A 107,450-nucleotide genomic window follows, 5' to 3' on the forward strand; every position below is an offset into this window, starting at 1 on the left:
CCCTCTGCTGCTTCACTTCCTGGTACCTGCCAGCATCTCTCCCCCTGCAGCAGCAGCATTTGCTTCACTTTCCCCAGTCTGTCTCAGGACCATTTCTGCTCAAAAAAGGAGAAATTGGGAAGCGAGTGGGGAGCAAAGCCTGGAGGAAAGCATCCCACAGTGGTCTTCCAGAGTGTTAGAGCCTGTGTTTGTGCCTTGTGCTCACTGGCGTCTGCTGGACCACGCTGCTCTGGGTAGCAGAAGCCATTCAGGGCAGGAGGTGTTAAGACATGCGGCATGTGCTGCAATCTGCACTTGGATCTGAGCAGATCTTATCAGGACAAGGCAGAAGCCTCTCTCCGTCCCTCCTGTCTTCCCAGCTTGTTTTCCTTATCCCCCTCACCCTTTTTTTTTTTTTTTTTGTCCAGACATAATTAATGTAAACCAAATGCTTTGTGCACAGCTGCTGGCATCCTGAAACCGTTTGTGTGTGGTCTTTCCTTTAGCCTGGACAGACATGGAGCAAGACTGAGCACTGCCCCAGATCTACTTGGGTAGAGAGCAGCATATATTGCACAAGAGGCACCTTGAGTCTCTGCATTCCCCTCATGGGATGAGGTTATGAGATGGTTGGTCAAACTAGCTTAAATAAAACCATGGAGCTGCCCAAAAATTTCATCTCCCAAATCCAGCCAAATCCAAGCTTGACTTTTCTTGCTGGTTGGAAGAAAATGGCTTTGCTGAAACCCAAAATATCTGTCTCCTTTTTTGTGGCTGTCTCTGTGTGTCTTTGTTCCCCAGGGGTTGGTTGATAATGTACCAAAGCTGCTGCAGGAAGGATGCAGCAGGACCTCGTGCTGCATCTGGCACCTTTGGAGCTGGAGAGCAGTGAGATCTTGTGATTTATTTCTTCTCCAGCCAAAGGGACAATTTCTGGTCATTGCTATTGCTTGGTATTGCCCCTGGATCTTTGGGGCATGACGTGTGAGGGAAGGAAAGTATTTGGCCCTACCTGTTATGCTCCCACAAGCTCAAGCATTCTGAGCAGCTCCCAGCTGCCTGACACCCTGAGTATGCTGAGAGAGCTGCAAAGGGAAGCATCAAAAGATCCCTTTGTTTTGCCAAACACCCCCATGGCAGTGGGCACGATCCTGCCATGGTGCTGAGGTGAGGGCAGCCGAGCACCCGCAGCACCCAGGCCCTGTGTGAGTCAGTGGCTGAGCATTTTGCAAACTAAATGGGAAGCATCTGAGGGCCTTGCCATGGACGTGCTTTGGATTCCAGGGTGATTAGGATGCTGTGGATGCCAGGGTGAGGTGGGCTGGGTGGTGGGTCTGGGGGTGACCACTCTCATGTTTTTGCTCAAAACCTCTGCCGCTGTTGTGGCTGGGAGCTTGAATTCGTCCTCCCCATGGACGCTGAGCAACTGGGGCATCTCTTAAGGTGGCTCCTTCTGGGGTGGCTCTGAGCAAAGAGTCGAGCAGAAAGCTGATGTGCAACGGAACAGGCAGTTTTGAGGGCAATGTTTGCAATTTATTTTTCCCTTTCTCAAAGGCACCGGTCTGGAGAGCACGTGCATGCATCCACACTGTATTTTGGTTGCAAAATTAAAGATAGATCTGACTTTTTGTGGAAGACTTTCAACCAGCCCACGGTGTGATGCCTGGAGAGGCTCAGGTATCCAGGAGGCTCAGGTATCCTCTGCTCTCAGCACTTGGTTGAGTGATGCTCACAGAAGGGGAGTGTTCAGACTCACGGAGAAATGCCTCTTCAGGTCCCCCATGCTCATTTCCAGCCCCAGCCCTGCTCCAGGATGCTCCATGGCTGTGGGGCTGGTAAATGCCCATGCCCACAGCTCCCTGGTGATGATGGCTTTAAATGAGTGAGAGGCTGAAAAACAGCAAGTGAGATTTTTTTAAAAGGTCACCTTGGCCTAAGAGGCAAAAATTCTCCCTTGCTCAAGTGAGATGCTTTTGGAACTGCCTTAAAATGAATCCAAAACATGAACCCAGCTCCAAATGAGTGGGACTTGGCTGGACACTTCATCTTTAAATATAGGCAGGCATCCCAGAGGGTTTCTGGTGGTTTTCCTGGTCACTTCTTACTCCTCCGTCTCCCGCTCCGCTCCCCCCTCCTTCCATAGCTCTCTCTGTTTTCAGGCCTCTTTCCACACTTTGGGTAGTTGCTGTTTGTTGGTCTGAAGCCTCCCCAGACCAGGCGGGGTTGCGGGCTTTTGTGTTGGGATGTTTTGCTTGTGGCGGCACTTTACCGGGAAGGCTTTGCCCGGGCAGCAGCGGCCTCTGCCTGGGGGTGCGCTCCTGGGGCTGGCAAAGCATTTCCAAAGGGGCAGATGCTCATGGGCCGCGGCCTGATGGACCCCAGGCTGTGCAGAATCGGGATGAGACTTTGTGTACTCTGACCCTCTGTGCGGTGACCGGAGCAGGTCCTCAAGGCCAGTGCATCCCTCGCAGACTGTGCGGGGGAAGTGGTACCCAGTGCGCTGGTGGGCTTGTGAGGATGAACTCCGTGCTGCTTTCCTGAGCTATTCAGCTCTTCCTAGCCTCTTCCCACCTTAAGCATGAGGCTGGGGGCATACAGAAGATGAAAGGGAATCAGTTTAGCTTGGGAAGGAGAAGCAAACGCCTTACCACCAAAGCAGGGAGCCTCAGGCTTTGAAGAGGGCTGTTGGACATGTCTGGACATACCAAGACACATCTGTCTTTAATCCTTCCCTCTGTAACTGAGACCAGCACCAGGCAGAGGCATGGCAAACCCTCACCACGTGCTGCAGGTATGTGTGTGTATGTGTTTAAAGAGCCTTGGCAATGCGGCAGCACTAGACGGGTTATAGCCACGATCTAGTGAATGCAGCTTCCTATTGACTTGTTAAACATTTGCTATTTATCAGATTTTACTTTTAAACTGTCTGTAACAGTCTGGGAGAGCTTGTGTTAAAATCCCTTCCAGATGTGAAGGTGCTACCTGATACTTTGGTTATAACCTGGACCCTCGCTCCTGCTCCATTCAGATCAGCTCAACTACTGTGAAAATGAAAATGCAAATAAAGACACAGAGAAGAGAGAGGCATGTAAAATTTCCCCAAAGTTTCCCTTTTACAGGCAAAGCAGATCCTGCCTTTATAAGGAGATTGTGAGTTTTATCAGAGAACATTAGCTTTGCTGGAAAACCACAGGTAGGCAGGGGAGAGCGGCCACCAGCTCTGTCTGTCCATGCGGGTGTTTTTTAAAGTATTGTTTCCCCACTGAAATGTTTCTTTGGGCTTCCCAGACACATCAGCTTGGTTTATGAGCATCAGATGATGTGTGCAGTTGGAAACCTGAGAGGTTCTCCTGCACCCGGAGCGCATGGATCAGGTAACAGTGGCTCCTTAAATGCTCAGTGAAAGGCTGCTGCAAGGTTGGGAACTGGTTTTAGCAGCACCCGCTCTGCAGACACGCTGCCCTGTCCCACTCCAGGAGAAGCTCTGGGGCCACAAGATATTCCCAGATTACAACAACTTCTCCCGCCCCGTGGTATCTGTCAGATACACGGCCCGAGACAGCTCCCATCGTAGCAAGGGAGGGTTTTTCCACTGACTTTAAGAGGCGCTGGACCGGCGCCATCCTTGTGTAATGCGGATCCGGGAGTGTGCGTGATGCACTGCATGATGACACAGTTTCTGGGAGATTGGCCCAGCCCAAACCCCTTGGACCCGGCTCGCGGGGACGGCTCCGCCAGCGGAGGGGGGCGGCTGGAGACTCGACCCTGGCCCTGGCGCGGGGCTGCAGCTGCGAGCGCGTCCCCGCTGGAGCCCAGCTGCTCAGCGCCGGCGCCGAGCCCAGCGCCCGCGGCTGTGGGGAGCGGACACCTGCAGGGGGCTCAGCCCGAGTGCGCGCCTTGGGAGCCCCCCGGGACGGGGATGGAGGCTCTGGTGGGAGCCTTGCGGAAAGGCTGAGCGGGAGGAGAAGGGGAACCATCGGGAGGCCGCAGGGCATTGCTTTAAGCCAAACCCTGGCGCACCCGTGGTTTTTTTTCCTCTTATTGGTGCTGGGTTAGGCTGCTTTGCATCTGCACAGGAGGAACCGCTTTGTTGCATCTGCTCTATCTCCATCCTGTGCTGCTGCAGAAGGTGGTTACTGCAGAACAGCACCAGCCATGGGAAATCCCTCCCTGCTCCTCCTGGGTGCCCCCCCGCCTCCTCTGACATGCAGGGTACTTTTTCTGAGCACCAGAAAAAGGCATGTATTGGGGCTGGGATAGCTGGAGCAAAGCTGAGGGATAACAAGTGGTCCCAGATAGGTGCTTCAGTTGCTCCGTCTCCCCTTTTTTTCCAGGCTGACAATGGGGCTGGTGTCTCATAGTGCATCTGCGCTATGTGTCAATGTCTTTGGTCTGTTTAGGACATTGATAGTGGTTCCCCTTTGCACCTGCAGGCCTGTTTTATCCTTGCTACAGGGCACAGACACCTCTTGCACATAAGAACCAGAGGGTGATGGAGGACCCCACGGCAAGGCCTCTCCCTGAGGCTCCCCACATTGCTCTTGCTCCTCCCTGCACAAGAAATCACCACTCAAATTTCCAGAAGAATCAGGTTCCTTTCCCTGCCAGGGAGGAGGCAGGACTTCTCTGTTAGTCCTGGTGGATGCATCTCCTTAGGTTGTCCCTCACTGCTCTCAGTGAGCTGCATGTGCCTCAGGATGGAGCAACAGGACTTTCTGAAGTGAAACATCATTGTGGCCTAAAGGGCATAAAAATGATGAGAAGGAAAACCTTGGCCCCAGGGTCTGTGATTTAACCTGGCTGGGCTGGCTCACAACCTGAACATGCACAGAGGAGCGGTGGTGCGAGGGTGAGGAGGGAAGAACTGCGTCTGGAACAAAACCTGAAGCAGTCGTTCAAAATCACATGGTGATAAGACGTTTTCTGGAGTGCCCCGTAGAGCTGGCAGCAGAAACCAGGCTTTTATGTTTTGGTCTGGCTAGATTTTCACTTTCTGCAGCCAAAGGGATCTGGATAAAGTTTGCCTGGAAGATTAGCTGGCACCAAGCCTGACTAGACATCTCTGGAAGCCTCCCCTTGAGCAAGAGTAGGTCCTCATTCCCCTCTTGTCCTGGCCCTGCTGTAGGTGAGCACAGGGGTACGTGTGTCCCTGGAGGAGACAGTTCCACCATCGCTGCAGCCCAGGGCCAGCCCCCACCCCTCCGCAGGCCGGGTCCCATCGTGTTCCACCCTCCTCCCACGGCTGGGAATGTTGGGGAGCATGCAGAGGCGAGCGGGCTCCCGGGAAGCCCTGCGATGGAGTGCGATGGGGGCACAGAGCCTTGGCACTGGCGCTCAGCTTCAGCCCTTGCCTTGGGGCACATGACCTGCATGTGGTCTGTTCTGACACCGAGGCTGACCAGAGAGATGGGGTGCTTGGAGTCCCTGGGCAGGACCGACCTCTCTCAGTGCCAGCTCCGGCACAGATGGGCCGTGGCTGCTGCACCCCAGATTCAGCACTCGCTGCCATGTTTGGCCATATCTGAGCTGTGGGCTCTGGGGCAGAGCTGCCAGGGGTCGGAGGTGTGGGAAGAGAGGCCGAGCAGTGCCGTCCCCAGGGGGACAGCAGGCACCTCATGCTTGCGCCGGCACAGAGTAAATGGGGTTTTGTGCCTGGGGAGGCATTGCAGAGCAGGGGGGATGCTGGCAGCTCCTGCCCGCCCTTGGCGCTGCTCTCCACCGCTGCGCTGGCAGCAGATGCTGATGCCTCCGGAGCGGAAAGCCCAGTCCCTCCCCTCTCATTCCTTCTTTCCTTTTTGCTTTATTTTTTTCTTCCCCCCTTCCACTGATCTTAAAAAAAAGCAGGCGGTCTGGGCTTCATGAAACCCAAATGCCTTTTGCAGCATCAAGCCCGGATCCCGTAAGTAATATCCCAGCGTTTGAGAATAAGACAGTATATGAAGTAGACGGGGAGCTATAAAGACACTTTAAAAGGGGCAATAAAAGTTTTGGGTTTCATATCATCTTACCAAAGAAGAGAATAACAGAGAAGCAGGAAATTTCAGTAGCAGACATGACAAAGGTCACAGCACTCAGACTGCACCTTAGACAAAAACACCTACTCTTATGAAAACAGCAAGAATTTTTGGCAGGGTCTCAAGAGCTCCTACAGGCAAAGCTCTCGGCAGTGCTAAAAGGTTGTAAGACTGTTTTGTCTAAGTTGCTGAAAATGTTTAGAATATTTCGCTGCATTTGTATTGCAGGGGATATCCTGCCCGGGTGATAGTGAATTCCGGCTGTGCGCCACTGGGTGCTGACACTGCCACTGGCCGGGACCCTGCAGAGGTGCCTGGCTGCACTTTGGCCCCAGGGGTGGTGCTGGTCCTGCTGCACAGGCTGCAAAGGGATAGACGGTTTGCACAGTCAGAGCAGTGCCCTGGGGCAGCGGCAGCAAGAGAGGGAAAAGGCAACCTTGCCTGTGATTTTGCTGTGTGCAATATACTCTCGGGGTGGTTTTTTTTTTGGTGTAACGCCTGAATACATGGCAGGTGGGTGCAGGACCTCTCATTTACTCAGCTGGGCCTTAGCTGATGTGTCCTCCTTGTTTGCATGGGGTTCGACAAATTATTTCCCCCCCGCTGGGTCATGGTAAAATGTTGCAGTTACCCAGTGCCTCTCCTCTCAGCGCTTCACCCACACAAGGCTCTCCCCATGCCCACGCTGCCCGTGGCTTGCTGCAGGGCTGTGCATATCCCCGCAGCCCGGCAGCGACCCAGCAGCCACCAAATGAGCCAGGAGGTGAGGGTGCCCCTGCTCAGTGGCTGCAGCAAGTGGCCATGGCTATGCAGGGGGATGGAGGCTGTGGGCATGGCTGGTCTGGGTCCTGGGGAGGGTCAGCGCTGAGTGTTTGCACCCAAACATGTGCTTGGGGTGCTCAGTGAGGCCCTGACTGCGGGAAGCAGCTGCGCACCCTTGGACCAGCTCCTGCACACGCTGCTGAGGTGCTGCTTATGCTTGGCTCTGAATCAGGACTTGGAGCACTTGGGACCATGTTTTGGGAATGCCCTGAGCTCTCTTCTCATGGGAAGGTTCTCCAGCAGTGGGAAAGCACATTTCCAAACCATCCCCAGGGCTGGACGCTGAAAAAGACCCCATGTTCTGTTGGTTTAGGTGTTGGAGAGCCCTTTGAAAACTCTTTGCTAGCACTGCCTCTGCATGCAGCTGCATCAGCTGTGCCACCGCCTGCCAGTGGCTCTTGGATGCTCAGGGTTCATAATTCATTTATGTTTTTGTTGGAAGCCCATTTGGTTTTGGTTGTTGCCCTGTCGCAGGAAGTTGCTCTGATGAATGACTGGGATGGATTTCTCTTCCAGAGGAACCCAAGCTTAATGTGGGCTTTCTGTGGACATCACTGTATATCAATAGTGCTCTAATTGTCCATGACATACAGTCTTGGCATTTTTCCCAGACAGTCTAAATAAATCATACACTTCTGCTATAGTAAATAGTCTGTTAGAGGAGATGTTATAGGCTTACAGCTCCCTCCCCCTCCCACCCCCCGCAGGAGCTTCTTTTCTCTGCCTCTATTTTCCATGCATTTCCCATGCTAAGGAGGCACCTGCAGCCGGGCCAGGCTGCAAGCACAGCATGCCCAGTGCTGCAGCACCCTCCGGGCTGTGGGCAGGGGAGGGGGGGTGCACGCCGCGAGCTCTGCACTGGGGCTGGCATCACCCCCGACTGTGCAGATCTAAGCTGGGAAGTGTCTTGTGCTGCTTAAGAAATGCTGGCATCTCACAGTTGCGAAGCCCTTGTAAGTTTGTATTATTTACATCAAGAGAACATATAAATAAAACAGTAAACATCTCACAAAAATACAGGTTCTGTTAAGTGGGCATTGCAAAACAAAGCCTTGAGCGCTTGGGGTGGGCAGGCCTGCAGCAAGGGGACAACTCGCATCCTCCTGGGCCAGTGCAAGGGACAGCCTGTGTGGTGACAGCCTGGGAATGCCTGGGTTTCCTGGGACAGGGTCACCAGCCTGGACAAGTGCTTCTCCAGCATGGAGAAGTATGGGTGTGTGGCCATCTGGAAGCCCAACATCTGCTAGAGCTGATTGTGGAAAGGTGAAGACCTTCCAGAGAAGGAAATCCCAGGGTGTGCACAGACCTGGTGGGAAAAGGTGCCCGTGTCCCAGAGGAAAATGCAGCGGGCATTTGGCTGTGCCCCTCCATGGCCTCAGGAGCAGAAGAGCCGGTGCCCTGCTCAGCCAGGCACCTCAGACACAGCAGCAGAGTGTGGAGCAGTCGAGCCTGGCGGGGGTCCCGCCGGTCCCGGCCTTCTTGTTCTCCTTAGGCAGCAGCAGCACGAAGGACATGGCCAAGGCGCAGTGGTAGAAGCTGTGCACGTAGGTGTAATCCCACTCCTACAATGGGCAGAGCGTTAGTGAGACCTGCCGGGGTGTTTGCATTAGGTGCAAAACATCAGGATTCTATAAGTAGCCAAAAGGAAAGGAATAAAAACAAATTCCTGAGCCTTCTGCCTCTTTTTCTGTCAGAGAAGAAAGGATGTGCAGCCTTTAAAACAAAACAGCAAAGTGGATTTAGCACATTCTAATTTGCACGTTTCCCCGTCGGTGAATGAAGTGTTTCATTACCCCGCAAAGGCTGTGGCGGTGAGGCTGCGGCGCGGGGGGAGGCGGCTTCTGCTGAGTGCCGGTTTTATGTTCTGCTAGAACGTGCAATTACGGAATGCTTTGAAAAACGCCCCCGGGGATGCTGCGGGGGTGTGCACGGTGGCTCCCGACGCGCAGCGCGGGCGCTGCGGCGGGGCTGGGCTCAGGCGGGACCGGAGCCGTGTCGGGGGCCATCGCCGTCCCCACGGGATGGACAGAGCCTTCCGTGCCGGACGGGCGCCCGGCCAGCGGCAGGAGCAAGAGCTCGGAAACACGGACCGAGTGCCCCTGGGAGCCCACGGATCGTTTTCTCTTTGGTGTGAGCCAGCTTTCGATCTGGCCATGCCTGGGCTATATCCAGCCCTGCCGTGGCTCTGCATGCTGTCCTTAAGTCACCCATGCCCAGTGTCCAAAACCCACCACTTGTGTTTGATAAAGCTGTTTTGAGGACCACATATGGCTAAAGAAAGCATGGTCCATGTCCTTGTGACTCACTTAACAGCGGGGAAGAGGGAGCAACACCCTGTGTGTCAGTTGCTGCCATGTCTGTCCTTGCCCACACCACAGTTAATGGGCCAGGGGTTGGGATGGGGGCAAGCAGGGAGGGACCCTCATCCCTGCTGCAAACCCCGGAGACCCACACCTGAGCTGAGTTTTGTCCAAGGCTGGAAGCAGCCCTGCCTGCAAAGGGGGTAGGTCTCCTATCTTGGTAATGTCCTTTACACCTTGTAAAGTCAGTTTGAGTCTGCAAACAGGTACCTCAAAGAAGAATCTCAGCATCAGTGCTAATGCCCCAAAACAGAAGCCAGGGCCGATCTGCTGGGTGTAGACGCTCTTGTCTGGGTAGAGCCCTTTCTTCTCTTTCATCTTTTGTAGCTGGAAGGAAAAAGAGCACACCAAGGGTATTGACCTGGATTTAGCTGCTGCTCTGCATCTGAAAGATCCCATGAATGCTGAGATAAAACCAGGCAAGACATGGGAAGCACCTCTGTCTGTGATGTTCAGGAGGCCCTGTGTGCTGCAATGGGTCTTCCTGCCTCACTAGTGATCATAATGTTCTTTTCTTAATATTCAGCCCCAAAACTGGCTCAGGGAGTGTGTGCCCTCACAAACCCAGTCTCTGGCAGAGTGGGTTCCAGCGCAGCATCTGCCAGCTGGGGGATGCAGGGTAATCCCTTGCCTTGGTCCCCTCCTTGCTCATCCCCTCCTCATCATGGCCACTTGCTTTTAGCTGCTGGCTGAGCAGTTGGACAGGGCTTAGTGACGGTAGACAGCTGGGACTTGCAGCACTGTATTTCTGTGATGCTTGGCAGCATCTTCCTGCAGTTTTTATCCCATCACTGGATCCTTCTCTTTGCCCTCTCCTGCCAGTGGCTCCACCAGTGTGCTCCCGCCTGGGTCTGCAGAATCTGCTGTGCGCAGGGCACAGGCTGCAGTGCAGTGCCTGGCTGTCCCAGCCCAGTGCAGGCAGGCCACAGTCAGATTCCTTCCCACTTTATCACTGTGTTTTATGCACATCCTCCAGCAGCTCCGGGGCAGTTTACCAGACCCCTCTGCCTCTGAGTAGCTGTAAAAACTCTATATGTTCCTCCTGATTAGAAATGCAGGGACAGGAGATGTGGTAGATTGCTCAGACTGATCGAATCTGGCGTTTATCAGTGGGGCTGCTTGCTGTCTGCCTGCTTTCTGCTCAGGTTGAAGGAGAAGTGCTGTTTAATCACTGTGATGGCCTGAGCCCTTCCCTACATACCCATTTCACGGTTATCACCAGCACAGCCGTCCCGATGGGTCCCGAGTAGACACCGTAGCCCCAGCGGTCGTGGTAGATCCTCACGGCGATGGTGAGGACACCAAACATGATGAAGGTCGATCTCTTCGGTTCATCAAACTCTGCCAGGGCTGCATGGCACCGAGCACAGGGGTATCAGCTCATCCACCCTCATCCTTGGCTGCTCCCCTAAAGCCTTACTGGAGTCTGTCTGTCCTGCCTGCCCTGGGGACCCTCAGCATCCAGGTCTGGTTTGCCCTTCTTATGCCTCCCTGATGGGGAAACTGAGGCACATGGGGACAAAGCAAACCACCCTGAGACATCTGAGTGGTGGGTCTAGGAGCTGATTTTAGGGGTCTTACATTCAGTGTTGTGTGTGGGAGCTAAAGGAGATTTCCTACCTTTCCCCTTCCCTGCCTTGACCCAGAAGTCGGAGGCTATTGCAAACACATTTGCACCCAGTGAGCTCTCCGTGAGCTCTTGGATTCGTCCCGCATCTCCAGCCCTCCCGAAGTTGCTGGCTCAGCCCTAAGCAGCTTCCACCACACTGCTGTGGTAGGATGGTGCTCGTTGAGCGATGGGACTGGGCTGCCTGGCCCCGCCAGCACCTGCCTGAGGTTCCGAGATGGAAGTCGCCAGTGCAAGTGAATTATTAGAGGCTTTTGTTTAGCACAGAATGGGGTAATAACTGATAAAAGTTATGGATCCCAGTGGGCTCCATGCTTTTCCAGCTCGCACAGCTGTGTTATGACTGTCCTGGATTTGCATTCCGGGAAGTGTGCCCAAGGGTCTGTGTCCACACATGTGCAGTTGGACTCTACAAGCCACAGCAAGAGGCTTCCCTGGGCTTCAGTCACCACACCTTCCATGTCCTTGGATCATGGTTTTATAGGGAGTTTGGCTAAGGGATAATGTCCGTATTTTAATCTCTGTTTTTTCCCTGTGGGTCAATATTTTAAACACTGGAGTCCAGGATTTGTATTTTTTTGCAAGGTTTTTGAATGCAGTAATGAAGCAATCGAATTGAATTTTGCTGCAAGGAGCCAGAGTGTCTGGATCAGCTCTGACCTACCCTGACACTGCTGTTACCTACTGAAAATGCCCTTCAGAGATGGTTTTCTTCATTGCCTTTTCTAGCTGAGCAGAGAGAGCACTGGAATGCCATGGACAGTTTAGGAGCCCACCTTGGGATTTGCAGCTGGGGGAACAAAGCCATTTCTAAGGTTAATATTTTCCCCACTCAGTTTTCCTTGCATGGAAGAGTTATCCTTTTGCATATCCTAGAAGGGGGCTAATGCTCTCTGCACTGCTCGCTGGTGAAGGGAGGAGGGATGGGTCTGTGGCCAGTGGAGGGGATGCTGCCCCACGGCTCGTGCTGGACGCAGGGGCTGCAGGAGCCCCCCATCCTGGCTGGAGGTCCTGCACCATTCCTGGAGTCCCAAGGAGAAGAGGGGAGAGTGTTGGGGGTGTTTTGGGGCTGTACATCAGTGTGGTGACCCCAGTTCAGCACTGGGAGGGCTGGGGTCCCTGTCTGGCTGGAGCAGGGACTGGGTGTGCAGCTGCTGGAGGAGGTCTGGATCTGTTGAGCAAAGTGTTTGTTGTTGAGTGCCTGTCCCACATCTTTCCCCTTACCCTGCTCTCTTCTCCTGTCAGAAATACTCATGACCTTCAAAGAATTGGTTTGAATTTTTCATCCTTCTTTAGTAGTGCACTTGTTTTTCTTTTTTAAATCTGTTACACCTTGTCTCAGTGGCAAATGAGGAACAAAATGAGAAAAAAGAGGGAAGGGAATGTGGGAAAAGGAAAACTGAGCAAGAGGGCAAGGGTCGGGAGTTTTAATAAAAAGGAAGTAAAATACATTTCTGTTTTTTCTAAGCAGATCTAGTATTTCCCATCAGCCCAGACTAGGGTTTTGATAGACTAGGAAGATATATTTGTTTTGACTAAACTACTTTGATTTGCATGTTACCAAGGGAAATGGTAGATTCTGCATGTCTTAATGTCACCCAAGTCAGGACAGGACAAGCTGATGGGCTCAGCACGGGGAAAATGAGGAGAAATGGGAGATTCCCTGGTAGATGAGGTTTCAGACTAAGTCATTGCGTAGTACTGTCCTGCTTTGAACTAAAGCACAAGGCTTCATGTGTGACTTGCCAATTTGAAATAAAGAATTCTACTGTTGTAAGGACATGCAGAAGAGCTGGTGAGGGCAGGGGAGCACCAGGCTAATGCAAATGCAGGTACCACAGCTCTGTTTATCCAAGAGAGAAACTTCCCCAGCCACCACCCAGGACAGTTTTCGTGTATGCCTGGACCCCACTGAGTCCAAGTCATTAGTGATATAAAAATGGATTAAACCATAGCATGGGCTGACTGCCATAACAGAGTCTCAGAGCTAAGCCTTGCAGATGGGAGCTGAAAGGCATCAGGGTTTCTAGGGGTTGAACCCACTAATCATCCCACCAGTGATGCTGACAAATCCTGCCTGACCTGCAACCACTGGTAGAACCACGAGAGACCAGTGCTCACCCATGAGGGACACCCAGATGGACAGAGCTGTCCCATAGATGCTGAAGTACTCCAGGATGTCGTAGCGCATGAAGCACAGCACTGATAAGCCGGGGCCATCACATGCATGGTAAATCTAGGGAAAAGAAAAAAAAGGAGAAAGAATTAGCAAACTAGTTTACCCACCGAGCAGTGAGGTAAAAGCTCTTACTGACTGGTCTGAAACAGCCTTTGCATGGCTCTTGAGGATGGCCAGCCACTACCATACAGTCTCAAATGCACCAGGGTTACTGATATGCAGTAATGAATATATTTGAGAGATAATGTCACACATTTCCTGAGAATGAGAATTCTTCTCCCTCCCTTAGTCTGCATTACTTGTGGATGAGCTTTTGCTGGCCTCTAGATCTGTGCCAGAATTTGCAATCTGATGGCCTGGGGAGGTCCCAGTTGACTGGAAGTTAGCAAATGGGATGCCCATTTCTAAAGAAGAGCTGGAAGGAGGATCTGGGCAATGACGGTGTCAGCCTGACCTTGGTGGAGAGGAAGGTTATGGAGCAGACCATCTTGAGCGACTTGAGAGGTCTTTTCCAACCTAAAGGGTTCTGTGATTCTATGATTCTATGGTTCTGTGACCAAGCTGTGTTGAGCCGAGCCGCAGGCAGCGCAGGGACATCCTCTCCAGCAGAAGGAGGACTCTGGGGTTGTGGTTCTAGTTGCAAAAGGTTCTTGTAAAACAATGAGTGTCCTAATGAAATGTGTGTGGATGCCAGGTCACTGGCCAGCGAGATGGGGTTTGCATGGCCAGAGTCTGAATAGTGGGGAATTCACTCATTAGTGTAGTCTCTTAAAAGCCACTGGCTGCTGCCCATTAGGTCATTGATCAGGTTATTTGCAAAAAGTCCATTGCCATGCAACATAAATGCAAACCGAGCCAAGAGAAATTTTCCAGTGCAACCAGAGGAATGCTCCCAGTGTTTGCCTGGCGTTCCCCTTTTCCTCTGAGCATTCAGCCCTGCAGCTCTGCGAATGGCAGCACCAGTGTGTTCTGCTGTCTCTGAAGAAGCCCCTTCACTGCTTGGCAGGACGCCCTTGGAACAATCCCCGCTGCCATGGCCCAGCAGGGATGCTGATATTATTTATAATGGGAATAGCTGCAAATCCTTTGGCTTGCTGCAGTTTCTAGAAAAGATTGCACCACAGCCGTAATTCTTTTCTCTGTCTGAGATTGGGCTCAGGGAGTCTGGAGACGGGGAAGAAATGGTAGAAGACAAAGAGTGTGTTTCTGGCTGGCATCACAGCACTTGTCTGCTATGGACATCTGCTTTCATTGCTCTGATGAGGTCTCCTGGGGGAGGAGGAGTGGGATGCTACAAGAAAGGCAACAGCAGCAGCTGCTGCCCTCTTCCTACCCCCTCCCCCCGACCATGCTGTCAGCTCCCTTCCCTTCCCTTCCCTTCCCTTCCCTTCCCTTCCCTTCCCTTCCCTTCCCTTCCCTTCCCTTCCCTTCCCTTCCCCACACACAGATATTCTGCCTCTTCAGGCTCTTTGCTGAGGACCTATTCCACCTCCCATTGAAACCCATGCCAATTTTCCTATTGACTTCTTGGGGAGGTGAAGCAGACACAAGCCCAGTGCAAATGAAATCGTAGATGTCTGGCTTCCCTGGGGAGCTGGGGGGGGCTCAGATGGGGCGGTTTTATTAACTAGTCCTGTAGTTTTGATGGAACTGGCAGAATTTCCCCACCTGCATTAGGATTTAATGGTGGATCCTTAGGACTAAAAGACTAGCCCTGCTCAGAGCCCTGCTAATGTGGAAGAGTTTTTTCACACCAGGATGGTCCTTTATCTACTCGCTGCCTCAGTTTCTCTGTCCCTGTGCAAGGGATGTGACAACCCTCATGGAAATGCCTTGAGACAGGTGGGGAAAAGAGTTAAATGCAGTACTGGTTGGGTTGCTGGGCTATTTCCTTCATATTGTTTAGCAGAGCATTGCCAGGGGGTTAAATAGGAGATTTTTCCTACTGGGATGCTGCTTTAGGTGCTCAGCCCATGTGTGTGCAGAGGCACTTAGCAGGAATACAGAGTGCAGGGCAGCTTACTTCCAGGAGCAGGAATATGAATTACTTTGTATAAGTAAAGACAACTGACTTTTCTCCACTCATTATTCCCAGGTGAGGAAGGAGGGTGATCCCGAGCCTGGTGAAACACATGGCTCCTAACTGCTCTGCCAGGATGGAGGGGTAATAATAATGTTTCTTGATAGCTCAGCAAGTTTTAGTCTTTCCTTTCACAGCGCAGAAACTCCCCTGACTCCAGCATGGCTCCCACCACCAGTCAGCAATTGCAAAATCAGTAATTCGACTACGTGCTTTTGGCTAAACTGACAGAAGCATAGAAAGAGACTGGATACAGTTTAAACCCCAAATTCAGCATGGCCACTTACCAACTGGAAAACAAAGAGAAAAAACAGCTCCAAAACCCTGCAAATCAATCAAGTCTCTTTGCACCCAGATCCTCTCCCTAACCTCACAATCATAAACCAACATTAAATCTATGTGAGGCCACCCCTTAGGACATCCTAAACTGAAGAATTAGCGTCAGCACTGCACATGGTGGGAAATAACTGAAAACGGATATTCTGGGGGTCACACCAGCAGCAGCAGCTGTTGGGTGAGGTCCAGGTACCCCTCCCCATGGAGACCAGTGCTGGGGGCATTTGGGGAGATGCAACACGCATGGAGGGTTTGGGTGCATCTTACCGCCACGAAGAACATGGTGAAGAAGTAGACCATGGCTTCCATGTGGAAGCGCCGCTTGGCTGCGATGCTGATGGTGGGGAGGAAGACCAGGGTGCTGATGGTGGGCAGAAGGAGCTTGGCCACCAGTGAGCCCATGGGTGCCTTGTGTGCTGCCGGCTCCCGGGACCCGATCTCTGCGCTCTGGACAGGGGCAGTGCAGGGAAGAGCCGTGTCGAGCGTGCTTTAAAGTTTAAATGTCCTGGGCAGGGAGGGCTCAGGCAGGGAGCAGCTGCCACTGCGGCCGCCCCTCCGCTCCCGGCTCTCCCCAGCAGTGACATTCCTGGCACAGCCGGCGGCTCCTGCAGCAGATGCTCTGTGCCCCCAGTATTGTGCCGGTGTTCCTAAAGGAGCCGGGGGAATGTCATCCTTGCATGCCTTGTGCTGAGTGTCAGAGCTGGTGCAGGGTGAGTGAGGACTGAGGGTTTGCTTGCTCCCAGTGGGGACGCCCCACATCTGCATCCTACTGCCCCTGTGCCAACCCTGGGTCAGTGCTGCTGGAGCAGCCCTGCAAAGAAAAAGCATCCTCTGTGCCACACTGGCATGAAGTAGGTACGAACTGGTACATGGCAGGTACCAGGCAATTCTAAAACACTGGGATGTGTCCTGCTACTTCTGCCATACCTCAGAAACACACACCAAGCTCCAGATCTGCCTTTTATTTCCTCACAAGGACATACCTGGAGCAGGTGGGCCTGCTCTAGCAGAGCACAGGCATAGCGAGCCCGTTTGATGCAGGGTCTACAACACCAGCTACATGCCTATGTGCCCTCCTGTGCACTTGGTGGAGTTCAGTGCAGTGAAGTTTCTCAGCCATGCCCTCAGGCTTTGCAGCGTGGCCACCTCCAGGAGCTCGGTCTGAAATTCAGGAGCTGAGCTTCTCTGGGATGGAGGAATTTGAGCAGAAAAGCTGGAGGGAAGGAGACCAAAAGCCAACCAGCGCCGGGGCTGTTAATGCACTCAGTGGCTTCTCTCTTTTGTTATGACTTTTTATGATACCACTGCTGCTCCCCTGTTAATATCTTTTCCTTGGAGCCTCGCATGGATTCTCGGCATCTCTTCGGTACAGCTGTTCCCAGGACGCAGGGACCAGGAATGCTGCACTTGAGCAACCGCCCTCGTGGCTGCGGGTTTGGGGGGAGGGTGTGAGCTGCGGTATGAGCCACCATTCCTGAGGCCGACAGGATGGGCTCGCCTGTCCCCGGGAGGGGTCTGCTGGGAGAAAGGATGCACACAGCAAAGAATGCTCTTTAAACCACTCCAGGTTGGAAAGGGCTCCGGGAGGGGGAGCGATGGGGTGTCGTGTGTGCAGTGAGAGTATCATGACAGTATTAAAACACTGACCTGAGAGGGCTGTGCTGAGAGCCTTGCTCAGGGCTCAGCACAGATGGGCTGGGTATGGCTCCTGCTTTTAGCTGATACTGCAGGAACCATCCACATTCTCTGTCTGGCTGCAGGCAGCATCCTTCTGTGGGATGCTGCCCGCATCATGTCTTCGGCTGCCCTCCTGCATGGACAAGCTATAAACTTGCCACAGACCCCTGCAAAATTTCATCTCTCTACCAATAAATAGTGAAAAACTGATGTCCCTGTTTACTGTGCAAATTAATCCCTGCAGGCCAGCACATGAATACCTGCTTCTCCCCAGACATCCAGTCCTGGGCGGAAATTGGAACCGAGAGCCAATGTGCTCCAGAGTACCTGTTCCTTTCCTGTGCCACATTCTCAGACATATCCTTTATTCTCTGTTTTTCTTGCATGAGCTGCTTGGACCAAGGAAGGTTCTGGGGCCACCGCACAGCAGTGCTTGTCCTGATGGGGTTGGCTGGTTGCACAAACTGCTCTGGGTTGCGAAGAAAAACACATCCGTCTTGCTTCTGTGGCCATGAGGGTGGTGTCAGAGAGGTGAGGACACAGCTCAGAACCTGCTGGTGAGCACAGACTTCCACATCTGGGTGCAAAGGAGCCACCCACACCCTTGTGGGACCATTTGCAAAGCTGTGCAGTGGTGCGACAAGCCACCTCCCTGCAAGGCCTTGCAAGGCTGGTGGCTGTGCCATAAGCCAAATGGCGTCAGGTGAGAACACGATCACGCCGTTGTTAAATGCACTCCCCTCGTCCCCATCCTGTGCCCAGAAGCCAGCTGGAGCCCACTGGAAAGGAAACCCCGGCTGACTGCTAAATGCAGCAAGCGCCAACTATGGCGAGCAGGGAAGTGTTGGAGCTGTCAGGAGCAAGAAAACATTCCGCAGGTTGTCGGGGGGGTGTTTTTTCTCTCTTCTCCCACAGCTGCACAGCTGGGGCTGGTGTTTGGTTTGCAGCCAGTGCTGTAGGCACTGAGGGGAAAAAATCCCACCGGTTTGCACACGTGTTCCAGCCATTGTTAAAAAAGAGACCCCAACGTGAAGTGCAAGGCAAGGGGCAGGCAGGTGGTGAGCTCCTGTTGGGAGCTGCTGCTTAAAAGGTCTTTGTTCAGGCTGCAAATGAGCCGCAGTGCGAGACGTGGGCTTTGCAGACCTTCCGAGGGAGGAGCCCAGGAACAAAGGGCCAGGACTTTGCTCCCACTCTCCTAAACAGGTAGGAAACGTAGAAAGCAAATTTTAGCTCGTGCGTTTAAGTACTTCTGGAAAGCAAATCTTACATCTACATTCCACAGGGCTAATTTTGCGTGGACCAGAGTGCACGGAGCAACGGTGATAACATATGGCTGAAAACTTGTTCCCAGATGCCAAAACCAGGTTCTGGTATGCTGTCCTGGATCCTTCCAGGATAACATTAACCATGATTTTCTGTAAGCATGCCTACCCTTTCAACTCAGACATTACAGCAAAAGAGAGAGACATAGCTTTGTTTTATTTTACTATTAAGGTGATAGTTTGAAAGTAGTATATATTGGAACAGAGAATGAGGAGCCTGTGCCTATTGTGTGTATTGAGAGCATATTCTTCCTGGGCTAAGTATAGGATGATCTTTCATTTGCGTGGGGTGTAGACTGTTTCAGAATTGAAACCTGCTCCATTGTGTGCCCCCAGCTACTGACAGCTTTGAAATAATGGTGATAATGGCATTAAAATGGAGGGTCAAGGTTGCAGCTCCTATACGGGCTGCAACTGGCAGTGCTGCAATGCAAGTTCAGTGCGAGCAGGTATGCACGGATGGCTGCGCCAGCTCAGTGCTTACTGCAGAGCATTGTTTACCACTTCCATTACTGGAGTCCGACTTTCATCTCCATAACACTGTGACTTGTACACTCTGGTCTTAGGAATGGTGGTGAAAAGCTGGATGATGGCCTGGCCAGGATGATGCTCAAGAGCTGTGGCCCTGGAGCAGCACAGTCAGCCCCAAGGAGCCCTGAGCAATGTAATGAGCACCGCACCATCCAGCTGGCAAAGGTTCCTTGTCTTCTTGGCGCTCTGCTCTTGGAATTCGATCAGAAAGCCTCCTGGTGTGAAAGGACCTGGTGCAAGTGTGAAGCAGCCCATGGGCACAATCCCTTCCCTGCCCAGCTGGAGAAGGCATGGCTGCAGCACCTGGGTAAAACACCTCTCACCACCCACTGCAGCCTGTGGCCAGAGCTGTCGCATAGGTCGGGTGCAGGTAGTGCTTTCTGGATAGCTGGGATCTGAACACCAGGGAAAAAGAGCCCAATAAAGGCAGAGCCACCAGCTGCGCCTGAGCCCCTTGCGCTGCAGACTCAGCTCTGATCTGCCACAGTGCTCGCCTGGTCCCGTCCACAGCCCTGGCAAAGCACCTGCATCCTTCTTTTTTTTTATTAGTGGAATAAATTGCCACTTAAAATATCCATGCTCCATAAGGCCTGGCCCCATTTTAGGCAGCTTTACTGAATATTTGCCCTTAAAATTTCCCCTTTCGCTGTTGAATAAACCTAGCATGCATATTCCTCGCAGGTATCCCTGCTTCTTTTTTTCTTAGGGCTTTTTTTTTTCACTCTTCCCTTCTCCTCTGCCCTGTCATGGCCTGTAATAAGCATGTCACCACTAATGGTAACAACACGCCTTTTCTCGTCACTGCTTCTACCCCTTGCTGTGTCCTGGGTGGCCTAATCCCAGGAGGCAGCACAGGGGTTTATTGCCTGTTTCATGGTGTTTAATGGGCTTTTTACAGTCACGACTCCTGGAGCCCAGGGATGATGTGAGGCTCTCAGTGCTCCCACCCCAGTGTTCAAAAATGTCATTTTCTGAAGAGAAAAGCTTGAAGCTGTGATGCTTCCAGGCTCAAAATCCAGAAGGGAACAAAACAGGTCTTGGGTTTTTGGGGAGTCTGACTCATGACTTTTGAATGCCTGTGGTTGGCAATGCCGCATAGCTGATGTCCCTCAGCACAGCTTCCCTGCAAGACTCATTCCATTAAAAGAAAAGGCTTTGTACTTTTGGGTTTTTAATCTTTGTATAGCTAAAACTGTGAACCAAGCACGACTCGTCTGAAGCTCCTCCAAGTTCTTGAAGGGATGTTGACTCTTTGGGGACAGGTAAAATTCATGTTTGCACAGTAAAAAAGGGGCTTTTAAAGCCATTGAAACTCTACAGTCGGGACCATACCTGGGGATACTGTGGTCACTTGGGGCTTTCAGACTGCCCAGAGATGTTTTCGAGCAGGAGTCTGGTGGCAAGAGCAGTCTGGGGGCTTCGGCTTTGTTGGTTTAGACTCAACATTTTGCAAGCCTCCGTGGAAGCAGCCCTCACGCTGGCAGACATAAATCATCCCATCCACATTCCAGGAAGGCACGCGGAGACGAAGTGCTTGCCCAACAGTGCGCCGCAGGTCACTCTGCAAGGGACTGGACTGTCTCTACAGGACACTGGTTTTGGTCTCCTCTTGCCCGTTTCAGTTACGCAGTGGTAGGCCACAGCCACAGCTCTCGAGAAGGTAGGGGCTGGCTGCCAGGGCCTTCTTTTCAGCTTTGCCACATTTCGACCCCCCTGGCAATGTTCTGGCCATGCAGGGGCCTCATCCGCTCCATCTGTGGCTTGAATTTGCCCAAGAAGCACTGGGCTCGCCTGGAAACAATGCCCGTGGCTGTGCAGAAGTGTTGAACAAACGGGTCCCTTCTGTCAGAAGTCTTCCAGAAGAAGAAAAGCCGTTAGGTGCCTGGCCCTGAGCAAAGACAAAGCTGCTGGGGGGTCCTGGGCCAACAGGCTCCAGACCACGCTCCTGCTGCTGCTCCAGCAGGGCCCACCTGGACCTGAGCGGGTGTTTCGGTGGGGCTGGCTACAGCAGAGCCATCCTCTCTGCCACGCCAGCACCAGGACCAAGCCAGGAAAGGGCTGATTTTGCTGGGAAAGCAGTGCTGGAACGCCCCAGCCCATGGTTCACTGAGAGCAGGACCTCCTCCAGGGACATGCCTGGGGCTTGGTGGTGCTGGGTGTCAGCTCTGGTGGGTCAGAGGGCTGGTGCTTGGGGCAGGATGGGGAAGGTTTCCCATGATGGGGTGCACAGTGAGACAGTCACCCACTGTCTTGTGGGTCAGAGCTGAACATCACTCTCTCTTCCAGGTCAAGGATGGATGCCCCTCGACCACAGCAAAGGGGTCCCCCCGCCCCTCTCTAGAGGAGAGAGGGCCCGATCCTGCAGAGCACAGAGAGCAGCCCCAGCTCCTGCTGAGCGGCAACAGTGCCCAGCCCAGTCCTTTGCTGAACTCATGTCAGCCAAGGAAACTCCTTTCCTCTGCAGGCACTTCTCTGGCCAAACCAGCAGCCAGTTGCCGGCGACATTCCCCCGGCTGGAGGAGGTTATTTTGAGTGTCTGTCTCTCCTTTTATTTCCTCTCTGAATGGTGCACAGCACTGGTTTGGGATGGAAAGCCTGGCAGCTGCCTGCTGGACGGCTGCTGTGCATCCCTTGTGGCAGGAGCCCACCAGCCCCATGCCGCTGTGGGGCCGGGCATTGTGCAGGGGGCTCTGAGCCACCCTGTGCAGTGCTGGGATGTGAATGCACAGTGCCGGGCTGCCTGGCCAGAGCGTGGGACGTGGGAGCAGGTCTGGCTCAGGGACCCTCGCCTGAATCCTGAATTTCCTTGGGAAAGTCCGATCCGAGCCCTCGGTGGGAAAGCCTCTCACTGTCCATGCAGGTGCATCTTGTCTCAATTTATTCCAATCCCAAAAGCAGTAAATAACATCTGCGAATAATTTCTAACGCTTACGCCAAAAACTGGGAGATAAAAACCACTGTTGTCTGACCCTGGCTGCCAGTGATTGATGCCGAACCTGCCGGCAGCCCTGGCACAGCAGTGGGGCTTTGGGGACAGCACTTGCCCCAGGGGTTTCGGGGTGTTGGGAGAAGGGACCGGTCCAGCCCCACGTTGGAGCTGCGGGGTTTGGCCAACATGAAGCTGGACAGAGACTCGTGGTTTTGAGCTGCCTTCTGGTGCCTTTTGTTTTTGGGGATGTTTTTGCTCCCACTGAGGCTATGGCATCGCTCCTGCTGATTTCATGAGGATGGGCTGGGGCTGCGTATGCTGCGCTGCTGCAGCCAGGGATAACACTGTGTGATTTATGGGAGCAATCAGTTGCCACTAGGAGCTGGTTAGGAATTTTCCGATGAAACAGGGATTGCGTCAGAAACCGCTGAGTCATCTCAACTGCTTCATAAAAAAAAAACTAAAAAAATCCTTTGGCTTTGGTGAACTTTGGTAAAGGCAGAGACCGACCGACCGCGTCTCGCCTGCTGCGCTCAGCGCCTGCCGCAGGGACAGCCCCCCCAGCCCCGGAGCTCCCCAGCCCTGGGGAATCCCTGCGGCAGGACAGGGTCACCCTGGGAAGGGGTCTGCTGGGGGGCAAGCTCCTGCCAACCCCCTGGGCTTGGGGGACCCTGGGGGGAGAGCGGAGGGATGCTGGGGCTGCTCTGGCTTTTTCAATGTGAAATATTTTGGTGCTTTTAAAACCTCTCGTGTTCAGACTTTTCCCTCCTGGCCATTCCAAAACGGAAAGGGTTTTCTCCTGCGTGCCTCAGGCTGGGATATTTTGAAATGCAGAAGTTGGGTGAACTCAAGTGCTAAATTTTCCCAGTGTTCTGGTCACAGCCAACCAATGGAAAACTGAAAGTTGCAAATCAACCTGGCTGGGTAAATTAGAACAGGCTGGCAGACATTTAGCCAAACAGAAAAGGAGACTTCATTTCCCATAACTTTTCTGGGATGGATTCTCCGCTCAGCTTCACACAGCAACCCTGGTTCTGAACGAACACCACCACGGACCCGCAGCGGTTCACCAGGTGCTGGGAGCTGTGCAGGGCTCTGTGCTCCGTGGTGAGGTGGGAACTCACGCCAAGGCCCTGCAGATGGGAGCGGCTGGCCCATGGCAGATGGTGAAGAGGTTGAACGTTGCCACCAAGGGCTGGGCGCAGCCGGTAGCAATAACCACAATAAACTGCAGCGATCACCTTGGGGGCAGAACCAGTGCTGGGGTGCAGTCCCTGCTGGGAGCACTGGTTTTGCCCTGTGTGGAGCAGGTCTAGAGGGGAAGGAGAGAGGCTTGAGCTGAAGCAATGAAGGAAATAGTTCAGGTGGGCTGCTCAATGCTGCTGGGATGACACTGCCGTGTGCGCTGGGGGGATGTGCCAAGGAGTGCACGGGAGTGTGGTCACCACATGGGTGAGGTGTCTTATTAACCATTTTTTTACATGTCAAGACTGCAGAGAACGGACCACATGTATCGTGTATAGGTGTAAGTGCACTGTGTAAGCGTGTCCTTCCTTATGCATAGGCATTTCTCCCTGACACACACATAGATCGCATGCATGTACACGCCTGCCACCGAGCCAGGGGGCTGTTCTCATCCAAAAGGCTCTTGACGCGCACCAAGCCCGTTTTCTGACCACCACCGTCCTCCTATGTGCCAGAAAGCTGCCTGAAGCCGCATGCCTGAGGCCGAGCCTTAGCGAATGCCACCAAGAGCAGAGCGCAGGGAATCTGGTTTATTACTCAGCAGAAAGTGCAACTGAAACCCCGGCAGAGCCAGCCCAGCCCTCCCGCCCTTCCAGCGGAGGGACCGGCGCCGCTTCGCCCGCCTCGCTCCGTCGGGGCTGGGGGCTGCAGGAACCGTCCCCCCGCCTGGGGGCAGCGCATCTCCCGGGTGCGGCGGACGCATGCGTGCGGGCCGGTGCGGGCTGCGTGCGGGCTGCCCCCGCCTCTGCCCCCCGGCCTCGCCGCAGGAAACCGGCTGGCGGCCGCGGGCCGGCGCCGGGGGAGGCGAGGGGTTAACCGGGGTGGGGGCATCCCGGGCCGAGAGGTGTGAATTCCGCCCGCTCCCCCCCGCCCCGGCTGCCGCTATAAGAGCGGCCGGCGCGGGCTGGGGGGAGCCACTGCGGCGGCTCCTCCTCGCTGGAAGCCCGGGCGCTTCTGGCTGCCCTTTGAAGTCGGAGAGGGAGGGAGCGGCTGGGGCCGCCGCTGCTCCGATCCACCGCCACCACCGCCCGGCCCCGGAGCATCGCCCCGCCCGGCCCCGCCGCCTTCAGGTACGGCCCGTGCCGCCCCGGCTCCCCGCATCGCCCGCCCGGCCCGCCTGCAGCCTGCGGCGGGGCTGCCCCTGCCCCGCGATGCCGCCGGCCGCATCCCTCCCCCTCCTTCAGTTCTCGTATTCAGACGCAGCTCTTACCGGCCGGGGATAAGCGGAGAGCGAGCTCCGTTACTGGCTGCGAGTCAGACGTGTCTGGGAGCCTTAATGAGAACCAAGTGTAAGGCAAGTCGCAGCCACCTGTCCCGGGATCCCCGGCCAAGCGCGCCGCGCTCCCATCAATCAGTGCATCTGCCTCTTGGAAAGGGTGTCTCGCATGTGAAGGGCTTTTGCAGCCTAGCCAGTTCTGTGCTGGACCCTCAACCCGGAGGCGGCCGCGAAGGCGAGGTGGGACCTGGCGGCCCTCTGGAGTGTCTGTAAGCCCTGTACCACAGCCGTGCTGGCATTGCCGGCAATCTGCGTTTGCAAACTGCTACAAAAGCCCTTACAAGAAGAAAAAGGGGTAGAAAAGAAGCTCTTTACGTTGCAGGTCTGCAGCACCTCTTCCACCTCCCTGCTTCCTAAAGATTCTGCCTAGTGACTTTTCAAGGGGAATTAATTTAGGGGAGAACACTTTTATTTTTGACTTGCAGACATGAGCTGCTTTGATTGCCTGGAAGCTTGATTTCCTGAAACCTGCTCCTTTCTGGCTCTTGCCGTGAGGTTTACAATAAAACGTATTGTGGTTTTGAGCTGTTTTATTTCAGAAAATGCTATTCTGGGTTACTCTTTCATGAGGCAGATGGAGAAAGAGATGAAAGGCTGGCACTTGGGATACTTAATTTCTGCTCTTTAATTGCAGGTGGTTTCTCTTCTCTAAGAACAGGCTTCTTCCCTGGAATAGATAGGAATTGGAGTGAACAAATGAAAAAAAGGAAAAATATTGGCTGTTAATTGAATTTATTTGTTTATGAAGCCTTTCATCCTGCTGTTGCAGGAACAGTTCTGTAAATGGAATGTTAAGATGCACTGCTGCTATAGAGCCAGGGATACTTCTTGTTACTGGCTGCCTCTTGTGCAGTATTGGCTTCTGTGTAAGACCTGCTCCCTTCCTAGACATCCTTAGAGCTCCAGCTCACCCTGGTGGGATCAGGTGCAGCCACTGGGAACCACTGTGAAGTTGTGGTTTGGAAGGTGGCAGCTGAGGTGGGATGTGGACTTTGTACTGTGTTAATGCTTCCACTGATTAAATGTAACTTCAGGATCAAGCCCCTTCAGCCAGTGGTGGCTGGTGTCATTTAGCTCACTAGGAATGCTGAAGAGGATGTGTGCTGTGTAACTCCTGCTCTTGACAGGCTATGGGGCTGGATGAGAGCTCCGCTTAGTGTGGCGTTTGGTTGTTTTCTAGGATGAAGATATCTAAGTGGAGGTGGAGCAGCATCTCCCTCAGGATGCGATCCCAGCTGAAAGGGGTTCTGGCCCTTCTCTTCGTGGGCAATGTTGCCTTTGTGATAGCTCAGGTAAGCACATTGCCTTGCTGGGAGGTCTCTGGGTTTTAAAACGGTGTGTCTGGGATGGGTAACCCCCAGGACCTGCAAGGCTGGTTTGTGCATGCATCAGGTCTCTAGCATGTGTGAGGATGTATGATTTGGCTTAACTCTTTGGTCTCGGCTTAACCTAAGTTGTACCTTCTGTAGCATGCATAGGCTACTTCTCGGGCTCTGTAAGGCCATGTTTGCTCTTGGATGAGCACTGCTTCCTTTGGTCCCTCCTCCCACAGTAAGGAATAGCTGGGACCCCCCCACAGAGGTTCTGTGCCCTGGCAAGGGGATGCCAACACCTTTTTGAGGGCAGGTATGTGGTGCTGACACTGCTGGTGGAGCAGCTCCTTTCCCTCTGCGTGGTGACCCTGCTGCCCACAGTGGCTGAGGGGTGGGGGTGTCAAGGACCTTCCTGAAGTGGTGAACCTGTCTGTGCAAAGAGAGCACATGGGCTTCTTCAGCCTGCTAGCATCCACTGGCATGGTCTCCTGCTGCAGAGTGGATTTGCTAGGGTTTGCTGAAGCTTTCCATGAAGGTTTTGGCTGCAAGTGGCTCTTCAGCTCCCTGAATTTGCTGTGGAGCAAGAGTCAGGGAGCACCAAAAGACTTGGAGGGTTCATGGTTGTTTGTGAGCTTGGTTTTGCCAACTGAGAGAAACAATAAACGTTTCCTTTCCTGAGGAATCCCAAATATTGCCATTTCATTCCAATTCGTAATGAAAACACAATTGGAAAAATGCAGGGCTTCTTGCAAGATGGAAATCTCAAACTTGACCTCAGATGCAGAGGGAAATGCCCGGTTGCTCAGGGTGGGCTGGATGGGGGATACCCTCATTCCACCCCAGTGGTGCGGGTGCTGACTGCTGCTGCTCTCCCCACCCTCCTGATGCTCCAAGCAGGACGTGGCACAGACCTCCAACAGCCTGGAGGAAGGGGCAGACGTCACTGCGTACTGGTGGGGCGAGTGGACCAAGTGGACGGCGTGCACCAGGACCTGTGGGGGGGGTGTCAAGTCCCAGGAGCGGCACTGCCTGCGGCAGAGGTACGGCCCCAGCTCCGGGGGTGGGAGCTGCAGCTCACTGGGAGTAGCTTCATGCAGGAGGTCATTGCTCGGTAGAGGAGCACTGGTGACAAGGTGCTGTCTGGCAAATGCTGCTCATGCAGAAGGCAAGCATGGCCCTGAGCACGCTGCTGTGAGGATGCTGTGCCCTAGGTATTCCTGCCAGAAGGGCCAGCTGAGCTATTCCTGTGCTGGCCCTGAAGTTTCTCATGTGGGGATTAGTGCAGATGGGTAGCAGATGTGGCATAAGCCCATTCCCAAGGCTTCTGGGTACAACAGTGAGGACACTGTGGGTGCAGAGTTGGTTGGGGACCTCCTGATCCTGGTTGCTCTGTGTGTGGCTCTGCCCTCTCTGGGCTGTGTGGTTGCCAGAAGGCACCTTGCAAATCTTGTCCCCAGGCCATCATCCCCATGGTCCCTCCTAGGATACTGTAATGTGAATAGTGGATGCTGCAGGTAACAAACCCAGAGAGACCTTTTCTATGAACTTCTGTGGGATTGTAAAAGATCCCTGTGGTTCTGCTGCATGGAGACTGATCTTGCAGAAGTAGGGACAAGTGTATTTAAACAAGGGGAAAGGGTTTCTGATCCCGTTCTGTCATTTCTTTATTCAGAAGAAAGTCAGTGAGTGGGCTGGCTAATAAAACTTGCACTGGAACGTCCAAAAGATACCAGCTCTGCAAAGTACAAGTAAGGATATCCTTTTTCTCACTGGGAACACTCGATACAGAATGTGGAAAGCTATGCTTGCTTTGTGCAATGGCATTTTTGGGCCCCTCAGAGAGGGGGATGCCATTTGTCCTGTAGCAGTCACCATGTTGCCTCTCCAAGCAACTGGACTTCCCTTCTTTGGTGCCCATCACCATTGTGTCAGGGCTTTGAGCCTTTTGCCTTCACTGGGGGCCATAAAAGCCAGTGGGTGGCTCTTGTACCATCTCCCATGAGGGCTTCCCCTGGCTGTCCCTGCAGTGGGAGGAGGAGGGAGGAGGATGATGTGGCTCTGGATGGGGCAGGCAATGGAAACACTCCTTGCAGCCAGTTAAGATGTGCCAGAAACCTTTCCCGCACTTTGTTTTCATCAGGATGTTAATGTATCCCATTCTAGGAGTGCCCTGCAAACGGAAGGAGCTTTCGAGAGGAGCAGTGTTCATCATTTAATTCCCATGTGTATAATGGCAGAACATATCAATGGAAACCTTTATATCCTGGTAACAAGACATTCTTTGTGTGTTTCATAATGCTTAGCCAAATATTTTGATAGTTATGATGCTATAGCCTGCAGGAAGGCTCCTCCTCTGCTGTTTTAAAGTGATTTTTCAGAGACACAATCAACTGTCTCCCAAGCTCAAAGGCACATTTTGCAGCTGCAGTGTAGCTTAAAAATAAAATAACAACATGAATTTGTGGCTGTAGCCTGTGTAGGTCGCATCCCTTGAGGACCAGAGAGCTGAAAGGCTGAAGGAGGATGTGGGAGTGTGGGGTGATGGGCTGTGCTGGTAGGGAGAGTCTGGCTCACCCAAACAAGTGTCCTTAGAGCTGGGGCCATTGCTGGCTATGTTGTGTTTTGGTGGCACTTACTCCACACCCTTCATATGCTCTGCCAGATGTTGCTGAGATGCAGTCAGTTGGCTTGGTCACCTGGGTGAGCAGCACAGAGCTGCAGAAAGCTCTTGGGGGTTGGAATGAGATCTCTGTTTAATTCTTAGGCACAAAACTCCCATCAAAATCAAGCACTAAAAAAATCATGGCCAGTTTTTAGAGGTGTTGGGAGCTGCCTCCTTGGGCGCAGGATCCAGGGTTCCCAAGTGCTGGTTCTTCAGGTTCACAGTGCTGTTTGGGTGTCTAAAAATAGAGATGGGATCTAATGTGACTTTCTTATTTCAGGGGTTTCTGTAGATGCCTAAGAACAAAATTATGCTTCGTTAAATTCCTTGTTGCCTCCTTCTATATGAAACAAGCCCCTGTCTTGCCAGCCTTTTTGGCAAGGTCAGCGTGGTAGGACTTGGCTCGTGGCAGCCTGGTTAGCTATAGCTGCTTGGCTGCTTTGTCCCTTTCCTATGGCAAGGTGACAGTTTCTTTAAAGACACTTGCTCTTCGAGATGATTCACCAGAACAGTTACAGTGAATTGTTTTGTGTTTTAGCAGGCGTTCACGTGGCTCCTGGGGGATTTGCAGAATAAGTTTTGACACTGATGCTGTCTTGCTTGGCCGTGCAGGCCAGTGGGTATATGCTGCTCACTAGCTGGAGTTCAACACTTAGTGCTGGGCTTCTGATGCATATATGAATGTCATTTGCTTCCTGTGGATATTGCCAGTGGATGCAGCCAGCCAGTTGCCTGCAGAAAGCAAAGGGTGACTGAAGTCCAGCTTGGGTGAATGTTTATGGAAGAGTTCTTATGTTTTAAGCTGCTATGGGTTTGACTATAGTCTTACTTATATATGTATTTATATGTCTATGTTAATTTAACTCATGTGTTAGATGATATGTGAGCATGCTTATGTTTTTGTGCAATGTGTACATATATCACTGCTGCAAGTCCTTGCACAGAGCAGTGGCAGCTGATGCTTCAGTGCCTCCCTGGGCTGATGTCAGTGGTACCTGTAGCATCAGGAGGGCCATCAGCTCCTGGCAGCAGAAGACTGCCTGGCTGTGCAGAGGCTTGCAGCAGTGGGCTGCCACACTGTCAGAAGTGCTATCTCATGTCCAGCATGGAACACAAGAGATGGTGGCTTCTGATCGCTGGCTGCTGTGTAGTTGTGCTGCTGCTGTTTAGTTTGGTCAGAGATTCATTGACATTGGTAGGATGAAAGTTTTTGTTTCTGTTGTTTTGAATGTATCTTTATATCCTTTCCCCTTAGATGACTATGTTCACATTTCTAGCAAGCCCTGTGACCTCCATTGCACCACTGTGGATGGTCAGAGACAGTTAATGGTTCAGGCTCGGGATGGAACATCCTGCAAATACACTGATTTCCGAGGGGTTTGCGTGTCTGGAAAATGTGAGGTTGTTAAACATTATAGCAAAAATATTGTTTGTAGCATTCAGAAAGCTGCAATGGGTGCAACATTTGCCTGACCCTCAATACTCTGTGCGGTTGTAGCCGATTGGATGCGATGGCATTCTCTTTTCCACCCACACCTTGGATAAATGTGGAGTTTGCCAAGGAGATGGGAGCAGCTGCACTCACGTCACCGGCAGTTACCGGAAAGGAAATGCTCATCTGGGTAAGGCTGTTGGGGACCTTTTGCTTTATTTGAATCAGGGCTGTTTTTTAAAATCAACTTATCTTTTTGTAAATTGCTTCCAGCTCTTCCCAACTGCCTGCTTCAGCTCTTCCCACGTGTTCTACGTGTGTTAATGCCACTTGTAATTTGGGCAGGGAAAGCCTTCCTTAAGGAAAACCAGTAACTGCTTGGTGCTTGTCAGAAGCCTGAGGTCTCTGATGCTGAACGGTGAAAAGGGTTATGCAAGAGGCTGGTGCCTATTTTAGTCTTTCTCATGACCCAGTAAGACTAGAAAGAAATGACTTGTTCTAACAGGAAGCAGGGATATTTTGAAAGACCAGGATTTCCAAAATTAGTGAGATGTGAAGCAACAACCTTGTCCTAAATACTGCAGTCTGACTTGGCACTAATGATCAGTGCTCTCTGAGGATCAGGTTAAGATGGAGCCAGCTGTAGGAACTTCAGTGGCCTTAGGAGAACTTGTCCCATCACTTACCTACTGCTAAGGGGCCTCGGAGTTGTAATCTCTTGCTGGGGTTTTGGGAAGACTGGCTAGCACGGGGTTTTGGGAAGACTGGCTAGCACAGGCTTCAATACTGAACCGCAGGACTGCTTCGCTAGCAACAAAGTAGGCTTCAGGTATAGATCCTTGCAGCAGTTTAGATAAATGTGATACCTGTGCATGTAAGGATTGCATCCTGTCCCTTTCTTGCTTGTGTTTTCCCACCGTAAGCTAGGACGTGTAGTTCACACATTTCTCTGTTATTGCTGAGGTTCTGTTTGCAGCCTAAATTATCAATATGAGTTTTTTAATCTACTGCTTAACGAAAATAATTGCAGCTGAAGGCCAATGTGCCCGATATTTGCAGTATTGACTTCAGAGTGTGTTGTTCAGAGTATCTGTTACAAAGTTCCTTTCATTAATCTGTAGTTTCCCATAGGCTATTCCCTGGTAACGCACATTCCTGCTGGAGCAAGGGATATCCAGATAGTAGAACGGAAAAAGTCTGCAGATGTTCTGGGTGCGTATAACCTCTTGGTACTTCCCTAGCATGTGTGCCTATACTAGCTAATGCTTTTTCCAATGTGAGGTAGAATGTAGTTTTATTACAGACATGAGCTAAATCCATGTCGGTGTGAATCACAAGCACGTTGTCTAAGCCAGTGCGTTTCTCCTTCCTTTAGCCTGAGCACCTGCTCTGTATGTATCACCACTCTGGTTGCTTGAATGCAGAAACTGTTGGTCAATATTGTTGCTGCTTCAGTGTGGTGTGACAAACATGCTGGTGCTGGATCACGGATAGCCAAGTGACTTCAGCTCTCTTGTGATCTTGATCTTCTGCTTGGGGAATGTGCAATGGCCACATGGCAGCAGCACCAAGGAGATGTGACCTGTGTGGTGCCTTTCTCAAGTGTTGGTGGCCGCAACATCCATCTTGCAATGGAGATGGTGGAGCTGCTCAGGAGGAGTGTGGAAAAGTCTGGAGTTGCCCAGGAGAAGCACAGTTGCTCACTTAGCAGAAGCCATTGTGCTCTGCAGCCTCATGTGGCCATGTGCAGGGAGAGGGAGACTTGAATTGAACAGTAGGATGTAGTACAGTCCCTGGGCTAGTTCTGGGTGATCTGTCTTGGGTCAGGTGGCATCAGCTCAGTGCTCCCAAGGAGGCAGCTCCTGCTGTTGGCCATCTGACACTCTTGCTGTCTGCAGAGCTGTGATTATTCAATGTTCATGCTGTGCTAGTGCCAAAAGGGTGAGAGGAGCCACGGACTAGTGTAAGCCATATACTCAGGAGCTTGCAGTGTAGAGGGATGCATGACTGGAACGCAGGGCTTGTAATCACATGGTATGTGTTGGAAATAAGTGACAAATGCATTGTAATATGGGAGAAGCACTTGTTTTATTACTGTGACACTCTGGGTTTTATCCTGTGAGTGCACAAGTGGCACTATTGCATTCCTCTTGCCATGTGATGGCACTGATGTATTTGTTTCTCTCTTGTTGGAAGCTGTGGCTGATGAAGCTGGGTACTATTTCTTCAATGGGAACTACAAAGTTGACAGTCCAAAGAACTTCAACATTGCAGGCACAGTGTTTAAGTACCGCAGGCCCATGGATGTTTATGAGACTGGCATAGAATATATTGTTGCACAAGGACCAACAAATCAAGGGTTAAATATAATGGTGAGCTTTGACTTTTCAAGTTAGTGGTGATGGGGAAGGGAAAATCTCTGTTGGATTGGGAAAGGGGTGGGCATGGGGCAGACTCCTGCCATGGATTCAGAGCTCGCTGGGCAGCTTGAGGAGGGGAGTGGGAGTGAGGACTGTGCCTGGTTCTTATTTTATTTGCATCAGTGCTCTTGGATGCAGGCAGGGCTGTGAGTAATGAACGTGGGCTTGGTAACTCCCCTCTCTGCAGTGTGAAGATGCCTCAGGCACAGCTGGAGGATTTCTCTTCCTTGGCATTTTTATCCAAGTTACCTGGCAGGAAAAGTAAAAATAAGAAATTGGGCCAGACAGCTTAGACAAATGCACAAAACTTAAGCCCCGACGCTATTGAAAGCAGCCCATCTAAAGTCAGGCATACAAAGAAAAGTCATTTAATTTTCTTCTGGGCAGCACCATTGCCATGTAGCTCCAGGTTCTTCTGGAACAGGAAAGAAGGGATACTTGGGTGCTTATAAAGTGTAAAACCAGTAAGAGGTTGTAGTGCACCATCTGCAAGTCCCCATCCCCAGTAGCCATAGAAATGGGCTTGCAGGTGATGGTCAGTGACTTTTCAAGGGGCTCTCTGCTCACAGGAGGAAGTGTGACCTGTGGCTCCTGATCCCTGTGCTGGGGCTAATCCCTGAGGCAGTGCTGCCAAATAACTCTTGGAAAATGGTGCTGGGCTCCAGCTGTCAGAAGCTGGCAGCATGAATCACGGGGGCATAGAATACCAGGGTGGGAGGGGGCCACAAGGGTTATCTGGTCCAACCTTTCTTGGCAAAAATATGATGGAAAGCAGATTGGAAGAGCAAAGTAGATTCTCGCCAACTGTCAAGTCCAAGATGAACCACAAGCTTTGCATGCCATATACTCACTGCATCTGCTAATTGTTTGTTTGCTAGGTCTGGAATCAAAATGGCAAGAATCCATCCATCACATTTGAATATACCCTCCTGAGGAAGCCACACTCAAAAAATCTGCAGCCCATCTACTACACCTTCTCTGAGTCAGACAGCGAGGAAAGCAGAGAGTTCGATGGAGATGTGCCATTGGGGTTTATCCAGCACAATGCAACCTATTTTGGGAAAATCTCCAGGGAAAGGATAGACTTGGAGAACCAGGTGTTTGGAAGTCAGGACATGGAGGAAGATTTGAACTTGAGCAAAGGTCAGGAAACCAATGAGGTCTATGAAAGAGCAGAAACAATTGACTGTGAGCCAAAACTGAAGGGCAAACAACCCCAAGGTAAGGAGGAGACTTGGGCCTCAGTGTTGTGTTTCTTGGAGCTCTTGTTGAGAAACGCTCGGTTTCTACCTCTGGTGATTCTGCTGGTTCATTTTTTGGAAACCTTGGAAAGTTCTTTAAAATATCTCTGCTCACAAATCCTCTTTGCCCTTCAGATTCTGGTTTCTGGTGGGTGGGGGGTGGCCATGGGTAAGGTCTCCCCGCTGGTGCCCTGCTGTGCTTTGCCTCATGCCAAGGACAGGAGGGTGCCCTGGGTGCACGAAGCTCCCTGTCACATCTGCTGTCACCTCCTGCCTCTCCATGGCCCCCAGCAGCAGCCCTCCTGCTCCAGTCCCTTGGGCATCCCACCACCAAACTGCCTTGAGCGCTTTCCCAGCATGGCTGCGTGGGCTCTGGGGCTAGGACGGCATCTTCCTTTCTGACCTCTGCTATTGCTTGGGGCAGTGCTGGCAGGTGCTGAGCTCTTCTGGCCATGCGATAGCAAGGTAGGACCCGCAGAGCTGCACCCACTTCTCAAAGGGGTACTACACCTTCAGTTTTCTCCTCCCCAGGAATCCAGCTCCTGCCTCTGTCCCCCTGGGCTGCTCAGGCTCTGCCATGTCCCTGCTGCTCCAGGCTGCTTTTGCCTCCCAGCCTGAATGCATTTTGTGGTTGTCACTGTTGTTTTCCCCCTGTTGGCTCCAATCTAGATTCAAACGTAACCAGGTCTACTTACCAGACAGACCATGGTGACAGAGGCTTCGACCCCAGGTTCACCTCGAGGGAATTCCTTTTGGAGAATGCCATCACAGAGAAGCTGCGGGACAAGACCTTGGACTCCAAGGAGCTGATGCTCAACATGACCATGAACAGCATCTTTGCCCAGGGAGACCCAATCAACTCTGTGGGGTCACAGATTGACAGCCTTTACGTTGACTATGAGGACAATGATGGTGGTGTGACCTACACCATTAACAGCACTTACATGGAGCTGAGCAACGGCAAAACTGTCAATGCCTCTGCAGACACACCATTTTCAAATGCCACTGTCACCATGAGCAGCCCTCAGGGGAACAGAACTCACAAAGCAAGGTAGGAGATATGTCCTTTAATTACAGTAAATCCTATTTATTGCTATTCTTGCCTCAGCCCTTTACTCAACGCAGACCCCATGGTGTGCTTTCTGTCTGCTTTGGGAGCCAAAGGTAAGTGGGGGTAGAATGTTGTATGTGAATACTTTCTGTTGGTGATTAATTTGGAAGGAAGGGCCAGGGGGTTGGGAGCAGAAAGTCAAGAGAGCATTAAACAAGAGGAATACTTGCTGCCCTCCTTAGTGGGGATGTTGGCAAGTCCATGCTGATGGCTGTCAGCTTATGCATTGCTGTCTGCCTGTCATAGCTTGTTATCAGAGCCATGAATACAAGTAAGCCTCTTCCTTTTGCCTCTCTTGATGTCCTGCTCTGATTCCCCAGGCCCTTCCTTCTGAGTTCTGATGCAGCAGAAGTTGGTCTTGGCCCCTTTTTACCTATCCTGTTGACTGCCACTCATTATCCTCAGTTGTGTTGGCAGGAACATGCTCCCAGGCATGGCCCTGCCTGTTTAACCTGCTGCTGGAGAGGCAGAGTGGGACATGAAGAGCTCCTTGGTAGGGCCTGCAGAGCTAGCCCAGGTTTGCTGCTGTGACAGAAACAGAAGCAGTGCAGTTAGTCATGGCTTTGACAAGACTATCAAAAGCTCTCCAGTCAGTGGCAGCTTATTGGCTGATATTAGGATTGCCACTTGAGATTCATTTTAACAGCTGGTTTGGACTAGTAGTATTATGAAGTGCAGTGGGAAGTAATAAAGAATTAATCTAGCCATAGTAGCAGAGTTTGTCCAGGCAAGGATGGGCTGGGTGAAAGGAAGTCTCGGGTTACTGCTTGTCCAGTCTGTGTCTAGCATCTTATGAAGGTGCCCTGATGCTGTCTGGGGAGCAGATTTTAGTCCCAGCCTATGGGAGCTCATCCCCAGTGTAGGCACGCAGGGCTGAGATGGGACCATTGCTGCAGGATAGCAGTTAACGCTCAGTGTGTAGGTACGCATTAGTGCACTCCCCAGAGAGCTCGAGCTGCCACTGAGGCCTTGGGAGTCACCCAGGTCACAGACCCACAGCTGTGGGTTTGGGTCCCACTGTGCACCCCCATGGCACCCACTTCTCCCCTGTGGGTCTCCTCCTGGCTATGCTACCTTGACTCTTCTGTCTCCCAGTCACCACCAATAAAACATGGGTTGTTATGCTGAGCTCCAGAAGATAAAGTGTAAAGCACTGAGCAGGTGCTCTCCAGCTGTAGTTGGGTGTATCTACCCACAGCTTGTACTAGATTATGCTAAAGACACTTATGCTAAGGAAAATGTCCATGTAGGCAAATGTATCAAGAAACTTCTTAAGGATAAGCACATTAAACCATTGCCAAAGGTTTGAGTCTATCATCTCGTCTTGTGGCTTGGTGTGGAAACTTTGCCTTCAGCAGCCAAAGCAAGCATTGCATTAACCCTCTGACAGATAAGGGCAGTGCTGTCACCTCCCTGCTTTCCCATGCCATGGGGTGAGGGAGGAGGTTCCCTGCCCCTGGGGGCTCTGCAGCATGCTTCCTTGACTGGCCCCCTGTACCGCAAACCTCTCTCCCAGTAGCTGTTAAATGGGGCTAGTGCCTTCCTCCTCCTAGGAATAGTGACCTTTATGTGCGCCCAGTGTCAGAGGAGCTTGGCTATTACAGAGCAGTCACAAAAGACTGTCAGAGGTTCTAGTAGTTTTTTGTGGTGCTAAAAACCTCTTGCCCTATCCCTGGCTGCCTGTCTGTTGAAGACATGGGGCTGGGGGTTAAAACCCTTCAGGCGTGATACCCAGCACTGCTCTCTCTCTTTCCCCCTGCCCCCCTCCCCGTTCTTCCCTAGTTTTGTTCTACAGCACTTCCTCCTCCCACCACTCTCTAGAATAAAATATGAACTTTCCAGATATAAGCATTAACATGCAAAGAAGTTTTGCACTAGCCAAAAGGCTGTGTCCAGGCCCAGCTGGGGCTGGCAGCTGGCACAGCAGGATAAAGCCCCTGCTGCTGGTAGGAGGCAGGTTTGGGTTTGGCATGTCTGGGGCAGGAGGATGCTGGAGGCAGGTGAAGAGTGTTGGGGACTGGATTTATTCCTCCAGGAGGGGGGGGAGGTTCAGGGACAGCTGGAAGCTGTGCTGAAGGGAATGGCAATGGGGCACAAGGGGAAACATCTTGCCCTGTGTGGGGGATCCCCATGCTTAGAGCTCAGCAAGACTGGACTATGCAAGGCCCTGTAGGACCCAGTCTGTTATTGGGGTCAGCCTAGGTCTGGGCAAGAGCATGGATTTGGGATCTCCTGAATCCTTCCCAGGCTCAGCTTGGGAGGGATGGTGGCTTTTTGCTCACTTTCATTTCATGTCAATGAAGATGTGCAGGAAGATCATCTCTTTGCATGCTGTATCCAACCAGTCCATCCATGTGGGGTAGTGTTGATCAGAGGTGGGCATCTTACTTCTTGGCAAACAATCGTAATTCTTAGTGTGGATGGAGTGTAGGCGCACGTTGCACCAGTGTGCTGTGTTATAATTCCTCTTTGGGAGCAACCCTCCCTGGGCAATGGCAGGTGCGTGGCTCTTGTGCTGTGGTAGGGATGCAGTGCTGTTCTTCCTCTCCTGGAGCGGAAAAAACCTTTCCATGGCATTCCAGGGCAGATCTGGACACCCTTTGTCCTTTACCCCATGCCGCTGGTGCAGTGTGCAGCCAGGGCTGATCCTACAGCAGGAGCCATGAGTTTCCCCCTTTGCATCAAAATAAAAACTGAAATAAACCCCAGAACTGAGCCCAGGGGCTCTGGCTGCTGACCTGTGGTGTTTGTGTGCACTCAAAAATTCTTCTTCTGCTACAGGGACTGTTTTGGGAAGATGGGCAGCCCAGACTGCAGCTAGGGTCATGGGATGGTGATGACTTCCAGTGCTGTTGTGTACTTGAGAAGCAGAAGCAAAGTGCAGGCAGGGAAGAAAACAATTGTCTTCATTGTAAAGCTTATAATAAAGAGGAGAAAGAAAAGCAAAAGCCCAGCAGCTTTGTGGGACAGTGCCCTGCTGTTGCATTTAGAGGAGAACAAAATGACAGTTTTGTCTTTGCTTAAAGTGGTAAGTGATCGACACACTGCCCTGTGACCAAATGTCGGATTTATCTGGAAAGAACTTGTCCCTGCAGCCTCATTATCCATGGAAGCAGTTCTTTAGTTAGGATCACATACGTTAAAGGGACGCTGTTACAGATCTTCTGTACTCAGCTGTGGCATAAATCTTATTTTGAAGATTATTTTCTCCTTTGAAGGGAGAGGAGCCCCAGTCACAGGGAATTGGTGGTCCTAGACTGGAGGATCTAGGTACTACTGCTTTTTCTAGGCAAATTAAAGTATAAAAAGTAGCTGTTGTGTTTTAATGGATCTTACTGAAAACTCATCTTGTGACCCGTCTCCTGGCTGGGTGGCAGGAGGCAGCACATGGGGCTGAGCTGGGAGCAGGGGCTGATGTGGGTCCCCAGGCAGAGCTGGTTTGGGAAGATAAAACACTATTTATAGTGAGCTGAAGTCGTTATTTTTCCACAAAGAAGAATCATATTCATTTCGGTTCCCTTTTAAATGCAGGAAGCAACCATTTGCCAAACTGACAGAGACAAAATCAACAGGGGAAAATGAGATTGTTTTTAATCCTTCTGGAGGCTCAGTGCTGGCGGTGGAAGGAGGGTGGGTCCAAAAGGAAATGGCTGGATTCTCCACAGTGTCCTTTTAAAGGTTGATTTGATAGACTGGACCTGAACGTTTTCTTACAAACAATTAAATAAGGCAATTTCAGAGCTTCTGCTGCCTAGAAATCTTACAAGCTGCATATCTTGCCAGGCCAGAGACAACTGGATGTCAGGATACGACCTTGTACGCTATTTCAGTGTAGCTGTCTCAAGGGTTTGAACAAAGGTATGAGAACAGAATTGAAGCCTTCTGTTGTAAAGGTGCAGTATCCCTGGTGCGTTAAACCTCACAGCACGTAGGATGCACTGAACTGGGATAAGCTGTTATTCTTGGTTTGACAAATGCTTTTTCGTACACCAGGCTGACTCTGTTACTCCTTTCTCAATGGCATTATGTGTTTGAGCGCAGCATGGATATGAGAGATGCAAATTGCCTGCCCAAAATAAACCAAACCAAAACAAGAGTGGCAAAAGCAGTGGGTAGGCAAATGGCATGCCTTGGTGTTTAAAAGCAAAGTGTGCTTTGAGAAGCAAGCTTAGAAACTCCTGTGCCACATGTTGGCTTTTGGAAGGAGTGAACTGCTGAGATTTGAGCAGCAGCAGGCATGCCCGGCCTCACAGCCACAGGGGAGGAGATACTGCACCTTTAGTCACTGTATGCCCAGGGCCAGGTGTATTTGAGCAGAAAATGCAAACTTTGTTAAATTCTGAACTGTTTCTACTTGTGGGTATTTTTATCCCATTCTCTCTATTTCTAGACAGTGGAAGCTCTGCCTCTAACCGGGCTGGGGATTCTACTTGGGGCTCAGGACAGGTATGTTGTGAAACAAACCAAACCAATTCAAACAAACAAACAAACCCCCAAAACTCAGAAAAACCGAACCCAACCGCCAAACACAGTAAATCCCCTCCCAAACCCGAACCCAACCGGGCTGCAGCTGCTGGCAGATGTGTGTGTCTGACGTGGCCTATCACCGCTCGCCTTGTAAATGCCTTGTTTTGTTTTGTTTTGTTTTGTTTTTCTTTTGTTTGCTTATCGCTAGAAACAGATTGAAGTTGTTAAGAAAGGGCCAAGGTGTGAGTGCTGCTGACATGTACAGGTGGAAGCTTTCCTCCCATGAACCCTGCAGCTCTACATGCACCACAGGTAGTTATAAGAAGCAGCCAAATTCTGCACAACTGCTGAAATCACCTGGTGTGTGAGTCACTTTTCTGTCTGTTAGGGATGGGAAGGACCTGGTGCTGTGTAGGGGATCTCGCAGTCTCTGGAGCTGGTTTGGCACAACCCCAAATCTGCTCTGCCTGGGTGCAAAGACTGAGGGGGCCGGGTGCTGGTGCCTGGCTTGTCCATCGTCCTGCACAACACCCTCCCTTGGGTGGGCTCCCAGTGCTGTCTTCACTTCCCAGCCCGGCGGGGATGCCCTGGGGCTCAGCAGGATCCCCAGACCCCTGCAGCGTCCCATCATGTTACCTCATTTTTTTTCTTCCTCCCTTTTTTGACCCTTCAGCAGGGTTTGAAACCCTCCGCTGCTTCCCTGCATGGTGAAGTTCTGAAGATTGTTCAGCTCTGGCAGGAAACAAAATAGTGTTTGGCTTTTTGATTTTTGTTTCATTTCTCCCACTCCTCCTACCCTGGAGCCTGGTCTCGGCTGCGAGGGTATAAATCTGGAACAGCCATGTAGACACCAGGATGTCAAATCTGGGCCTGTATTCTTTTCGCATAAATTCCCCCTTTTTGCCCAAATTCCCCCTTTTTGCCCCTGAAACCTTCAAGCCAGCTGATCTCTCTCCTCCTTTACCCCTTGCTAACCCCACCACTTGTGATGAAGCATATGTGGGGGTCATGCGCTGCTCCCCAGTGGCACAGTCCCTGAAGTGATCCAGATTTGCAGTGCTCCTGGCACTGGAAAGTAGGAAAAAAGGGGGAGAGAGGGAATTGCAATTGAAGGACATCTCTTAAAAGAACAAACTGTAAGGATTTTATTTTTTAAGCATTTGTTCTTGCCCAGCAGACAGACACATGCCCCAGTGTGCCGGCAGCAGGAGCTTTCCAGGCCGTCCCCAGGATTCCATCAGCCATGTGTCTGGGACATTTTTGACTTCTTTGATCCTCTCTGAACAAATTTCCCCCTTGTCCGGGCCAGGCTGCCCTGGTTTTGCAGCTAGCAGAGAGGGGTTTTACTTAAATTTCTTCTTTCTCATTGCCCTTTCTTAATGACATATCACAGAGAAGCAATACCATGTCAAGAGCTGTAGATCTTTTTTTAGTTTCATGTAAACCATATGTTCCCGAGAGCTGCAATTCTTGTTACCTGTAGCCAGAGCAGCCTCCTGGTCCCCAGCCAGGTCCCAGAATGGACTTCACAACATTTACTCTGGCATGGCAGGCTGCGAGGGAAAAGGTCTTGGTCTGACTACACTGGCTGCCTTCTGGGGGACCAGGAGGTGCCTCCTTGCAGAGCCCTGTCCTGGCCCACAGTGCTGGGTGCCCCTGGGGAGCACCCTGCTGCAAGCGGGGTGTACTGCAAACAGAGCAGGTGGATGGAGCGGGTTGGGGACTGCTTGCTGTCGCCTCCACCCTCGAGCTGGGCAGGGTGGGAGCTGCCCAGCAGACGCATTGCCCCGAGTGTTTCCTATAAAACCGAGTTAGTCATGTATTGATCTTGGTGGCAAGCCCTGGCAGGGGCGGCCGTGCCTGCCTGCAGAAGCGGCCAAGCTCAACCGCACTGCCCATGTTGGCTGGGTGACCGTAGCGATCCTCCCCTCCCAGCAGCATCCATCCCGCGGGCCAGAAAGCCTGGCTTGCTGCCGGGAGGAAGCTTTGGAAAATGCAGCTCAAAAGAAAAAGCAAAAAAAGCAAAAGCAAAAAAAAAGTTTGGATGTCAAAATCACCAAGCGTCCTCTGTTGTGTGTGTGTATTCTCTTTGAAACTAGGAGTGATGTCCACATATGCGATGTGTGTTCGCTATGATGGGATCGAAGTGGATGATACATACTGTGATGCCATGACCCGTCCTGAGCCCATCCATGAGTTCTGTGCTGGGAGAGAGTGCCAGCCAAGGTACCGCCTCAACAGGGCGCTCCTGGGGGGCTCTGTGTTTCCTCTGCCATGGATGGATATGGGGAGGGGGTTGGTATGGATTTGGTGGTGGGGCAGCAGGGATGGCCTCTAGCACCCCACTGCATCCGCCTGGGCTTCCCCTGGGCTGCTTCCCTCCTGAGTGCTTTAGCTCAAGCTGCCAGGTTAAAACTTCCATAAATCCTGGCAGTTTGCACATGGATTCCCAGCAAGGTTGGCTTCAAACACTGAGCAGCATCCTGCCTGGTCAGTGCCTGGAGGAGCTCGTGTGCGAATTGGGTGGAGGGGCTGCGCTTGCAAACTGCCTTTCAGCATCCAAAACATTGCTGAGGTGTACTTGTATCAGGGCAAGAGCTGGTGCAGAGGAGGATCTTTGCTGGAAGTCCTGCAGAATGTTTCCCTTCTGTTGTGGCTCTTTACCTGAAAAGCAGCCCTGCTGCTGGTCTGTAACGTGGACTGTGCTTGTTGGGAGATTTGCAGCATCTGCAACTATACATAGGACAGACCAATGTCTGCTGAAGGAAGGATGACACTGGTGGTGTCAAACTATGGAAAGGGCGGGGGGAGAAATAAAGTCGCCTGGTGCACGCTCTGAAATGGTGTCACTTGTGAACGCTGCGAAGCAAGACCACAGTGATTAGAGGGACCAGGAATGGCAGCCGGAGAGGGCTTGCTTTTGCCTTGGGTAATTGTGAAGGAGGCGTGGAAAGGAAAGCACGTGCCCTTAGCAGTTACGATCTTGCTGAAAGCCAGGGCGGGCTGCCACTGAGGCAAGAAAAGTGTTAGGAGGTGGGAGGTGCAACTGCTGAGAGCCCTGTAGACACCATGAGGACCTAAACCTCTACCTGCATCAACTTTGTAATTTTTTAGCACAAGCATTAGGGGTCTTTTCATGCTTAGGTTATCCCACTGGTGTTTTATAAGGTTGCTTCTTATAGTTGTGCTGTTTCTGCTCCGTGGGCTTGCACTGTAAGAGGGAAGAGCTGCTCTGTGATCACTGGCGATAGCAGCTTCGGTGGTGGGTAAACGGAGGAACCTAGGAGCTGCCGGGAGCAGCCGGGGCAGTGAAGCACATTCATTGGGCAGGGGGGATGCTTCACGGGCTGCCAGTGCTTTCCCAGCAGAACGTCCTAGGAGAGTTTTGCCTCATCTGGATGGGCTTTGGTTTCATCTCCCTTCTGAATTTAGGTGGCACCTCTAAATGCGTGACATCTCCCTATGGCTGCTGCTTGTGCCCAGAGCCCTGTGCATGCAGTGGGGATGTGTCTATCCTGCTCAATGGCAGCAGCGGTGGCCCCGTGTCCAGAGGGGCTGTGAATTCTAAGCCAGTTAAATTTTTACATCTTCAGCTTATTCTTTAATTGAGAATTGCCATAATGTTACTGTACTGCATAAACCTTGACTTTTTATGTCTTTCCCCTTGGTTTACAAGCTGTTTCCCTCTTGTAACATCAGGACAGTTGTGGCAGGGGACAGTATGCGGCTGATGGCGTCTCAGAGCAGATCTCAGCTCTCGCAGCCCATTGCGTCATGACATTAGCAGAATTAGACTGACGGTGGTGCATGAATTTCTGTCCAACCATGGCGCAGACAGCTTTGTGTGACATTATTGCTGGGATTCGCAAGGTGATAGATGATCGTGTCCTCATCGTGCTTCAGCGGATCAGGCAAAAAGGAAAGGGCAAACGTGGGCCATAAGCACGGCAAAGAAACGTGCTGCACGCACAGGGTTTCGGCTGGGGAGCGTGCAGCCTGCGGTAACAGGCACCGGGCAGCAAGGGTACCAGTTCATGCCCCACTGTGCCCATGTCTCCTTCCTGTCTGGTTTTAGCATCCGCCCCTACGAGTGTGAGCTCAGGTCTGCTGGGTGAAACCACCAGCAAACACTTCCATCCCTGGCAGTGTTTAAGGCCAGGTTGGATGGGGCTTGGAGCAACCTGTTCTAGTAGAAGGTGTCCCTGCCTGTGGCAGGGGCTTGGAGCAGGAGAGGCTTCAACGTCCCGTCAACCCAAACCAGGCTGTGATTCTGAGGTGTTTCTATGATAACAGATCCCATCCCAGGGGAAAATCTCTTGCACACTGGCAGCCTGACCACAGCTCATTGCTACTGCAGCTATCTCCCTCCAGCCGGGAGCAGGCAGGGCTTCCCAGGGGATGCTCTGGCTGCGGTCCATCCTTTCTTGTCCCCACAGGTGGGAGACGAGCAGCTGGAGCGAGTGCTCCCGCACTTGCGGGGAGGGATACCAGTTCCGCATCGTCCGCTGCTGGAAGATGATCTCTCCGGGATTCGACAGCTCCGTCTACAGCGACCTCTGCGAGTCCGCGGACATCGCGCGGCCGGACGAGCGCAAGGTCTGCAGGAACCCGGCCTGCGGGCCGCAGTGGGAGATGTCCGAGTGGTCCGAGGTGGGTCCTTGCGGGGCTGGCCTGGCAGCGCTGGGCTGAGCATGTGCCTGCGCTGCTCCGGTCCTTTCCTGAGTTAAGCTGCTCGGTGGCCAGCTGAGGCTCTGCCCTCAGCACACTGGCTGCAGTGCACCAACGTGCATCAGGAAATCTTTTTCCCTGAAATGAAGCCCTGAGTCCTCTCCAGCATGAGGAAGCCACTCGTGAGGCCTTTGACTGCATGTGAGGTGCTAGCATTGCCCACTGTGACAGGGCAGGAGCCCGCTGCTCAGGTCCTCCCACCTCTACTTCCTCAGCAGCCTCTTCGACCAGGGGAGATCCCACCTCATACGTGAATTATGTTCCTATAAACTTCCCTTCCTCACCTGCAATTTCTCTGTGACTCGTGGAGAATTGAACCTTTTCCCACTGTGCCTTAAGCAGATCCCTAAACAGTTGGAAGATGGTTTAGGGGTGGTGCAGGGCTGCTCCTGTTTCAGCTTGTTGTTTTGCTTGGGAAACCCTGTGAAAGGGTTTGTGTCCTTGAGTTCATCTCCAGGCGTGGTCAGTGCTCTGGCATGTCACTTGCGAATGTAAACCAGTGGAAGCAACCAAATCGATGCCTCTTCCTTGGGGAGCTGGGGCTGGCCTCCAAGCTGGGGTGGCCCGGGAGCAAGTCCCCTGACTGCCACAGCCCGTGGTGCAGGGAGGGGAGCGCAGCGTGGCTCACAGCGTACGCAGCGGGTGTAACTGTGCCCCGTGCTTTGCCAGTGGGAACCAGTGTTTTACAGAAATCTGTGTTCTCCTCTAGCCTGTGTCAGGGAGTGAGCACTTGAGACAGTCCTGGAGTAGTTTGTACTTAGCCAGCAGCAAAGCTAATCTCATTTGGATCCCATCTGAAGCCGGGTGCCAAATTGGCTGGGGAAATAGGCATTAAAAAAAAAAAAAAAAGCAAGCATATTTCCAGGACCTGAGGATTAACATATCGAGCAGCGTGTCTGAGCGCTGCGCTGTGACACTTCCCTGCTTTATGTTATGCGCAAAGCAAATGTGTGTATGTGAGACTGTAGTAACTCAAATCCAGTTCTAAATAATGTCACTGAGCTGCGCAGTGCCAGATTTATCCGCAGCACAAAAACCTCAGTTGTGCAGCTTGGGGAAAACACTTTCCAAAGGGGGGGGAAGGAGCAGGCTGCTCTGGGCAGGAGCTAGGGGAGAGCTCACCCTGGCTGTGACAGCCAAAACCTTTTAGCTCTGACCAGGCGTTTTTGGTGCCTTGGGCAGCGTGCAGCCCTCCTGCACCTTGAGCTGAAGCTGCTGAGGCATTTGGGGGAAGAGGGGTGACTTTGCTAGGGACAGTCACAGAAAGTTGTCACCGTGTGATTTTAGAGCTCATGTTCACAACGTAAAGCCACAAACAAAGCCCAAACCCACGGCAGTGGCTCCCGGTCCCTGCGGTGGTGGGACCCTGCTGATGCTGTCCTGTTCCCTCCTGGCAGTGCTCGGCGCGGTGCGGGGAGCGGAGCGTGGTGACGCGGGACATCCGCTGCTCGGAGGATGAGAAGCTGTGCGATGCCAGCACCCGGCCCCTGGCCGAGAAGAACTGCACGGGGCCGCCCTGCGACCGGCAGTGGACCGTCTCCGACTGGGGACCGGTGAGTCCCCGGCGTGGCCGTCACTGCCACTGGCCCCGTGTGCAGGCTTGCTTGTGTCTCTGGTGCTGGGAGTTTGGGGTCGGGCTCGTTACCCCTGGCAGCTCCGGCTGTGATGAACCCGCAGGCAGCCTGCACCCGCTGCCAATCTCCAAGTGATTCCCCTGTTTGGCTCTTCTGGTGCCCATGTCACCTCTGCCAGGACTTGCCCACCAGCGCTGTCACCCTGACTGACCACCTCGGCTCTGCCTGTGGCACCGGGGGTGATCCAGCATCCCCATGGGTCCCACCACTTCCCAGTAGGTCTTCCTGGAGCTCATCCCTTGTGGGGGACAGGGTGCAGGAGGTGTTAAACCACAAAAGACCTGTCCGAGGACCTCAGTGGGTGTCAAAGTCCACTTGTCTCTGCTGCACAGCTACTATGACAATGCTGATGCTCCATGCCCGGAAAACGAGCCTTTTCCTGTTTGTTTTTCTCCCCCCCTGCTCTTTTCCCTGCCTGCACAGTTCTGCCACACAGACCCCCTCCATCCCAAGCTATTTTTACCCAGGTTTTGATGCATTAGTGTCAGCTAAAAATAAGCAGTTTCCATGGCAGCGCCAGCGCTGTGGAACACCGTGGGGCTCCCGCGGCCTCCACCGGAGCTCAGCGTGGGACTGCCTGCCCCGGTGCAGTGCAGGGGAATATTTGTAGCCACTTGCCTTGACCTCTCTGAGACTCCCTCGGGGTTCCCTGCTCGTGGTTTCCCCTCCTGCCTGGCCTGAGAGCTGAGTTTCACTCAGCATGGGCATGATGGGGCCTTGGGGTATGTTGGCTATGGTGGGGCTGCCCGGGAAAGGATGTGCTGTGCTTCCCTGCAGCTATTTTAAGCTGAACCTAAATAATGCCCCATGATTTGGGGAAGGTGGGGATGGGAAGGTGGCTGAGCCCCCTGGAGGCATCTCTGCCCTGTTGTGGGGATGGGGATGGAGCTTCACTGCCACTGCTGAGTGCCGACCTGCCTGGTGTGGTTTCAGTGCAGCGGCGGCTGCGGGCAGGGCAGGATGATCCGGCACGTGTACTGCAAGACCAGTGATGGGCGCGTGGTGCCAGAGTCACAGTGCAACCTGGAGACAAAGCCACTGGCCATCCACCCCTGTGGGGACAAGAACTGCCCCTCACACTGGCTGGCACAGGACTGGGAGCGGGTAAGTGCAGCGCTCCCGGGCTGGGGTGGCTGGAACGGGGGCTTGGTTCTGGGGGGTGATAGAGGGGGAATGCCCTGCGGTGGGTCTGGGGTGCGGGTTTCAGCAGGCCCTGCTTGCATCTGACAGTGCAACACCACGTGTGGCCGGGGGGTGAAGAAGAGGATCGTGCTCTGCCTGGAGATCATCAATGGCAAGATCAAGACCCGCAGCACCGCTGACTGCGACGTGGCCAAAAAGCCTGTGGAGGAGACGACGTGCTTCGAGCGGCCGTGCTTTAAGTGGTACACGACCCCCTGGTCGGAGGTGAGCGGGGAGAGAGCTGAGGGCAGCTCGGGGCATCTGGGGGAGGGAGGTGGGGGAGAAATGCTCCTTCTTCAAGGTGCCCTTGCCCAGAGTGCGTGGTGCCCCATCCCCTCATACCTAGGGTCGCACTGCCTGCAATACCCCAAGGAGCTCAGCGAATCTCTGCAGGGCACAGCCCTCAGAGGAGCACCCAGGGGACACTTCTGCTGCACTGGCAGCTCTGGTACAATTGGGACTGGCTGTGCTCTGGGAGAACAGGAATGAGGGGAGGTGTTTGGGGTCAGCCTTAGCTTTTTTCTTGCTGTGAAGGGCTGTAGCTGGGTCCCTGCAAGCCCTCTCTAATGCAGCCTTCCTCTTCCTGAGGCTCTGGGCGTCACGTTTTGTTTAGTCTTGCAAACCATTATTGCAGCCTGTGATCACCCAAAGCAGCCTTGCTGTAATCCCAGCCCCACAAGGTGCCCAAGGGGCAGTGGGCAGCACGCACCAGCCCAGGCACAGCTCTACAAACACAGGGTGCCGGAGGGGGATCTGGAGGTGCTTGCAGCCACCCTGGTGCCCCGGAGCAGTGTATGGACTGGGCCAGCTCATTCGTGTCTGTTTGCAAAGAGCAGCAGGAGGAGAGAGGGTCACAGTGCCAGGGGATGGGAGCACATTCCTGTATCCCCAGGCAGAAGCTGCTGCAGGCAGCAAAGATGGAGTGTGGGGCTGGTGGTGCTGGACTGAGACATGGCTTTCAGCCAGGGGAAGAGTTCAGCTCCCTGCCCTGACATCTCCTGTGAGCACACTCTTTTAGCAGGTTCTGGCTTAGCACAGGTCCGCATAATCTTGGGGCCTTGCCTCAGCTACTTTCTCTTTTCTCCAGTGCACAAAAACCTGTGGCATCGGTGTGAGGATGCGGGATGTGAAGTGCTACCAAGGGAAGGACATTGTCCGGGGCTGTGACCCGCTGGTGAAGCCAGTGGGAAAGCAGACCTGTGACCTGCAGCCCTGCCCCACGGAGCCCCCAGGTGAGCCCTGCTGCCAGCAGCACCCCTCCAGCCTTGATTGCCACTGATTTTCCCCAAGCAGCATTGGCCAGCGTCAGCTCCTACTGACCACCAATTTGATCACCATCCCGGGGCCTTCTCGCTCTGTGCCCAAGCAATGGGGCTCTTTCTGGAGGTAACTCCGTTAAATGAAGGGGAGAGTTCAAAAGAAGCATGTGAGGACCTTAGGATAAATGGGAGCTTTGGAGCACTGACTCAGTGCTGTTTCTGCGTGATTCCAGCTAGTGTCTGGGAACTTTCATCTGTGCTGTAATTTTAATGACTTTTGGTCTTCAAATGTCCTGCAGGATTTGTAACTATTTCGTTATCTGAGTCGTCTGCTGACTCAAACTCCCTGTGATCTTTAGTGAACACACGGTTCTAATCCTTTAATAGGATTCGGGAATAAGGGCGATGTGGGAAAAAAGCATAAAATGGGAGACAGGTTTGAGGTTAGCTTTGGGCTTGGCTCTGGCCCTGTTGGGTGCTCTCTGCTCCAGGTGGTCAGGGATGTGGCATGGTGCCTGTGAGGTGCCTTGTGGCCCCTGTGTAGGAAGCTGCCTTCATGTTTCATGCATCCTATGGGTTTAAGCAATATATATATATATATAAAACCATAAATCCTATGGATTTGAAGCAAAATATTGCTCTGAAGGGAGCTGGGAGAGTGTTGAAGCAGTCTCTGGCCTCCTCCCTGTCTCCAGCAGCTCACTCACCCCTAACTCCTGCTGTAACACAGCTGGATTACCATTCCCTTTCTCAAATAGCCTCTTTGGTGCAGAAAGTGCAAGTACGTTGGGGTTACCCCATGCCCTGCCAGGTACTTGGCTTGAGACAGCTCCCTGCCAGGCTGCCTTGGTGGCTCCAGCAATGCCTGGGCAGCTCTGTTGCACAGGGGAGAACTTTAGCCTCAGGGCTTGGATGAAATGAGGCTCCCCAAGCCAGGCTACACATGGTGGAATGGGTCAGCCTTCTGCCTTTGCGTAGGCTGACAATGGTATTTATGGACAAGCTCCATGGTGTCTTTCAGGAGATGCTCTGCCAGATAGCAGGGCAGGGAGGTGGCAGTCACGGGCCAGGATGATTCCTTGTACAGCCCCTGGTGCTTAGGGCAGCCTGTGTAGAGGAGGGAATTGCGCTCATTAACTCACAATGGTTTATTTTCTCTTTCTTTTCCACATTGGTGCCTTTTGCCTTCTCTTCCCTAGACGACAGCTGCCAGGACCAGGCAGGAACCAACTGTGCTTTGGCCATCAAAGTCAACCTCTGCAGCCACTGGTACTACAGCAAAGCCTGCTGCCGCTCCTGCCGCACACCCCACTCCTAGTGCCCAGCAGCACCGGGCTGCGCTTCCCACGGCAAGGGCTCCCTGTGCCATTTAGTAAGGAGAACACACCCCACAGACTGGTGTTAAGGAGGCTTTTGGGTTGTTTGTCTTTCCCATTGATGCAGAACTACTCTTCTGGTCCCTCTCCTGCATAAGGACCAGTGCTGGCATGGCTTGGTTGCAAAGCTGTTACCTCTGTACATTGGTACCCCCCATTATCAGAGCTGTACATAAAGTCGTGTATATTTGATTCCCCGAACTGCAGACACATACACGTGTTTCACAAGGTCTTGTCCTTTGATTTCTTTCCTCTGTGCAAGTTTGGGGTTGACAAGGGGAAGGGGTGAACTCTGTGAAGTCCAAGTTTCCCTTCACCAAGGGGTGAGTGCCTTTCTTCTAATTTATCGTGAGCCCTGCACTCTCATTAGCTGCATTAATGTGGAAGCTGACTTGTTTGCCAAATAAGCTCCAGCCCAAGCCCTTCTTCTGTAATATGTAGGTGTATACTTTTTCAGAGAATTTTATCTTATAATCAAATGTTAGTTCCATAGTCCTTCCAACCCTCCCCATAATGCTGACATATTGTATATAATATGGAAACATAACTGCACTTTATATCACAAAAAAGACGTGCTCTTTTTTAATATATTTGTTTACAGACAGTGAACTTTATCCATATAATCATTAATTTGTACTCATATGTATATTTTAATAAAGTTGTCATATTTATGGTGGTATCTTGTTTTATTCTCCAGTTTGTAGTGAGTGTTTGGCTTCTGTACTTGGGAACGCTGCAGTTTGGGCTATGAACTTGCTCATTCATAGTCCTGAGAAACAGCAGCTCTAAGTCACGAGAGTCATGGCTGTTTGGACAGGGATGCAAGGAAAGGTCTCAGCTGTGGGAGACTGTGGGACCATTGCTCTGGGTTAGGGGCTCTCTGGGGTTCTGTGTGCAGCTTTAGGAGCTGCGACCCTGAAGCTTCTCAGGAGTCTGCAGATAAAGAGGCCTGATGCTGTGTCAGCAAGAAAAAGCCTTTCCTTGCCCCACATTTCTGCAGGGGTGACTCAAAGCCGAGCCAGAGTCTCTTCAGCATCCCCTGTGCCAGTGTGTGCACTGTGGTTACCTCCATCAGGGAAATGCCTGTGCCTGTGTGCCCCCCCCCCCCCCCATATTTGAAGATGCAGGGACAGAAAGGGCAGCCCCAAATCCCAGGACAAAGTCATTTATTTCCCTTTTCTTTTTTCTCCTCCCCCGCCCCCCCCCCCCCAATTCCCTGTACAACAGATCACCAGGTAAAGGTTAGTGAAAGCCAACCAACCCTCTGCTCAGTTTCCAAGCTACAGCGAAAGGAAGTAAGGAACGAAGGAAGAAACCAAGGAAGGCAGGAAGGAAGGAAGGCTGGTAAGAGGAGTACAGTCACAAGAAATGCCAAGAGGAGGGCTCGATGCATGGAAACCCGATGAGCACTGTACACAGGAGCAGGGCCCAGGCAGCACCAACCCCCAGAGCAGAGGGTTCGTGCTCCCGGAGGTGGCACTGCTCAGACCAAGCCCGGAATATTAAACACATACGAAACCAAACCCAGCCCCCTCCCACCCCAAAGAGACCCCCCCTGCCCCCCGAGAAAGTCAAAGATGCTCATTTGCAAAGACTGACTCGTACTTCAAAAGATTTGCTGTGGAATTAAAAACCCTTCTGGTTAAAAGTAAAAGGTCCAGCTGGGTGCGTACAGGGTGTGGGAGCTGATGGGGCTGAAGCTGCAGCTTCTCCTTCCCATCACATCTTTAAAAAGGAGCTGGCGCAGAGCACAGCCGAGGCCATCCATGTCCTTTTGCAGCCAGTCCGTCCTCCATCCCCATCCCCAGGTCCAGCGTGGTGCTTTTAACCTGAATAATGCACGGTCCAGGAGAAAGAGGGTGTTCTGTCAGACAAAGGCTGAGCAGCGTGAGGCTGGAGTGGGGAATCCAGACAGGAGGCGCCAGAGCAGGAGCATCCCCACACTGCACAATCAGTGCAGGGGACATGGCTCCTCTCTGCTGCTGGGGGAAAGATGCAAAAAAGGGGCTTTGCCTAAATTGAAAGTGTTTTAAAACATTCCTGGATGGACAGAAAGTGTCATGGCTTTTTTTGTTTGAAAAAAACCCTACAGATGCATGTAAACATGTGCATGCAGGAGAGTGGGCACATACATGGTCATGGTCTTGCTTGCTCAGCGCTCAGACAGAAGTCACATGTGGGATTCATTATTTGGAGCAGGGATGCTGATTATTCGGAGAGGCCAGCTGTGGGTGTATTCCTGCACCCGAAACTGCACCGAGTGCTATTCCCATATCCAGGTAACGCAATGGGTTTGGAAACTGCCCTCCCCAGCCCAGCTCCACTGGGGAGCCAGGGGGCTGCCCCAGGGGCTCCAGGGGCAGTGCTGTGCTCCCAGTGGCCATCATAACCCTGAGGGGACTGCACCTCACACCTGGGAATCAGCAACAAACTTGAGTGTGAGATGAACTGGGCATAGGGCAGGGCTGTGCACACACACACACACACACGGAGGACTGCGCTACGGAGCAGTGCAGGAGGGGTGGCAGAGGCGTGGGCAATAGGAGCCCTGCTTTGCAGTGGGACGTGTGTGTGTGTGTGTGTGTGTGTGTGTGTGTGTGTGTATACATACGTGTGTATGTGCACTAGAGCCAGGTGCTGTCGGCTGCAGAGTGCCCCCACGGCCCGGCAGCACGCGCCTGCTGACTCGCAGCACGAGCCATTTTGCAGCCAACCGTGCCCCACTGCTTGCTCGTCAGCGCTTGGCAGGCCAGCCGAAAGGCCGGGGGAGCGTTTACTCTATTAAAGGATGCACTATATCAAAATCCTCTTTATAAAAGGAAAAAAGATGCACTGCAGCACTAGGAAACCTTGTGTCCCGGCTGCAACGGTCCTTCCCCATGCTCGCCTATTGTGTTTGGTTTCTTGCTACCCCTCTGTACCACCATTTAGGATGGCTCTGCCTACACAGTGCAGAAACACAGTAATTTTTTCCCCTTTTCTTTCTTTTTCAAAACTCTCCCATGAATTGCTGTGCTGCTGCGGCGATGGGTGCTGTGCTGCTGCGGCGATGGGCGCTGTGCTGCTGCGGCAATGGGCGCTGTGCTGCTGTGGCAATGGGCGCTGTGCTGCTGCGGCAATGGGTGCTGTGCTGTTGTGGCAATGGGCGCTGTGCTGCGATGGGTGCTGTGCTGCTGTGGCGATGGGCGCTGTGCTGCTGCGGCGATGGGTGCTGTGCTGTTGTGGCGATGGGTGCTGTGCTGCTGTGGCAATGGGCGCTGTGCTGTTGTGGCAATGGGCGCTGTGCTGCTGCGGCGATGGGCGCTGTGCTGCTGTGGCGATGGGCGCTGTGCTGCTGTGGCGATGGGTGCTGTGCTGCTGTGGCAGTGGGTGCTGTGCTGCTGCGGCGATGGGCGCTGTGCTGCTGCGGCAATGGGCGCTGTGCTGCTGTGGGCTGGCAGGCAGCAGCTCCTCACACATCCGTGCTGATGCTGCGGCTGCGGGAGAAGGCCTCACGCATGGCCGAGAGCCGGTTGGGGTTGAGTGCCTGCAGGTTGGCCACGCTCACCGGCAGCTCCAGGTCCTCCTGGCTCACCGACGTGTAGCTCACGCGGTCGCCGCCGTTGTGCAGCTCCTCGGGGGGCTCCTGCAGCAGGAAGGTGGGGGGCTCGTAGGGACCGCAGCCGGGGCAGCCGGGCCGGCTCGGAGCCGGCTTCTTGCTGAAGGGGGACGAGGCGTAGAGGGAAGGGCCGTTGGTCAGCACTATGTTGCGGTTGCAGTGGAGCGGCGGCATGTGGGAGTGCACGGCGAAGTCGGGCTCCTCCTCGTCCTCCTCGGACTCATCCTTCTTGCAGCAGTAGTACTGAAACGGGACAGCCCCATGAGGCTGCGGCTCAGCTGTGTCCCAACCTCCCACCCCGCCACTGAGGGGCACGACCCTGCCTGCCAGCCCCGAGACACCGCGCTCCCGCCCCACTGCAGCAGCACTGGGGATATGTCCCCCAGCCTTACCTGGAGCCTACAGTAGCAGAGGACAGCGATGATACAAAGCAAAATGACAGTCGCTAATATTCCACCTGTGATGACCACGGTCCCGGCTGTCATCCGCACTCTTCTCCATTAACAGCCTGCAAAAGTGAGTGCAGGGGGTGATGGGGTGTGGGGGGGTCGGGGTGAGCCTGGCGCTGGGCGATGCACCGGGACGCAGCTCCCCAAACCCTCAGCTCGGGAGGCTGGCACCAGGAGGGCTCTGTGAGAGGTGATGGACAGGATCAGGCCAGATCCTCGCACTGGGCACCTGTGAAGCCATCAGGAGTCCCCATCCCCACTAAATGCCACCTTAGGGGCGGAGGGGGGTAAAAAAAGGTTCACGTAGTGGGTGAGGAATTGCGTGAGCAGAAGCTCTGGAGTGACATCGGGCTATTCTGCATGCAGGACTCAGGGGAAATAAAACCTTCTGTCCAGCACCAGCAGCACACAGGGCACCCCCTTGGCCCCTGCCTGGTGGCAGCGAGCTTCAGGGATGGGAGAAGGAGCTTTGCTGCAAGGATTTCTGAGCTGTACACATTTTTCTCCGAGCCTATAATCCATTTTCCCCATGAAAACAATGTGGTATTTTAATTTGGAATAACTGGAGCTGCTAAGTGAGCCTTTAATGACAGCAGGGACAGGCCTCTCCCCTCCTGGGATGTGTCTGCTGGCTGCAGGAGGCACCAAGCTCCTCGCTTTTACCATGGCCGGGCCATGGTGTTGGGGGGGGACACAGTGTGCTGGGCATCACAGAGACACTGTGGTTCAGCTCACCCCGTATTTGTGGTTTAGGGTACCACTGGCACCTTCTGTCCTTGGAGTGTTCCTCAGAGGAATCCACATCCTGACAGAGTGGTAGCAGTGGAAGGTCCCTGCTTCTGACACTGCTGTCTACCCCAGAGGGCAGATGCTGTGCATGAGCCCTGCTGTGCCAGCTCAGGTCTTGCTCTGAGCATCCCTGTCCCAAGGACTCCTGGGAGAACTTGAATTTCCTTTCCTCCCACACAGAATAAGACCAAGCTTTTTGCTACAGGAAGAGTGCCTGGGGAGCCGCTGGGGAGACCTGCCTGCACACACCTGAAGCGGTGCAGACAGCAACACTAACACCAGCATCGCTCCACAGCTAAAGCTCTGGCAGCACTTTGGTGCCACAAACATTGGGCTGGGAGCAGGAGAAGCAACAAATTAGGAGAAAAATCATACCCTGACCACCTACCCTACAAGTGCTTTAGCAAAGCTGGCCTCCAGCTCATGCTATCGGGTTAAAACAAAAAAACAGCCATCCCAGACCCAAATTACTTCAGCACCTGAGGAAAAGCAACCGTATCTGTCAAGGATTTAACCCACTTCCAAAGAAAATAAATCTGTGGCGTATTTTCAGGCGCTTAATGTCCTGCTAAAGTTGGGCAAGTGCTGAATGGATAAAGCAGTATCACATTTTATGTTGCTGCTGAGCAGCGCTGCAGGAGGGAAGGTAATTTATAAGGATGTCTGAATGCCTTTGAGAAGCACAGCCACAGGGCAAGTGCTGGCCAAATCCTGCCCCATTCCTCAGGCAAAATGCTCTGAGGTGGCTCATGGGGGGAATGCAGCCAGGGGAAGGGTTTATAAAACAGGGTAGTGCCGGTTTGGAAACTTTGATACCTGTTCAAAGAGGGATGAAGGCTGCAAGACCTTGGGTGCTGTGGGCACATGCACCGGCCCGGCAATGCCCGTCCATGGGCTGCTCCCGTTTGCAATCACCATGTGGCCACGGAGCCCAGGGCAGGGCCATGCAGGGCAGGCGCAGGACCTGGCCCTGGGGAGGCCAGACTCAGGCCTGCAGCCTCTTGTGCGCTCCATCAGTGCCCAGCACCTCGTGCCCCAGCTCCCTCGCCAGGGGGACATGCAAGTGCTGCACAGAGCCACTGCTCTCTGTTTCTGTCCAGCTGCAGCCAGGGGACGTGGCACCGCAGCCACTGCTCCACACAGAGCAAGGCTTTTTGCTCTTTTATCCCCCCCCAACATACTTGTCTGATTAAAGCTGTGTACCTGGAAGCATTAAACTCTTCAGCATGCAAAGGGCAAGGAAAGCAGAGCATGTGGAGGCCCATAAGCAGAACAATTCCTGTCTAGACCTCCTTTTTACATTTGTTCCCAATTTCACGCTCCACAGGCTCCCAGATTCATATATTTAGTAATAAATATCCTGGTAGAAGGAAGTGCTTTGCAGCTCCACTGTGGTCTTGGAGAAAGTATGCAGGAGCCCTGGTATGAGGAATGCAGGCACTGAGAGATGCGGTCCCACCAGACGGCCGCTTGGCTTCTTCCTCCCCCTCAGTAACGTTAGGAGCCCTCCAGCTACCGAAGATGAGAACGCCCCCAGCCCGTCTGCCCCATCCGAATCCAGCCCCCAGCACATTCTCCATCACTGCCAGACGGCAGGGAAGGGGCTGCGGGGGGATGTTAACTCCGCACAGGCTGATTGCTGCCAGCCCCGGAACCCTTCTCTGTAGGAAAGTCGTCCCAGGGCTGCAGGGTGACAGGATGGTGCTTCTTGGGGTTACCGGGAGCTGCTGCACTGGCTGGGGCACACAGGAGCTTGGGTGCAACGCTTCCTCCTTCCCCAGCACCCCACCCTGCTTTAATTTCCCAGTGCACAAAGGACAGGGCACGCTGCAAAAACCAGTGCACGGTTACTTCAGGTTGCTCCTGGGTGATCTGTTTGGCTTTAGACACAACCCTTGTACCACATGCCTGCTTTTGCCAGGTCTTCTACTGCTGCGGCTACAGCAGCACCATCCCTACTGTCCTGCAGGGGCTGGGAAATCCAAGGGTGCAAGAAAATGGCCTTTCCTATTCCTTGCATCCTGGAGGAGACACAAGCAGAGCTCACACCAGCTCTAGTCCCAGACTGGAAGTCTTTTTCCTTGCTGACATCCCCTGCATGTCCCTGCATGGCTGAGGACATTCACTGGTCACTAGGAGCCAGGACTGCATTAGCTTCTGCTCTCCCCTTCACATGGGCATGGATATGAGGGACTCTTGGACCTTCCTAACATGTTACAACCCAACCCAGGGGGCTGGAGAAAGCTTCTCAGGAGCAACAGAGAATGGGATGGCACAGGACAGCACTTGATAATGCAGAGAGGAAAAAGGGGATGAGAAATCATCCAAAGTCACGACCTCTGTGGGTCTTGCCCTTGGTGGGCAATGTGGCCATTTCCCAGCTCATTCATCTATGCACAATGACTCATGATGCCAACACTTTTGACCAAGTCCCACTTCAGAAGAAAGGAAAAGCTCAGCAAAAAGCCAGGGAAATGGGAGAGCACATGAGTGATGCTCGATGTCTGAGATGCCACTTCCCCAAGCTGCTGGTGCTGCTTTCTGCCTAGAGCTGGGTGCAGGCAGCACAGAGTGACAAGAAAACACACTACAATAAACTGGTGAGGGCAGAGCAGGCTGGATCTGAGCCCTTGATGCTGCAAAGTTTCTGGGTGAGCCTGACTCACACTTCCCTGTTTCCCCTCTGGTGCCACCACAAAAGTGCCACAGCTATGCCCAAGGGTAAACCCAAAAGAACATCAGTGTGAAGGAAAAGCCACTTCCCACCCGCAGCCACCAGCCTGGAAGGTAGGAAAGAATCAAACAAACTAGGATCCAAAACCAGTTTGGTGGCAAATGCAGCCTTATTTCTGCATTTACCCCGTTCCTGTAATCTTACCCAGTCAATGAATGGGAGCCGGTGCTAGGAGCCCCCGGCAGCATGCCAGCGAAGACATCGTGCTGCCGGAGCCAGCAGAGAGGGCAGCTGCCAGAAACACAGGCACAGGACGTGGCTTTCCATATGAGAACCACTTGGAGCAGAAGGCCTGCGTCACTTTTGTTTGCTTTCTCTCTCTTCCTCCTGACAGCAGCACTCCTGGCCTGGGGGCTGATGCTCTGTAAACAGCAGGGAATTGAACACCCAGGCCTGGGGGGGGGGGGGGGGGGCTGGGGAAGGGCAGAGGAGGCTCCGTGCCTGTGGACCCATCACTTCAACAAGAGCATCTGGGCACCCCCAACACAAGGACAAGATGAGACCTGTCTCATCAATCCTTCCCCATCTCAGCAAGTATTTCCTGCGTGGGACCCGCTGTATCTCCAGGCACTCTGTACTCCGAGTTTCTTTTGAGCATCTTAAGAACATACTGCCCTTCACTCCCTGCTGTCCCCTGTTTGGGGAAAGCTACTCACAATTTCCTAGGCTCATCCATAGGAGACAGGGCCTCCTGGGTGCTGGAGATGCCTCGGGGATCCCAGCAGCTCTGTCCTCCTATCTGTACTCCCCAGGACTGTGTTCATCCCATCTCTTTTTGGACACTGGTCCTTTCCAGAGCAGCTCCTGCACTCAGTAGGGGCTTTCCCTACCCAGAAAATAGGTGTTTGCTCCTGCTGATGTCCAGAGCAGGAACACTTTTCAAAGGCAATCTGTACACAGTGCCTGATAAATTATTCAGCAGATAGGACATTGCTGTAGTACTGCTGAGCTCTGCAGAACAGGATCCTGGCCATCTCCAGGCAGGAGCTTGGGGCGGGCTGTGCTGGGGACCAGGGAAAGGTGCCAAGAGCTGGGCACTATCTGGGCACTGGCTCAGTGTGCCCTCGTGCTGGTTTTAGAGCCCTGGCAGTGAGGGTTAAGCCTGCAGGTACATCAGACTAGTGCAAGACGTGCATCGGGCTGATACGGGGCTGTAACCCCTGTATTTGCATCAATCACATCCCATAATAAATTCCAGCCAGGAACTGCTCCTCTGCCCATTCTCAGCTCAGCCCTTGCAGCCAGAAAGCTCCCCTGTGCTCTCAGAGCAGTGTGACGGCTGGGCTGCAATGGGGAATGCAGATGCTCAAATGTCACAGTGACCTGCTCCATTTGTCTGTTATTATCATCCAATATAATTATTATATATCATTAAAACACACACTTTTATAATCCAAACTGTTCAGTTACATATCGCGTGGCAGCCCCAAACCTCCTAGACAAGCCGCTGCTTTTCTGGTAAGCTGTATCAGCCATTTCCAGCTGGTGAGGACACACCACGTACGTACCACTGCAGGTGTCCCTGCCAGTGGCGGCACTGCCAGAGCAGTTCATCGGCAATGAAACCCAGCAAAGAAGGCCCAGGCTATTCGGGAGATACATCACACAGCAACTGCCACTCGGAGTTTTGGGCTTTCCTGAAGCTTAAAAAAAGCAGAAGTTTCTTGGGACAATTAAGGATCCCCTCCCACCAATTGCCGTTAGTAGTTTTTGAAGCAGAGATTAGCTCTTAGTGAGCACACTTGAGCAGGCTGCTTTCAAAGAGCATCAATCTAGGGGATGCCGGCCCCAGCAGCACATGAGAGGGAGTCTGTGCTCTGCAGTGACGAGGCAATAATGTCATTTAATACAACCAAATCATGCCTAATGAAAAATAATATTTGCACAGCTCATCAAAGTGGCATTGAGGCTTCCCAGGCACAACTGCAGGCGTGAATTTCAATGACTTCAGATGCTGAACAGAGTGCAGCAGTGCTGCTGGGGAGGGATGGGGAAAATGCTCATTTACTCAGACAGTGCTTCCCCTTCCAGTGCCCCTGGGGCCACCTGAAGGTGCCGATATCTTGCCCCAGAGTTACTAGAGGAGGTGTCTGTGGACAGTTCTGCATCACCTGGAATAAAGCAGAGTATGCTCACCCTGCTATTCTGACTCACTGTAAAACTGTAGAGCCACATCCTAAAAAGCATCAACAGGGATGCTAGTGACATTGACAGGGATGCTAGTGATTTGGTGCTGCCCAGCAGTGCATCACTGAACACCAGCCTGCACTGTCATCTGCCCAGGAGAGGTAAGCCCTAAACCCAGGCACAAGGAAGGAGCTGCTCCAGTAAGCCCTAAACCCAGGCACAAGGAAGGAGCTGCTCCAGATGTGATGGACTCACCTCAGGTCCAACCCGCGCACAGTGAGCTGCTGCAGGGGCTGTCAGGATTTGAGAGCTGCTGTCAAACCACATCAGATGGTTTTAACCTCCCCAGTCCCACCTTTCTGCTTCACATTCCGCTTAAGTACCAGGAATTATTTCCATACATCAGCTGGCAAGCAGGCCATAACCCCAAACACACATAAGCAGCCTAAACTCCTCAAAAAAAAAAAAAACCAACAACAACAAAAAAACCCAGAAAAGAAAAAAGAAAGACAGGCTCTACATCACTTAATCACCTTCTGAATTACCGGTTAGCCAGCCTGAGATCCCAGCATCAGAGAGAGCAGGGTTTGGTATTAGCAGCTTGAGATAAGCTACTGCAATCACTGCAGAGTGGGAAATAAGTCAGTGTGTGGAGCACCCATCAGCCCACCCCAGGGACTGGAAATGTCCCCTGGCCAACCTGAAAAGCTGGGGTTAGCTTACTGAGAGCTAGCAACAAATCTGATCAGTACTTTTCCCTGCCCAATTCACCGAGCAGGCATCACTCCCTCTCCATCAGCATCCCTTGGGAGAGCTCAGCGCAGCCCCCAGCAAGGCACCGTCTGCTGAAGCGCCCACAGAAAGATCAAAAAGCCTTAACTGTTACAAAACGCTGCTGAAATGATGCACCGCAGGCGGAAAAAGGAATTTGTTCTCCTGAAAGAGCAACTCTTCCCAAAATTGCTCCATTCACCTGGATTTTAACAATTCCTCAGGCTGAAAACCAGGAGCCCAGCACAGCCAGAAGAGCCCTGAGGGACCCGGTGCCTTACCACAGCAGCTCACAGCAGCTCTCCTGCGGTCCCGTCTCCCAGCAGATACCTGGAGGGCAGGGTTTCACGGCTCAGACAGGGCTGGTGAGGCACGAGGATGAGAAGAGATCCAGAGACACCAGCTGAGCTCCTGGCAGATTCCAGCCCTGGCTGGGCACTGGAGCTGCCTCCCGGCCCCGGCTGGGCTGAGTGTGGCACTCCCAATCACAGTGGTCCTGGGACAAGTCTCTTAGGGGCCAGGGACACTGTGGAGGGACTGGGTACGCTCTGATGGCCACACAAAGCAACAGAAGCAGCCGCCCTCTTGGTGGCCTCCCCAGCAGCGGCTGCTTTAGCTCCAGAGATCTGTTGGCTCTGGCCATGCAGCAGCGTCCGCGCGGAGCCTCATTCCTATGGGAGACACTGCAGCGACTGGGCTGCGGGAGACGACTGAGTCACCCCGCCGGGGTTCGGTCCTGGCCTGTTGGGAACACTGCATGCTTTGAAGCTTGTGTCTGTGCCTTTCAGCCTCCAGCCCAGGCAGCCACAAAGCCACGCAGCTCCCTGCACAGCGCCAGGAGCAGCGGCCCGCTGTGCACCAGCCTTTGTGCAATGCCTCCGCTGAAGCCCTGGCTCAGCCCTGGGCCTCGGGGCCCAGCTCCGCTCTGGCTCTGGCAAGCGAAGCAATGCCCTGCCCAGAGGGAAAGCATTGCTGTGCCGATGCCCATTTTACAGACAGGGATAGTGAGCCCTGGGCTGGTTAAGGCTCTGCTTTTGAAGCTAGGCTGCTTGAAATCTATCAGATACCAGGCCAGGCACTGGGTAAGCAGTGAGCTGGGGTCAGGTCCACTCTCCTTCCACCCCCGCACCAGAGGCTGGGAAGGATGAGTCCCAACCTGACCCGGTGGCTCCTGTAGATGTCCTGAGATGCAGATGATCCATCAGCCAGGGGTTGGGAGTAAGCAGCAAATCCAGCAGCTCTGCATTTCCAGGAGCTATGAACACAGCTCCTCAGGTTGGGAAGAGCTTCAGCAGATTGAAGTCCTTGCAGCTGCGCAACTCACTCTCATTGCTCAGGATTTCCTGAGGTGGGAGCACCATCTCCTTGACGCCCATGAAGTGCAGTAACCTGACATCCCACCACACCAAGGTGCAGGAGGGGGACCAGCACCCCTCTGACACATGCTGTTTCCTGAGCTGCCCTGGGCTCTGCCTCTCCATGCAACCTGCCTATTCCTCATGAACTCCTCTGCCCTTGTGACAGTCCCTGCACCCTGTGTGAACCGGGTGACTCCTGGGAGCTGCCTCCACAACCACTCGGCACCAGCAGCTCCACTCAGGACCAGCGGGGATGTATGATGCTGCCTCAAGAGAAAGCATCACAAAAAGGGGAAGGGAGCTTCCATAGTTTCCATAGCTACAGCTTTACATCCCTCTGGCACAGACTCAGGTTCAACCCATGTAATGAGAAGCAAGCAGAGTGTTTTTCCCACTTCAGCCATACAAGGCAGCATGGTGCATGAATAAAGAAGTGGGGAGAGAGAAAGCTCAGTGATTCTGGAAATAACAGCTAAATGTTAAGGACCAGGATGTGAGGCTGCCACTGGCGCTGTGCTCCTTGCCCCATCACTTGGATGGGGCACGGGTTGCATTTGCAGGAAAGGAGGGAAGGAGCCCTCACAGCCCGCCCCCCCTTGCCTGCACGGTGAGTGAGGCACACACCTGCATGCCACTTGATGTGATCAAGGGCCAAAATCACTTCATTTAAACTACTGCCCACGTGATGCTCCCAGGGTTGGACTTCAGAGAGACAGGAGCTGGCACAAGCAGTGAATCTGTGCTGCTGCCAACGGAGTCACTGCCCATAGGACCTGGGGACACGGGGTTTGCCTTGCTTCTTATCCATGCCTCGTACAAAAATCACACACTTAGGGCTGGTGCCAGCACTGCGGCTCATGCAGAAGGACACATGCATTTGCAAACCACTCTGGTCATGAACAAGAGAGCGACAGGCTTCCTCATTGCTTGTGACCAGGAGTTTCCCTGCAGGCAGTAAAATCTCCTTATGTTACCTTTTTAGTAAGGATTTATCATTGCTGCATCAGGGGAATTAATACAGACTGTCTTGGAGGGTAATTTTCAGAATCTTGGCAACTTACACTGAGCCAGTTCCAGTAAATTTCCCTTTTTCCCCACCTTAATTCTGTTACAGCTTTTCCTGGGAGATGAGAGAATGGAAGATCAAACTAGGAGGAAAAACCAAACCTACAACAACAAAATCGTAAGGCTAATAAAGAATCAGAAAAACCACACAAGTTGTTCTACTCGAAAGCACTTGGGCTTAACAGAGCTGCTGGGATCAGATGTTTGAAATCTCGACTGTTCCCAGGGACAGCATCTCTCAGAAATCAAAACACACATAATGGGCCTTTCTGCCCAGCATCAGCACCAGGACGATGCAGGCCCCGTCTTTGAAATGACTCCTTCCTGTGTGAGAAGCCCTTGGGAGCGATGCGGTGGCTCATGCTCCCGCACGCTCCCTTCTCACCAGCCCCAGGAGCCAGAGCAGTGCTCCCACTGGCACCCAGCGGCACCAGGACCGGTGGCAGGAGCTCCCACTGCTGTCACACGTCAGGCTCTGCTCTCCCCACCTCCTCGTGTCTGCAGCAGATCAGTGCCAGCAGCTTCCCCAGCCGGCTGCAGTCTCTGCCTGCCTTGCTTAAATGACGCCTGACTTGCAGCACTCATAGCACTAGAAAACATCAGGTGTCTCCTCTTTGAAAGCCAAGCCTCAGACCAGTGTGTGAATCACCCCTGAGCATCTGAGCCCTTCCTTGGCCTTGCTGGAGAGTGGACAAGGCAGGGAACCAACAGCAGCTCTTCTTGCATTGGGATGTCTGCACTCCCTGCAGCCACCGATGTCAGATCACTAAACATGGCTCCATCCATCCTGGAGAGCAAGAGGAGATTCATACACCAGCACTTCCCTGCTCCACCCTATGAATCCCAGCTGAATTTCACCATTCTCTACTTGCACTGTGAGCTCACTTTGCTTGAATGTGTTTGCTTGAACTCGCTGGGAATTGGGTATGTTGTACTGCTAAATACCACTTTCTGCCCCAGAGCTAACCTTGTAGTTGTGATGAAGCTCATGGGGAGCTCATAACCAAAGCATCAAAACCTTTCACTGAACCTATGCTGATGTTCTGAGCTCTTTGGACATCACCACTGGACATCAGATGCTGATGCTGTGGCACCACAAGGAGCACTTCGTTAACAGCCCACCCCAATGGCAAACCATACAGAAACCTGAAGTTTTAGTCTTACAAAACCCAGACCTGCAAATGTGCCCTGAGCCTGGGAGTGCCCTTTGGCAGACCAGAGCCCATCAAAAACCAGGTGCCCGACTCATGATAGAGCTCCGCCTGCAGGGGATGCCCCTCACAAGGTTAAACAGACCACAGGTCTCCTCTGGGAACTGGGAATACATCCACTGCTGCCTAAAGCACTGGCCTGGTTAATAAAACATCCTGCAGCCTGGCTGCCTCTGTGCCTGGGCCTGACAGCAAAGGGACCAGGAGCTCCTGCTGCCAACACAGGATGCTTCTGGTGGGTTGAATTAGGATATGAAACTGCACTAGGTTGTGATGTGCTGGTTACAGGCAATGTCAGCATTCCTACCAAACAAAGCATGTCTTTTCAGGTTCCTGCAAGTGTTCTCATCTGTGTTCATGTATTCCCTTTTTGAGCAAGATCCAGGCCCTGGCTATAGCAAGAGTGTGCCAACGTTATGTATTTCCGAGCCTGGGCAGCTCTAACCCTCTGAGGTCAACAGCACTGCCACAGCCTAGCAAAATTCATGCTTTATATTCACTACCAATCAAGTCAGACAGTGTTTTGAAGACCAACCTTTTGTCTGTCAATCCTAACATTCAACAACATAACACAAGATTTACAAAGGTACCCAGAAAACAAGTAAGATCAGTGCTTGGTTTCTCAGAAACTGGTATCACAGTCTTGTGTTTTCTATAACCTATGCTGTTTTGTTTAAAAATACAACAAAAACAAAGATGTGATGCCAGAAACACAAGGGAAAATATGTGCAACCAAGAAAACCCCACTTTCTGTGGGCTGAATCTGCTCCCACGAGCTACTGTGAGAATCAGGAATAACTCTTGAGAAAACAGTAATGTTGAACTGCTGTGGATCAGAAGCAGCAAGCTGGGACTGCCTAATATTAATTGCACACATATTATGCTTGTCTTTCAGGAGCGACTCCTGCCCATGGGATGTCACATCCAGCCCTGGCTGGAGGGATACCACTAGGCTTTCCCTGCGCAGCACAGTCAGAGCATCCCACTCATGATCCGGAATTATCACCCCAGCCCCTCCTATGTGTAATATAACAATAAACCCACAGAATTCTCCTAATTGCAAACCCATATCAACATGTATTATCCTTCCCTCCCAACTCTGCTCCCACTCTCACAGCACGGCTATTTTCCCCAGATCCCACCACTAATCTTCCCAGGGCTTAGCTACCCAGCAGGCAACACCAATCAAACCAAGACACCTCCTTTTCCTTCCACATGAGAGCCTTATAAATTGCATCCCTGTAAATCCCTGCTTGCACTGGCTCACAGAGGAGACAGAGAGATCCCCAACAACAAGGCCATGCATTTCCTTGGCCGGGGCACTGCGGCCCTTGCTCAAAAGCAAGCCTCTGGCAGCCTCCACACTGCATTTTCTTCCCAGGCAGGAGTTTAACTCAAATTGACACAAAAGGCACCATGTCTTACTATGTAACTCACATATATTGTGTAACTAAAGAGTGACAACCTGCACAGTGTAGTTCTGTGCATTCAAGGGTGGGAAACCAGCAGGAAGAATGAACCCTGCTGCCTGCAGGGTAATGCAGGCAGGCCCCCGTCAGGGAGAGCCTCCCAGCACTGCACAGGCTGTAATGCAGCTATGGGGGCAGGCAACTCATAAAGGAGAGACTTAATGGTTTGCCAGAGCTCAGGCAGGAAGATCCACAACAGGTCTTAAATCCACACCAAAAGCGAAGAGAATACAGATGTAAAGTGCATGGCAAAGCACAAGCAATATCCCTGCTTAAATGGGGAAGCAAACGCAGGCTCCAGGGCAGCAGCTCGGCAGTGGGTTTGCACTGTCCCTGCCCATCACCTCAGAAATACTGAACTGATTTCTAGGGAAAAGAACAAACAATCCGGAGGAGGGAAGGTGGAATGTTGGGAAGAGCAATGAGCAAAGTTATCTGTAGGCAAGTTCTTCTCACAGGCAATGTGAGGGGATGCTTTAGCAGTGCTGTGACTTGCAGGCTGTAACACAGCTGCTGGGGACTCATCTGGCACTTGCCTGTGAACTCCCTGTCTCGCAGCACATTCCTGCTTCACCACAAAGCACCGGCATCCGTGGAGCCCATGCAGCAGCTTTTGCAGCGAAGTCTGACATCTCCCTGTTGTGACTGGTGCTGGTTTGTGAGTCTGAACCTCAAAATGCTTTGATCCACTTCAGCTGAAGTGACCTGAGCTGGAGAGAGGCCAGGGGGCACAATGACTTCTGGATCCATCAGGAGGCTGTGGTGGTCCCCAGAGGGTTTCCAAGCAGCTGGATCACCCCACAACCTGGGTATTCACCTTCCCCCCGGCAGCCGCTTTCCCTTCACTAATGCTGGTGTGCTTTCCCCATCAGCCTGGCTTTGACTGATACCAGCTCTGCAGCTGTGGGAAGAGCAGGCAGTGCTACACGAGGCCACTTTTGTTCACGTGGTCTAGCCTAGGTTTCCAGGCAGCTGAGGGACAAGGAAAAAATGAAACCTCAAAGGACTACTCCCAGTTTGCCAACAGTTCCCTCCAGCAGAAAGGCAGGAAATCCCAGCTGCGCGGCATGCCCACCGCTTGCAATGCCCCCAGTATAATAAGCTTATGAGCTTCTGCAGCTCAGATCCTTTGATGAACTTGTACCGGGAGAAAAGCCATAGTGTGGCCTCAAAGCCATACCTAAAGCTGGCAGCATGGAGGGCTTCGCCCCCCACCTCACAAGATCATCTCCTTTATCCCCTGCCCAAGGGAGGCCGCCCAGTGCAGCCTTGGAGGAGCCCAAGCTGGAGTTTGGCAGCAATTTGAAAAAAAAGAAACCTACAAGCTTTTTCACCCAAGCCGATTTTTCAGGCTGCAGCTTCCGCTGGTTGTTGCAGCACCTAAACTTTCTGCAGTGGGTATCTCGGAAAGGAAGGAAGAAGAGGAGTGTGCTGCAGAACAGGAGCAGTGGCTGACCCGCGGGAGGGCAGGGCAGGAGCACTGGCACACGAACAGGAGGGAGAAGGCCGCCTGGGCTCTGCATGTCCTGAGCATCCCTGAACCCTGCTGAACACCCCTGAGCTGGCACCTACAGCCGGGGCGCTCCGCAGTGCTCACACGGCCGCAGGGCAGCACTGAGTGAGGCAGAGGAGGGCTGGAGCCAGTCCTGTTGTGGGCAGAGCGCTCCGGTTGGCTCCAGGACTCCATGGGCACCCTCTGTTCTCCCCCACCTCGAACAGACAAAACCAGTGACTCGCTTTCCTCCCCATCACGGCCCTCCGAGGGGCATAAACCCAGTGGTGAGAACTGATTGTATTTGCCTGGGACCGAAGTAAGAGGTGGGAACTATTTCTGCCAGGAGCGGGTGCAGATGCAAGGCCAGTGTGAGTGACAGCAAAGTCACATCACTTCCCTCCTGCCACATGTGAGCAGCATCCAGCACCTGAGCGAGGGAAGGGGATGATGCTGGCACTTGGCTTCTGGTGAAAATTCACTTGCCCTCCTTTCCCTTGTGTGCTGCCTGGGCTGGGCCATGATGAGTAAACGTGTGGGCTGCAGAGTGTCTCCTACAGCGGCCTCGAGTGCTGCAGCCTCCCTCTACCTGCAGAGCTGCCTGCCCTCTGCTCAGGTGCTCAGCAGCACCTGCTCTATCTACTGCTCAAACTCATTTTCAGAGCCTGGGGAGAACTCCTTCTCTTGCCCTCCCTGCTGATGTGAGCCCTGCTGCCCTATTATGCTGATCTCAGGCTGGTTTTTACTTTTGAACTGCTGGTGGTCCCCTCTACGTCCCCCGCCTGTGCTCCCCACAGCCAGGCACACGTTTCCCTGGCTTGATCCATCCGGTACTGAAGTAAAAAGAAAATCTCCTCCTGTTTTCAGGTTGGATCAGGTCACTGGCCTGGCAAGGGTGCACGGAGACTTGCTTTTGGGTTTCTGCTAGCTTTCCTCTAAAATGTCCTTTAGAAAAAGGCAATTAGCGCAGTGCCATTAAGGCTTTACCCATTGCACAGCCAGACAACTTGCCAGGAGTCTTTTGAAATGACCTTTAGACAACAGACCCTGTCTTGTTTACTGCATGTTTCTGAATGCAACAGTAATGCATCCAGATGTCACCCGTGTCTACCATAGACCTGACTATTTCTGGAAACACACCACAGGCAAATTGCTTGGCTGATGTCAGATGGTGTTGTAGGGAGAAAGTGACAAGTTTCCATCTCTTTGACCAAAGCTCAGAGATGGTTCCAGGGCAGCAGAGCTGCCTGTGCCTCCACCTCAGCCCCTCCAGTGGCTCCCACACTGGATAGGGCAGAGCTCCCATGCTGCTGTGCTGAGTGAGTGCTGCTGCCTGTGGCACATGTCCTGCAGGTCAGCAGTGGGGAGAGAAGCACTGGAGGCACAGAGGAGAGGCGGAGCTGCCTCATGGCCGGGCAGATGGGGGAAGATGTCTCAGCGCCATTTGTTCTGCATGGAGACAAACACCAGCTCTGACCCGACACAGGTGCTTGTTTCAATGGGCAGGATAAATCTCTGCCTGAAGTGGGTGAACAGAACTGCTCCAGTCCCTGGCTCATCACTTGTTTCCACTCTGTGGCCTGCCCAGAAAAGCACCAGAGAGATGCCCAGCAGCAGCAGCCCAGGCTGCAGCTCACACCACTGCCCTCCAACTGCACTGAGAAATCTGCACTCTGGGCCACGTAGGATGGGGCACAATCACTGTGTGTGACTTAGGCCTCAAGCAGCTCGGCTCCTGTCCCCCCTTTTGAGCTGCCTCTGACACAGGCACCTTGAGAACTACACGGTCCATGGTAGCCAGGTCCTGCCTCTGGTGCCCTGAACTGCTGTTAATGGGTCATGGCTGTTATTAAGCTTTCCAGGGACAGAAGTGTCCAAGGAGTTTCAAAATGTTATTATGACTTTCAATTTTATTCTTCAGCCTTTCCAGCTGACCTCTGTTCAGGGCTGCTCTCGTGGGAATCACAGATTCCTGAGGTCCTAGCCTTGTCCAGGTTGGCCTCAGCTGTGATCTGAAAGGTCTGAAGAGGGTCAGAATCCATCACCCAACCTATTTGTCATCCCTCTGCAATCTGTGGGGCTAGGATATGTGCCTTTTTCTCACACCAAGGGTGAACACACTCTGCCTACTGTAATAAATCAGATCACAAGGACAGAAGGAGACAACAATGTCATGGGAAGAAGTGTAAATTGGAATGAGAAAAAGTGGCAAGCTCAGCCCCAGCTCCTGCCACCTCTCCCCATCCCTTCCCTGCTCTTCTTTGATGTTTTAAGCTGTATCACAAGCTGTGGCTGCAGAAGGCCTGCCAGCAGCAAGCACCTCTTCACTGGCCACGTCCTTATCCATATCCATGACAACATGACAGCCAGGTACCAGAACACAGCGAGCAAGAAGGTACCAAGTTATCTCCATTTCTTACACCAGCACTAATGCAGCCAGGCACTGTACAGCCACATGGAAAGGTCTGAGTTAGGCAAAACCCTCCCTGACCCATGTACTGGGCACTGAGGATGTGTCCTGACATGCCCAAAGATCGGGGCACAGACTTCTTCAGCCTGCGACAACGCAGCTGAGCTCTCTGGGCTGCACTAAACGCTTGAAGGAATTAAACTCCTTTGTTTCTTTGAATCTGGTGCCCAGAAGAACTTTGAAAGGCTTCTAAAGGAGTGTTCAGGTATGGCTGCAGGGTCCATGGGTGTCAATCAGCTTTAGACATGGGAATGCATTTAGAAAAAGTTGGGTCAACATGCCACGGACAGCAAAAGGGTCTGATGTCACTTAGTCACTTCTGAACATGGTCTCCTTAGATTGCAAAGCCCATGAGACCAAACCTTCAGGCTTGACTCTTGTTCACCTACATGAGGGGTTAGGAACTGCTGCAGTTGCAATGGAAAAAGATCAGGAGACGTGACAGTAGAAGGATCCAGGCTTTGCTGGAAAACAGACTGAAACACAGTGGAGAGCCATCCACTAACCACAGGGCTGGCAACGTCCTGCAACTCGTGCTCAGGTAGGCACAGGTATTTAAGAGCTACCTGTATTTTTACTGCTATTTCCTTCCTTTAACCTCACATCCCCCTATCCTTCCTAAGTGAGAACCAATGTACCGAGGGATGATAAATCAACATCAGTCACTTTTCAGGGGATTTTGTTGAAGTTCTTTATATCTACTGAGCACCAGCACCATTCCAGTCATCATCCTGCACAGAAATCCTGACACGCAGAAGGAGGCTCACTTCTAATTACAGCTGCACAGTCTTTAAGGTGTTTGAAGTCTCTTTTCACCACCTGACAGCCATAACACGTCTTCCTGCTCAGTTCAGACAAGACAAAAACCAACCACGAAAGACTGCAAACCACCTTCCATTGTTCACATACCATCGCAAGGGGCAGGAGCCTAAATACAGGTGAGGGGGGCAGCTCAGGCACTCACAGGGTCACACACAATTTGTGCAAATTGCTTTCCCTTAGTGGTATTGCAATTTAGATGCTTACGCAGTGAAGACAAACCCAGTGACCAAAACCCCATCACACTGGGTTTGTTTGCTCAGTTGAGGTCACCCAGGAGCACTGTCTGCACTCTAAACACTGGGATATCCACCAGGGTTCCTAAAATGACAGATATCCATCATGAAAGACTGAAGCTCATGATTTTACCTCCTAGGTCTTATGCTGATTTCACTGCTCATTTTAGGCTAGGAGACAATCTGTTGAACCTCAAAGTGCAGTCTTCTCTTACCTTTAATTTATTCTGTCAGAAAACTGTCTACCTTAATGAGTATGAGCACACCCCCACTGCCTTCCAGGTTTGGTGATCTGTTATGTCAAATATAAATAATCCTGTCTGAAACCAGGCGATATGAGGAAATGAAAAGCCATCTTCCCTGGGGGATTTCTCTCTCCCTCCCACCGCGCCCCCCCCCCCCCCCCCCGAGCCTGCAGACTACCTTCAGTGTCCTGAACAACGTCCATGTGCCTCGGAAAGCGCAGACCTGGACAGCTGCTGTATTAATAAAATAGTGATAAAAGCCAGCCCACAGATAACCGTGCTGTTGCCTTCCTCACATTCAACCTGGAGTCCTCTCCATTACCATTGCTTCACTGTGTGTGAGCGAGCTGGGTGGTTTGATGCCTAACCTGGGACTGAGATGGTCTCTACAAACTCCTCTGGATCCAATGTCCTTTGGAGCCAGGACACAAGACAGAAACAAACCCTTGTCCTGGTGAAATACCCAGACAGGCTACCAAGAATGTTCACTTTCAGCCCCATGCTGACGGTGCAAAGGATAAGCTGTCCCTGGGGCAGAGAAGGATATAACTCAGGCAAGCCAGGGGATAGGGACAGCTTTCCCACCCCATCCCTGTGAGATGCTTTCATGACCTCCTTCATAGGCATGGCTTGGAAACTAAAGATGCTGTAGGACAAGGGAAAACCAAGCCTGGAGCACCCTGGTATTTTTCATCCTTGTCTAAGGTAGGGGGAATTGACCAGTCTCCCTGAGACCGGCTATCGGGGAGCAGATGCTATGCAGTTCTCCATTCCCTGCTCGCTCTGACCCCCTCCAAATCACTTCCCAGCCCCAGCTCTCGCAGCCGGGGCTGTCCCTGCTTTCCCCCTCGCCGGCATCCCCGCGGGTTCCGCCGGTTCCCGCGGAGCAGCCATCCCGCCGCTGCCGAGAGCGGCTCAGGATGCGCCGAGGGGGTGGTGGGAGAGAAGTAAACAGGGCAGAAGCGCCGCAAAGGACCCCGGTGTGGCGAGAGCCGAGAAGAAGGAGCCCGGGAACCGGCAGTGCCTGTGCGTGTGCAGTGCCGGAGCCCCCGCGCCGCTGCCCTTTCTCTCTCGCTTACCTTCACCGGGGGAATTGTGCCGGATCTCGCAGGTGAGGACCGCGGCTCCCGAAGTCTCTCCTCGGAGAGCTCCAGCGCCAACGAGAAACAGCTGGAAATGATTAGGAGATGATGGAGCCGAACCCGCGCGGCGCGGACGCGGCCGGGGCTGCGGCGCGGAGCGGAACCGGCAGCAGCTACGCTCGGCACATGGCCGGGCCCCGCAGCCGTGGCTCCGCGGGGGAGCTCCCCCCTCCCCGCCCCGCGCCCCAGCGCCGCTGGGGCCGCCAATGACGGCGGCAGGAGCGGAGCGGCCCCCCCGAGCCCCGCACCGCCCGCAGCAGCCCCCGCACCCCCACCGGGGATGCCGGGATGCGAGCCTGACCGCGGGGTCATCGCCGGGGAAAGAGCGGAGAAGACCCGGGTGACCCCCCCCATGGAACCGGGTCACCCCCGTGGGGCTGGGGGACACCTCATGGAACCGGGGGATTCCCCCTCACAGAGCCGGGAACACCTCAGTTTGGCCGGGGGAGCTTTCATCCCCAGCGCAGGGAAACCACCCCACCTCCCGCGGGGAAAAAATAGGAGACAACCCCACAGCGTTCCCCGTTTAGCCCCACAAGGGTCGTAGGACACTTTACATGTGCTGTGACTTTGCCCCATCCATGTTTCCTGGGAGCTGTGTTGAGGGTCTTGCTGTCTGGTTTCAGTTACAAACCGCCACTCAGATCTCCTCTTCCCAAACCTCTGCCTGTTCCAGCACAACCTCAGCTACTGCAGAAGCCCTCGTCCACAGCTTCCTCCGAAGTCACTGTTACGTACAGGGCATGCTGGGCACTTGCAGTGGTGATTTACAAGACACAAGTCCTTAGGGTCATGTCCCAGAGCTGAAAAAGCCAGTGCTTGGTAACAGCAGAACTCGGGACCACCCCCGGCAGTTGGAGCTGGTATCACCCCTTAGCAGGTTGGCAACCTGCAGAGGCAATGGCACCGAACGGCCTGCCCCAGCCATGCAGGAAGGTTGTCCCCGTCCCCAGGTTGCTGTGACAGGGAAGCAAAACCTGCCCCAGCTCTCTCGCTCAATCTCTGAGTACAGCAGCCGCCCTGAGCAAAGCAGTGCTTTCACTCCCCGGGGCACAGGGATGCTCAGGGTGTCCTTAGGGCCCATTGCACAGGCTGCCATCAGCACTGGCTGCTGTCACCCACGTCATCTGCAAGACATCAACCCCCTCGGGCCACAGGGAGCCTTCTGCAGGCCACTGCCCTGACCAGCCCCCCAGTGATGGCACAGGGAGGACGAGCATGTCCAGCCTGGAGTGCCTCTGGCTGTGGGGCCGCGTGACTCTTGTCCCACAGTGTTTATTCCCTGACTCGCATTTCCAGTCGCAGAGTTATCCCTATGAGCTAACTTAATTTTTCTCTTTGGCAGTTTTAGCCCATCGATACTTGTTCTGTCCTTGTTGACTGATGAGAATAATTAGTCTCTGGTCCTTTTATAGCACATCTGCTCTTTTTAAGATGGTATCACTTATAGCACTCTTTTAATCTATAGAGAGGGAAACAGTTGCATTTAATTAATTGCCCCCTAAATAAACTAATTAGTGCCAGTAATTTCATCACACTTTGCATGCAGTTCAAATGCCTGTGCAGAGATCTGAAAGGCAAGTCATGCAGCCTAATGACAAGAAATGAAAGCAAGGGGGCAAAATACAGTTTATCTTTAGAGAGTCTACTTAAGACTATTATTGTTTAATTATTACGGGCTGCATCAGTTAGTACTGAGCTGGCTATGTCATGGCTCCAGTTCAGTTTCCTTCAAGGTTGCTTGGACTATGTGCAAAAGATATTACAAAACTATGCCAGGAAAAAAACAATTTTAGCTTTTTATTACTTCTATGGGTCAAATGTCATTGTCTGGCAATTTATCACTGTATCTCTGCTCAGAAATATGAATGATGGAGGTTCTTTGCTTGGGCCATTCATTCCAGTTCCTATGCCTGGACTCTTGCACTGCAATAAACAGCCTCCTCGCTTCCCAGTGAGGATGTCAAAGCAATTCTGCACTTGTCTGAGCCCAGGACAGAAGCAAGGAAAAACAATGTTAGAACAAGGATTTTGTGAATGCTTGGGCTGCCTTGTACAAGTATAGGGCTTGTTTTCTGGACTCTGGCATGAGCTCTACTTACACCAAGAGCAGTTCTGTGAAGATCAGTTACTGTGACCTTGCTCCATGTCCCTCCCACACCCACGGGTCCCTGTGGCTTACCCTCTGCTTCAGGTAGGTTCAGAGCTGAAGGTGCCCTGGGGCCAGGGCTGCCAAGTGCTGCTCTGAGATTTCTGTCCTTGAAGGCAACAACCTCAGTGTGGCAAGGGATGTATCTGCTTAAAAGAATTAACAAAGCAGCCACAGAGAGAAACTGCTTCTTAAGGAAGTGCTTTAACCCAAACAGACGGGTTGCCCAGTGCCACAAGCCAGCGTGCTCCACACTCACAGCATTCACACCCCGGCCCACGACTGGCACCGCACACCCAGGCTGGCGGGTGGCACCAGCCTGAGCCACGGCAGCATGGGCAGAGGTGCCCCAAGGCTGCACCGGGGAATGGCTCCCCTGGCACATCCCGTCAGCTCAAGGTGCTGCACTGGACATGACAACCAGAATGTGACCCTGTGGAGCCACTGCGCTGGGTAGCAGTGCCCATGGAGGGCTTAGAGAGGCGGGAGGAGTTTAAGGATGCTCATCACAGACTCCCTCAGGCCCCTTTACTCAGTCCTCACCACAGAGGCAGGAATATCAGGTGGCTGCTGGACTGAAGGGGCTCTGGAGGAGCTGGGGGAATAATCCTTCTATGGGCACCTGTGCCATGGTGGGAGCATGCAGAGCCTTCCGTGACAGTCTGGGAGAGCCAAAGAGACTGCATCTCCTGGAAACACCTTCCCCCTCAGCTTATTGATCCCTTTAAGGCTATCAAGAGACTTGGAGGGCAAGCACACCCTGTAGGGAAGTCACGTTGAGTTTTCCGAAGGAAATCATATTTATCCACTATTTTGACCCTTTATTCGACCTTCTGCTTTACTTGTCTATTACAAACTTCAAGCTTGCAGGGCCTGCAGCCTTTGTCATTCACTGCATCAACCCTTTTGCTAAGCTGATAAAGCTGCATCTTCAAACTCCTCAGGCTCTTTTGGCCCCATGTCTCTTCCTGGATCAGCTCCTCTTGATGCTGATCCTGGCTTGCTGTGTAATCTCCAGGAAGCAGCTTACTGCCAGAAAGCAATGGCTCGAGGAAAAGCAGCAAGAAAGGCTGTCATCAAAGAGCAGAGCCCCCTGCAGAAAGACTCGGCACCAACCCACCCCCTGAACACTCACATGGCAGCCAGCCCTGCCCTGGACCCATGCCTGCAGCGCATTCCAGCTCCTTCTGCTGTTGTTTCTTACCAAATTGAAGAACTCTTCCCCATGGCTCTGGAGACATGAGAGGTCACCTCAACAAAAGCAAGAGGGGTCCTGCAAAATGAGGGATAGCAGGTCATGTGTGAGGGCAAAGCAGGCTGTCCTGCATCTGAAAGAGCAAGAAATGGATTTGGTGTGGGTTTAAGTGATGCAGCAGATCTTTCCTTACTGAGCTTGGCATTCTCCACCACATGTCAGATAGCAAAGCATGGGAAGATGTCTGCTTGGACTCACAAGGAGAGCAACAGGAGAAAAAACAAGCGATACATGGTCATCCATGGAGAAGGGCAGCTGGAAGGCCAGGGAGGAACTGAAACAGACGTGGGCTGGGAACGTCACCCACTGGTGAGCATGGAGGGTGGGAGGAAGAAGCTATTGATGGAGACTGGGAGCTTGGGGGTAGCACCTGCTGGGAAGAGAAGAGTCATTGCCATAATAGGACTGGAGCAAGCTTGTCATGCCCCTCTTGCAGAACATGACTCGAGTTTATCCTGCTTGGAGCATCTTCTGCAGGGACATGTGGATCTGTGTTACAGTGCGTGGAGATGGTTATTGCAAAGCCACTTTATTTATGGTGGTTTTATTGGCAGGGGAGTGGGAGTACAATACAATTTTAGCCACTCTGATGTCTCTATCTCCCTTACATCCCACCTCCATTCCTAGAGCAGCTTTTTCTTCAAATTTCATGATTCCTTGAACTGCACACGGGACTTTCTGTACCTGAAATGGTACAGGATCAGTTGGATGGTCTTTCTGAGCAGGGTCACATATGGCCAGTTTTGGGAGAGCTGATGACTGTAGGTCTCTACCACCATTCCCAGTCCTGGCCCCCAGCAGCTGCGGGCATTAGGATCTCTTTGCATATGGCAGGAATGGGATAGGGCCGAGATCTGCTCAGCTGGGATGAACTTGAGCATGAAGAACGATGCACTTCTCAGTGAGTGCTGCAGGATCCAGTGCCCAAGATGGGTAGGGCAGGACGTGGAGCGTTTCAGACAGACCCTGCTAGAGATTGGAGGAGTCCCCAGGGCTGTTGGGTCCTGGACCACCGCTCCGCTGTGCTCCACTGCTCCAGCTAACGCAGATCTCTCCCACCGGTGCTATCCACCAGACCAGACAGCCCTTCCCAAACACACCCAGAGAGCGCTGCTGTCTCTTCCTGTCCTTTTCAGATATTTCGGGTATTTGTGGCAACCTCTCCTGTTTATATAACAAAGCCACAGCCCTGTGTTTGTGGCACCATATCCATGGTAACCCTAATATAGCATGCACAGGCAACTACATTGCATTAGGTGGCTCAGCTGCGGCAGCACCAGGGAAGGAGTTTCTCTGGGCTGCTGAGCTGTGTGAGCAGCCCGGTGCAAGGGGCCTGGCAATGGCGCTCTCCTGTCAGTAACTTTGGCCTTTCTCCTGCTCTTCCATCCCCAGCTCACCATGACAAGGTGCTGGGCACAGCCACCCCAACCATCTGCACTGTGGCCCAAGGCGCAGGTGACACAGAGACATGTGCTTCTGCTGGGCAAATGGAAAGTCAGATTTTCAGCCCAGAACCCTCTTGGTGCACAATGAAGCCAAGGAGCAGCCTCCAAACCCCTTCTGATGGGAACAGGACTGAGCAAAAGTGATCCTTTTAAAAGGATAATAAACAATTCTCCTGCCTCACAAGCAATTCCTGTGAGCCACAGGGCTGGTCCAGCCTCTACAGCTCTGGAGTGAAGGGTGGATCTGGCCAGGGAAATTGCACAGAGCACTGATCAGGGCCAGGGGCTCTGCACAGCTGCCTATCCATGTGAGCATCTCCTGTACATGCCAGCCCTCTCTTCCCCCTCCTCATATCATGACAGGTCCAGCCTGAGCCAGACACTGCCAAACATCATCAGCGCTGAGGCAGATTCGATCCTGGCCCTGGCTGGCTGCAGACGGGGGCTTCGAACAGCAGAGCCCTGGGGCAGGAGAGCTGCATGGCAGACAGCAGCATCCCTTCCCTTCCTTCCCTCCCTGCCCTCGCCCAAATTGAATTTCCATTTGTTAGCAAGGCAATGGATTATAGCTCGGAGGGGTGCTGCCTGCTTCAATCTCTAATTTGTGCGTCAGTTGTGTTTAAACCCACTTACCTGTAAGTCAGTGTCTGTTCCAGGCAGGCAGCCCTCGCCTCCTGCCGAGGGAGGCAGCTGCTTCCCGAGCTCCCTGTGCATACACCAGGCACTGCTGCTCCCGGGCTCTGGAAACCACCACTCATCTCCCTTTAGGGCTGGCTTTGCACCCAGGGTCCTGTGGCAGTGAAAGGCCAAGGCAGTCGCAGCACGTCACCAGGAGGGTCTGGATGTGCAGCTCTGCAGAGGATGGGGCCAGCAACACGTGAAGGGGATTAACACTGGTGCTGGGGTTCATGTGCCTGAGGACTCAGTGACCACTGTCCATTAGAAACAGCCCTTCCCCAGGGCTCGCAGTGTGTGTCAGGTATTCCCTGTGCGTTACTGCACCTTTAGCTCTTTTCTGTGGAGGTTTTGGCAGGCTCTAGGGTTGTGGAGGACATCTGAGTCTGTCTCCAGCACAGGATGCTCCTGTGCTACCTCCAGCCATGCTGGCATTAGCTAGGGCAAAAGGAGAGGGGCCGGACCCACGGCTCCCATCCCACAGCCTCCCCTGTGCTGCCCCAGCAGTGGGATGCAGCTCTGCACCAGCCCTGGGCAGCCAGAGTCAGGAAACCGGCCTGTCTACATCTCATTGAAGTCTTAAAATAAACACCAGGAGCAATGAGGAGAAAGCTGGATCCTTGCTCTGCACCCGGATTTGTGAGCGCTCACTGGGGAGAAACTGAAAGGGGGACAGAGATATACGTATTTTTTTTCCTCTTTAAATAAAGTCCCACTGCTTATCTGCAAAGTTCAGCTGTTTTCAAGCTGACCTGCCCATGTTTTGCTGTTCCGCTGCAAATCCCTTCTGTAGAGGAACGCTCGGGAGCTCCACTCACACACGCCAGCACCCTGGGGTTCCATCTCTAATAGGCGGAGGCAGAACACATTAGTAAACGACCCCCCCATATCCCCCAGTGAGGATCACTTGCCTTCCTACCGTGCTGGCAGCTCAGCTTCTTTACAATGAGGACACAAAGCCAAGAGAGGAGTGGGTGAATCTGTGCTCGGAGGTCAGAATGGGACAAGGCAAAAATCTGTTCTCGGGGGTTTGTAACTCAGGCAGACGCCTGCCTGAGCAGGCAGGGCCGCAGGACAAGGCACCTCCATCTGACACCTTCACACCAGGATCCTGGAGCACAGCAGGTCCAGGGGTGAGCTCAGGAGCCTCAGGAAGAGAGGGGGACGCTGCCTCCTCGCTCAGGAGGTGAGCGGGGGTGCAGAGCCAGCTCCTCGCTGTGAGCCCGGGGCACAGTGGGGCTCAGTTCACACCTCCCACAGACGTGGTGCCAGGAGCCTTCCCAGCAGCTCTAATGACCTCCTGCACATCCCGCTACCCGGACATGGGCTTTTAGAGGTGACAGAGCAGCATGAGAGCTGGTGTGGGGCTGTGCTGTGCGCTGGGGTCACTGCACCCGTGGGGCAAGCGATGGGGTGAGGGACGTGCTCACTGGGGAGAGAGCAGCTCCCAGTTCTCTCTGCTTTGGCCTTTTGCCTGATAAAGCTAATGACAGACCAAAACCTCTTCCCAGCAGGTCACTTGACAAGGAGAGACACTCCGGATCAATTGCTGCATTCCTGAGCAATGGTTGTGTCTTAGGACAGTAAAACCTCATTGAAATTAACATGGAGATGCACTCACTGACGACTCATTAAAACACCCGGGCACTGAGCTGGATCTATTTCCCCTCGTTACACAGGGCTGGGAAACGTGGATCTGCCCCCATGACATTGCTGCAAGGACCACAAGTGAAACCCAAGACGCAGAGAGGACTGGAGGGGACTCCGCATGGAAGGCATCCGAGAGCATCACTTATCACGTGAGCGGCATTAATAAAACAAGACCACAAACTCAGAGACTAAAGCAAGGCGAGTATGTGCATCAAGGAGCTAGAGGCAGTTCATTACCATTCCAGTTAATGTAGAAAAGCTAATAACCAAAAGAGAATACATCAGCCCTTAAACAAACGAGAAGGGGAGGGGGAAGAGACAAAAGGCACCTTTAAACTGCCAAAGTCCCATCTGTTACAGAAGCAAAGACATAACAAATATTTAACCTCTCTGAAGGTGCAGGTAGGTTGGACCTTGAGGGGAGTTTGAGGGAAATGAGTGTTTTCTCTGGCATTTAGCTCTGCAGGGAAAATATTCCAAACACTGTCAATATTACTTGATGCCTGGGAGCTCAGACAAGGTCCTGCGTGTGATCAGGGCTCCTTTTGCTAATTACATTTTTAGAAAGCAGAAGAGCAAATCTCAAAGCCTGCAGCATCTCCCATTTGCCTTCCTATTCCTGAGATACTCAACATCAGGGGATAATTATTGAAGTAATCAGTGCAGGGCAGATATTCTCTCCTTGTCCCATTCTAGAGTAATCTGAGAGGGGAAGCACATCCTAAAGAGCTGCCTGGGGCAGCACTGCTGAGTCCTTGTTTCTCCCAGGTGGTCTGAAGGGTGAAATCTGGGCACTGCAAAGCCCTCTGTTGAGGAGACAGGGGAGAGGAGCAGCCGGGAGCTGCCATGCAGGAGGCTGAGAAGAATAGAACTCAGTGCCTGTGGCAGTTACTAACCAAAATTGTCATTTTTCCACCTGGAAAAGTAAACTGAGTTCCTGAGGAGCCCTCCAGAGGCAATGCATCCCCATGGGGTATTGTGGTGGGGTCTGACTCCCCCCAGTCTGGCCACCTTTCCATAAGTGATCCCAGTTGGGATCTGTGGCTGGGATGCTCCTGGGGCTATCCCAGAGCTCTTGCCCCTCTGAGCGCAGGCAGGGCCAGCTGTGGAGCTGGGCAGGAGGCAGCACAGGCAGGGCAGAGATGTCCACGCAGGGCTCAGCAAGAGCAGCCTGCGAGTAAACAGCCCTTTCCAGCCACTAAGGAAGATTTAAGAGTGAATAACATCAGCCCAGTCAAATTCAATTGCTATTGATAATGTCCATGTGCAATTAGAGCCAATTAAGGGGAAGCAGCAAATGACAAGTGTTTGGCCAGGAGGTGGGGGGTCAATAGAACAGTCCAATTTCCCAACAACCAAATGCAATTAAGGTCTCTCACTTACCCAGCTTGCCCAGGAGGGCCAGCACATAAATGGGCAAAGCCAGGCGTGCGGGTGCCATCCTGCCCAGCATGCAGACCTCCGGGAGCAAGCCCTGCTCCTGTCCCAGCTTCAAGCTGCGGGAAGTGGCATCCATGTACTTCACCATGATCGCGGTGTTCCTGGTCATCTTGGTGGTGGCCCTGCAGGGCTGGGCGCCCCGTGGGAGTGATTTTCCCTACAAGGTGCCCCTGGATCCCCAGGGGCTGCTGGAGCTCTCCTGGAACGTCAGCTATCCCAAGCAAGCCGTGCATTTCCAGCTCCTTGTCAGGGACCTGCAGTTCGGGCTCCTCTTCGGAATGTCAGACAGGGGCGAGTTTGAGAACGCAGACCTGGCCGTGCTCTGGAGCGATGGGCACAACTCCTACTTTGGGGTGAGTCGCTGTGTCTTTGCACAACTGCTTTGGGGTTGCCTCCCCGCAGGTGAATCTGGCTTGTGGTTTGGAAGCAGTGCTGGTCCAGGGCACGGCACACGCTGGACCACTGCTGCTGCTCAGGTGGAAGGGATCCCGAAGGGGCTGGAGGTTTCTATGCCAGAGGGACCCACAGATCAGGTCTGCACTATGGGCTTGGCATGGGATCTTAAATCAGAGAAAGAATAAATACAGCAACACACCAGCAAGGCAGAGTGGAGCCAGAGCCTGGGTGTCTCTGCTGCGCGTAGGTCAAAGAGCTACCGGTGGCTGTGCAGACCAGCTCACACGTGCACACAGGGTGAGTCCAACAACACCCTGGTTCACTCGTGGGCTGTGGTCAGTCACAGTAAAAGCTAACCACAGCTCCCATTAATGACACTGAGCCAGTGCAGGAGTCACCAGCCAGAGGCTGCTCCTGCCACGGCCGCAGGGATGGGCAGGACATGGAAAACAGCTCCAGTGCCTGCAGCAGCGTTACCAGGAACCCCACGTGCAAACACCTCTGGGCACCCTGCAAACGCCTGGTGCAGTCCAGGGACACACAGCTCATTTTGCTGTTTGATGTGACAGTGCTGCTGCAACCCCCGTCCTGCCTGGCACTGGTGGCTTGGCCAGGGTCATGGTTGCTTTGTCTTCCCGCTGGGGTGGCAGTTGCAGGTACAACCCCTGCTCTCCAGCAGCTCCCTGTCCCCAGAGCACCACATAAGGATTCATTGCAACCGTGCCTGGCTGCAGAAAGCAGTTCACATTTTTCCGCATGTAAGGCTTTCCAGTAAGTTAAATTTTACCTCTCTACTTACTTCAAATTAACCATAAAACACATTCTTTCACCATCAGCCGCAGTGTGAGCTGCAGCGTAATGAAAGGATGAAAAGAAGGGCTTATTATCTGTACTGTTTTCCTGCTAATTACCAGCATTCCGGTTGTGTGGTGGCTCAAATGCTACAGTATTTCACAGAATCATGTAAAAAACCCAAAAAGGATCATTTTTAATCTGCTTTCATGTGCTCATTGAATGACAAACACCACTGCATTAAGCACTGGGCAGCATTTGGGCTTTCTCTTTTGGCTGGTGAGCAGCATCAGCATCCTGCAAGGAGGTTTCTGTAAGTCTTTCCAATCCTGGTTTTCTCTCTCCAAACAGCCTTTCTTCTGGACAAGTACGTCAGCTTTTTAAAAGGATCCAAATTTGCTTAACCCCCCCATGTATTATGAGATCAATTTGCACACCATATTCCTATGTAGACAAATGTCATGCTAGTTTCATGTAGCTGATTTCACTCTCCCCCTCTAAGGACAATATGTTCTCGAAAAATCACTCTACACTTCTGGCTGAAATGGAGCCAAGATGCTTTATTCTTTTTTCCTTCTGTTTGTTCCCTAAGATAAGAGAACCGGTCCCACTCGTGTACATCCAGTGAGGTACTTCCTAGGTGCTTTCTCTCTGTAAACCAAAGATATCAATGGGTGACGCAAAAGAACGAGACAACAGCATTGTTCAGATCCAAATTATTGCATGATTTCATATCCCAAACCTTCAGAGGAGCACAGGAGTAACCTACTGCTCTGCTTCTCCATGTGGCTTTGTCACCATCATCACCAGCGAGCAGTTCTGGGGAGGCCATGCTGGGCTGCCGGGAGCATCTGGCCACAACAAATGAAGGATTTTGATGTGGCAGTTTCTAGGGTGACACTGCAGCCCAGCAAGGGTCTGAGTTTGAACTGGGAGCACTTTGTGGCAGGGGTCTCGCAGAGCACATCAACCCCTGCGGGTCCCTCCCCAGCCAAGGACACTCAAACCACAGCACAGACCGACGTAACACCTCCCCGTGTCCCTCCGGGCTTTCCCCAGGTGCACCTCAACTTGGGAAGGTCTTTCTGCAGCCTGTCGCTGCTGGGTCACCTCTTTCACAGGGCTCCCGTGGCGGGGGCCATGGGCTGCTGGACCGAGGCTGGGGGGAAGCGAAACACAGGCTCCCTCCGCCCTGGGACGTGGAGGGTGAGCAGGACTCAAGGTGCAGTGCTGCCGGTGGTCAGCGCCTGGTTCCCACTGAGCGCGTGCTCTTCCTCCCACAGGATGCCTGGAGCGATGCCCAGGGGCAGCTCCACATGGACTCACAGCAGGACTACCAGCTCCTTGGGGCCTGGAGGGCTCCTGAGGGGCTCTACCTCCTCTTCAGAAGAGCCTTCAGCACCTGTGACCCCAAGGACTATCTCATAGAGGTACGGCACCACCCTGGGCAGAGCTCTGAACCCAACCTGCATGGTTGTACCTGATCAGTGCTTTGTTTCAGGCACAGCATCAGGTGTTTGCGCTGTCTAGGGCAGAAGGGAAGCATGCTACAGATGTCAGTCCTGGGACATGAGTAATGTTTGGAAGGATCTATTTACAACCCCTTATAAACCTCTATAAAGCGTAGATTTTAGCTCATTTGCATCATCCCCTCCTGTTAAGCATGTGTTAGGTCTATATAAATACCCTCCTGCATCACTCTGGTTTGCAGTCTGGAGCCAACTGTTTGGAGTGTTACAAAAAGGTGTTGGTGGTGTTCAATGAGAGGCAAAGAGGGGTATGGCAGGAGCTGGAGGCAAGCGGAACTGCTGCTGTGCACTTGCGTGTGGTTTGGGGTCTGCGTTCCCCACTCACCTGTGAGATGGGATATGGAAAAACCTTCCGAGCCGAGACGTCAAAGAGCTTCAGGGTCTCAGCCATGTACCCGGGTGCAGGCAGGAATCGGTGCAAGGCTCACTGCAGATGAAAGCCTTTGGTGGGCAGGATATTTTAAAGCCAGCGTGGGCACAGAGCACTCTCGACTTTCTGTTGCTGGTTTTCAGAAGCTTGTCTGTGGCGAGAAACGTCTACCGCCTGCCAAAACAGAGAGCCCTGGAAGGGAAAAACCTGCTGTGTGAACTGGGAAAAGACTTGCAGGTCTCTGCTCTCTGGTCCTTTAAGGAAAAGTTGTGCTCTTTTTCCTTCCTTTCTGATCTCCTGTCCAGAGCTCACTGGGTTCAGCAGCAACTTCCTTGCTTGCAGTAGGCTTTCGGCAGAGCTTCTTGTGGTACCGCCCAACAGGAGCTGGAGAAAGGGAGGATTTGAAGGAGAAGTTTTGTTTCTGCTGTTCCTCCCCATGTTGCTGCCTGGGGGTGAGGTTGGGGCTGCAGGGTGGTGTGAACCCTGGCGTGGCTGTCCCAGCCTCCAGCTCAGGAGGGATGAGGGGCTCTGACAGAGCAGAGAGGAGATGTTACCTTTACTGATGCTACCCAAGGGAACTTCAGACTCCCAGCTGGTAGGAAACCCTCTGTGATCATGTCAGCCAAAGGAATGCCCTGTCATCTAGTCTTAGGACAGCAAAGTGAACTACTGGTGAGGTCACGTGTCAAAACGTGTCAAGAGGCACATTCCTGGATTCATGACACCAGTGCTGGTGCTGATAGTCCATGCAGTTCATGATCCTGCATGAAAAACTGCCTGATACATTTTGCTCTCCCTTCAGGATGGCACCGTGCACCTCATCTATGGGATCCTGGAGAAACCGGTCCGTTCCCTCCAAGCCATCAACATCTCTGCCATCCACAGGGGACTGCAGAGGGTACAGCTGCTAAAGCCCAACATCACCATCCCCGAGCTGCCCAGTGACATGAAGACCATGGAGATAACAGCCCCTGACATTGTCATTCCCAGCCAGGAGACAACCTACTGGTGTTACATGGCAGAGCTCCCACATGGCTTCCCCAAGCACCACATTATCATGGTAAGAGGCAGGAGAAGGGGGTTACCTTCCCTGGTCCAGATCGGCCACCGGGTTCACATTCAGCTACACTGCCAAGTTCAGCTCTTCCCCACCCTTTCACAGGGAAGCTTTCAGACCCAAACATGTTCCCAGCATGGTACCAAACCATTTCCCAGAGCCATCCCACTAGCCAGTAGCACCCTTACATCTCCTGGAGAGCCCAGAATGGGTGACAGATTGGTGACTTTCCACCCGGCACAGTGAGCAAGTACCAGAGCAGGCTCAACGCAGCTCCCCTACAAAGCTGATCCCTGCAGGAGGCAGAGCTGTAGCTGTCAGGGCGGACTCGCAGCAGGATCATGGCACACAGGGAGCCGTGCAGGCAGGGTCATGACACACAGGGAGCCATGCAGGCAGCCTGGGCCCAGGGAAGGGCAGGGTGAGGTTGGTCTGAGGCCCATCTTGAGCTGCTGGCAGAGCATCGATAGCATCGGTCGCCCTGTCCAGGCTCAGGGGGTGCCCTCGCTCACCCAGGGCCAAAGAACACAGTGGGAGAGGGAGAACCTGACCGAAGTGAGAGCGTAGCCATTTACAGGGTAGAGACGATGCTGCAGAGGAAAACTGGGGAGGAGGATTTTCTCTGTAGCAGATGGTGTGAAATGAATCATCTGTGTGTAAGTGAAAAGTGCGTAACTCCTGCTCCCTTCCCGCTGCTGCAGACCATGTCTGCAGCTGGTGCTTTTAGCCAGAGCCCTTCCTTGGGCTTGTTTAAAGTTTCTTTCTACCCTAAATCCCCCTCTGTGCCCCAAGCAGCTGCTGGCTATAATCAAACCCCAGTAGCTGCGGGCACAGGTACTGCAAGGGGGCGAGGACCCTCTGCAGGAAACTACAATGTCCTCAGGGTCACCCCAGCCCTGAAACCTGGCAAAGGGCTCGGCCATCACAAAGCAGACGAAGATCTGCTGCTGCTCAGGTGCAGCACAACCTTCCCTCCCCATTACGCAACAGAAATTGTCGCCGTTCAGTAACGGGCAGCAACATCCCTGCCTCGGGCTTCTGGTGGAGCCTGCACAGGCAGCAGCAACCGGAGATGGGCTCCAGCAAACGGTCTTAATGCCTCCTCCTTGGGTGCTGCTTTGCAGTATGAGCCAGTGATCACGGCGGGCAACGAGGTCTTGGTCCACCACATGGAAGTCTTCCAGTGTGCTGCCGAGTTCGACAGCTTCCCCCACTACAACGGCCCCTGTGACTCCAAGATGAAGCCAGAGCAGCTCAACTACTGCAGGCACGTGCTTGCGGCGTGGGCCATGGGAGCGCAGGTGGGTGCGAGATGGGACCAGCACCGTGAGTGCATTCCTGCTGCCTCCCCACCCTTCCTGCTTGCACCTTGGGATTGCCCCATGCTGGTTGCCCCTTTGGGTGCAGCCCTGCCTGATCTCCCCACCCTCCCCATGAATGGGTCCAAGTTTCCACCTCACCCCAGCCCACCCGCCGCAGGTCAGTGTGATGCCCCTGCTCAGTAGCTATGCCATTGCATGTGCATGTTGGCATGCGTGAAGCCTTTGGAAGCAAGGCCAGCTCTCCAAGCACAGCCAAGAGCACAAGTAATGTCCCTCAGCCCACAGTGGGGGTCAGCATTATGCCCAGACATTTCCCTTTTCAGCCCCGTCCCCAGGAAAGCCATCCCACGTCTCCCCTAACACCCTCCCTCTGCTTCCAGCCTTTCTACTACCCCGAAGAAGCAGGTATTGCCTTTGGTGGCCCAGGCTCCTCCAGATACTTGCGCCTCGAGGTTCATTACCACAATCCCCTGATATTTAAAGGTGGGTGTGCGATGGGTGATGCCTGGTGAGGGGCAGGTAAAGCCAGGGAATGCCACCCTGCTGGGGAGGCTCCACATTCCACACAGGAGAAACCTGACCAAAATCATAGCCAACTTTCTGGAGACCTGAGAGCCCAGACCAGTCCTAGAAGGAGGAATGTATTAAATCCCCACCAGGCTGCTGCCTCTGGGGTCTCAGCAAAGCCATCCTCACTGCAGGTTGCCCACATCCTCCTGCCTGCCCAGCAGCTGGAGGGATGCTTGGGGAAGGGAGCCTGACTGATTCCCAAGGGCAGAAACCTGCCCTGCGCGGTGTTCCTGAAGGGCTGTGATCCAAGGCAACAGCAGTGCCTAGCTGAGCCTCTTAGGGTGTCCCTCCAGGGTCTGTGCAAGGCGGTGGTGGTAGGGCTGAGCTCAGAGCCAGTCACCAGAGAGACAGCAGCAGCCTGCCTGGGATGGGGGAGCTGAGATGTTTCACTGGTGCTCCTGCTTCATAGCATCGTCAGGAGACACATTTGGGAAAAAAAAAAGGATTACAAACAACTCAGTTTCTTCATTAACATAAACCCAAGTAGCTTCTTAACTACCCAAGTGTATTTTTAGGAGACCAGAGCATATGTACTGTAGATCAATCACAGCACATTCAGCAACTCAAGAAGAAACACTTCTATAAATACAGAGCTCACATCTTTCATAATTATTCTGCTTTTGCATGTTGACCAATAGTGTTTCCCCTGTTATTCTTATCCCTGGGTGGCTCCAGCCCAGAAACAGGGAGTTCAGAGCCGGCCGGGCCCCTCCTGACTGACTGATCCTGCTCTTTCCCTTTGCTCACAAAGCTGGGTAGCAAATGGGAGCCAGAGCTTGGCTTTGCATCTCAGCAGAGCTCGCTGCTGCCTCCACCTGCCCCACGGTCCACATATGCCAAGGCACATCACGGGCACAGGGGCTTCTCCAGCTCCCGTCAGCTCCTGAGGGGAGGTTAAATAGAGCTAACTCAAATGCAGGAGGGACCAGAAGCTTTCCAAGTGCAAGGAGTACTTGCTCCTCAGGGATGTCTCCTCCTGCCAGGCCCCCAGTAAATAACAGCACGGCCTTAACTTTTTGGAAGTATCAGTTAAGAAGATGCAATGAGCCATATCTCTGGAGGGTTCTCCAAAGCACTGCCCTGGGCTCTCCAGAGGTACTCCTTATCTTACACTCTTGGGAGAAATTCAGCCTCAGGTTGGTGACCTCTCCAGGGGACCAGGCACGTGCCTGGGGCCACTCAATAGAGACTTGCTTGAAAATACCTGGGATATAAAACTGCACCCCTGAGGAAGCTGCAGGAGAGGCTGGTGCCCATCTCCACCCGCAGCCTTGTCCTCTCACCCGGCAGGGCGCCGCGACTCCTCAGGGATCCGCCTCTATTACACGGCCACCCTGCGTCGCCACGATGCCGGCATCATGGAGCTGGGCTTGGTCTACACGCCGGTGATGGCCATTCCCCCGGGCGAGGACGCCTTCGTCCTCACAGGCTATTGCACCGACAAGTGCACCCAGCTGGTGAGTCCCCATCCTCTCTGCCCTGCTCTGCCTTGGAGAAGAGAGGTCTTTGCCAGGTCCCAGACAGCAGTGATACAGCTCAAAGCTCTGGGCTCCCGATTCCCAGTTTTAAAGTCCCTGAGCCCCTTACTATGAGGTAGCACTGGAAAGAAAAATCTGCCATGTAGAACAAACAGTGAGCAGCTGGTTGGGATGCGCTGAGTCCCCCTCAAAGCAGCTCTCCTGGGGAGCCATCTGCTCTGCTCTCCAGGGTACCATTCCCGTAAAACTTACTGCCAAGCTGGCTGTGCCCCAGTGGTGCTTTCCCCCATGGTGATAGGAACACTGGCATCTGCTACCAAGGAGCTCACCAAGAGCTCTCTCAAAGATGGTTTCAAAATGCCTTCCTTCCTCTCAGGGAAGCTTTAGTAGGTGTTTTTTGTAGGGCCTACCCAAAAGGGATCATTTGTGCCATCCCAAACCCCTGTGGGGGAGCCGGTGTGGGGGCGGCCGGTCCTGAGCACACAACAAGGGGATGCTCCGGAGCGGAGATGGGCGAGGGATGGGGTCAGGGACAGGGGCTTGAGCCATCCTTCCCACAGGCTCTGCCTGCTGCCGGCATCCACATCTTCGCCTCCCAGCTCCACACTCACCTGGCAGGAAGGAAAGTGGTGACGGTGCTGTCGCGGGATGGGCGGGAGCGGCAGGTCGTGAACTCAGATGATCACTACAGCCCCCACTTCCAGGTATGGGGTCTGCAGGGGCAGGGGGGTCCCACTGCGCATCACCTGTGGGTGCCCTGTGCACAGAGCCACTGCCTCGCCCTGACACGGCCCCTTCCTTCCCTCCAGGATATCCGCATGCTGAAGGAGGTGGTTCCAGTTTTTCCAGTGAGTAGCTCCAAAACCCAGATGGCGCAAAGAGCTTCCCATGACCCCTCAGCCTGAGCCCCCCTTTACATCACCTCATCCCCTCCCCGGCGGGCTGCAGGAGAACAGGATCCCTGTGCCCCCAATCACATCTCCCACCCCTGTGTGGATGCCTCGGGGACACTGGGGCTCATCTCATATGGCACAAAATCGGTGTGTGGGCAAATGAACAGTGCCGGGAGCTAAATGAAGCACCTCATTTAGCTGGGCTTCCTCTAGCAAAGGGAGGCTCCTCGGGGTGTGAGGGTAACCCATGCATGCACTGGAGGTGCCATCTCCTTCCCTGTGGAAGAAGAGCTTTGGCAGAAAATGTGGTGGGAAAGGGTGGTAAAACAGAGGCTGGGCATGCCCCGGGGCTGTGTGGGTGAGAAAGGACCTGGCTGCAGCGTGAAGAGTACCTACAGGAGCCATTGTGCTCCAAGACCTGCTCAAAAGACACAGCACCCATTGAAACCATACCCAGGCTGTGCTTCAGGTTGTCCCTGTGGGCTCCAGCACCGACCGTGCCAGGGAGGCAGTTGTGCCACCAAGTAGGGTCCAGGTCCGGCAGTTCAAAACGCTGCTGGAGTGAACTCTAAGTGAAGACTCTAAGGGAAGTGGGAGACGCCATCCCTGGGGTGCTGCCCCAGGGAATCTCCTGGGCGGTGCAGCCGGCGCTCCGGCGGCACTGCAGCGGTGCTGGAGGGAACAGGCTGCCCCGGGGGCTGCTCCGCTGCGGGGAGCAGAGATCTGCTGCGCTCCGAGCTCCCTGATCAGAGACAGGAGACGCCGCGCTCTGACACCCACACGTGCCTCTGAACCCCGCAGGGTGACGAGCTCATCACGACCTGCACTTACAACACGGAGGACCGGAGCCGAGCCACTGTGGTGAGTGCAGGGTCTGGCCCGTGCTGCACCCCAGGGCTGGGGACGCCCGCTAAACAGGCACCCGCATGAGCCCAGGCTGAATCACAGCCAGAACCCAGGGGGAGGGTGGTAAAAGAGTGAGCCCACAGGGCTCTGCTGCCTGCAGCAGGATGCCAAGGAGCTAATTGAGAAGCAGCATGTGTCACTAATTCCCATCACACGCTCTTCCACTGGGGATTAATTGTAATTAAAGAGAAGTGGCATTTTTTGACAGTTCATGTTATTTTTTTACATAGGCAGTAAAAAAAGAGCCTGTCAGAGGTACCATCAACAGACACAAAGCTAAATATAGCAGAGGGATTATAGGAAATCTGCATTTTACTGTAAAACACACAATCTAGCCTCAAAGCCTGTCCTTGCATAAAAGGCAGATGAGCAGAGCACTGCCCACCCTGCACATGAAGGGGTGCATCTATAGGTGTGTGTGCACATGGGTGTGAGCTCTGAGCCCTAGCAGGGCAGAGCCAGACCCTGGTGTCTGTGCACAGGGAGGGTTCGGCATCCTGGAGGAGATGTGTGTGAACTACGTGCACTACTACCCCCGGACCCAGCTGGAGCTCTGCAAAAGTGCCGTGGATCCGGGCTACCTGCACCGGTACTTCAACCTCGTCAACAGGTACCGGCTGTGCCCAGGGGAGACGGACACGGCAGCACCCTTGGCTTGTGATGCTGGGAAAGAGCTCAGCACGGGCTCTGAGGCCTTGGCTGTGCAGTGGGCATGGGGGCACTTGGGCAGTGCAGGTTCAGGAGCTGGGGCACAGCCCCGCACTCCCCAGCCCCAGCACGGGCAGCCAAACCCAGGGATTTAAGGGGAGAACAGCTGGGAAGGGAGAGCATTCCCAGGAAGAGACTTCCCAGCAAGTGCCAGTGCGTGCAAAGTACTTGTTGTAACCCAAGGCAGACTCCAAGCATCCCTGCCAGGGGAGCAGGCTGCAGCTCACTCACCCACAGGGCAAGGTGCGAGATGCTGCCCTCGCACTGGGTGTCCTGCTCACAGGCAGTCCCAGATCTCCCCATGTCGCTGCCAGCTGTGCTGAGCTCTCCTTGCTCCCAACACCAACTTTGGAGCTGTTCCAGGCTGAGCTTTAAGCAGGGAGAACTTTGACACATCCAGTGCTGACAGGAGACAGCGCCGCTGCCTCTCAGCATCGCGTTTCTCCTACCTTCAGGTTTAACGACGAGGAGGTGTGCACATGTCCGCAGGTCTCCGTCCCACAGCAGTTTTACTCTGTCCCCTGGAACACGTTCAACAGGGATGTGCTGAAATCCCTCTACAGCTTTGCTCCGATCTCAATGCACTGCAACAAATCCTCTGCTGTCCGGTTCCCGGTATGTATGGCGTTACAGGGAGCCCCACAGAGCAACTCCCGGCCTGGGTAAAAGGCAGCTTTTAAAAGCTCAGGACAAGGCTGATCCCAGCGGGCTCAGGGCAGGGAGCTGGAGCTGCTCAGGGAATGCTGTCGGCAGCGGGACACTGAGCCCAGCACTGGTGCTTAGAAGAACCTGGCCGGAGGCACATTGGCTGTGCCCGGCCAGGCTCAGTCAGAGCTGCCTTTGCCTGAGGCGGTTCGGAGGCTGCTGAGCATTTCAGCAGGGCTGGCTCAGAACCAAGGAGAAGCCCGAGGGGGGTTTTGGGGTTCTGGCAAAGCACATCAGGGCCCAGCAGAGCGAGCACATTACTCACAGCACCTGTGCAGCCTCCGAACGCAGCGACCAGGCAGAACGTGAGGGATAAAGGGCTGTGAGATCTTTAAATGAAAACCAGGCCCAGCACTGATGGCCATGACAATGATGGTGGTGAGCATTTCAAACCAGTGATGGTCCCTACCACCATCAGCTCCCAGCACATTCACCAGTGTAACAAACTTACGTGATATGCTACTTCTGCATCCAGTGCTATCCACCACAGCACTGGAGGATGAGGAGCTGACTGTATCAGATCAACAGCTTTCTGCCCTGGTAAATCCCCTTTGGCAAAGTCTGCTTTGAAGGGGCAGAAACCTTTCCAGTCCCTTGGAACCCTTTCCCAGGGACCCAGGCGCTGGAGACCCGGCACCTCTTGGCCATGTAGAGCTCTGCTGCAGGGAAAGGGAAGGTGCAGAAGTTTTGTGCAGCAGCAGAATTATGAGTTAAGCCTCTTAATTATGGCCCAGACACGTCTCCTGACTTCAGAGAGGCTGGGGGGGGGGGGGGGGGGGGGGGGGAGTGGCTGGGAAGCGATTTGAGAAAAGCAGAGCTGATGCCAACACAAATTGGGTCAGGAGCATCGCAGCGAGGGCGAAGGAGCCGAGCTGCCCCTCCTGCTCTGCCGGTGTGTTCAGAGCCAGCCCCGGTTTAAGACATCTCATTTATTCCACACTGCTTCTGCCAAGAGGAAAGCACCAGCTCTAATTAAGCTTGTGGTTTTGCAGTTCAGCGATCCCAAATCTGAGGAGATTTCTGGAAGGATTGAGTGCTGTTAATTACCGAGCAAAACCTCAGGGTAACACTTGCGAGTGGCTGCAGGGACTTTGCTGTCCCCAAGTCTCCTGCACCTACAAGGGCTCGCAGTGAACCCTCTGTACTCTCTACATTCGAATTTCCACTCAAAAGCACTGAAAGCAACTATAAAGACACTATAAATGCCTCTGACCTACCTCAAGGGCTGGTAAGGGGTAAGCACGGGGTTTGGATGCATTGGCAGGGCAGATGGCAGGCTCAGTCTGGGGCCCAGAACTGGAGCAGGCACACTCTGAACACCATTAACTGCTCTTTTGAGCAATAAGGGTGCAGGAAAACAGTTGTTTCTCCAGCCCATGGTCCCCTGCCGTGATGCCCCTCTCCAGTCAGCCCCGTAAGCCCACCACCCTCCACCTTTCCCAGGGTTTGCCCGTTTCACTTGCCATGCAATGAGACATTTCATCTGAACACAACTTCAGCTTCCCTCTTGCTGTGACTCATGGCTCTCGCTCCCCATGCAGAACCCCCCCCTCCTGCTCACACTGCAGCACAGCCAAACCGTGGCATCACCGAACCAGAGCCCAGCCCGAGCCAGCGGTGCCCTCCCAGCCCCTCAGCCAGCCACCAACCTGGACCAACACACAACATCTGGGCTCGATCCTGCCCGGGTGCTCAGCTCTCGGCACTGTCTGACCCTGGCAGATTGCTCCTTGCAGATTCCTCCTTGCGGGGAGCATCGCCAGGACGAGATGCCCCCATGCACACACAGAGCAGGGCTTTTGTCCCAGCTGTGGTCACCTTGAACCCCGATGCCTGTGACAGCCCCGCGGCACCTCACCAGGCTGCTGCATCCTCCTGCTCTGCAGCGGCTGCCCATGAACATGCACGGTGCAAGCGTCGCCTCCGAGCAGCCTTCCTGCTGGCACCTGGGAGACGGCTTTTCAGGGCTGAGCTGAGGCTCGGTGCCACTCCATGGTTTGAGTTGCCTCCATCTGGTTTGGTGGGTAACACTTCCTGGGGTGGAAGCTCCCTAAGGGTGGTGGGTTTGCACAACGCGGTGCGCTGCAGGTGTCTGACCTGCTAAGGGGAGGTGCAGGTGCTTCTACAATACACGTAAATTAGTAACATCTCTTAAGAAAACATCCTGGTTTGGGTGAGAAGAGTCAAAGATCGTTTTTACACGCAGGGAGAAACACAGACTCTGAGTGCCAGAGCCCCGGCTCAGTCTCATGGTGCTGAACTCTCTTGCAGGGTGAGTGGGAGAAGCAGCCGCTTCCCACCATCACCGAGAGGCTGCGGGAGCCGGTCCCACACTGCCCACCCGCCCCGGGGCCTCGGCCTGCGGCCCCCATCCCGCTCGACCTGGGCGAGCTCAGGAGGGACTGACCCAGCGCCTGCTGCTTCCATCCCATGGGGAGCACCTCCAGGCAGAAGCACCCGCGGGAGCGTTGTCCTGTTGCTCTCCCGGATCCCTGCCCACACAGGAGTGCTGGCTGGTGCCCTGGCCCCTGCCTCGGGAGGGGGTTAGGGCTCATGAGCTCGAGTTCGGAATGTACTCTGGAGATGGAAGGCGCTATATTTAGTGTGTTATTAGCAATCCTGGCTCTGAGTAATGCTGCTTTCCGCCCCCAGAATAATAACGTGGAGGTTTGCTATTGTGCCGAACCCAGCGCGGCCCTGGGGAGCGCGGAGAAGCTTGTTTTCCTGCAGAGAAACTGAGGCACAGAGCACAGAGCTGTGTGGGAGCAGCACACAAGCCTTCCCAGCACCCCACAGTCCCATCTAGCCCAGGGTGGCTCCATGGGCACTCTCCCACACTGGCACCTGGAGCAGGGCAGGAGGATGGAGGGAGGGATGCTGTGACACCCCCCAGCACTTGCCTCCCTGCTGCAGGGACCAAGCTCCCTGCCACGCTTCTCCTCCTGCTCCCCTGAGCTGGGGATTATTTGTCTTGATGCCACCAGGTGCCAATGGCTGGGAACAAATGATACCTCTGGTGGGGTTAGAGAGGAGGGATGGGGAGGAGGGACACAGCGAGGGGGGGGTGTGTGTGTGCGTGTGTGTGCGCGTGAAACCTTTCTGCGGGAAAAACTCCATTAAACATGTAACTGTAAAAAAAAATAAATTAGAAATTGTGCTTTGCTGTTGAGCTCAAAGGGGAAACTGCCTGGGAGAAGCCGAGGAAAGACCACTGGTGCTGCACAGAGCCCACTGGTCCTGGCTGGGCGCCTGCCTCTTGCTGCACTGGGATGTGGTGATCCAGGGCAGGCGGCAGCTGAGCCCTCCCCTCCCGGCCACCCTGGGATAAGGGAGATCTTGGGTCAGAACATGGGGGAAAACCTGAAGCAAAACCCGGTCCTGGCAGGCACGCAGTGGATCCCTGACAGAGAGGCAGCGTGCTCGGTACCTCATTTATCCCCAGGACAAATGGTCAGGACAGGGGCCACCTCCTCTGCTCCCCATCAGGGCAGGATCAGGGGGTGCAATCACCTCCTGTTCAGAGAAAAAAAATCACCTCAAACTCGTTTTGCAATGTTCCCAGTAAAACCAAAGCATTTGAGAGTTCCGGCTCTTGCCCATGGTGCTCGTTGCATGAAGCTGAGGAACTGAAATCAGCTCTAAAGAGGTTATAAACCAAGCAAACCTAGTCAAGGGAAATAAAGCATGCTGTGTGATTGTTTCTTCAGGCAGGTAAAAGCTTCAGGAGAGATCAAGGACCCAGATTCCAACAGCACTCGCCCTCGGGAGTGTCTTTCACTCTCTGGGGCACAGCACCAGAGCCTCTCCCCAGTCCAAGGGCTGCACAGCATCACTGTGCTCTGCTCATCTCAAACCCAGAGGCTCCCAAGCACCAACATGGCCCCATCCCCACAGCTGCAAACCAGACCCCACCTTTGCTCCCCCAGAAGGACAAGGTCATCGTTCAGACCTGGAGATGGACCCTCTGGCACAGCCAGCGCACACCGAGACAGCGCTGGGGCCCCACCACCAAAACCGGGGCGGGCACTGCATGTTCCACACCCCAGGCTCCACTCCCTAAGGGTGCTGACTACCACTGGAAGCGGCAGAGCTTGGTGCTTAAACTTGCTCTGAGCTTTGGAGCCACAATGGAGCATTTTGCCAGAGCAGGAGCTGAAGCTGCAGCTGTGACCGGGATGGAGACAAATCTGTGCTTGTGGAGATGGGAAAAAACCACCTGGAACCCCCTGGGTAAAGCCAACAGTTTCACAGTGCGGAACAGCCCTGCAGCAGGCCCAGCATCCACCGTGCGAGTGTCCTTGGGCCTCTGGCCCCTTCCCTCCACAACCCCAGAGTGCTCCCACCCCAGCTCCGGGTCCCCTGGGCACAGCCAGGGCAGCTGACACTTCTGGAGCAGGGACTGAGGCAGGATGGGACCAGCGGGATGGCAGCGTTGGAGGTACAGCTGTATTAACAGCACTTAGCTTAAAAAATCCATTTCCAGACAGCGTGAAACTACATTTTGAGGGAAAGAGTTTCCAGCAAATACAAAATTTGAAACCACTTCAGTTGCAGTCGAGCAAAACATTGTTTTCAGGCCACTTAACCCAAGGAAAAGAATTATTGCTTTAGTGGTACTGCTTCATTTAGAAAACAGAGCAACAACATCTTAGGACTTTTTGGCATCCCTTCCTCATCTTCCCCAATCATTTGACCTAATTTTGGTTGATGAGTTCGCTGCAGGCAATTCCCCGGCTCCCCCAGCAGACCCTGTAGCCACCTGGGGCAACGGGGGCCGGGAATTCAGCCAGCAGCTTCCAATGGCATCTTCCTCTCCCACTGCAGCTGCAGCCCCGCTCGCCGGCCCCGCGCTCAGTAGATGCCCTTCACTCGCTGGTTGTCTGGGTCGAACGGGGACCTGGTGTGTGCCTGTGCAGGGTAGGGCACCCCCATCCGCTCCAGCTCGTAGCTGCCGCTCCGCACGAAATCCAGTGAGACCTGCAAGGCCGAGCCATGGAGAACACCCCAAGAGGTGCCGTGAGACCCCCGTGGGCACCAGTCCCCATGGGCAGCATCCCAGCTCCAACACTGGGCCAGCTCCCACAGAAACCCAGCTCTGCTGCCCCAGGAGGGTGCACAGGGAGGAGGGAAACGGGTTGTTAAAAGCACTCAGCTAAAACCAGTCAAAACCAATGCACTATTTTGTTTTTCAGGAGGTTGTTTTTGGTTTTTCTGTGTATTTGCTCACTGGCACCTGGTGCAAAGTGCACTTAGAGCCAGGCTGTGGGAGCTCATTGCCAGAGGGGCCACCTTTACACCCCACACAGTCAGCCCTGGCTGCAGGAGGGGAGTGTGGTGGCAGCCAGGATGTCACCACTTGATGTGATGGGTGAGAGCTGAGCCCACGGGGTCACCCAGTGCTGGAAACTGTCAGTAATTCATCATCACAGATTGTTTGTTTCCCTCCTCCCTGCTTCACCCCCTGTACCTCTTGTGCTCCTGTGACTCTCTAGCCCCGATGCTGCAGACACGTCCCATCATGGAGCCCTGTCCCCAGAGCCAGGGAGATCACACCTGGTCACTGAAGGGCCATATCCTTGGGAAGGATACTAATGGGCTTACAAGCAGCACAGCAAGGTGCTGAGCACTGTGCTGGGGGCTGCAAGGAGGGAGAGGTGGGTATGACCGGGAGAGTGAGAGTAACACGGAAAGGAGAGAGTGGGAAAGGGAAGGAACATTTAGGGCACAACATTCGCCATAAGGAGAAAAGATCCCTTCAGGGTGTGAGGGGGCAACTGGAACACAAAACTACTTGACCTGGGAATCTTCCAGTGATGCCAGATTGAAAATCAAGGCAAGAGGATGAAAGCGAAAGCACAAGCACATGCACTGCTCTTGGCTTGCAACAGGGAGGGTCTCTGGGGACATCATCCGCAGCCTTCTGTCCCCACGAGTTCCCTGGCCTCTGTGTATAGCATGCTGCTTAATGAGGGCATCTGATCTACTACCCAGGAGAGCCAGGGTTAATTAAGAGCCTGCTGCACGCCTATTGGCCACTGCTCTGTGTGGCATAAGTTAATTCACCTCTGCAATTACTTGGCTGCAATTAACTGAGCAGCACTTGAGCTGGAGACCGACCCTGCCATCGAGCCGCAGCATCGCTTGGCATCCAACAGGCCTGTGCGGGTGGCTTCAAATCCAAACCAGTGCTACGTCCTCCTGGGGTCTGCACTCACCGGGCCCCCCGCCGGGTCACGGATGTAGCCGTAGGCGATGGTTTTGTCAATGGCAAATCCAAAGTCCGCCCGCCGGATGTGGCCGACCACCTCCCCGTTCCGCCAGACCGCCTCCAGGCCGAACATCGGCACCTTCCTGCAAGGAGAGGGCAGAGCTGCCCTCAGCAAACCCCACGTCAGGACCCCACGGAGCACAGGGATCTGAGGAGTCCGGACCCCACGTGCCAGGGCTCCCAACGCCCGCAGGTTCCTGAACCTCCCTGCGCTGATCCCAGCCCGACTTGCAAAACCTCCTGTTGATGCGGGTGAAACCAGATAAACCCACTCCCTGTCACACTGCTTCCAGCTCCCATTAAACATCCGGCAGGGAATTTGCGGTGGGATTTAAATTAGAGACAGAATTAGAGCGTGGAAAGCAGCTGAGCCAGCCTGCAGCGGAGCTCCACGTGTGTGCCCAGGCACAGGGTGACTGGGGATAGCTGAAGGTGCTCATCCTGGGGCACCCAGTGGTACTCACTCCTCGGTGGTGAAGCAGACAAGCCGGCGGAAGATGCCCTTGGCTTTCTGAGCCTCCACAGCCTCCCGGCCCAGGAAGGGGATGCTGGACTTGAGCTTGCAGGTGAAGGCTAAGCCTGCTTCCAGAGGGGTATCGTCGGGGCGCAGGTCTGCGTGCCAGTGCCTGTACCCTGCAGAGAGCAAGCATGGGTCCACAGTCTCTCCCTGCCATGGCAGCAAGCCCAGGGCGAGCAGCATCAGGAGATCAAGACATCACCCCTGCCTCTTGGACACCCCTGTGGCCCTCAATTCACTTGGCCCTTGACAAAGCTACCTCAAGAGGAGCCCATACTGGTGAAGTCTCACCAAGGAGCACTGGGACCAGTAGCATCTCTGCCAGTAGCTACCAGAGCTCTGGTCTCACACCAACCCACCCCTGAAGCTGGGAAAAGCCCATCTGGTCCCTGGCCAGAGGCAAGGCAGTGAGCACTGCGGCAAGGAAACCAAGAAACCTTTCTCGATGCTGAGGCTATCGATGGCCCTGTAGCCAGCGTTGGCGATGCGGTGCCGGGCACCCGCCTGCATCACCGCCTGGTAAACCTTCACGCAGTCTGCCCGGGGCACGTGCAGCTCCCAGCCCAGCTCCCCGACGAAGGACAGCCTCATGGCACGGACCTGCGAAAGGCAAGAGGTCAACACTGCTGCGATGGAGCCGGGCTCTGCAGCACAGAGAGGCTGCCGAGCCGCATGCTGCCTCCGTGGAGGAACGCTGGCTTGTCCAGGAGCACCCTGCTCTGGGGGACGGCCTTTCCCTGCTCTCCCTGAGCTTCTCATCTCTGACTGCCTGAACTTGGTACCTCAAACCCAACTCTTCCCAGTAACCAGCAGAGATGGCCTGCGGGTGGAGGTGGCCGTGTTCAGCATCCTCCGGCTACTGACCCCAGGGCTGCCAGAGCCAGAGGGCTGGGCTTAGCTGTGGTGTTCTATTTCCACCTGGGCTGGGGTTACCTGTGATGCTCCATCTCCACAGGGGCTGGGGTTAGAGGTGATGCTCCATCTCCACCCAGGCTGGGATTAGCTGTGATGCTCCAGCTCCAGCCAGGTTTTGCCTCCCTCTACTGACCCATCAACACCAGAAGAAAGCCTGTGTGCACTCCCAGCCCTGCACCTCCCCAGATCAGCCCATCAGAGGGGGAGGCCAATCCCCAGCAGGACTGTCCTGCTGTGGGGTACTTTGTGGCTGCTGTCCTCTGGGGATGACCCCACTTGGGGTGGTGTTCTCAGAGCACAGCACCCAAAGGCCTTGCTCTCCCACCCTGGGGGGATGCTCAGGGTCCCCCCAGTGGAGGCTGTGTCCCAAAGTGTTGTTTCTCTGCTGTCAGATCAGCTCCAAAAAAGCATGAAGCTCCAAAGAGGAATGAGCAGATCAGCACAGGGGACTCAGTGCTTCTCAGGGGAAGCCTCATCCAGGGAGACATGCCTGCCTGCCTGCCTGCAGACCTCTGGGCCATGCTCAGATCACCCTGCCTGTGCTCATGCCCCTTCTCACCGTGCTTGACTGCACCCTCCTGTTGTCCCTACTGAAACAGTCTGCATCTCCAAAGCTTTCCAGGCCACTTGGGGCCACCCCAGCTCAGACACCTTCCCTGGAGATGGCCTTTGAGTCTGAGTTGTGTTTCCCTCTGCTGCATTCCTTTGGATTTCTCCACCCCTGCGGATCATCCCTTCAGATGCACATCAACTGCAAATGCATACCTCACTTTGGGAGAGAGAGTAACTCAAGCTTCACACTAGATTGTGATCTCCAGACCTACCAAAGCAGTTTCCATCTGGGAACAGACTTCCAGGCTGCTTCTGTCCTGCCCACACTGGCTCCAGGTTTCTCTGGGACAGAGGCTGCATCTTGCCCTTTGCTGAGCTCTTACTGCAACCAGGAGCTGGTGTCAGCTCTGCTCTCTAACCCCAGGTACAAACAACAACAGGCAGTGACAGGCACGAGAAGTACCAAAGGGCTGCCCAGGCTCCCTGTTGTGAGGATGGCCACAGGCACTGGCTGAGGACCCAAACCCATCCTTGTCTTCCCCAGCACCCATGGGCTTTACCAGTGCTACAGAACTAATGTCCTCAAGCAGAATTCAGGGCAGGTTTTAAGACGCCTCAACCTTTACAGTGGAAGTGGAGAGGAGGAAGGAATGCCACAGGGATGGGGAATTTACTCCAAGCTTCCTTACAAGCTGTGAGCCACCCTTCGGTCCCCACAGCGAAGCACAAAGGCTGGCAATCACTTTGCGAGGTGCACAGGCACAAGGGGTGGGGAGGAGCTTTTCACTCCATACAAAGGTGTCATCGAATTAGGGAGCAGCCAGCGCTGAAGGCGCTGCAGCCGGCTGCCATCCTCATCCCGGCGGGAGATGCTCTGGGATTGACAGGCTCCTCCCTGACTCATTGACCCTGCCCGCGGCTCACAGCCGGGGCTCTTCCTGAAGCGCGCTTTACTTTCAGGAGCAAGTTACTCCTGAGAGAAGCTGCCTCAACCCACTCTGCTCCGAGCATCCCATCGAGAGCGGCAAGGCGGAGCAGGGCTCCAGAGAAAGTGGGAATCCTTGGGAAAACTGGGGTGCCAGTCATTAACTTTGCCAGGCTGGGTTGGGGTGCCCCATGTGTGCACCCCAGGCAGGAATGCGAACCCCACCACAGAGGCCAAGGGGGATGCTGAGGGCTGGGCTCAGTCCTTCCTGCTGGCCTCCTGCTGAATTCCCCTGGGAACAGGTTTTTCTGTTAGATTTCAAGCGGAGCTATGCAATAGCATCAATTCCTGGGCTTTTGAGCAGCAATTCAAAAGCATTTTAAGTATCTAGAAAATGAAAACCTGAACTTCACCCTGTATCCAGCAGTGAAATTCAAAGGGAGACCTTTCACTGCTGCTCAATACAATGAGAGTCGCTATATATAAACTCACAAACCAGTCGGTAATTTCCAGAGTCATTAGCTCTGCTGGAGCTCTCCTTTCACTCCAGCTGATTTTGTTCCACTACTGAGTTAATGCATGAAAATCTCAGTGATAACTTTTTAAAGATGCTGGGTTCAGTTTAACGCCTCTGGAAAGCAATAATGTCAGGAAGGTGCCAGCTCACTGTCCTGAGAACCCTCTGACGCCAGCGTGGGATGGATTCTCCTGTGCCCGCTGTGCAGCGGGGGCTGCTCCCAAAGGGTGGCCCAGCAGCAAGCAGGGACCCCCAGTCCAGTGCCCTCGCACACCCCTCGGGCTGCTCTCCTGAGAGCCAGGGCATTCACACTCCCAAGCACCCACACGATGTCTACAGCGAGTTCCAGCTGGATTATTTTGTATAAACTTCAAGTGAAATGCAAATAAACTGATCATGCTCCGGAAAAGGGAGCATTCACACACCTTTCCCAGGGAGTCAGGAGGTTATTATGGGATGTTACCAGCTTGCCACAGGCATGTCGGGGAGGACGTGGGGAGGGTTACAGCTCACTGGCAGAGGCTGAAATGCATGTGTTGGACAACCTGCAACAGTGGATTGGGTGACACTGGTCACACTGTGGGGTTTTGGCACCCGGAGCACAGGGCGCACTGATGGGGCTGGTTTGGAGGATTAATGTGACTTGGGCAAACCCTGTGTCTTAGTTAAACCACTCTAAACCCTCACTAGGCTCCTACTTACAAATCAAGAAGCCTTGGTAGGGGGGCAGGAGCCAGCAGCATCCCCCCCTTCCTTGACTCTTCCCAGGCTCACGAGCTGACAGTGGTGCTGCTTTCCACCACCACCCCAAAGAGCTTCCATCCCCTTGCTCCAGCTCTGAGGAGCTTAGCCCAAGGTGTCAGCATGGAGCATTAGCATTTCTGTGCTTTTCTTGCATAACCACTGACGTGAGCCTGAAGCCTGGGCAAATGCAGGATGATCTGTGCTTGCACAGGAAGCTTAAGGCTGTCAGACTTCTCCTGTGATCAAACACAGCAGCTCCACAGGCTGCCCAGCCCTCGCTGCCAGTACTTGACATGCTTCACTTTACATCGCCCCTGTGGTTTATGAAGAAAGTTTCTAGAGTGTCAGAGAAATTTCTCTATCACCAGAGCTGACCCCTGGGCTGTGAGAGGCGTCTCTTGTCCCTCCAACATCACTGCAAAGCCACAAGTCACCACGTCCCTTTCCTGAGCTGAGCCTGGGCTCTGACACCACTGGGTGGCTGGGGGAGCAAGGGGCACCAGGCAGGCAACTGGGGGAAAGCCCTGCTCCCACCATGGCTTTTGGCCTTTTCTAACCAAAAAAAAACAACAAAACCTCCTGGCTGCCCACTGAGCCCTGTGGAGGCAGGCAGCTCCCCAGCAGGATGCTCAGGCTGGCGGCGGGCACCAGCAAACAGAGCTCCTGGGAAGCTCAAAGGCCATCCCCATCCTACCGTGCACCCTGCGGCCGTGACGAGCTTGTGCGTGGAGAAGGGAAAAGCCTCGTTGCTGAGGTCGGTGTCCAGCACTTCCTGGAGGACAACGCGGCTGTGGGGAAACAGCAAACGGCCGTGGTGACGGATGCAGCTCCCAGCCTGCTCTCAGAGCTGGCACTAAATGTGCTTTGTCTTGTTGGCAAGCCAAAGGCGTCCCCCCAGAGCGGAGCTGACGTGGGTGACATGGTGCTGTGAGAGCCTCAAAAGAAATGCCACTTCCCCAGCAAATGGAGTGTTCCTCCAGTCAGAGCATCGCCTGCTGTCATGGGGCTCACACCCACCCCTGCCTGACACAGGAACCTCCATCTGAGGCGTCCCTCCATCCATCTCTGCATCCTTCCATCCATCCCTCCCACTCTCCATGGTCAGGGTGCAAGGAAGGGCCCACAGCACTCCTCACCTGAGGGGGCCCTGGATGCTCATCATGCCCAGCTCCTCCGAGCAGTCAAGGAGCTTGCACTGGAGCTTCATGTCCTGCAGCACAGCAGTGATGTGTGACCAGTTGTGCTGAGCCACAGCCCCACCGATAGCCAGGTAGTAGCCATCCCCTGGAAGACACCCCCCCGGCAGCCTTTCAGGCTTGAGAACGTGGGGCTTGGGGGTGGTGCCCAGCTCAGCTCAGGGCTAGTTTTGCTCTCCAGAGGCTGAGCTGAATCTCTGAGCCCCTCTCACTTGCACTGCCTGGGGGGACTGCCATGAAAGGAGGGTTAAATTGTGATGGGGCAAAGGAGGGCTTTGGGCTCTGCTAACGTCCATGCTGCCTTTTGTGGGACTCAGCACAGTGAAAAACAAACGACCATTAAAACCTGGAAGAAGAAAAGGTAAAAGAGGCTGTCTGAGCCCTGGAGGTGCCTCTGTGTGTCTGAGCAGCACAGGAAGAGAAAAAATTCTTTGTCCATTGAGACCAACGGCAAAAGCATCCGTTCTTTTGTCCCAATACAGAATGAAAGCCAAAGCGTGGAGGGAGCTGGGAAATGCCCCTGGGAGCAGGGAGGGCAGCAGCGACTGGGCCATAACCAGTGCAGGGGCTGCTCTGTGTATGAGGAGGAATTTCATCTCATCAGTAATCCTAGGTGGAAAAATCCCCAGGGATGGAGTTTGAGAGCTGATTACTATGGAATCAATCTTCCCCCTGTCTCTCCTGCCACTACAGAATTTCTCTCTGATAGCCTGTCACAATGACAGCAAGTGCAGCCACCCACTGTAATTGGAAAAATAGACTTTGCTGCAATTAAACTCCTCCATCGCCCGACAGACCTGCAGCCCTGCCATCCGCTTCCACCGCCCTCTGCCCCCGCCAGCGCCCAGACAAGAGCGATGCGGGGCTCTCTCACGGGGAGGGAATTGCTCACCAGTACCCGACCACCCCAGGCTGAAGATACTGAGGTCACCCCTGCACCACCCCGGCCCTGTGCCTGCACCCGCTGCTGGGCTGGACCCTTCCAAGCAGCAAATCTGAAGGTGCCGGTGCATGGGGACAGGGCCCTGTGGCCACCCGAGTGAGAACCTCTCTTGATGGCTGCTGGAGCTGAGCTCAGCACCCTCCTCCTCCTCTGCTGCTGCTGCCTAATGCCATTTCTGCCCTCTGGGCTGGCTGCTCTGCGCCGCTTCAATTCCTCTTTATTGCAGCTGATAAGGACGTGGGGAGAGGTCAGAGCTGCCAGCCAGGGCTGGACAAACCCAATAACACCGATGAGCAGAGCAGGGCCCCGGGGGATAATCTGGTTACAGGGACCAAGAGGCAGAGGTGGGAGAAGCAGGCGGCTGCCGTTAGGTAAATGTGATCACCCCGAGTGTGGCGGGGATGGAGGAGATGCTGGACCGAGCCTGCCACCACGGCTGCTGGGACTGGAGAGGTCTCTGTGGAAGGCTGGGAGCTGAGCTGCAGGCACGTAACCCCCGGCAGCGATCCCACAGCGGTGCAGAAACACCCGCATCCAGCATGGCCTTGCTCAGGGCTTTTACCTTCAAAGGAGGGGGCCAGGGGGGAGGCCGGGGCCCCGGGGCTGATGCGGCTGACGGTCAGGTCGCTCTCCACGCCGCCGCGCCGGTTCAGCATGCAGGTGTACACGGTGGAGCCTGCGGGAAGAGACCGGCACCGCTGCCATCAGCCAGCCCCGGAACAGAGCCACGGGGAGAGGAAGGTTTGTGCTCATCCTGACATCATGGGCATGCCCTGACCGACCCTGAATGTCTCGGCACCAGGAGGGGGAGAGGAGTGATGCCCTTTCCCTTGGGCCTTGCATGAGGAGCTGAAGCTACATCCTTAGAAATGCCATAAGCTGCTGCCCAGCCCCAGAGATGAGGACAGCTTCTCCCTGTGCAAACAGCAGCTGCAGAGGGTTGTACTTGATTTACTTCATGCATCACATCTCCAGCTGTGAGCCACAGCCGGAGCCAGAGGGACAGACACCCCCCACCCTTCACCCCCCAGCTCAGAGCACTTTGCCCCTGTGTAAATGAGAGCAGAATCTCGCCTCTGGTGAATGCAAGGAAAGCAGTCACTTCCACACCCTTCCATGCCCTCCACAATACAGCGCTTGAAAGAAAAGCCAGTTTGGGTTGGTTTGGGGTACGATGTGACCGCCCGGGGCAGAGCCGGTACCTGGTGCTCTGCTCACATCAGCAGTGAAGAGCCAGTTTGCTGCTTTTGTTGCTTCAGGACCAACGAGGTAGAATTTCCCAAAGTAAGACATGTCGAAGAGCGCCAGGGCGTTTCTGCACGTTAAGCATTCGGTCTTGATCTGCAGTTAGAGCAAACGCTGCTGCAGCTGAGCCACATCCTCACTCCACGAGAGGAGATGCACATTAGAAGATGCGCGTTAAGACCAGGCACTCGCCCAGTCCCTTCAAAGGCTCCAAAACACGCCTGGAAAACCAGGTTTTAAACGGAGCAAGCCTGAGAGGCCATCCTGTATGCAAAGATCCCACTCCTTACCTCACTTACACAGTGACAGTTATCAATAATAACGGTTAAACTTTAGCACATGGGGTTTTCCCCCCAAAGCTAGTTGCAATTCATTAAGAAAGCAGCAGTGAAATTCCCATGGCCTCTCTGCTGAGGTTTCCAAGCAGAGGCCATGCGCTTCTCTCAATCTTTTTGGAACATTTTCCCCAGTTTTGGGCAAAGCTTGCTGCTTCCCTCCCACTGAGCCTCACCAACTCCATCTAAGGCAGGGCTGTGGCAGGGGTTCTTCTGCCTCTAAACCCCGGCTCCAGATGCGCCCAGCAGCCTTGGCTTCCTCCCTGCACTTACAATGTCATGGTGGGGGGGGAAGTCGAAGGTGTACTCGTCCCCCAGCAGCCGGTTGTAGGTGTAGTCCCTATGGCGCTGCCGGCCGTACGCGCCATAGTAGTCGTAATCCAGGACCTGGGGGACAGGGAGGATGGGGACAGCGAGGAAGATGATGTGAGGCTGAAGCCAAGGGGCTGCTCAGATCACGTGCACCCTATGCCAGGAGATGAATGGGCTTGTGCTGCACCTGCCCATGGCAAAGGGTCCCCTCCCCGGCACCCCTGCCCACTACTCTTCTCGAGACATAGAAGTGGGATCAGTGCCTGTCCTCTGGGGGTGTTGCAGGCAGATGCTGTCTGTTGTGGAGGAACAGGCGGACACACACACTGTGCACACACGGATCTCCCTCTCACTGCTGTTACACTGAGTTAAAGCCCAACAGCTTTTCTGGACCCGTTTGGGGGACATGGCACTGCTTGCAGCATGTCACACACCCTGCACACACAGGATGCATCCTACACATGCCACGAACAGCCAGCACCCTCCAGGTTGAACACAGGCCACAAATACCCCCAAAAACATGTGCCATGAACACCCTGAATAGCACACGGTGCTCACCGGGGCTGCCCCCCCAGGGCTGAACCAGCCAGGCCTCTCCCAGCCATGCCGCTCCTGGAAAACGCAGCCCTGTCGCAGCAGCTCCTGCAAGAGCAAAGCCAGAGAAATGGGAACAAATGGTTAAAAGAAGCCTTATCCCTGCTCTCTGAGCGGCCCAGGCTGCCCTCCCCAAGACCTGGCTTGTGACCCCTTGGCTTTGGCTATGAGCAGCCACAATCAGCTCTGCAGTTTGCCTTTCAAAGCAGTGGCAAACCCAGACTGCCTGTGAATTGCCTGGGTTTTTTGTCCCCAGGAAGGTGTTTGCCTCAACAGCCAGGATGGGGCTCAGCGTGCACCTCACCAGGGCGCACGGTGCAGGCATTACTGTCCGAGGCGCTAAATCCAGAGCGGAAGACTCTCCCCAGTGTTTACAAGAGTAATTATACAGTAACATTTAAGATTTATACATCAACCTTCTCATCCCTCCTCTGTGCTCTCAGGAAAATCTCTCTGCCCGCAATTAATTAGGGATCCATTAAGATATTTTTGTTTGGTGCCTCTGTTCGGAAAAGAATAGATTTTGTTGAGCGTTTCAGAAGTGATTCAGTGCCTATTTATAAAACACAGCGCATGTTCTGGAGCTGCATGTATAAATACCAGGCTGTCAGTCAAATGGGCATCGCTTATTAGACAGGCTATTATGAAATAAATTGCATCCTCAGTGTCAGAAAACAACTGAGCTGTCAAGCAAACACCGGGGGCCGGCAGGAGGGATGTCTGCTCTACCGCTGGAGCCTCTGCTCTCCATCGGGAGGGGAGCGGAGCGGTGGGGTGTGAATTGGCGACAAGCAGGAATAGGCTTGAGGAAAGTGGCTGCTCCTTGCCAGGGGATGTGGGACAAGGCACCAGCCCCGGGTCACCCCGAGCACCTCGGGAGTGCTGGGTGCTTGGGGGGCTCTGGACTGCACAGCTGCAGCACTGCGGGTGCAGGAGAACACTGGAAACGGGAGGTTTTATCTCAAGTGCTGCATCTCGAAAGCATTCACCTACAGAGGCGTGTACCAGGAAGCGGCTGGCCGAGGCAGAGCAGAAGCCAGCCCTGGCTGGCAGCTCCAGGGAGCACGACCAGCCCGGACTCAGGGGGTGCCAGCAAAGGGTCCCTACAGAGGCACTGCTGCTCCCCGCTTCCCACAGCCCTCCTCATGGCCCAGCCTCGCTCTGCACTGTGAGTGGGGAGCATCCAGCATCCCACAGCCCTCACACCAGACAGGCAGTGAATGGAATAAGCCTCTGAGGGATGCAGCTGCAGCCTCTCCTGGCCACCTCTTTTATGCTGCAGGGTCTCCCATCACTGCTTGCACAGCAGCCCTGGCTGGGGCCCGGGTCGTACCTCGTGCAGTGGGTCCTTCCTCACGTTGCGCCCCGCCAGCGGCTCGTCATGGGGGAAGACGACGGAGTAGTTCTTGGCGTAGGACTCATGGCTCCGCTCCCGGATCCAGCGGTTGTTGTTGGTGAGGGAGCGGTGAAACCTCCTGGAGGCAGGGAGAGGTCCGGATGAGCCCTCCAGCTCCCAGGCTGCCTCCTCAGCGTGGCCCTCTTGGCCAGACCCGGATGCGGACGGAGCTGCTGTGGTGCAAACCAGCAGTTCCTGCACCCTGGCCATGGCTGGGAGAGCAGAGGAACCGCGGGGGCTTGGGGCTGGCCGTGCCGCAGCGCTGCCCCTCGGAGCCGGGCCCCACTGCGCTCCCCAGCCCTGCTCCAGGCACATCAACCCAGAGCAATCGGGAGCAGAAACCAGCGCTGCCGGGGCACGGGAAACAGAAAAAGAGAAAACTTGATGTTAGTTCTGCTCCACTTCAGCAAGGGGCTGGCCCCAGAGAGCAGCTCACACAGAGCCAGGTTTAAACCCAGCCCTGACCAGAGAAAG

At 53.8% G+C, this 107,450-nt stretch overlaps 5 protein-coding genes across 15 annotated transcripts in view; 2 read left to right on the top strand and 3 right to left on the bottom strand.

Annotated features, from left to right (window-relative positions):
• Nucleotides 1-7,853: 7,853 nt before the first annotated feature.
• On the bottom strand, nt 7,854-15,849 carry MYMK (myomaker, myoblast fusion factor). The gene is made up of 5 exons (XM_062641211.1): nt 15,665-15,849; nt 12,924-13,038; nt 10,377-10,525; nt 9,386-9,502; nt 7,854-8,377 (listed from the first exon to the last, which is right to left on the bottom strand). The coding sequence occupies exons 1-5, from the start codon at nt 15,797-15,799 to the stop codon at nt 8,231-8,233; spliced, it is 663 nt and encodes a 220-aa protein (XP_062497195.1). The 5' UTR covers nt 15,800-15,849; the 3' UTR covers nt 7,854-8,230.
• Nucleotides 15,850-23,786: 7,937 nt separating this feature from the next.
• On the top strand, nt 23,787-49,881 carry ADAMTSL2 (ADAMTS like 2). 9 transcript variants are annotated; one of them, XM_062641213.1, is made up of 20 exons: nt 23,789-24,171; nt 24,305-24,395; nt 25,558-25,669; nt 26,588-26,730; nt 27,363-27,438; nt 27,854-27,956; nt 29,608-29,753; nt 29,851-29,974; nt 30,916-30,996; nt 31,981-32,156; nt 33,083-33,425; nt 34,115-34,496; nt 39,232-39,335; nt 41,123-41,249; nt 43,460-43,673; nt 45,149-45,304; nt 46,319-46,489; nt 46,616-46,792; nt 47,655-47,799; nt 49,026-49,881. In XM_062641213.1, exons 3-20 carry the CDS (start codon nt 25,559-25,561, stop codon nt 49,142-49,144), a joined length of 2,898 nt encoding a protein of 965 aa, XP_062497197.1. In that variant the 5' UTR covers nt 23,789-24,171; nt 24,305-24,395; nt 25,558; the 3' UTR covers nt 49,145-49,881. The 9 variants fall into 9 exon arrangements, with proteins under 9 accessions (XP_062497198.1, XP_062497197.1, XP_062497196.1 ...); XM_062641214.1 differs by lacking the exon at nt 24,305-24,395 and having other exon boundaries at nt 23,787-24,171; nt 33,083-33,347; XM_062641212.1 differs by lacking the exon at nt 24,305-24,395 and having other exon boundaries at nt 23,790-24,171.
• Nucleotides 49,882-52,622: 2,741 nt separating this feature from the next.
• Nucleotides 52,623-71,894, bottom strand: FAM163B (family with sequence similarity 163 member B). 2 transcript variants are annotated; one of them, XM_062641067.1, is made up of 4 exons: nt 71,845-71,894; nt 71,115-71,205; nt 53,193-53,308; nt 52,623-53,043 (listed from the first exon to the last, which is right to left on the bottom strand). In XM_062641067.1, exons 3-4 carry the CDS (start codon nt 53,283-53,285, stop codon nt 52,654-52,656), a joined length of 483 nt encoding a protein of 160 aa, XP_062497051.1. In that variant the 5' UTR covers nt 53,286-53,308; nt 71,115-71,205; nt 71,845-71,894; the 3' UTR covers nt 52,623-52,653. The 2 variants fall into 2 exon arrangements, with proteins under 2 accessions (XP_062497051.1, XP_062497050.1); XM_062641066.1 differs by lacking the exon at nt 71,845-71,894 and having other exon boundaries at nt 71,115-71,444.
• A 7,800-nt stretch (nt 71,895-79,694) lies between these two features.
• Nucleotides 79,695-93,134, top strand: DBH (dopamine beta-hydroxylase). Its single transcript, XM_062640989.1, has 12 exons — nt 79,695-80,144; nt 82,263-82,409; nt 83,681-83,938; nt 85,060-85,236; nt 85,638-85,740; nt 87,118-87,284; nt 87,866-88,009; nt 88,115-88,153; nt 89,000-89,059; nt 89,587-89,714; nt 90,268-90,427; nt 92,789-93,134. Exons 1-12 carry the CDS (start codon nt 79,764-79,766, stop codon nt 92,921-92,923), a joined length of 1,899 nt encoding a protein of 632 aa, XP_062496973.1. The 5' UTR covers nt 79,695-79,763; the 3' UTR covers nt 92,924-93,134.
• Nucleotides 93,135-95,060: 1,926 nt separating this feature from the next.
• The window catches only part of SARDH (sarcosine dehydrogenase), a 20,789-nt gene continuing 8,399 nt past the window's right edge, over nt 95,061-107,450 (bottom strand). For both annotated transcript variants that reach the window (XM_062641223.1, XM_062641222.1), the window contains exons 12-22: nt 106,914-107,055; nt 105,545-105,628; nt 104,948-105,061; nt 104,297-104,435; nt 103,657-103,770; nt 102,092-102,239; nt 101,650-101,743; nt 97,740-97,902; nt 97,250-97,418; nt 96,733-96,868; nt 95,061-95,494 (exon numbers count right to left, since the gene is read on the bottom strand). In XM_062641223.1, coding sequence (XP_062497207.1) covers nt 95,369-95,494; nt 96,733-96,868; nt 97,250-97,418; nt 97,740-97,902; nt 101,650-101,743; nt 102,092-102,239; nt 103,657-103,770; nt 104,297-104,435; nt 104,948-105,061; nt 105,545-105,628; nt 106,914-107,055 — 1,429 coding nt within the window. In that variant the 3' untranslated portion in view covers nt 95,061-95,368. The remainder of the gene's footprint in view (nt 95,495-96,732; nt 96,869-97,249; nt 97,419-97,739; nt 97,903-101,649; nt 101,744-102,091; nt 102,240-103,656; nt 103,771-104,296; nt 104,436-104,947; nt 105,062-105,544; nt 105,629-106,913; nt 107,056-107,450) is intronic.

The sequence above is a fragment of the Pezoporus occidentalis genome, unplaced genomic scaffold (assembly GCF_034315485.1).
Source record: "Pezoporus occidentalis ecotype Australia unplaced genomic scaffold, CSIRO_AGI_Poc_V1 ctg68, whole genome shotgun sequence".
Taxonomy (NCBI): domain Eukaryota; kingdom Metazoa; phylum Chordata; class Aves; order Psittaciformes; family Psittacidae; genus Pezoporus; species Pezoporus occidentalis.

Bases quoted from the DNA above. Each gene is read 5' to 3' on its own strand.
- FAM163B (XM_062641067.1), bottom strand. From the start codon at position 53,285: ATGACAGCCGGGACCGTGGTCATCACAGGTGGAATATTAGCGACTGTC. The intron at 53,044-53,192 runs GTAAGGCTGGGG...GTCCCGTTTCAG, and splicing joins TCTGCTACTGTAGGCTCCAG to TACTACTGCTGCAAGAAGGA.
- DBH (XM_062640989.1), top strand. From the start codon at position 79,764: ATGGGCAAAGCCAGGCGTGCGGGTGCCATCCTGCCCAGCATGCAGACC. The intron at 85,237-85,637 runs GTGGGTGCGAGA...CTCTGCTTCCAG, and splicing joins CGTGGGCCATGGGAGCGCAG to CCTTTCTACTACCCCGAAGA. The intron at 90,428-92,788 runs GTATGTATGGCG...ACTCTCTTGCAG, and splicing joins CCTCTGCTGTCCGGTTCCCG to GGTGAGTGGGAGAAGCAGCC.
- ADAMTSL2 (XM_062641213.1), top strand. From the start codon at position 25,559: ATGAAGATATCTAAGTGGAGGTGGAGCAGCATCTCCCTCAGGATGCGA. The intron at 27,439-27,853 runs GTAAGGATATCC...ATCCCATTCTAG, and splicing joins ACCAGCTCTGCAAAGTACAA to GAGTGCCCTGCAAACGGAAG. The intron at 29,975-30,915 runs GTAAGGCTGTTG...AGTTTCCCATAG, and splicing joins GAAAGGAAATGCTCATCTGG to GCTATTCCCTGGTAACGCAC.
- MYMK (XM_062641211.1), bottom strand. From the start codon at position 15,799: ATGGGCTCACTGGTGGCCAAGCTCCTTCTGCCCACCATCAGCACCCTG. The intron at 9,503-10,376 runs GTATGTAGGGAA...TTTTCCTTCCAG, and splicing joins TGGTGATAACCGTGAAATGG to CTACAAAAGATGAAAGAGAA. The intron at 8,378-9,385 runs GTACCTGTTTGC...TGCCCATTGTAG, and splicing joins TGCTGAGATTCTTCTTTGAG to GAGTGGGATTACACCTACGT.